This window comes from Gadus macrocephalus, chromosome 2 (genome assembly GCF_031168955.1).
Source record: "Gadus macrocephalus chromosome 2, ASM3116895v1".
Lineage (NCBI taxonomy): Eukaryota > Metazoa > Chordata > Actinopteri > Gadiformes > Gadidae > Gadus > Gadus macrocephalus.
In genome coordinates, this window is record NC_082383.1 from 4,926,359 (window position 1) to 5,066,344 (window position 139,986).

Consider the following 139,986-nt stretch of genomic DNA (forward strand, 5'->3'; position numbering starts at 1 on the left):
GTAAGTGGATACTGATTGGTCAAACGCTGCAAGTCATGGCTGCACTAGTCCTAAAACTTGCTAGTTAGCAACTGATATCATTTTCAATTCAAAGGATGCTATTTGGGTCTCCAACCCTCTACTTGCTACCCTCCATACGTAAATGCTCTTAGTGCGGGGGAAAGGATATGAAAGTCAAAAGCCCAAAACAGTCAACAATGGAAGTGTGCAAGTTCATACTGCTGTACCAGCTTCAATTCAATTAACTGGGGTGTGGTAGTTTGCTGTACTGGGGGGGGGGGGGACTTTGGGGAGGGCAGGGATGAAGTACCTGGGGTTTTGCTGAAGGCATCCCTGGCTTGGGCTTCCCCCATCCATTCCCGGGGGTCAGGGCGGTGTGCGGGGCGGTCCAGGCGGGTCATAGCGGGCTGCTGGGGGAAATAGTCGTCGGTGTTGCTGCTGCTGAGCTCAGGGGAGTCGCTCTGATCAGCACAGCTAGGAGAAGAAGAGACGGAGAGGGAGGGAGAAGGACGTACACGTACACACAAACATTTATATATTTACATACATTCCGTCCGTCCGTCCGTCCGTCCTGAAACCTGTCTTTGGTGTTACCTGTCTGTCCATCCTCCTCCTCGTCTGTCCTGCCTGTTGGCCTACCTTTCAAAATGCCTTACCTGTCTTTCCTACTCTTTATCTGTGGTCATGCCTGTCTCTCCTTCAACTTGTCTGTCCTCCGACCTGCCAATTCTCAAACTTGTCTGTTGCACAACCTGTCTGTGGCCCTACCTGTCTGTCCTCCTATCTGTCTGTTGTACTAGTGCTACCGGTCTTTTGTCCTACCTGTCTGTGCTGCTGCTGTCGTAGTCGGTGTCGCAGGTGTACAGTCCACCGTCGGGGCTCAGAATGCACACGGAAGTCCTCCGGTAACCACGGCAACCCCCGCTGACATCACAGTAGATGCTCACCGCCGATTGGCTGTCAGAGTCGTCCTGATGAATTGAGACGACGGGACGGTCGGCATCACGTCAATCAAGAATTGTTTGGCATCACTGATACCATCTCACCGTAGCGACACTGTATCACTGTCGGCCCTCTTAAGCATCAGATTCTCAGCAAGCTATGCTAGTGCTAGCTAGCTATGCTAGTTAGCAAGGTACGTTTGCTAGGTAGTCAGCTAAGTCAGTTCAGAGCTTGTTCTTTGACTGCATAACCAAACACACACCCGGGACGACCAAGGAGGAGAAGATGAAGTTAGTGTTGCAAAGTCGGTCCACTGAGTTTGGAAAAACATTGACCGCCCCATCTCTCTCTTTCAATCTCCAAGTTTCTCTCTCTCTCTCTCTCTCTCTCTCTCTCTCTCTCTCTCTCTCTCTCTCTCAGATGCTGGGTCTCTCGGTCGATTAGGGTTACACACTGTAACTCAACTCTTGTTCTCATCATTAATTCATGATTCTTTTTTTAACCTGGCATTTATCTTGTTGCATGAATTTACATCTTAAAAATCATCCAAACAGTTTGACTCTACTTAGGGGGCTGTCCATCTCCTCAACACTTACGTACCCTTACCTGCGACTCAACTGACCCTACTGTGTTGGACAGCAGGTCCTGGTTGTCGGACTAATGTGATCTGGTGGAATAACCAAACTCAAAGATCAAACGTATGAGCAAACGTAACCCCATATTAGCCGAGCCAAGTTCACCAGTGGGGTTACCGCCCACCGTTGCAGGGTTTCCAGGCTCCCGTTTAAATGATAGCCGAGAAATAAGGATATAAAGGCTTCTGTGTTTTGTGGTAGTGTACGTAGACTTCCTTTACACCTTGACTCTATATACAACCAATCCCCAAAGAGCAGCACATGATCTGCCTTCATCAATCTGTAATGAGAGAGAGAGCTAGGCTACCACAGCTCTCTCTCTCTCTTTATCACTGCTTCTCTTTGTCTCTCTCTCCCTTTACAACATCCCCCCCCCCCTTTCTCTCCCTCACTCCAATGACCTTTTGACAGCAGGAAAGGTCATGTGACCCAGTGACTCAAAAGATACAGAACACAGTTCAACTTCATCAAAAACGTCCAACATTCGATACAAAACATATCGATTTTGAAGATATTGATATAGATACAGAATTTATAGATACAGAATATATCACACCTGATCAACCAAGTCACAATTATCTCAAATATAACAGCGGCTGTATCCCTGCCCAGTGACACACCACACAGCCCTCTCCTATTGGTCCTCATCACAGGTGTGTTTACCTGCCAAGGATGTACCTTCAGACGCAACCGGTCCACTTCCTCCTCGCGTCCCGCCTCCTTCCTGCCGCTCACGTCCCCCCCCCTCACCGTTGGTGACGCCTCCTCCTCGCCCGTCACTGTCCGCGTCTCAGGGCTCGCCCCGGATATGTTCCCTGTTCTGCTCCTGAACCCGGTGGCGCGCTCCGTCCCCGCGCCCGGCGTCGCCTCCTCCGTGTGCGTGACTGCACCGGCGTGCACTCGCTTCTGGCGGAGGCAGTCATGGCAACGGGACGGGTCGAAGACGTTGGGCTGGAACTCAGCGCAGGCGGGCTCTTCAGGAGGGAGGGGCATGGCGGGGCGGGAGCGGGGGGGGTGCTCATCTCACCACTCACGACAGGTAGGGGTTAGACAGTACAGGTCAGGTCATTAGGGAGCAGGTAGGGGTTAGACAGTACAGGTCAGGTCATTAGGGAGCAGGTAGGGGTTAGACAGTACAGGTCAGGTCATTAGGGAGCAGGTAGGGGTTAGAAAGTACAGGGACAGGTCATTAGGGAGCAGGTAGGGGTTAGACAGTACAGGTCAGGTCATTAGGGAGCAGGTAGGGGTTAGAAAGTACAGGGACAGGTCATTAGGGAGCAGGTAGGGGTTAGACAGTACAGGTCAGGTCATTAGGGAGCAGGTAGGGGTTAGAAAGTACAGGGACAGGTCATTAGGGAGCAGGTAGGGGTTAGACAGTACAGGTCAGGTCATTAGGGAGCAGGTAGGGGTTAGACAGTACAGGTCAGGTCATTAGGGAGCAGGTAGGGGTTAGACGGTACAGGTCAGGTCATTAGGGAGCAGGTAGGGGTTAGACGGTACAGGGACAGGTCAGGTCATTAGGGAGCAGGTAGGGGTTAGACAGTACAGAGACAGGTCTTTACAGAGCAGGTAGGGGTTAGACAGTACAGGGACAGGTCAGGTCATTAGGGAGCAGGTAGGGGTTAGACAGTACAGGGACAGGTCATTAGGGAGCAGGTAGGGGTTAGACAGTACAGGGACAGGTCAGGTCATTAGGGAGCAGGTAGGGGTTAGACAGTACAGAGACAGGTCTTTACAGAGCAGGTAGGGGTTAGACAGTACAGGGACAGGTCAGGTCATTAGGGAGCAGGTAGGGGTTAGACAGTACAGGGACAGGTCATTAGGGAGCAGGTAGGGATTAGACAGTACAGGGACAGGTCATTAGGGAGCAGGTAGGGGTTAGACAGTACAGGGACAGGTCATTAAGGAGCAGGTAGGGTTAGACAGTACAGGGACAGGTCATTAGGGAGCAGGTAGGGGTTAGACGGTACAGGGACAGGTCATTAGGGAGCAGGTAGGGGTTAGACAGTACAGAGACAGGTCATTAGGAGCAGGTAGGGGTTAGAGAGTACAGGGACAGATCATTAAGCAGCAGGTAGGGGTAAGACAGTATAGAGACTTGTCATTAAGTAGCAGGTAACTGTTAGACAGAACAGAGAAAGGTGATTAAGAAACTGGTAGGGGTTAGACAGTGCAGAGACAGGCCATTAAGGAGAAGGCAGAGATGAGACAGTACTGAGACAGGTCATTTAATAGCAGGTAGGTGTTACACATGATACCATTTGGGAGTCTAACCCCCTCCCATCACCCTTCCTGCCAGTAACATACGTGTTGCTGTGAAGGACCATGTTACTCTATTGGTGGACACTTTTATTTTTATAGCACTTAGTGTGCATCTCCTTGTATCCGGTCTGTCCAGTTATGTGTGTATGTTGTTGTTCATTGTGCCTGACATACAGTAAACAAGATAAACCACCATATACAGTGCATACACAGGCCCTCGAGCTCCGACAGAACATTTGAATCCTTCAAAGTATGCAACTTAGAGCAGACCCGTAATACTCTAGTAGACCCCCCCCCCACAGACACTGACACACTAGTCGATCATTCACTAGTGATCATAGAACCCACAGGTTGACTAGCGATCACAACAGACGCACAAACACAATATACATACATATACTGTATACTAGATATTTATAGGCAACATAATGAGCAGTGCCTACCTGGTAGAGGTACGGACTAGATCTGGTCTCTCTCTATGACTAGTTCCTGTTTTTCTAGGACTAGACCTGGTCTCTTCTGGGCTAGATCTGCCGGTTTCTTTGGGAGACACATGGCTCATCCCTCACTTTCCCCCCTCAACCTAAAACACACACCTGATTGGCTGCTCCAACAATAGGGGAAACTGAGGCACGCGGGTGGCCATGATGGCCCGGCTTACACAGGAGAGTGGGCTCGAGGGGAGACAGGGCGGGAGCCAACATGGAGCTGGTGGCACAGTGATGTGTTGTATTAGATATCATGGGCTTTAGAAAGGTAATCAAACTCCTAACAGAGACAGCTGGGACACCAGGCCCCGCATTAATAAATAAACAGCTCAGAAGTATGGACTGTCAAACATTACCATCCTAAATGAAACACTGCTGAGGCACGGACTAGCATTCCCTCAAACGTTACTGTGGTAACATTTACTTATTCAATTGTATATGGTAGTTAACGGAGGAGAATGATGTACTAACGTACACTAAGGCCTCTAGGAGGTAAGGGTCTCTGGCATTAAGGATCTCCAGCAGGAAGGAACAATGATGACAACTTCCTGCTTCTCAGGAAGCAGGAAGAGTCCGTCCGAACAAAAGACACCAGACGCCGTAATAATGACAAACATTTTATTATTCAATTAAAGTCTACGTAGCAAACACTTATGGTCATCATTAATACATTAATCCGAATCCCAATCAGTAGAAAAACAGTCGGAAGAGCAGATAGAACTGCAACGACATCAGCACTCAGGTGTGTTGACACCGTATCTACAGGTTATCGTGGTCCCCTGCTCCGATGGGGACTCTGGCAGTGAGCCAATATAAACATCTGCATTCCTGTTACCATGGCGATCAGGGGTCCAACACTGTGTGGTCCACAGAGCAGATCCGCTCCGCCCTCGCACCGTCTCAGTCCTTGTAGTGCTGTTTCTTGCCCGTCTGCTGTCGCCGTTGTTTCTTGGAGGTCTTCCCTGGACGAGCCTTGACCTTGGACTCGCTGCCGCGGGCGTCGCCCTGGCGACCGCGTGCCCCCTTCCCTTCACGTTTATGTTTCCCCTTCCGCTGCTTCGTAGCAGCGTTGAGCGACGTGGACAGAGAGCGGATCCTGGGACAGACACATTTTGTGGTCAGACAACAACAAAACACACAATTCTGTAGAATGTATAAACAAGTGTGTATATGTGTGCCGCACGTGTATACTTTGTCTGTGGCATATGTATACTGTGTAAAATATGTGTTAACCGTGTACCCCATGTGTGTATTTTGTGTGTGCACTTCAGAATGATTGTTTTATACTTTTTGTTGAGGATAGGCTTATGGGCTTGCTTTGGCATTGCGGCAATTCTCTCTCCATACTCCTCCCCAGCATTCTTCAATCCTGCTTTCTCCTCTCCCTCCTCCCCTCCAGACACCTTGAAGAACAGATAAAAGTCAGTCTCTCTACGCCAGCCTTCCTGGAATTAGAAAGGATAAGTTCCATGTGTCTCTCTACGGACGCCATCTTGGATCTAGAAAGGATAAGTTCCATGGGGTCTGCACAGCCGACATCTTGGATCTCTACCTCCGTGTCGTCGAGGCCCAGCAGTTTGGCGTCCGTGAGGTCCAGGTTGCTGATGGTCGTCACGGTGACCGTGTGGTTGGGGTGGTCGTACTGGACGCTCTCTGTGGTATCTGTGACCCCCTCCTCCAAATCATCTTCTTCGCTTTCTGTTGAGCCAACGGACATAGACAAGCAAGAAGTAGAACGTCATGTCTTTACAGAGCAAACTTTTCAACACCGGGTGTGATGTCATGGTCCATTACAAGCCCTGTCATAATGTACCCATATACAGTACATGGGACAGATTGGGAGCTGGTGTGCACCCTGATGTGAAGAGTGGGTCAATAACACCAGTTGGTAAAGTCAACTAGACTTATGATATATTTACTATTCAACAAACCAATTATCTAACAGGCACTTTTATCCAAAGACACATATTTCGAATTCAGATTCATGTCAGTAAAGAAGCAGGTAGGATTAGGGGGGGGGGGGGGGATCTTGCTCAAGGACGCCTCTAGGGAGACTGGACACTGAGGATGTAATCCAGACCCTTTCAGCTGGGAGTCCAACACCCTGACCATACTGCAGTAGCAGTCTACCTACCGAGAGCATCCGTCCTCTCCTTCAGCAACCGAATGTACTCTTTATGGCGCTGAGGATAAACACAATTTCGCAGTTAGAAACCTCTCCAAAGCCGATCCAGCCCTCGGTACATGTTGTTTACTACTTATTCAAAGGAAACAGCGTAAGGGGTACGTGTGGAGGTTACCTCTTCGCGCACTCGGATGTGCTCCTCTTTTATCTTCTTCTGGATCTCCACCACCGCTGCCTTACGACGCTCTACCTTCCGCTTGTGGAAGCCGGTCAGGTACTCCCTGCACCGGGGGATTAACAATGAATTCACCCCTCGACATACTCTAAGCAATACTCTTTGAGACACAGGGCATGATTAAATAATTGATACAACTAAATTGTACACATGTCCACTTCAACCAGTAATTCAACATGTTTTGAACTAAAATGCGTGTTCAAACTTACTGTCGGCTGTTGTCGTCAAACGTAACAATACATTTATTCTCTCGTTTCTTAGATCCTGGCTTGAATTTAGCTTTATGCGGCGTATTGTTTGTTTTCTTCTTGTTCTTCATGTTTACACGTGAGAAGCTGTCTTCCTTGGTCCGCGGGTCAAATGGTTCCGACAGCAAACAGTATCTGTCATGATCGTTCCAGAATAGTTTAATCTTATCTAAAACTGTTGTTTGTTTGTAGAGTAACGTATAAATACTAATAATATGGAATGACATGTTTCAATATAAAAAAAATATTGTCAGTTTCACCAACAATTAATTAATGCGTCGGTTGCGACTAAAAAGTTTGATAGATTTTCTCAAATTTCAATTTTGATTCTAGATCAACTAAATGACCAATTTGATTTTATATGGATAAATACATACGAGTAATTTATGTAATTATTAAATATAAATAAAATTCGGATACGTCAGCTTTTACCACTTGTTTTATTTAAAAATAAAATCCACATGAACGTACAAATCGAAAAGTACAACACAAATAAAAGAAACATACAGAAATTTGGTAACATAATATAACTAATATTCTAAAGAGTTTTCAGATGACGTCAAACCATGGCCAATTGTTGACTTAACATTCGAATATAATCTACATCTTGATATTAATAAAAAATATCTTAAAAAAGGTGCAGTGTTTAGCAATGAGTGATATCCAATTGGAGGATGCAGATTTCAACAACGTAGGAGAATCTACGTTGGTCTGTACTTCCAAAATGAGGTCATCGTCTACGACAGCATCGAGAACCTTATGGATGAAGTTAGGGACGCTAGCAATGTTTATCCCTTCCAGACGAGTTCCAAGGATTGGAAGACGTCTTCCAAGGATTGGAATGTAGCTATCAAGGGCTCATTCTTAGGTAATGGAAATGCTTTCTTATTTTTATGGGATTATAAAGTCATTAAAAAAAACCTCATTATGCTCCATTCATGCAAAGTCCGTTCCGTAAGATGCCACTAAATTCTACACACTGCACCTTTAAATGGGTCGCCACTCGGCGCTGCCAGGCACGCATAAAAAATGAACATGATTGTAATTTTTCACAATAAAATGTGAAGAGGAAACGGTTTTTAACATCATTAAACCTTTACATATGGACATAAAAGGCCAACACAAGGAAGGATAAAAGGAATAGTCAACCCCAAGCGTTCAGAGGTCCACAAAGCTCACACATGAAGGTAAAAACCAACCCCTGCTCTCGAGGATTTACATACAAAGAACATAAAAAACATCTCTAAAAAACATCAGTTCTTGATCACTAGCGACTTCCAAGACTTTCCTTCAGTATACACACTGGTGGGCTGATATCTGGCAACGGTGTAGACTGTTCCCTGACCGTTACCCTCCAAGCGCTTACCTGAACTTATCCTTTCCATTGATAAACCTTAAACTCAACCACCTTCATCACCTCATGTTTCCATAAGATTATGTTTCATATACGACCACACCACAGGTATGTAAGCCACTAATTCAATCTAGAGTGTGGGTATGTCTATGTGTGTGTAAGTGTGTCTAAAATGGAAGCCTATGAAACTGGATGCATGATAATACGATAAAATACATATGTTTTAGCAGAATTCCTTCCTCTGTTTTTCCCAAGCGAGCAGCAAAGCCAGTCATATGAAGCTGTTAGCTAGCTAGCTTTAGTGGCTACAGTGTTCTACTCCCAGACATAACATCCTGGGTTCAGTCCCCAATGTCCCCACCTTGCCATTAAACCTAACCTTAAGCACGTATCTGACCCCTACCTGCTCCTTTGTGACCCGTTTTTGTTGCCCCAACGCGCTTTGGCTTAAAGCCTTGCCTAACTGACGGTGATAAATAGTTGTGTAAAAGCCACCGTGTAAGTGATTTCCTGATAGTACGAGTCGATCAGGTGCAGAATGGTGCTTCAGTGTTTGAGGTAGACAGGACTAGACACTGCACCACTACACTATACCACTACACACTCCCTCCCCCTTTCCCTTTGAGGCCAAATTCGTCATACTTCCCTTGAGCTATGGTAATGTTAATAACAATGCAAACTCAGCGATAGCCTTCCTACTGGGAACCTCTCCTCAACAGCCTGTTTAGTTGTACACGCGCATTTGTGTGTGCCTGTGTGTGTGTGTGTGTGTGTGTGTGTGTGCATGTGTGTATCCATTATGTGTGTGAGTGTGGCAGGGCCCCGACAGAGCTCTGTCGGGAGACTCTAGGCCCCTAAGCAGAGTTCCACCAGAAGACTAGGCCCCTAGGCTGGCTCCACCAGGAGGTGCTAGGCCCCTAAGCAGGGCTCCATCAAAAGACTCTAGGCCCCCAGACGGAGCTCCACCAGAGGCTCTAGGCTCCCAGGCGGAGCTCCACCAAAGGCTCTAGGCCCCCAGGCGGAGCTCCACCAGAGGCTCTAGTCTCTCAGGTGGCGCTCCACCAGAGGCTCTAGTCTCCTAAGCGGAGCTCCACCAGAGGCTCTAGTCTCCCAGGCGGAGCTCCACCAGAGGCTCTAGGCCCCCAGGCGGAGCTCTATCAGGAGGCCGCCATGCTGGTGCCCCCTCCGAGCCTCAGAAGGATCTGCTGGCAGTCCTGCAGCGATCGCCGGTCCCCCACTCTCTCCAGGGTGCGCTTGGCTTCGGCCAGCAGACGGGCTCGCTGGCCAGGTGGAGCCAGCAGCGGCAGGGGGAGGTGCCTACAGGCTAGCAAGATAGCATGCGCCCTCTCCCTCTCCCCCAGGACACACCCCCCTTCTGTGGAGAGACAAGAGACATGAGGAAAGGAGAAATGGGGTTAGCAGACATTAAGAAGTCTTACTATTGTGTTAACTGTGTGTGTTACCTTTAGTGTAAGAAGTGTGTGTGTGTGTTTTACCTGTATTTTAAGGAGTGTGTGTTAACTGTAGTGTGAGTGTGTGTGTTACATGTAGTGTAAGGAGTGTGTGTGTGTTACCCGTACTGTAAGGAGTGTGTGTGTCACCCGTAGTGTAAGGAGTGTGTGTGTTACCCGTAGTGTAAGGAGTGTGTGTGTCACCCGTAGTGTAAGGAGTGTGTGTTACCCGTAGTGTAAGGAGTGTGTGTGTCACCCGTAGTGTAAGGAGTGTGTGTCACCCGTAGTGTAAGGAGTGTGTGTTACCCGTAGTGTAAGGAGTGTGTGTTACCCGTAGTGTAAGGAGTGTGTGTCCTTCGGCGGAGGCTGTGCTCCAGCAGCTGGTGGGTCCGGGTGGGACTAGCCCCCGCCATCAAGCGCACGGTGGTCTCATGAAGGAACACCTGGAGACACACACACATTTTTTGAAGGGGGGGGTGGGGTCGTGGGGGTCTTGAGACTAAACATCGTAAACAAGTAAATTTAGTAAACAAGAAAATTATAAATTTTTTCATGAGGTAACACCTACTGGTTAACTCATTCAATGTAACTAACTATAGTCCTTTTTCCATCAAAAAGATAATGCGCTTTAAAATGATGCGCATCAAAAGTTAGTGCGACATATGTGATGGAAAAAGGGTTATATCGCTCTAACGCCGATTTTGTCGCACTAAGTTAATTCGCTCTGCAGAGGTGGTTTTGGGAAAGTTCTAGCGACATAAAAGTAATGGAAAACGGCTGAAGCGATATAGAATGTCGCGCATGCGCATTGTTGATGGAAAATCATCTAGCGGGTCAGAAAAATGCGCTTCAACGTGACACAATTTTAATTCGCTATAATCATTCTGTCGATGGAAAACCGTTTAGGCGCTTCTTATGTCGCTACAAATTAATTCGCTTTAAGAGTTAATTCGCTTGAAAATCTGATGGAAAAAGGACTATTAACTAGTTAACCAACTCACTGTACCTTGTGTTGGGCCTGCCTGTAGCTTTGTCCCAGCCTCCGGAGCGCACTCAGGTCCCTCTGGAAACCGGCCAATTGCGATGCAGGGGCGGGGCCGGGCTCTCCGTTGGTGCCGCCGCCCCCTCGCTGCCATAGGGTGGTCCGCAGGGTCAAGAGGAGGTCACACACCAGGAGCTCCACCCCCTAGTGGCCGGAGGGGAGAATGAGGTTCTGTTTCAACAGTCAGCCAGTAATGGATGAATGAATGAATTTATTGTGCGTGCCATGCCTCAGCACGCGTGTTCCAGCACACACACACACACACACACACACACACACACACACACACACACACACACACACACACACACACACACACACACACACACACACACACACACACACACACACACACACACACACACACACACACACACACACACACACACACACAGCGCTCCTGCAGTACCGTGTTGAGCCAGTGGGTGGTGCTACTGGGGGGGATGGAGAGGGACGAGGAGAGTAGGCCTCCAGCGCGGTCACACAGAGCCAGACGACAGACCTCCCCCTTCTGGACACAGAGACTCTGCTGCACCGCCTTGCACAACACATGCACCGCCCGGGGGAGGGGATGGCTGCGGGGGGTGGGGGGGGGGAGAGAGAGACAGACAGACAGACAGGACAGACAGACGGACAGAAAGTTTAGTCTTTTTTGAGTTTATGTCTTCAGCAGTGTATTTGCAGACACACAGACAGACGAACAGAGAGACAGACAACCTACTCCAGGTTGTGTAGGGCACGGGGCATCCGCTCCACCTCAGCCAGCAGTGACCTCACGATGACATCATCACCCTTCAGCCAATGGACAGCAGCCTTGAGGGCCGACGCCCACCAACGGCAGACGGGGTCTGTGACTGGCCGCCACAACAGGAAGTTGTTCAGAATCGATCGTCATTCAATGTCTCACTAACGGAGGACATTTAAAATGGACGACCTGTGTCAATCCTGTGGTTTATGTGATATGGCTCATATAAAACTTTATTTAAAGTGGACATCATCACAGACTGACATGTGAGGTGAGGTTTCACCTGACTAGATTAGTGTGAGTGGAGTATTTGGTCCTTGCAGTACTTGAGTAGTAGTACTACAGTGGTAGGAGTATTACTTTGATTACTTTAAACCAGTGTGATTCAAGGTGACATCATCCCTCAAAAATTAGCCGATCTAACGATCTTAAAGGGGACGTATGATACCACCTGCGCTGCGGATAGTGTACTACGTTTAAGTGTACTCGTGGAAGTATGGATATTGGAACAAAGCAAAGGTGTGAGTGTGATTAGCTGGTACTAGCCGTTTGTGCAGCTTCTGAAATCACTCCTAGATGTGTGACGGACAGAGGAGCAACGTTTGCCAAGGCTGGTAGATTGATCTATCCAGCACACATCTAAGTTGACACTCACGCTTGTGATGTCATAAGGGGCAGATGTTCAAAACAGCTGGTAACGGCTAATCACACTCACACCTCGTGGCATGTCATGGGAACTATGAGACAATGTGACTGACAGAAACTTGACGTCTCCAACATGAATGCCAGCAGCTTAAGCTAAACTGAATGTCCTGAGCCTATCCAGGAGGGGCTGAGCAACATGGTGGCATGTGATTGGGCGGTGGCTACCTGGCGTGCTGCTGTGATTGGCTGGCGCGGGGAAGGAGGGGGCCGAAGAGGGCGGGTCCTCAGTGCAACGGTCCAATAGCTGCAGGAACTCCAACGCACTGCAGAACTCCCTGGGAGAGAGACACAGAGAGACAGAGAGAGACAGAGGCAGTGAAAAAGAGAGTGAGAGACAGAGAGAGTGAAAAAGAGGGAGAGAGACAGAGAGAGGGAGTGTGATTTAGCAACGTGGTGGTCTAGGCTGCTGGTCTGTTTGGGTGAACACGGTCTAAAGAATGTCTAGGTGGTGGAAGATCGGTGGTCTAGGGGGTCTGGTGTTGGTCTAGGGGGTCTGAGGGAGGCCTAGCAGATGTCTGGACACTAGGGGGTCTAGGCGAGGTCTAGTGATAGTCTAGGGATGTCTGGGCGAAGTCTAAGGGGTCTAGGCGAGGTCTAGGAGAGTTCCGGAGAGGTCTAGGAATGTGGGCCGGGGGTCTAGCCGGCTCTAGGGGAGGTCTTGGGATGTGGTCTAGGCAAGGTGGAGGGGGTCCGGGGGAGGGCTCACCCTGCAGGCTCGCTGTGCGGCTGGATCAGAGAGAGAACCGTCCTTTCCAGAAGCTTCTCACAGAAGCAGCGGTGGAGTAGGCCCAGAGGGTCGGCTGGAACATCATCATCAGCGTCATCATCATCATCATCATCATCAGCGTCATCATCATCATCATCATCATCAGCGTCATGTTCCCACAGCAATGAATAAGAACAATAAATAATAACTCAGATTGGCAACACGTTGTGATGGCATACCGGTGTCTCTCTGGCTGCTGTAGAGCCCGTCGCAGTCCTTCGACTTCACAGACCAATCACAGCTCAGGAAGAACTGCCTGCCCAATGGGGTGAAGAGCCAGCGCAGGCCGTCGAGGAAGGGCTTGGGCTCTGATTGGTTGGCCAGGCCTTCGGCACAGCTCAACAGGTAACCCTGGAAAACGGACCAACCAATCAGAGAACAGGAAAAAGTAGTTCAACTTCTGTTCATTAACGTTTGTTTTGTAATAATAATGAACAAATAAATAAATTATCCAAAAATACATCCATCTTGCGATTTATACTACATGTAATGCAATATGATAATAAATAATATTATCTTTTATAATATTTCCATAAAAGATTTCCAGAAGGATGGAGATCTAAATGTGGAAGGAGCTACTGACCGGTAGGCAGGAGAGGTGGTGTCCCAGCACACATCTCAGGGCTGTTGCCGCGGTAACGTAGATGTGGGCCAGCTGGGCGGGGGCCATGTTTCCCAGGGCGCTCTCGCTCAGGTTGACGGCGCTCAGAGACAGAGAGAGGGCCCAGAGGCTGCTGCGCTGGGGCAGCTTCCCTGTAGAGAGACACCAGCGGTGAGCCCTCCTAGCTGTTAGCACCCCTAGCTGTTAGCCCTCCTAGCTGTTAGCACCCCTAGCTCTTAGCATCACTAGCTCTTAGCAACCCGAGCTCTTAGCACCCCTAGCTGTTAGCACCCCTAGCTTTTAGCACCCCTAGCTGTAAGCAACCCTAGCTGTAAGCAACTCTAGCCATTAGCAGATCTGGCTGTTGGCAGACCTGTCCACTACCTATCCACTAGCCTAGCACCAGAGACAGAGAGAGCCTAGGTGCTTCTGTGCTGAGGCAGCTTCCCTGTAGGGAGATACCAGAGGGTGAGCACCCCTAGCTGTTAGCACCCCTAGCCGTTGGCAGCTATCCGCTATCTTAGCATCAGAGACAGAGAGGGGAAGCTTCCCTTTAGAGTGCTTCCCTGTAGCACCCCTAGCTGTTAACGCTCTCACATTACGCCGAAACAAGCTTGTTTGTCTTGCGGTTGGAATGGGGTACAGACGACTGCACGGAAAAAAGTCTGGCAGTGGCTAACTGCAGCTAGCAGCGGCTAGCAGCGGCCTTACCCACCGGTGAGCTGGAGCTGGCTGAGCTTGTGGTAGACGAGCGCGGCGTCCCTGGCGCTGGTGCGGGCCTCCTCCCCCTCCAGCTTGCCCCCCACCTGGTGCACCAGCCAGCCCAGCGGGGTGCGGCGGTGCAGGCCGTAGCGCACCAGGTTCCAGGACAGGGAGCACAGCAGGTCCAGGCGGGAGGAGGGCAGCGCCCGGCTCAGCACCGACAGACAGGTCTCCAGGCTGCCCAGTGCGGCCGTGTAGTCTCCCTGAAGCGGGGGGGGGGGGGGGGGGGGGGGAGGCAGGGTCAGACACAGCCTACTGTGAGGTCACGTCGATGATGCTCATTGCTCAACTATAATGTATGGAGTTCAACGGCCATTTGTTCAGCTCTGAGTATGTATACAGACGGTGTATTGTATGTCGTTACTTAGCTCAGCAAATACTATCAGTGAGTAGTTCCACTTCCTTCTACTGCATTACAGTGGTTCTACTGGGTTTGAATTCAGTTTTATGGTGTCCTACTGGATTCTTCTTGGTCCTACTGGTCACTTCTACGGCATGTCCTACTAGTCTCTGCTGTCTCTATGAGGTTATACTGGTCTCTACTGTGTCTTACTGGTCTCCACTGTGTCTTACTGGTCTCCACTCTGTCCTACTAGGTGATACTGGTCTCCAGCACGTCCTACTGGGTGATACTGGTCTGCAGCGCGTCCCACTCACCCGGTGCAGGTGGAGGTCGGCCTGCTTGCGGTGCCTCCAGAAGGAGACGGACCTGGGGGAGTGCAGGGGGGTGACGGGCTCCCAGAGGTTCAGCACCCTCACGCAGCCCCACACGGCCCCCACCCCGCTCAGCACCCACACCATCACCCACGGCAACACGCAGCGCAGCCACGACGCTGCAGGGAGGAGGGGGTGGTAGGGTTCATGTACAACAACAGCTGCCACTACTACCACCGCTGTGGTGTACCTAACCCCCAGCTGCTCCTTAAAACGGACCAGACAGGTCAGGGTGATCGAAGCATCGTAACGTCTCTCGGGCTTTACTGAAACATCACCAAGATCATTTGTCCCGATTACTTTCTCGTACCGATTCTGCAGGAGAGCGTCGTAAACGATGGCAATACAGCACTTTGGTCTTTCGGACCCATCGGTCAGTAGAGAGTTTGTGGACAAGATAACCTAACTGATGTTTTAGCGAAGCCAGGGGAGACTGTTACGATGGTCTGATGAACAACCGGACCAGGAAATAATAATAATAATAATAATAATGATAATAATAATAATAATAAGTTAAGGAAGTTAGAGGAGGTCAACGGGAAGTTCCCTCACCGAGGTTCTGAGTGTGTGGGGGGAGCCAGGTGAGGCTCCGGGAGGGTCCGTGTGTGGGCCCCAGGCCGGCCCCGGGGCCGGGGGGCCCCAGCAGGGAGGGAAGGGGGTTGAGGGACAGGCAGAAGAAGGTGAGCGCGCACAGCAGGAGGCGCGACGCGTCCATCACCCCGACGGAGGAGGGCGAGTCCGGCTCGTTCTTCATCTTAGTGAGAGAGTGAGAGAAACACTCAGGATGCAAAGAAAGATAACTAAGGAAAAGTCTGTGTGTGCACGTGTGCGTACCAGCTCATGGTCCAGTAAGGGGCTCCCAGGTTCAGAGTCCACACAGTAGGGGGAGAACTGGGGTGAGCTGGAGCCAGAGTCCGATGCGGGAGGTGACATCATAACCACTTCCTGTTTGAGGTCCACGTCCTCTGACAAGACCACACCTTCTACAGGAGGGGAAAGGGAGGGAGAGAATGATTAGTAAAGCGCTTTGCAATCCGTCATGTGCGTGTGTAAGGCGTAACGGTTGGCCGAGCGGTACGTACTGTTTTTCTGATTGCCCATCTTCAGGGCGAGGTTCTCCTGACGCAGCCTGTGATTGGTCTGCTGCAGGTATTTGATGTAGTCGATGGCCTTCCGCAGAATGCCAGACTTGTGCATCTGAGAGAAAGAAAAAATTAAAAAAGCAGTCTCCCGTTAGGAACGCTACCCTCGCGTCGCAGGTAGCCGACACACCGAGACCTCAGCGTCATTGCATAGTAGCGTTGTTGCTATAAAAACATCGAAACAAGGTAGCATTGTTGCGAGGTAGCTAATCAACCTCTGCATTACTGCTAGGCGGCGTCCTTGTGAGTTGGCTCACCAACCTCAGCATTGCCGCGGGGTAGCGTCGCTGCTAGGCGGCCGACATACCTTAGCATCGTTGCCCATGACGAGGTCGCGGAGCTCCAGGATCTTGTCGTTGATGGACGAGCGGTAGCGCTTCTCGATGATGTTGTGGGTCGTGCGCCTCTCCCCCTCCTTGACCACGCCCCCCTGGATGACCGTGCCCATCATGGTCTGGATCTGCTCCCCGCCGAATCTGGAGCCGCCGCCGCCGCAGTGGGCGGAGCTCGACTGCAACTGCTTGATCGGCAGCTTGTCCCCGCCGCCCATCATGACGGGGAGCGTGGTGAGAATGTTGCTGCCCATGAGCGTCTGAGAGGAGGAGAAGACGGCCCCGTTACGTCTCGAGCTTGGAGGAAAGGGGGGAAACGGCGTGTGCTCGTGGCTCCGTACCTGCAGTGACGTGGTCTGGAGGGGGGTGGTGAGGGTGGCGATGCCGCCGGGGTTCTGGACGGTGGACAGAACCTGCGTCCCGTCGGCCTTCAGGGTGGTCAGAACCAGAGAGTCCGTCTTCAAGATCTGAGGCTGCTGGACCAGAACCTGACCAGAGGACAAAACAGCTTCAGCCTTCATTGAACCCTCTCTTTTCTTGACCACGATGGACAACGTCATAAGCTCACAAAGTCCTTAAGTGCCGTTTCATGCAGGCTACATAAACGTGGACAACACAGTGAGAAATGATACTCTATATAGACTACCAGGCAGAAAAGGGAAACAAAATAGTTGTCACATTGCTTATGGTTGCTCATAACTATGGACATAAATCCCAAATAGTATGATTGTATATATTATATATAGTCGTTCATGTTGATTGTTTCGATAACGGACAAATGGTACGTCGTTTTAAATGATCCTGCCGCAAGGCATTGTGGGGCAGCATTATCTCCTTTCCCTTCGTAAAGGACGGCCCCGTGTAACCAATGCTAAAGGAGATGAGAGAGGAAGCACCTTCCCTTGGCATTAAGCGAATTCAAACTTCTCTCATCATGGCTGCCTTTTGGATGCTTCCTGGTAATGGTTAGCCACCCAAGCAGAAAAGACTATCCTAGCGCAGCCACAGCCTACCTGCTGCATCTGCTGTTGCATGGTGTGGACAGTAGTGGGCGTGAGGACCCTCTGGTGCTGGATGGTCATTGGCTGAAGCTGTGGAGTCATGATGCTCTGCATCTGAGGCTGCAGGACTGGGGGGGGGGGGGGGGGGGAAGCCAAACCATCAGACAGTATTAATGGAGCTCCATCAAGAGGAATCAGATAAGCCTTTAATAATCCCAGATGAGACGCTGGTGTGTCACAGCAGAAACTACACGACTGTAATTGTTCAAACAATGTTTAAATGTTAATAAAAACTATAAAAGAATACACCGAAAATATGCCTACATAGAGAATCCCAGTAGTAAAATAATAATTGTAATGTATATCTGAACCAATATTCCTACAGAGAGCACTGTATTTCCTCTCCAAATATTAGCTTTATCTTTCTTATACATTTCTTCCAGCTAAATTTGGTTCCCGATGGTTACCTTGGAAACTATGGGCGGGGCTCTGGTGGCAGATGAGCGGGTTCTGGATGAACCGTGATTGGCCGCCGCTGCTGGTGATCATGACCGTCTGCGGCGCCTGGGTCTGGATGGGCATGGGGGTCTGGCACTGGGTCTGGACCAGCGTGTGAACCGGGAAGCTCTGGGTCTGCATGGGGATCCCCTGGGAGTGCACCTGGACCTGGGGCTGGGGCTGGGGCTGGATGGACTGCAGGGGGTGGGGCCTGGGCTGGAGCAGCGGGGGGGTGCGTGTGACCTGCTGTGGCTGCCCGCCGGAGGCCACCACGGAGACGGTCTGGACCGGGGTGAGCGGCGGGGTGAGCGGAAGGGACTGGGGGTTCAGCGACTGGGACGGGGCCAGGCCCACACTGGTGTTCTGGTACACGGCCTGGGTGGGGGTCTGGGGGGCGCTGGGGGTCTTGGGGACCGGGCGCTGGGGGGTCGGGGCGGTCTGCAGGGGGCCAGTGGTGTTCATCTGGTCGTCAAACAGCTCAGGGAAGTCGCCCACCTGGTTACTGACAAACTGCAGCATCTCTGGAGGGAGAGAGACAGACGGTGTTTAGATTGTTATTGCATTTTAAACTGTACATGCCGTTGCAATGTAAATGTATGTTTCCCATGTCGGAAAAGCCTCTTGAAATGATATGAGAGTGAGATTGGCCGGGAGACAGACAAGCAAAGATGCAAAGGCCCATAGGACTGGCTGCCTAGCAGATTAAGGCCCAATCCCATTTCTTCCCCTTACCCCTCCCCCTTGTTTTGAAGGGGGAAGGAGAAGGGGTAAGGGGTAGAAATGGGATTGGGCCTAAGGCACCTTCCCCTTACCCCTTCAAAACAAGGGGGAGGGGTAAGGGGTAGAAATGGGATTGGGCCTTAGTCACAGGAATGACAGTTGGTTTGATACTCGAATTACCTAAGTGACTATGTTATTACAAATATAGTTGCATCAATACAATTCCTTTTAATCTTGTCACACGCACCCTGATATAGCACATCGCTAGATCACACCAAGGCAGTCCATTACACACCCAGCCTGCTATACCACGCCGGCTACATCACACCACACTGTAGTGTATTGTGACCTTTTTGATAAGAGCCCTTCTCGAGCAAAACAGCAATATAAAGCACTTAAGATGGGAAACGACATAACAATAAAGTTCAAAACAAAAGTAAAGAATCTGGATAATAATTTTTGAGTTAAAGTTTTATAAATGTACATTCATTTAACTTGTTTCCAAGCATGATGTATATTGTTTTCTTCGATGAATAAAGATGCTAAATAGATCCAATATATATCAATAACAAAGGAGAAGCCCATTCATATTTTTATTCAACATCTAAAGACCAGGGGCCTCATGTACTAAGACTTGCGTGGATTTCATACTGAAACTTGGCGTACGCCAAAACCCAGAAACTGTCTTACGCACAAATAAATTCAGATGTATCAAAGTGTGCGAACGCATGGATCCAAGCACGTTTCTTTTGTACATCTCGATCAACGTGGAATTGAGCGCACATGCCGAGGTGCCAAACTCCTCCCTGTCCACGCCCTCATTTAAATATGCAATTTCATTTAAATAGGCCTCTGGACCTGAGATTCACCTCTTAATCCGATCACCTGGCACCATGAACAGAGGCAAAAAACGAAACTTCACAGAGTCTGAGCTCGAGATTTTGCTCCACGAGGTAGAAATGCGCAAGCATATGCTATTGGAACCCTGTCAACAGGGATAAATGCAAAACAAAAGAGAAGTGAGTGGGAGTGTGTTTGCGAGGCCGTCAATGCAGTGGGGTCTCAGCAGCGCACACACTCTGAAATTAAAAAAAAGTGGTCAGACCTCAAGGTGGAGGTGAAGCGGAGGGTTTCTGCCCACCGCCGAAGCGTGACCGCAACAGGTGGGGGGACGGGAGTGGGGGAACTCTCCCCCTTCGATTTGAGAGTGGCCGCTTTGATCGGTGACACAGCTCTCACCGGAGTGGTGGGAGCCCATGAAGGGGACACCGATCATCCCCAAGGTAAATATGCTGAAGTCATAAATGCTGTAATTATACTGGTTATACAATTGGCTGCTTGCAATACACATAAGTCGAGCGTAAAGATGCCAGGATATTAAAGACTTTGACTCGTGTTTATGAACTTAATTTTTTTATTTTTGAATAGACAAGCAAGGAGAGGGCACGGTTTGCTCCGTCGGCCCCGGCGTCTCCAGCGCCCTTCGGATTTGACCATTTGCGATGTCCTCTAACAACGCTAACGCAGCCATTTTTAAAACAATTTTCTTCATCCATTGAGCATGCTTTTATAGCCACCCATATAATTGCAAGGTGTGTTAATTGTTCATTAGTGTGTCTCTGATGTGCAAATCACTCCGAGTCATTGTTTTCACCTTTTTTCCCAGTTTCCCAGCGTCACCTCTGGCCCTTACATAGTCGACGCGAGCGACGCGCGTAAACGACGTGAGTGACGCGAGCGTCGCGCTTCCTTTCATAGTCTACACAGCATACGCGAACGTCGCGGGCAATGCATGACATGCAATACACCACTCACGCCATGGGTGGCAGCAGAGTCACCGGTGTTTTCGCGGGGGGACGTTCGAGGTGACGTTCCGATCAAAGTGGCTACGGAAGAAGAGTGATGAAGCGCAGAGATAGGCGGTGGTATGTGCGCCCTTTAAATACCACACGAGATCAGGATGGGGAATTTGTTTCTCTGGTGCTTCCAATGCGAAGCATGGACGAGGAGAGGCATTTCCAGTATTTTCGGATGTCGGCGCCAAAGTTTGATGATCTCCTTTCGCGAGTCATCCGATATCTTCCCGACTCTCACCAAAACCGGCCCTTGTCAGGGAGCAGCTGGCAGATTATTTTTTGTCAGATGCTGGCGTGTTTCCCCACCAGTACAATGTGCTACGATTGGGTATGCGCACTGACCAATAAATGTATATACATTGGTCACTTGGAAGCATGACTTTTGATTCATTAGTTATGTTACACAAGTTACCTAATTTGGTTTACGTCAAACTCATTAATTCATATCCATATAAAATGTTTATACAACGAGCTATTGCCTTGACGGATGAATGAATTATTTAAGTGTAGGCCTATAGCCAAAGGCTTTAAGCTATAGCGCATAATGTCCACAGAAATTATATGGTAGCCAACATTATTAGAGAAAAGGGGTTTATTTATCAAATACAGAAAATAGTCCCACCATACACGCACACATTTTTCATTCACTACACACTCACGCTTTCAAATTTCATTCACTCAAAGAGGCTACTGAACTTATGTTTCAAATTGAACGTGAACACAAAACATTACGTAATTAATTCAAATAGGCTAACAGTAAAACAAATAAGGCCAGTAATAGAACGAATATCGGGTGACAAGAAGATCATTAAAATGGCTCACAATCCCGCATCAGCTGTTTGATGTCGCGCATTAAAATAGCACTTTGACCCTGTGGAAGGGTTCGCATAAATTGGCACAGATAATTAGTAAAAGAGACGTCAAGTCATTCTTATCACGTTCCCGCATCCTCTCATATATTCTTCTGTAAATATAACCTATAGTAGTAATAATGTACAATATTTGCAGTATCGCCCCCACCGACTACGCTTGGTATTGCATGGATCGGCGCGTCGCGTATCAAAAATTTGGAGGACGCGTTTTGCTACGCTTCGACGTTAATGGCGGCCGAAGCGTCGCGTCGCGTAGCCTTTTGGACGCGTAAGCGTAGCGTTGCGTCGACTATGTAAGGGCCCAAGTGTCGCCAAAGGAACAATAACTGTAGAAACGTGCGTACGACAGCTCTGGAGCTGGCGTGGGGACCGCACATTTTTACGATCATTTCACGTTTTGTACATCTGAACGTGAGCGTGGAAAAGGACGGTTTTTGTGCGTACGCAACCTTAGTACATGAGGCCCCAGCACTGCTGCATAGCTTCCTTCGAGATACCCTGAAAACAACTGGAATACTTACTTACATTAACCTAACTAGGGCTGGGCGATATGGGCCAAAATGAATATCTCGATATTTTTTTACTATATCTCGATACACGATATATATCTCGATATATTTTGAATCTCCTCTAGAGCACATCATAAATGCTCGATTCAACCATGTCTGGCATAATGTTACGTCAGTAATAATTCTAGTATTACTGAAACATAAGTCTGCATGTAGATTACATGAAACAACATATTGTTTAAACTCATCAGTGCTTTCTATTGGAACAATTTAGAACTTGCACATAAGAAAAGGAAAATCACAGCAAGTTAGATTTACCAACACAGCATTTATTCAAACCGTTAATTATTTATTAACAGTTTGAATAATAATTATTATATATACACTGCCAGACGAAGGATCCAGTGCTATTCTTTTTCGAAACCAAATCCTCAGTTTCCATCCTTTTTTCTTTCTGGCTGTTCTCACTCACCAGTCGGAGGTACACGCACCTACAGCAGCGCGCCTTCCAGACTACGTCACACACGCGCGTCCATGAGAATCTCGTGGACTCGCAATGGGCGGGGGGAGTGAGTTTAGAGAGCCACCGGAAATAGCGAGAGAAGGGAACGCTGTGCGTTAAACAAACCCCGAGAAGCCCAATCCCTATGAGAGCTCCCCACGCTACGGCCATCAGGAGGCGCACAGAGCTTTTATCCGTGATATTATATAACCAATTATATTATATTATATTATATATTATTATATATAGAGCTCCGGGAGTCGCAAACGGCAACAATCACTTTCTCCTCCGTGCTGCAGTTCACCCCGGACTGCACTGCACCGAGTTTGACGGTTGAACGCTGGTTGGCTGTTACGTTACACATGTCACTCAGTGGCCACGCTGTTGAACGCTGATTGGCAGATACGCGTCTCTACGTTCACTTTGTATGAGATCTTGTCGCCCCGTCGCGTGAAAGCACAACGAGTATGCCGGCGGCGGCAAAAAGAAACATTGCGTCCCAATTTATATTCGATGTTCGCGATATGGGCATTTTATACATCCCCTGGAGAACATCTCGCGATACATCGCATATATTCGATATATCGCCCAGCCCTAAACCTAACTCAAAGGGGAACAAGAGATAAGAAAGAAAAATCTTGAAAAAACAGTTTTCAGGTAACCTTTGTGTAAAAGGTTAAGTTTTATTAACAATTATGCTTTAATAAAGTCATTTATTTCAAATACAAAAATATTTTGCCCAGTCTCCACCGCAGAACACACAACCTACTCTACACTTCTTTAATCTGTACGTACAGAGAACTGTGTCTGGGACACACACACACACACACACACACACACACACACACACACACACACACACACACACACACACACACACACACACACACACACACACACACAGTGTGGCCTTGAAGAGACTGACCTTGAATGACGTTAACACTAGGTGATAGATATCCACCACAGTACTAAAAAGTTACGGAACCATAGATTCACAAAGATAAGAAGTTGCTGAAGAGGACAAGCAAGTCCCAGTAAAACACGGAAAAAAACACACAAACCACACAAAACCTTGTGCAAACCAAGTTCCAGCTTTTCTGCACGTGTTTAGGACACAGAGAACCTAATAGAAGCCAGCTGCTGACAGAGCCCCGTGTCTCAATGACAGTGAGGTAGTCATACCTCTGGTACCTCTGGGTCAGGGAGGTAGGACATCTCCGGACACATAGTTTGTTTAGACTAGAAAACATCCGGTCTGCCTTTAAGCCAGCCACCCTAACCACGTCCGCATTAATGAATTGCTACTGTTTAGAGGACCAGGTAGGTGTTAGACAGTACAGGGACAGGTCCTTAAGGAGCAGGTACGGGTTAGACAGTACAGAGACAGGTCAGTAAGGAGCCGCTAGGGGTTAGACAGAACAGAGAAAGGTCATTAAGGAGCAGCTAGGGGTTAGACAGTACAGAGACAGGTCATTAAGTAAGGGTTAGACAGTACAGAGACAGGTCATTAAGGAGCCACTAGGGTTTGACAGTACAGACAGATCATTAAGTAGACAGACAGTGAGAGCAGTAGGGCTATGGGACATCTTGTGAGGGCTACGGGGAGGCAAACATCCTAGCCCACTAAGTTTGTGACGCCAGCAGAAACAAGGCGCTCTGTGGCATGTACATCTCTGTACTGTCCCAGACTCATATGGGACAAAAGCACACCGAGGAGGTTGGGGTTCCCTTGGTCTTCTATTTAGGTCATTCACAATTTCAGGTCGAAAGCAGATAAACTTTTTTACGTCAACTGAGCACTGACAGACAGTGTGTGTGTGTGTGTGTGTGTGTGTGTGTGTGTGTGTGTGTGTGTGTGTGTGTGTGTGTGTGTGTGTGTGTGTGTGTGTGTGGAACGTCTCAATACTTGGATTACTGATTATATTGTATGATGAAGTCCATGGATGATAACAACAAAAACACAAAAACAACAGCATAATTTTATACGAACCGTCGATGTCTCCCAGGGTGAATTCATCCCCCAATTCCGCTAAACTGGAGTCCATGTTCTCCATGGTGGAGATAAACTCCCCGCCGTCCATTCCAACCACTGAAGCGGGGAATAAATCGCAGGGTTGGCGACCCTAGCACACACTTATCTTATCCACGGGATCTTTCAAGAAAACACTTGCATCACATCACTGACACTGCGAAAGGGACACGGCTCAATTCTGGTCAACAGACTACCAGTAAACGGTGGCCATCTTGATTTTCGCCCATTACGTCATTCACAAACAGACTCTGTGGCCCAGAAAGCTTTCTGATTGGTTTTCAGCTGACTTTTGTTGTCGTGAGACGAGTTGGCGTTGTCCAATGAAAACGTCGCATTCGACGTGGTCTGATATTACGTCAACGATCAGAAGCTTTGGTGTAAACCGCGCCCCCTGCGTTCATAACAAGAGGAAACCCCATGGACATATTTGACAAATGCGTCCATGACAAATACAAGCATTCCATTTCCGTGTGTGTCTGCGCGTGAGCATGCATGTGGGCGTGTGTGTGTGTGAGTGTGTTTCCTCCAAAACAAATTCGGTGAGGCAGAATATATAGTTTACATACACCTATGTAATGTTAAATGCTTCTTTTTTTTTCCGAAAAGGATCAAGTCAGAACGGGAAATTATATGTTTATTCATTGTAAATATGTAATTTACATAACCGCGAAATGTATACAGACAAAATAATAATAAAAGGACAGTTTTATGCAGAATCAAACCAACCAAACTGAACGTTTCAGAAATTATGTTAAAGTTTAATTTATTCAAAAGCGAAGGCAAATAATAGGAGATTAATTATTGAGCGGATAAAATTGACTTTACTAAAACAGTGCCAACTCAGTAGGTTTACAAGCTGATACACACATCTCAATCTGTCAAATTATTAACTGTTGCCTCTATAGCGAAAGCCCTTAAAGTCTCTAGCCCTACTCGTGTGACTGAGACGAGACCCCGAGGAGGGCCACCTGGCCCAGGGCCGCCAGAACACCCTTCACCCAGAACAGCCGCACTGAGGAGCCCCCCGCAAGCCCTCCGATAACAGCCCCTGTTGCCCGCCACGGCTGGTCTCCTGGTAGCTCCCTCTGCTGGTCCACGCTCCCTCCTTGATGTCTTACTCCGTTTTCATTATAGCATACTCTCCACCTGTTCCATCAGAGCCCTTTTCTTTTCCTCACTCAGTTCCCTTACCTCCTCCTCCCTGACTGCTGCCTCTACCTCCGGGATAATGAAGTTGGGTGACTCTACCGTTGTCCTCCACAACCTGCTCCAACTTTCCCAGGAGCTCCTGCCTCCACACCTGTCAATAAAAGCAGGTGGAATTTACAGGTGCGCTGGCCAGGTAATCATGTATTGGCTCCTCCAGGACATCTCCCCAGCTAAACAGCACCGCCATGTGGTTGCAGACCGCCGCTTCACCAAATACGGCAACCAGCATAGTGACGATAGTGACGGCCATGTTCTCCTCCTCTGTGTAGCGTCCCAGCAGGACCACCAAGAGGAAGGCGTGTGGGCCGGGGACCGTCATTATACATCAGGATAACATTTTAACTCAACCTCGAAATTAAAATAAATCAAGCCACGATTAAATATTTTTATTAGATTATCACATTTTATTCCATATGTTTGTTCGTAAATACACACAATTATACGATATTGGATATTTGATATGATATGATATATGAAAACTGATGTATTGTATGATATTTGATACTCTCCCTGTGGGATTAAAACACAGCAACACAGAGTTGCTTTCTGTGATCATGATCATAGGCTGAAAACACTATAAAGGTGAATGTTGGTCAGGATCAAAGGACCAACAGACAAATCTACCTAAGAAAATTATCAGGCACATCTCCAAGTGAAAAGTGAAAAAAAACTAGCATCAGATTAAGATAAGTAAAGCAACAGGTGAGAGACAAGGTGTCCAGCCGCCCCTCCAGGCCCCCCGTACCCCTTAACCCCCAGTCGGCCGTCTGCTTCCCTTACAAGAGGGCATGAGAGCCTGCTGCAGTTCTGCCCCCGCTTTTCACCCAGACTGAGGGCCCCAATATACGACACAATTAAAAATATGTTGATGGCCTCGAGGCCCTGATATACCAAAAAAAATCCTTAAAAGTCAAGTTATATGTGAAGCGGTCACGGTGAAGTGACAGTGCTCCATTTTGCTTTGCCACAGACGTGACCAGACACTTAGTATGCATTGAAAAAACAGAGCTAGTCGAGCTGCACCACATCGGTGTGTATAGTTTGATTGCTGAAGATTAGTGTACGGAAAAATCAGGATTTTTCAAGTTAGGTGGGAGCCAGTGGGAGCTGATGAAAGCAGCAAACTCAAATATCTGTGGGAGTCAATGAAAATACAGCAGCATAATATTGTGATTATAAATAAAGCTATTTTCCCTTCCACATACAGAGTAATATTGTCGTTAAGTAAGAGATAATAGAACGACGGTGATTATCGGGAAAATAAGCCCAGACAGTGCGAACCTGACACCGACGGTCTCTTTGACCTTAAGGGGCTTATTTTCGATAACACTACCATTCGTAGTGTTGATCAGCGGACAAATAGTTAGCCAAAGACGCTGATGTCGCTTAGCAACCGAAGACGCTGGCGTTGTTGTGGAGGGCACATGCAAGTGAACGGAGAGTTCCACGGCATTGAGAAGAGCCGTGTCATAATAGCCCATATTTACGGTCTCTCAACCCCTCTCCCCCGTCCGTCCGTCCGTCCCATCAACAACTTTAAGAGACCCCCATAGAGATGGAATCCTAACTCGAACCCTGTCTGCCGGTCAACGGCTAAAGGAGGTGAGAACAGCTTGTGTGGCATTTGCCAAAGCACCTCCTACAGTCGCAGCTGCATTAATTAAATCAGTCCCTAAAGGGGCAGCCCCGGCATCAGCTCCAGCCCCTACAGACCTTGCAACCACACCCCCTGCAGCTCTCACACCCCCTGCAGCTCCTGCCCTTGCAGCCACACCCCCTACAGCTCCCACCCGTGCAGCCAACCCCACCACCGTGACCCCAAGGGTGCCAACCTGACGAAGGGTTTGCTGAGCTCCTCCCAAAGGACTTGCAGCTTCTAGCCCATTCCCGGCACCAATACTGCCCCCTACAAACCCTCCGACTGCACCCCCCACGACCACAGAAGCTGTAGTGCAGGCTAATGTGCTGCCCATCAAGTAGGCTCCTGCTGTCACTGCAAGGGGGACGGCGGCCCCACACAAAGCCCCCACCGCCAGGCCCGTGAGCCCCGCCGCCACCACCTTCCTCACAGTCTGCATCAGGCTGGGGGAGAGCAACACCTGGCTGCGCCGCCCCCTGCTGGAGGAATGTGCAGCCTGCGGTCTTCTATTGAAACCTCTCTCTGCTGGGGCCCTCTCCCTACTGAACCTGTCCGCTTCCGCCCTCCTGAACCTGTCCTCTTCCTCTCTCAACCAAATGACCTCCTCCCGCCTCAACCTGTCAACCTCCTCCCAACTTGACCTGTCACCTTCATCCATCATTTTCGTGTCAACCTCCTCATTACCTAATCTGTCCTCCTCCTCTCTCCTCAACCAATCAACTTCCTCCCTCCTCAATCTTTCAACCTCCTCCAAACTTAACCTGTCCTCCTCCGCCCTCCTTAAACGGTCAACCTCCTCCCTACTTAACCGGTCCTCCTCCTCTCTCCTCAACCTGTCCTCCTCCTCTCTCCTCAACCAATCGACTTCTTCCCTACTCAATCTTTCCACCTCCTCCAAACTTAACATGTCCTCCTCCGCCCTCCTTAAACGGTCAACCTCCTCCCTACTTAACCTATCCTCCTCCTCCCTCCTCAACCTGTCCTCCTCCTCTCTCCTTACCCTGTCTTCCTCCTCCTCCTCCCTCCTTACCCTGTCCTCCTCCTCCCTGATTGCTGCCTCTACCTCCCGGTACATGGCGTTGGTGTAACACCCTCCACCGTTGTCCTCCACAACCTGCTCCACCTTTCCCAGCAGCTCGTGAACTTGTTGCACATCGCTGGGCGCCTCGTTGTTGAGAACGTGGTACCTGCCGCCACACCTGTCAATCAAAGCCTTCAGGCTCACAGGTGCGCTGGCCAGGTACTGCTCTATCGGCTCCGCCAGCTCATCTCCCCTGGTGAACAGCACCACTGTGTGGTGGCGGACCGCCACTTCTCCAAATACCTCAGCCATCATAGTGACGGCCGTGTTCTCCTCCTCTGTGTAGCGTCCCACCTGGACCACCAAGAGGAAGGCGTGGGGGCCGGGGGCCGTCAGGGCCACGCATCGACTGATCTCTGTGATGATCTGCTCCTGGGTCAGGTGTGTGTCTCCAAAACCTGGTAAGTCCAACACCACCACCTTCTTCCTCCTGCTCCTCCTCCTCCCCGCCTCCACCTCCACAGGGTAGTCAGAGGTCCCCAGCCGGCAGACCTTGGTAACGGAGCCTGCACTACACCCGGACAGGAAGTGTTGTCGACCCAGGATGGTGTTCCCTGAGGAGCTCTTCCCAGATCCTGTCTTTCCAATCAGGATCAGTCTCAGCTCTTCTTCTGGATCATTCTCCCCCATGTCTGTTGGATACGGCCCCTCTGCTCCTGCTGGGTGGAACATTACACAAGCTGTCCATTAATTATACCACTGCACAAAGCAACAATGCACAATGCACCGTACTGATAAAAAAATAATACAAAAAGGTTGTTTATGAGATTACCTCAGAAGAACAAACATTAAATTGTAATCTCTGGTTATCTAAAACAATGCTTCATAATTATGTAAACTGTATTTTCCTTTTCATAGGAACTTCAGAAATGTGATTGAATGATTAAATAGGTTTAGAGTACTGTGTGGTGCAAATGGAAATAAATGGCACAGATATATAGCCTAGTTGGGAGGCAGTTATTGATTGTTGAAAATATATGGTATAAGTACAATCATTTATGGTAATAATAAGTTAACAAACACATTAACACGTTTACAAAATGCATTGTTTGACACAATGGAACATATTCACAGACAGAATGTGAGCGGTACAGTGTCGTAAGCCTCTATTTTAGATTCGTGTCATGAATTTGTTCCGGTACCACCGAATGTCCGTGCTGCTGGTGGATAGAAATAGCCCCCTACCTATGGAACCTTTTCTAAATCACGTCATGTCAGAAAACAATTAAAATCTACTTAGTAACTGAGCTCCTCGAGATAAATCCATCTTACCTGACTCCATATTGGGTATTTCTTTCTCAATATGTATTTTTCCTATCGTATTTTATTTGTTGTTCAGGTCGACTCCAAATAAATCAGGAAGCAAACGCAGTTTCTGTTGAAGTTCAAAACTGTTTCTTCGCGAAGTGTTGACAGTGAAATAAATGACCTACTGCAGGAAGATTCTCATTAGTTAGGAATAGTTAAAAAAGAATTCTAAAACAACGTCGGCCATGTGTAATGACACAAGGTCGCGTTTAACTAAACTACAACCAAACTTGTAAGTTTCAGTTTCCCTATGACTACGGAAGCGTAATGTGCGAAAGTATATTCACTTAGGAAAAAATATTGCGCCTGTTTTTTCCGAATTATACATAATTATCTCACAATACTGAGAAAAATTGTATTGTGGTAAAATTATGCTTTGTTTTTCTTAATTAACGAATTGATTATCTCAGAACAGGCTGAGCTAATCAATCAGAAAAGTTTTCATATAGGTCTATATATATAAAAAAAACGGTTCTTGTTTTTCTAAAATAATGAGATTCATTCACCCGAGAACTCGAATTTATCGAAGCAAACATGTCCGGCCTGTTTAATCCAGATCTATTTTGGTGTATGTTTGAGACGTTGGCATACTCGTGTCCTTGAGTAATATTGTTCATAGTTTGTCCACTTTGTGCGCCGCAGGACTTTGGGGTTGTTCAGACGGGAAGCATGATCTGCTTGACCTTGTGGCGTTTCTCAAAAATGTATTGAACCGATATGGCATCGCTTCATGGATACAAGATGATGCATCTTAAATGCATCCTCAATCATATGTGGTCAAGCGAACAGTTCGATTTCATCATTTGACATGTTAAATAATATTCGATACCTCATATCGACCTCGTCTTGCCTATCCCCTTTGGAGGGTGAGGCTGATTAGCAGCAACAACCGAAGGACACACAACCGTGTGTGTGTGTGTGTGTGTGTGTGTGTGTGTGTGTGTGTGTGTGTGTGTGTGTGTGTGAGTCAGTGACACACACACGCACACGCACACAAACGCACACACACACACAGGGCCGTTGCACCAAATCCTGGGCCCCTAATTGTTGAGGGGGGGGGGGGGGGGGGGGCCGTGGCCGTGCGACTCCTAACACTATGGGCCGCTTCACCAAATACAGCAGCCATCATAGTGACGGCCGTGTTCTCCTCCTCTGTGTGTGTAGCGTCCCACCTGGACCACCAAGAGGAAGGCGTGGGGGCCGGGGGCCGTCAGGGCCACGCATCGACTGATCTCTGTGATGATCTGCTCCTGGGTCAGGTCAGTGTCTCCAAAACCTGGCATGTCCACCACCAGCACCTTTATCTTCCTCCTCCTCCTCCTCCCCGCCTCCTCCTCCACAGGGTAGTCAGAGGTCCCCAGCCGGCAGACCTTGGTAACAGAGCCTGCACTACACCCGGACAGGAAGTGACTCCGGCCCAGGATGGTGTTCCCTGAGGAGCTCTTCCCAGATCCCGTCTTTCCAATCAGGATCAGTCTCAGCTCTTCTTCTGGATCATTCTCCCCCATGTCTGTTGGCCACGGCCCCTCTGCTCCTGCTGGGTGGAACATTACACAGGCTGTCCATTAAAGGTGCTTTGTATACATTTGGAAGAATTTCTCATTACAGGATAATTACTTTGCATAATAATGACTTTCCTCTGAGTTATTTTCTTTCCGTAAGCCAACAAGAAAGATATATATTATTCTTGAACTAGTTGACATGGATACAATCAAGTCCCACCCATAAGATGATACAGATTGCAAAGTGGAGGGATTGGAGACAGAGTCTTCACCCCCAGCTACCCATGCAGCCAAGTGTGTGCGTAATGAATACACATCAGGGTGATGACCCTGTGTGTGTGAGGGGGCGGATGATGGGGCCAATCAGAAAGTAACTTTCTTTTGGAGTGAGGAGGAAAATATCATCAAATGTTAACATTTGATCAAAGCGTTACTGCAGTAGTAGTGGCATTTGAAACGTATTACTTCTGAATGTAAATTGAGAACTTAGCATGTCGGATGCCTTCCCAGCAGATGTAGCGCTAATCCACCTGTCATCCTTGTCCAAAGAGATTTACCCTACATCTTAATTGGTGCAGTCCTACTTTTACAAGATTACATTTTATTTTATGTATTTTTATTATTCTTATCCTTATATATTTATTTATTCAATTATCCTTTCCCGTGTGAAAATGTTAATAACATCACTTGGTTAATAGCAACACCTTCTTTAGTCCAATTGCATTAGATAATTATCACTGTTGTCCTATTAACGTAACTCCTTTAATTGTCCTTATAACCTCATGAACTTCGATGTTCATCGTCATGAATGATAACTGTAATTATTCTCTAGTCGCCAAGGACATATGTGGCCTGTTGGTATGAATGTGTGAATTTATGTATCAATACTAGCCATTACGGCAATAGCGTCTTAGAACTGGTTTAATTCATTCAATAAATGCAAATACTGTTAAAGCAAATGTACAGACTTTGTGATGTGTATTTCATAAATAAAAGCCCAAATAATTGACAAATGTAATCTTAAACCAATAGTTTTTTTTATTATTTTTGAACAATTCCCTGTCTTCCACAAACTTATTTCACTTCAGGGTAATAATAATAATAATAATACATTTAATTTAGAGGCGCCTTTCAAGACACCCAAGGTCACCTTACAGAGCATATAGTCATCATACATTTTTTAAAAAACAAGACATTGTGGAAAAAATAAATAAATAAACATAAGCAATAAGAAATAAATAAAACAAAAACAAGACAAAAAAAAAAAAAAAAAAAAAAGGGTAATAGTACACACCCCATAGTGTGACCCAGTAAGTTACAAGACATTCTGATTCAGTTTAAAATTAAAAGCCCACCAAAAATTCCAATATGAGACATATTAAACATAATTTTGGATTAAATTTAAAAAGGAAACGCCCTGTTATCAGAGACTCATTCAACATCAGGGTAATAGTACATGCGACCCATAAGTTACAAGACATTCTGATGTGTACTTTCAAATGAAAACCCCTCAAAATACTCAAAGATGAGACATATTACATATGATTTGGGATTCAATTTAGAAGGAAAAGCCCTGTTATCAGAGACTAATTGTACTTCAGGAATCGGATAACAGTACACCACCCCATAGTGTGACCCAGTAATTACAAGACACTCTGATGTGTAGTCTCAAATTAAAAGTCCACCAAAAATTCAAATGAGACATATTACATATGATTTTGGATTCAATTTAAAAGGAAAAGCCCTGTTATCAGAGACGAATTCCACTTCAGGGTTATAGTACACAACCCCATAGTGTGACCCATTCCGTTTCAAGTCATTCTGATTCATAGTTTCATATTAAAGGCCCCACCACCATACAGTCATACAGACTGTCATATGGTCATACAGTAGGACCCAGTCATTGTTGCTTTCTATATTTAAAATTAAATTCACCCGTTTTTCTATTCCCGGATAATTTTATGGTTTTAGCATTAATAACTGCTGCAACTCCTACAGCTCCGCCTCCTTCTGCCAAAGCAGCAGCAGCATACCCTGCAGCAGCAGCAGCACCCCCGACAGCAGCAGCACACCCTTCAGGAGCTGCCCCCCAACTGCCGCAGCAGCAGCCCCCCCAACTGCAACAGCAGCAGCCCCCCCAACTGCAACAACAGCAGCCCCCCCAACTGCAACAGGAGCAGAAACCCCCACGACAGCAAGAGCAGCCCCCCCAACTGCAGCAGCAGCACCCCCAACTGCAGCAGCAATAACCCCCCCGACAGCAAGAGCAGCCCCCCCAACTGCAGCAGCAGCACCCCCAACTGCAGCAGCAATAACCCCCCCGACAGCAAGAGCAGCCCCCCCAACTGCAGCAGCAGCACCCCCAACTGCAGCAGCAATAACCCCCCCGACAGCAAGAGCAGCCCCCCCAACTGCAGCAGCAGCACCCCCAACTGCAGCAGCAATAACCCCCCCGACAGCAAGAGCAGCCCCCCCAACTGCAGCAGCAGCACCCCCAACTGCAGCAGCAATAACCCCCCCGACAGCAAGAGCAGCCCCCCCAACTGCAGCAACAGCACCCCCAACTGCAGCAGCAATAACCCCCCCGACAGCAAGAGCAGCCCCCCCAACTGCAGCAGCAGCACCCCCAACTGCAGCAGCAATAACCCCCCCGACAGCAAGAGCAGCCCCCCCAACTGCAGCAACAGCACCCCCAACTGCAGCAGCAGCCCCGCCTGCAGCAGCAGCAGCCCCAGCTATAGCTGTAACCCCACCCCCTACCAATGCCACCCCCACAACCCCGGCCCTCACGCTGCCCAACTGGCGCAGGGTTTGCTGAGCTCCTTCCAAAGGACTTTCAGCTCGTAGCCCACTCACTAAACCCATACAGGTCCCCGCAAACCCACCCGCGGCCATAGTAACTCTACTGCAGACTAATGTGCCCCCCATCAAGGCTGGTATTGCTGTCGCTGCTAGGGAGGCAGCAGCCCCACACAAAGCCCCCAGCGCCAGGCCGGTGAGCATCGACGCCAACACATTTCTCACTCTCTGCATCAGCCTGGGGGAGATTGGAACATAATACAAGCTGTCAATTAAATGGCACCATCTTGTCCACAATATTTTTTTAATCTTCGGGTGAGTTATTTGACACAATGCTTCATAATTGTATAATATTAACGGTATATTTCCAGCTTGAGAAATGTTCAGTTTATGATTAAACTGGTTAAGATCACTGTGCTTTCTACTAGGTCTCTTACTGGCCTTGTGTTGCAATACAACAGCCGGCCACTGGGCAAGTTATGCCTAAAACCTTCCTGAACTACAGTGTTGTGCAAAACGGTCAATAAATGGCAGAGATAAATAGGCGTGCAATAGTTATTGATTAAAAAAATTACAATCGTATTCATAAGTACAATCATGTATGGTAGGCCTACAGCCTAGGCCTATAGGCCTATATAAGTTCCCAATTCATTGATGAACAAAAAGGTCAGGTCAACTCCACCCAAAGAAATCAAGAACCACACGCAGTTTCGGTTCAAGTTATTATCGTGTTGACAGTGAGTAAGATAAAGTTGAGCGAACAGAAGGGCTGGCTGTTGCATGAACACACTCAAACGTTTGAAATAGTTAAAGAAGGAATCTTAACCACGTAAGTTATGTGTTATGGACACAAGCTAGTTTCACCAAACCACATACCAGTCTTGTTAAGTTTCGGTTACAGTATGTCATGGACATGCTTAAATTTGTTTTTAAACCTACGTGTTGAAAATGTTTTGTGCGTGTGCGTGTGCGTGCGTGTTATTAGACATTAGGCCTACGTTCCAGGAAAAGTAGCCTATATGACGCCTCCCTCCTCGACACCTCGTCACACAAACACTAAATACCTTTTCGGCTTTGGGTGACTTATCTAACACAATGGTCAGTTATTCTAAAATATAAAAGGTATGAAGGAATGAACTAATGAATGCCTTTTATTGGCACTATACACAGGTTACAATGAGATTGAAAGCATCTCCTTCCCGGTGCATTCACATATATTTGTATAAATGTATTTTCCCAACTTCAGAAACGTTCAGTTTATGAAGTTGTTGAAAGAAAATATTTGAGGGCATTTTTATTTAGGGTATTTATAAGTGCATAAATACATGAATCTTTTTTCAAATCTATTAATTAAAATAAGCATCCAAACACAGCATATACGTGAAAGTGTGTAATGTAGGCTACATCTTGGATTCATGTTCTGATTTTATTCTGGTTCCAATAAATCCTGATAAACGTGTGTCCGTTTTTTCATATTTTTAAAATGTTCATGATCTGAAAAATTTAAGTGTTAGTGAGCGTCTGAAGAGAAATTCACCTTAGGCCTACCTGACTCAATAATGTTCGTAATTTTCTCAATATCTATTTTCCAGTCGTCTTTTATCTGTTGTTCAGGTGGACTCCGCCCGAAGAAATCAGAGGGCCACGCAGTTTCTGTTGAAGTAAAAATCGAATAATTCACAAAGTTTTTACATTCAGATTATTAAATTGAGAGAAGAGCATCGTAGGCCTACCAAAACAACGAAGTTAATCTGTAATCTTCAAAAGGTACCATTTCACTCACTCAACAACAATCTTGTTAAGTTTTGGTTCAGTATTGTTGCAGCAGCGCTTTATGACCGCACTTGTGATTTGTATTGTGTGTGTCCTTTAATATCACCACAGAATCCACGAGAGGCAGTCTTTCCGGATGCCACTGCATATAATTGGCCCAAATGATGGAGATGCAAATCTGGGTCCCTTTATCAGACCTGCAAACTCCTCAGAGGAAAAAAGGTGACAGTGTCACGCGGGGATTTTTTTTTATTGTAATATGCAAATGACACTTGTCTGAGCGTGACTTAACAAAACTCAGCATACTTCATCAACAAATCAATGTCAAAACATCCTTGAGGCTTATAAACTGTCAAAAAAAATGTTTGTCTCAGCCTGTAGGATGTTCCACAAAGCCGGTGTTATCACATAACCGGGTAAGTTAACCCAGGGTTTGCTGTAACCCTAGGTATTCCGTTCCAAAAGGATCACGGTATGTTAGTTGCTATAGAAACATATGCTCTGAATCAAACCTGGTCGGAGCAGGTTTTGCGCAGGTTAAGTTTGAAACATAACCCGGTTTTGGGTATTTAAACCCGCGTTCACCGCAGATTTCATGTGTTCACAATGGCATGCCCTTTTGAAATTATACGTGCAATCCAACGGGAGCGATTGATAAGACCACGGCTCGACATCTTGGCATATCAAATGACTTTTTGCTGGAGTGGAGAGATAGGCCTATAGATTCTCGCGCAAATCTTTAAAATCTTTAAATAGCCTTACATAGCCAACACTACCAATCGAGGACCTGGCCTCAGTTCACTCAAGACTATTTGCGTAGCCCTCCGTTTTTTTGCAAAAGGTAGTTTTATCTAGGCTATAATGTTGGAGATGCTGAGCACATCTCAGTCCTTTCAGATGACCCATCCAAGATTTGTATCGGCCTCCTATCATACAAAGAGCAATATTGTCTGAGTACTATGCCGAGAGGCACTTACAACACAAAGTATAAAATAGTCCTCAGTGGAGGACTATTTTATACTATAGTCTCTCTTTTATACTTTAGTCTCCAGTGGACTTGCATCCACTGGAGAATGTTTGATCGTTACATGCACTAATCCATCTTGATCTGTGAAGTTAATGAATTGTCACTTTTAGGTTTTCTACCCAGTTACCAAAAGAATAAACATTTGGAATAGTATGCGCTGTTGCAAGCACATGGCTTGCATGTGTTAAGGCCGATATATGCTCTGTTTTAGACGTAACGCGTAAGCACGTAAGATACATAACCCCCCCTTGCGCGGTAAAATATCCCCCCTTACGTGCTTAAGTGCGTCGGCCCAAATTCCTGACTATGCGACTAAAACACTACGGCCCTACGCAGCTCGCAAAGACTGTGATTGGCCAGCTAACCACATCCTTTCAGGTTCCGGTTTTACAGCATAATAGCGCCATTTTTAAAAGGCCGTGACAGAAGCGAATGAAGAATTTTGAAGAAGGAGAAGAAGAAAACACAAGAACGAATTATGATAATTATAAACAGTACCGCGGGAAGTAGGGGTGCTGGGGGTGCTGCCGCACCCCCTGTCTGAGGCCCTGTCTTATCACAGAAAACGATTATTTCTAAAAACTCCGGCCAAAGTGGAGATTTCTGAAAACGGCGGTTATGTGTTGTGTCAACGGGGAGAAACGGGATTTTAGGTTCTGAAGCGTCACATTATGCACCAGGAAATGCTTAACGTCATGTGAGCGCCCGCTGTACCGTATTGGTCCGAATATAAACACAAACCCGACCTATGTTTGGAAAAAAGATTTGAAGACCAGATCTTGTTTTAATAAATAAATAAATTGTATTCATTGAAATAATATACGAAAATTAAAAGGCATAGAATAAAACACTGCATTGCCACTAAACAGTAGTGCAAATAGGCCGTACTGATGTGTACACAAAAGACTATTCCTGACACTCCTCTGCCCCGCTGTGTTCGCTCTGGCTGTGGTCTATGAAGGTATTATTGTAGCAAAAGTCTTTAGCACCTGTAACTGCAGAATTTGAATGCGTACACTAAAGTCACAGTAAATTTGAAGTCGTATATATTTATTTTGCATGTGTACTCTAAAGTCACAAATGTGTAACAGTACATTTGTAGTCGTAAAAAAAATATATTTTTTTTTTATACCATTGTAAACACAAAATAGGGTCTACGAGTACGCTAATATGTGTTACAGATGCACAAATCCTTTTGCCACAATTATTGCGGTGCAGTTGGTGCAAAACACATTCGCACACCCGTGTTTCATAATCTGAGAACATGCCCAAAAGGTGTGCATTCGTAAACCCAAATTTGAACAAATGCATCAGAAGTTGCACATCTGTGAACGCTATGTCAATTCAGCATTTTAATGAGCGAGCACAAAACCATTTTACAACTGCTCGAATCTGCTCCTGCAAGTCTCAGCTGTGGGGTTTTTTGCAGGTTGTTTTGCAACACCCCTAGGTGGTAAATGTGTAGCAAAAGTATTCGTATCCGTAGATGACAGAGCGTCCGTGAGCGGGACAAAATAGTCCCGCCCATAATTTCCTAATCCAATGAAAATCGCCGGCAGGGATGCATTTCTCAAATTACAGTGACGGCTGGTGGTGATTTTGGGTGGGTGGGCTAAAGAATGGGCCTACTTTAGGCCTACTTTACCTCCAGGTAGCCTACCCCCTCCATGCCAGGGCGCCCTGAATTTATGTTTATTAACAGCTCGGGGTTAAGACAATTTGAGGGCCAGATCCAGTCTGCCGACTGTCGGCCTTTTCACGATTGGCTTAAAAAAATGGCTTATTTAAATTTATACCAATACGATGGTGGGAAAAGCTTTCCAGTTTGTATGTTTTTTATACTTCATTTTTATACTTGATCCGCTGACCGCTTGGAAGCCATCGGAGTACATATTTTTTTTTAGAAGAAAGGGGTTATGTGGAAGGATCTTTAAGAATGCTTAACTGGGATATTTATATATTCATGGCTGAAATATTAAGGATCATGCTTTTGACGTGTTACTAACGCATTTACGCGGTCAGCGATCCGCTGCCAGGCTTTGGTTCTCCGGGTTGCAGAGGCTTTAGCGTTCCCTTTTCTTGTGATAATGTCCTTCTCCTCGTCATAGCTCTCCAGGGGAACCTGGAGTTCCATTTCATTTAAATAAGAGGCCCGTTTCGCCATTTCGATCAGGGTTTCCATGATCCATATATCACGTCTTTTTAGGTTTGCGTGGACGCGCACAACCCTGTGTTAACCAACCCTGAGTTGATTGAACTAATGCATAACCGCTGCTGTGGAACCGAAAACTCTGGGTTAGTCGTCACATGGTAAATCAACCTAGAGTTCAGCGTTAACTCAGTGTTTGTTAAACCTCCGTTCGTGGAACACCCCTCTGGACGAGCGTTTCGCAAGCTCTCTTGCGTTGTTTGGCCGCATGCATGCGCATGCGGATGCGCGGTAGCCAGGCGACCGTCTCATCCAATGGCGAGCTCAGTTGGCGCTGATGCTTCAAGATTCCGTTTGGCCCAGAGAAATGTCAATTATAAGAATGATCCAATAACAAAACTCTCCGGTTCTACACGATTCACGTGAATGACCAAATTGACCAAGAAAACGGTTGTCGCCGAAAAGCGACAAGTTTGCAGCTCTGACTTTATTTAATGAACAAAGTGCACACAATTATTTGTGGGGAACATAGGCCTATAAAAAAAATATAGCGCTACTGCATACATTTTTGTACGTATCTTGTACCCTCTATCAACTGCTACCATCAAACTAGCCTACTGCATCGGGGCAACTTCAGGTGAACTCCAGAAAAAAGTTCTGTTCTGGCTAAAATCAATTTCTTCACTAAGTGATGACACTAAGTGAGCTATAGTAATGACAACAGTAGCGCAGGCTGCTGCACGAACACACACATCGGAATCTAAACATCGATGGTCATCTGAAATGGACACGAGCTAGCGTATCAGTAAACCACACACAAAACGTGTTAATATATCAGCAGGTGTCAGTATACAGCTATTTTCCCATGTCAATTCATGCATTGACATGGGACCACATTGGCTATGTTCGCTGACAACAGGGGACTTTTCATAGTGGTTGGATATTTTAGCGAGCCGACAGGCTTTTTGTCGGGACGCGGAACACGCAACTCAAAATCGGGATGACATTACAGCTCATCCGAGGAATCTCTACTAACTAGACTTCACTGCACTACGCCGAGGACCGCCATCATAATTCCTAGTATAGAAATCCGGGATCCATTGTTATTTACACTTTGTTGCTGCGTTGATGCTGCGTGAAGCACTGCATTACGCACGACCAAAGCTTCAGTCAACCCCCCCCCCACTGAAATCATTCCGGCGTCACTGGATTAAATGCATGATTAAAAAACAGCCAATGGCTTTTATATAAGCATTCCTTCAATTTGTTTATACTAAGTATACGTGGACTGTTTTGCAAAAAAAAGAATAGGGTTAGGGTAATCAAAAATGTTGGCCGTCCACTGATATTTTGCAGAATCTCACTTCAGCCAAAGTCCCAAAGTTGGCAACCCTGCATGCGTCGAAATATACCTAGTTAATATTTTAAATACATATAAAATCGATAGGCCTACTCCCCATAGATTATAAAATCCCTTTTTTAGTTTAAAGTTGTTGTTTTTTTAACACAATTATCATTTCTAACGCTAGTCTTTTAACTGTTAACTCCCTGACAGCTATCCTCAGCAAGATGTCTGCTGCTAAGGGTGGAGCGGTCGGTATTGACCTGGGCACCACCTACTCCTGCGTGGGGGTGTTCCAGCACGGCAAAGTGGAGATCATCGGCAACGACCAGGGCAACCGGACCACCCCCAGCTACGTGGCGTTCACAGAGACTCATCGGAGACGTGGCCAAGAACCAGGTGGCCATGAACCCCACCAACACCGTGTTTGACGCCAAGCGCCTGATTGGCCGAAAGTTTGACGATGCGGTGGTGCAGGCGGACATGAAGCACTGGCCATTCACGGTGATGAGCGACGCGGGGAAGCCCAAAATCCAGGTGGAGCACAAGGGGGAGAACAAGTACTTCTACCCCGAGGAGGTGTCCTCCATGGTCCTGGTGAAGATGAAGGAGATCGCCGAAGCCTACCTGGGCCAGAAGGTGTCGAACTCCGTCATCACGGTTCCAGCTTACTTCAACGACTCCCAGCGTCAGGCCACCAAGGACGCAGGAGTGATCGCCGGCCTCAACGTCCTGAGGATCATCAACGAGCCCACGGCGGCCGCCATTGCCTACGGTCTGGACAAAGGCAAGAGCAGCGAGCGCAACGTCCTGATCTTTGACCTGGGTGGGGGCACCTTCGTCTCCATCGTGACCATCGAAGACGGCATCTTTGAGGTGAAGTCCACGGCCGGAGACACTCATCTGGGTGGAGAGGACTTTGACAACCGCTTGGTCAACCACTTTGTGGAGGAGTTCAAGAGAAAGTTCAAGAAGGACATCAGCCAGAACAAGAGGGCTTTGAGGAGGCTGCGCACGGCTTGTGAGCGAGCCAAGAGAACCCTATCGTCCAGCTCCCAGGCCAGCATTGACATCGATTCTCTGCACGAGGGCACCGACTTCTACACCTCCGTCACCAGGGCACGCTTCGAGGAGTTGTGCTCAGACCTCTTCAGGGGAACCCTGGAACCCGTGGAGAAAGCCCTGAGGGACGCCAAGATGGACAAGGGCCAGGTCCACGACATCGTCCTGGGTGGAGGCTCTCAGGAATCCCTAAGATCCAGAAACTCCTGCAGGACTTATTCAACGGCAGGGAGCTCAACTAGCCAATCGTTAATTGTGAATGCCAGAGTGGCGAATTGTTATTTTTGAGTTTTGGTTAGTGAAGCTTTCCTAATCTGAAAGCAAGAGCCCAGAAAATGTCCATTAATTAATTAATTAATTGCTTCCCATTTTTTGTCTTTTGTTTGGCCACCTGAATTTTAAGAAATGTCAGGTGGTGCTACGTATTTGTATTATATGTATTATTTTCAGATTTTGTAAATGGTACGTCTGTTGAATTCATTTGTTCTTGCACTTGACTTGAGAGGATTTATGTTCATTTACAATGTTCTGTGAAGTTTTTTTTCAACATTTAATATATAAACTTCAAATAGATGTATGGGTATCATGAGCATGAAGTTGCACTTGCATCCAGTGGGAAAATATGTCCTCTGTATTTACCCTAACTATGTAGGAGCAGTTCATACCGGTAGAAAGACATAGAAGCATCTTTAATATCAATGCCGCACTGTAAAGTGTGTCGTTATTGATACATGGATACAGCTGTTGTAGTTGGCGCGTTTTCGTGGCCTACAGAAAAAGTGAATATTTTGCTGCTCCCAAGACCTGGGGTACAGAGCATGAGGGCCAGGATTTCAGTGGAGGTGGTGCTGTGGTGGGGGGTGGGTTCGTTGATGATTACCAGGTTTGTTTCGGTGAGGATGTTGTTGAGTTTTTTTTTTTACTCATTCCATGACTGTTTTCAGACTGACGATCTCGCTCTCTCGGGATGGTCAGGTGATGTGGTGAACCGGTTCTTCTGGTTTGTCATCCTTTCTCTTTTATGCTCTCTCACGAACACACACACACACACACACACACACACACACACACACACACACACACACACACACACACACACACACACACACACACACACACACACACCTTAACAGGCATTGGTTCATTGTTTGTTCCATCAACTTCAGCAATGAAAAAATGGTGGGCATTGTTACAAAAACATTACAGTTTGAGCAACCAGAGAGGGGCTCGTAACTAAGAAAGATCTCTCAACCCTCCCCTTGTTATTAAATGTGCTTTATAAATACATTTGATTTGATTAGCATTTTACAGACCCATACTATGTATGGGGCCTTTAGTATGGTCCACCACCGTTCCTTTTTTCCCCATAAGAAGCAACAATCATAATTATGTTGATTAACCTTTGAGAATTTTCTATTATAGCCGAATGTGTAAAATGCTGTTTAGAATTCACCAACACCATTTATATATTGTGGCGAGCAGCACGGGTCAGACGAGACAGGAGCACAGGTTCAACCAATTATGTAGTTCCGTGCCCCATACACCGCACGACTACGGACTGCCTTTATTAACGACCAACGAACATAACAGAAACACGACACACCTGACCAACGCACGCACTATCTGGAACCTTTTCACCCTTGATTTACCGAGAGTTGCTTATTTGCTTATAAAATATTTGCATGTGATCCTCACATAATTCTAACCACACACATATCCCAACATTGATTTGTATTTGCAATGCAAATATCCACGGTTAAGGACTAGTTTCTATTATTTTACACAGTGGCAAAATTCGACAAATACTATTCTTGCGGTCTCATGAAAGACCCCTACATCCCTAAAGTCAACTAAACTGGTTGACCATTGGCACATACAAACCAGTAAACCTTTAGGATCCGTGAGTTAGGGTTACACGCATTTTACCACACAACAGAAAAAATATTTAAATCAACGACCACACACATCAGGTTGGAATAGTTTAAGAAGGAATCTAAACAAAGTAGGACATCGGTAATGGACACTAGATAGTTTCACTAAACCACACACCAGCATTGTTAAGTTTCAGTTTCAGTATGAATGTCATGGACATCCGCAGATTTGTTTTTAATAGTTGTTGTAACCTACTTTTCCTGAACGGAAAATGTGTGTGTGTCCATGTGACCAGACTAAGACATTATTTTCTAATAATCTTTATTATTATGTATCATTAGAAAATAGTTTTTACAACTTTTAAATCAACCACGAAATGAAGAATGATGCAAGTAAAGATGAAACATATTTATTAGATAGCTCACATTCTGTAAAGGCACATCTATGGGAAATGTTTTCTTCTATAGTTGTTTTTGTTTCTTAAAATTACCAAAACTATATTGCCTCTCTATAAGCCTCTCTTATTTGTTCCAGTGGATTTCATACGTCCTGCGCTCTGTGTAGCTAGCTTCCCTGGTCCCTTCGCCGCTACAGACCTTTTCTTTGAACACCTTTACCACAAGACCTCCAGCCAGCACCAGTCCCACCGCCGCCTGGCCCACCTCTGCTACTGCAGCCAGGACGCGGGCCCCCCCTCCTCCCCAGGAGGCAGACACCAAGCTGGGGCCTGAAGCAGCACACACCGCCCCGCTGGTCCCGGCTCTAACTACGGCCCCTGCCGCGGCAGCATGGGCTCCAGGCAGGGCTGTGGCCCCGAGGGCGGCCCCAGCTCCCAGGACGCCCCCCACCCCTGCAGCCACCCCCACAGCTGATACCCCCAGGAGGCCTACCTGGCCCAGGGCTAACTGAACTCCTTCCCCAGGACTGGCAGCTTCCAGCCCAGCCGCAGCGGCCACGGAGCCCCCCACAAGCCCTCCGATAGCGGCCCCCGCGGCCGTCTGTCCCGAGGCTGTTGCTACAACAGCGCCGATAGCCTCCACCCACCCTACCGTCGCCCCAGCCAGATGAGCTACACCCAAACCTGCTGCGTTCCCCACCACGGCTGCCCCTGCTGCTGCTGCTAGTGGGACAGCCGCACCACACAGAGCCCCTACCACCAGGCCAGTGACCACCGCCGCCACCACCACCTTCACTCTCCGCAGCACGCTGGGAGAAAGGGGCACCTGGCTTCGCCACCCCCTACCGGGGGCAGAGGGAGCACGTGGCCTCGGCCGGCCACCGCCCCTCCTTCTACGTCTCCACCCTTCTCTCCATCGCTCTCCTCTTTCCCTGAGGAAGCTGAGAGCACCTCCTCCTCTCTCCGCCGTCTCGGTCTGTGTCCAAAACACCTCGTCCCCGTCATCAGCCCCCCCATCCCGCTCTAGGACACGCCTCCTCCATTCAGACATCTTCATTTCCTCTTCCTCGCCCTCTGCTTGGCCCCGCCCCCTCATTATCCTGTCCTGCTCCTCTCTGATTGCTATCTCCGCCTCCCGGTACATGGCGTTGGTGTAACACCCTCCACCGTTGTCCTCCACAACCTGCTCCACCTTTCCCAGCAGCTCGTGAACTTGCTGCACATCGTTGGGCGCCCGGTTGTTGAGAACGCGGTACCTGCCGCCACACCTGTCAATCAAAGCCTTGAGGCTCACAGGTGCGCTGGCCAGGTACTGCTCTATCGGCTCCTCCAGGTCATCTCCCCTGGTGAACAGCACCACCGTGTGGTTGCAGACCGCCGCTTCTCCAAATACAGCAGCCATCATAGTGACGGCCATGTTCTCCTCCTCTGTGTAGCGTCCCACCTGGACCACCAAGAGGAAGGCGTGGGGGCCGGGGGCCGTCAGGGCCACGCATCGACTGATCTCTGTGATGATCTGCTCCTGGGTCAGGTGTGTGTCTCCAAAACCTGGCATGTCCAACACCACCACCCTCTTCCTCCTGCTCCTCCCCCCCGCCTCCTCCTCCACAGGGTAGTCAGAGGTCCCCAGCTGGCAGACCTTGGTAACAGAGCCGGCGCTACACCTGGACAGGAAGTGACTCCGGCCCAGGATGGTGTTCCCTGAGGAGCTCTTCCCAGATCCCGTCTTTCCAATCAGGATCAGTCTCAGCTCTTCTTCTGGATCATTCTCCCCCATGTCTGTGGGCCACGGCCCCTCTGCTCCTGTGGGTGGAACATTACACAAGCTGTCCATTAAAGGTGCATTATACAATATACCACTACTACTGAATGTAATATACTACTACTGCATACAATATACTTCTACTGATACAATTTACTACTACTACTGATACAATAATGACACAATATACTACTACTGACACAATGTACTACTACAAGTGATACAACATCATTACTTCAAATATAATATACTTCTACTACTGATATACTAATACTGCAACAATACTGATCAAATATATACTAATTAAAAACATATACTACTAATAATACCATAAACTATTACTGCTACAATATACTATTACTGCTACAATCTACTACTAGTGATACAATATACTACAACTGATACAATATACTATTATAAAAAATTAACTACTACTGGATACAATATACCACTACTACTACTGAATGTAATATACTAGAACTGGATACAATATACTACTAGTGATGCAATGTACTACTACCACTGACACAATATAGTAATACTAATTATACAATGCTACAACGTATGTGTCTAGTTTTAATGTGGTCTTTTGTGCATGTCCAGTCGGACTTGTTGTCTCCCTTGTTCTGTGTGGTAGTGCAGGCCTACTGTCCAGTGTGAGCCAAATCACCTAAATGAATTCGACACGACTTGCGTCGTTTGGCAATAATAAAGACTTGACTTGACAAAATACTACTACTGGATTGTATCAGTCGTAATGTTAGCTGACTATAACTGTACTATATTATACTATTGAAACAATGTAGCCTACCACTGCTAGATATCATACACTACTGATACAATATACTCGTACTACTGTATATAATATACTTTCTCTAAACCGACATAACATTGACATAGCATTTAGATGTTGAGCAGACGATGTTAGTGTATAGTCGACTCTTTGAAATTGACAACAATGGCTTCCCTTAGCGTTAGCAAGCTAATAAACGCATTTTTAAAAATGGTGGTTTTTTTTACTTAAAACACATAATCTTACCTGATTGCATGTTCAATGAAACATCTTTGTCTGAGGAAATAAGAACATAAAAACCTCATTTGGTTTAAGTTGGTTCGCCTTTAGGTTTTAGCTGTCGAGGCAGAAAGCTCTTCAAAAGTATAAGCATTGAACTTGAGATGTTCGGTCAATCTGCGACCTCTGTTGGTAAAAGAAGAATATGAAAAGCAATACGTCCAATCTGTTATTTTATTCCATGAAATCGGATAACAAAATGATAGTTGTAGGTTTAGTTAGTTGACTTTGCAGCAATCTTTTTCTGAATATACATATATTTATATAACAGTCGTAATACAATTTAGAAATTCCAACAAGGGTCTCATTTTAATATACTTTGTACAATAAAAAATGATTTCCTGTAAAACATCAAATGATATTTCAAATTGTGTGAACCAAAATATTAATTGTAATGCTTGAACAGGAGTTTGATGGAGTTTTCACTTTAGTTTATACCACATCAACAAATTATTTCAGTTATAGAACTGAACACTTTTCATAAAATAGGATTCCTTGCATTGCTTGGGACCCTAAATAAAACGAAAGTAACATCAATCAATTCCCTCCAACAGAGTCATCACCCTCGTACCAAAACAAGCGTTGATAAGTAATAAATTCCCTAGGGAGGCAGCTCCATGTGAACATAACACGGTTGTAGACCGAAAGTCCCACAATGCAATGTTTTTGAACCTACCGTGTAAATGAATGATCCAAAAAAAATATTCCCCTGTCTCCTCTTTAAGAAACCCGGTTGTTAATCACAAACAAATTCTTAATCTCTCCTCTGTCGTTTTAGTTCACAAGAAATATTCTTTATGATCTCAAGTGTCTCCATGTTTGATCCTCCTCCTCTTCCCCCTCCTTCAGGTGAAGAGCTCCTTCTCCTCCTCACTTCCCCCTTCTCCCCTCTACATTGCTCTAGAGCTCGGAGCGGGAGATGCGGGGACCCTTCCTCATCTCTTTCCTCTTCTCCTCCTTCCTCCTCCTCTTCTCCTCCTCTCTCAGGAGCCTCTGGAAGGCCTCCGCTGTGTGAAGAACCTGGTGGGGGAGACAGGAAAATTAACTGTGTGTGTGTGTGTGTGTGTGTGTGTGTGTGTGTGTGTGTGTGTGTGTGTGTGTGTGTGTGTGTCTCACGTTGTCTCTCTCGGTACGGTACGGATTAGTGAAGTCTGGCGTTTTCTCTGTTATACCGAGCTCCTGAGACATCTTGGGAGAGAGAGAGAGAGTGAGAGAAAGAGAGAGAGTGAGCACCACAAAGTAGATTATAGTAACTGAAGACTGAGCACCGTTGTGACAACTTCACAGTAACTGAAGACTGAGCACCAGTGTGACAACATCACAGTAACTGAAGACTGAGCACCAGTGTGACAACATCACAGTAACTGAAGACTGAGCACCAGGGTGACAACATCACAGTAACTGAAGACTGAGCACCAGTGTGAGGACGTGCTGGTGGGTGCCTCCGGTGAACACCCCCGTGTGGTTGCAGAAGCGCAGGCCCCAGCGCAGCAGGCCGCTCCAGTCGGCGTTGCGGTCGTAGTAGTGGTGGACGATCCGGGGGAAACGCAGCGCTACGTCCCCGAAGAACGCCGTGTTCTCCACGACGTGGGAGTAGGCTGGGAGACAGAGACATTACACTTTACATGCACATCTAACTCCCAACTCCACAGAGGAAAGAGGGGAGAGGAGAGGAGGGGAGGGGAGGAAAAGTGTGGGGGGGGTAGGACGAGAGAGGCGTGGGAGGAATAAAGAGTGGGGGAGAGGAGAGGGGGGGTGCTGGAGTGGATAGGAGGAGGAACGGGGTGGAGAAGGAGGAATGGGGCAGTTGAGGAATGGAATGGGGGAGACCTGTTAAGGGGAGGAGGAGGAACGAGGGAGAGGATGAGGAGGAGTGAGGGAGAAGAGGTCACGGGGAAACGGCAGAAGTGGAAGGAAGAGGAGAGGAGAGGCTGATGAAGAGGGAGATTAACCTTCTTTGATCTTGTCGTCCAGGGGGAAGGGGTCTTCAGGCTGCATGTTAGCCGCTACCAGCACCGCCTTGGAGTCCTCCAGGACCTTAACCACGAGATATACATTAATAGAGTGTGTTCGGTGTGTGTGTGTGTGTGTGTGTGTGTGTGTGTGTGTGTGTGTGTGTGTGTGTGTGTGTGTGTGTGTGTGTGTGTGTGTGTGTGTGTGTGTGAGAGAGAGAGAGAGTATTTCAGTGCAGTGGAATGAATATTATACATAAATACACGCACACACACAAACCTTGAAGAGTCCTTTGAGCATGATGTCGATGATCTTGTATTGCTGGTTGACGTCGCTGAGCTCCACCAGGTTCTTCAGGGCGTTCAGCTGCTCCTTCCTCTTGGTCTCAAACAGACGCTTGTCTGGACACACACACTCAGGAAAAAACACACATCGTAGCACACACACTGAGGAAAAAACACACAGTGTAGCACATAGACACACACACACACAGGAAAAGACATACACACACACAGTAGGAGATACATACACACACATATTTACACACACTGTAGGAGACACATACAAACACACGCACACACACACACACACATAAAAAAGCACCCACACACAGGAATACACACTGTGTCGCATGTATACAGACACAAACTCACCAAGACCCATACTGCAGCACATACAGACACAACAATGAAGACCCACACTGTAGCACACATCAACATATCTCGGTGGATACAGATCTCCAGGTTGTTGTCATGTTTGTGTGGTGTGCTCCTGGAGGGGTCGGAGCCGAAGGCCCGACCCAGAGCCACCGCTAGCAGCACTGTGCATACGCTCCACATGGCCAGCAGGGGGAGACACTAGAGAAGGACAGAGTTGAACAGGGCTGTGTTGAGATCAATGTTGTTTCCGTCAGCGTAAACAATCGCACGCACCAGTTTATTATTAATTTCTTTGTTATGATTCATTATTACTATACTGTCCTATATAATTTCTGCTGTGGCTGAATGTCTCACCTGTGGTTAATCAAGCACATCCTAACATATTAATTAAGAGCTAATAGAGTCGGCGCGTGTGTGGGTTTGTTTTTAGAACCCCTCTATCATCACTGCTGAGCCTGTTCTCACCGATACAGAATCTTCATAATCAGGCTTTATATATTGTACAACGGTTTATTAACCATTGAGAAGGCCTCGTGCTTCATGGAAAGGTTGAGGGTGCTGGAGGTGGGACCTCCGACAGCTGAAAGGGAGGTAGAGTGGAGGCTACTGGAGGCAGGATCTTAAAAAAAAATACGACGCATCACAGTAACTATGGCCAATAAAAAAGTTACCAAATAATATAACATTTTCTAAAAAACACTTGTGATGCTTCGGCTGCAGAGTCAGCAGAAATCTGAGATCTCCTGGCCGTCTTCCCAGCTCACGGCCATAAAACGCTGCATTATCCTGCTCCAAGTAGTGAAAAAGTGTCTTAAATCCTTGTAGACATGGTGATGGACAGAGAAAGGGTCCTCTGATGTAGATGGTTAGGATGTCCAGGTACTCTGGTGTCTTCTTCCCCCCATTAGCACAGATTTAAACAAAGTCTTTGGTTTTCACTATGAAAGTGAAAAACCAAACAGGTGCCGAATTTAATCCACATTTAAGAAGATTTATGCTTCAAACCTTTTTGTAAGTGCAGATTCATAATCTCCAACAGATGGAGAAGGAGGTTCTTTCTGTGCGACTTCATCCCAAGCCTGTCGGTTTGTAGGCCTACTGAATCTCTCCAACGGTCTATGGGCATGTAATGAAGATGTACCTGATGTTGATCTGGCCATCATGGAGCCTCTGAATGATTTACTAGTTTAAAACGCACCATTAAACACACACACACACACACACACACACACACACACACACACACACACACACACACACACACACACACACACACACACACACACACACACACACACACACACACACACACACAATTGCAAGTGGTGCATTTAGCAGACAGATGTTATTTTTAAATTGGCCCAAATTCAGTTTAAGTATTTACATGGCATCCTGAAGCAATGATTCACTTGTTGGAGGAGTAGCTCTTTACCTCGGATAGAGATCACATCTTACTGCTGCTGTGTAGTTCATAGACGGTCAGTCACCGTCGTCATCAATGTAAAATCAATGATTGGTAGAGCCCTAATCATAGTTCGTCTCAACACGCCCACATTATAGGACAACCCCTAATTCTGACACATCACCCATCTCCATCATGCTGCAGCAGCAGCAGCGCGGACATGCGTCATGTAGAGGATGATCATGAGGGCCCATATCTAATTACCGCCGGCGCCTGGTGAACCTTCAATCATAGATTGGGCTAATCGATTGTCCGCTCCTTGACCCTCATTCATGTGTCTACTCGCCAGGCAACGAAGCAGGTGGATTACACATCACACCGGATTGTAATACTTACATGTTACTAATGCTGCTATACCGATCTATCTTGGATTATTCCAATTTTAAAATCGATTGTTATGTTTAGTTAGCAATGTAGCTTATTCAACGGCGGCCAAATATCCCGAAATTAAATTCGTTGCCCGAATCAAATATTAGAAAGACGTTCGATCGGCAAATCGATTGAAGCCGTCCACGCATCTTTCATCCAGCTGGACACACTAGCCGCTGGTCAGCTCCCCTCAGCGGCCAATGGGATGTGGACACTACAGATCACTCACCGTGTGGTGAGAAGCAGCAGCGCCAAACCAGACCCGGAGATAATAACTCGGATATTGCTCCAAGTCCAACTCAACAGCACGTCTCAAAATGCATCGATCTGCCGCCGATCAGATGTGTACAATCCTCAAGCGCACACGCTGCGGTGGAGACATTAATTTGCATTCGTCTCTCGACTCCCTACACTGTCAGCGCCACGATAACAGAGGCTGAGTTGCCGTGCCGTGGACCAATGACAAGCGATCACAGAGGGACGCAGTTTCCACACGGTCACATTAGAGCAACACACATACAAACACAGAGGCGGCGGTGCACACGTAAATATTTCCCCAGTTGAGATTGAGATGATTACATTTAGATGACTCGATTTAATTATTGTAACATTACTAATCGTTTGGGAAACTTGATTCACAATATTCATGGGCAATTATATTTACTATAATAATAATTGTTAAACAAATGTCAACATTTTTATTTAAATAAAGAAATACGGAATATATCAACATACAACAAGTATTTGTTTGGCTGACTTGAGTTAACAGAAAAACATCAAATAAATCACGAGTTCTTCGACCTCTGACCGGAGACGGTTGTCATGTTGAAGTCAGATAGGCAGATGGACACGTCTCCCACCCGACTGACATCAAGGATCAAAGACTAACCAGAGTGAGCGAGAAGCAGTCAGTCAAAAATCATTTATAGAGAAGAGAGCAAGGGAGAGAAGTTGACAGTAGAGCAGTCAATCAAAAATGAGTTATGATAGAGAGCGAAGGAGAGAGGACATGTGGTGAGTATTTGGATGGAAGTGGCAGATAAAGAGTAGGAGGAGGAGGAGGAAAAAGGTGGTAACAAGCAGAATGATCTATCATTCGTCAAGTACAACCACTCCAGTGGGTATCTGTCCATGTGTCTCTAGTACAGAGCAGAGTGCATGCTCAGTAGGCAGGGAAGCCTTAGTATTATACATCTGTGGTCGGATTATCTGCTGTAGGGTCTCTACGCCGGAGCTGGCGTTTAAGGTTCTGTGTCTCGTATTCAGAAAAGTGATGATGATGACGAACCAATGAACATATGGGCCAACCTCCTCAGCTAGTTAGTAATAAACCGGATGACATCTTTCCTGCTATGTTTCCCCCTTCATTTATTACAGACTAGCTGATCCGTCCGCTGGCCTGAGGTGTAGGAGAGGGGCCCTGGGCTGTAGCTACGGTGACGTAGAGACCCGCGGTGTAGCTACGGTGACGTAGAGACCCGTGGTGTAGCTACGGTGACGTAGAGACCCGCGGTGTAGCTACGGTGACGTAGAGACCAGCGGTGTAGCTACGGTGACGTAGAGACCCGCGGTGTAGCTACGGTGGATATTAAATATTACATTTAAACTTAAAAGGATACAGTATGCTGGCAGATGGACCTTTGGGGGTGTGGGGGCCCCTTTCGGCCAGGGACATGCTCATCGTTCTCACCCTCTCTCTGAGTTCCTCCGTCAGGGACAATCCCACAGAGTTCTGAAGCTTCAAGACACCAAAAGCACACACACACACACAGGATTCTGTTGCAAAACATTTTTTTTTTAATATATATATATATATATATTCTTTGTGTGTATGTACCGGTATGTGTACTGTCAATGTGTGTGTGTACCTGTATGAGCAGGAGGTGTAGGGTGTGTTCTGCCTCCTGTCCAAGCTCCATGACGCTCTGTCCCTCCAGAACCTTCATCACCTGTCCAACCTCAGCCTCGCCCACTATGGCCCCGCCCCCTTGCTGAAGCAGCTTAACAAACACACGCGCGCGCGCGCACACACACACACACACACACACACACACACACACACGAGATGTTAAAGCACATGTATTTGTACACTGAAGCCCAAATCAACTCCAGATTGACTGTCTTTACTGGGTTGGATTCGACAAATTCAAACACACACACACACACACACACAGGAAGTGGGGTCAGACCAGGCTGAGAAGGGCGAGTGAGGCAGGGTGCAGCAGGACTCTCTCTCCTGAGCTGAGCAGCGAATAGACAAGCAGACGGTTCCATGGCTGCTGCACCACATACTGGGCTGAGAGAGAGAGAGAGAGAGAGAGAGAGAGAGAGAGAGAGAGAGAGAGAGAGAGAGAGAGAGAGAGAGAGAGAGAGAGAGAGAGAGAGAGAGAGAACAGACAGAGAGAGAGACACACTGGGTAAAATATTCTGAATCCACCTCAGTTAAACACACGCACACACCTACACACACATACACACACCAGTAGTGGGACTGCGTCTCTGCAGGAAGTCCAGCAGTGCACGGAGACAGTTGACGGAAGCTCTCAGCAACACATCCTGCTTCTGGTAGAGAGACATAGACAACCAAATAGGACCAGAGAGAGGGAATCAATAGGACCAGAGAGAGAAAGAGAGAGATCGACAATCAATTATAACAGAGAGAGAGAAAGATGTAGACAACTAACAGGACCAGGGAGAAGGAGAGAGAGACATTGATAACTTTCCTGTGCTAAAATAGTCTTAGTCAAGTAAATAATCTGTGCCTTGGCATTGGAAACGTAAATGTCTCCCATGTCAATAAAGGCCTTTAAATTAGAATATGACAGAGCCAACAGAATCTTGAGATGGGTTCTTGATTGAGCCTCTTCACCCAGTAGGAAAGCCAACCTGAAGCACAAGTCCGTATAGGGCAGTGGCCAGGCTGCGTGCTCCGCGGGCCCCCAGTGGGTACAGGCAGCTGTCTGAGGCCTCTAGGGGCCGGGGGCCGGTCAGCCAGGTGCCTGTGGTCACACATACCAGGGGAGACCTCAGGTCCACTTCTAGGAGGGACTGGAGGAGCCTGAGAGAACTGGCTGGAAAGAGGAGAGGGAGGAGAGAGGAGAGGGAGGAGAGAGGCGAGGGAGGAGAGAGAGGAGAGAGGAGAGGGAGGAGAGAGGAGAGGGAGGAGAGAGAGGAGAGAGGAGAGGGAAGAGAGAGGAGAGGGAGGAGAGAGGAGAGGGAGGAGAGAGGAGGAGAGGGGAGAGCAAGGAGAGAGGAGAGAGAGGAGAGGGAGGAGAGGATGGAGAGAGGAGAGGATGGAGAGAGGGAGAGAGGAGAGTGAGGAGAGGGGAGAGGGAGGAGAGAGGTGAGAGAGGAGAGGGAGAGGAGAGGATGGAGAGAGGGAGGAGAGGGAGAAGAGAGGAGAGGGAGGATAGAGGAGAGGGAGGAGAGAGGAGAGGGAGGAGAGAGAGAGGAGAGGGAGGAGAGAGGAGAGGGAGGAGAGAGGAGAGGGAGGAGTGAGGAGAGGGAGGAGACGGAGGAGAGAAGAGAGGGAGGAGAGAGGAGAGGATGGAGAGAGGAGAGGGAGGAGAGAGGAGGGAGGAGAGAGGAGAGGAGAGAGGAGAGAGGAGAGGGAGGAGAGAGGAGAGGATGGAGATGCAAGAGGAGAGAGGGGAAGATGCACCTTCCAGATGAACCGCTTTGCACTTTAGTCTGTAGACTATTAAACACAGTACTGTGTACATAGTATGTTTGCATTATATTGCATTCATTGTGTTACCTAGAAGAAGTGTGTCTGTGTTTCTTTTCTGAAAGACCAGCTGCTGGATTGGGCTTTCCAACCTCCAGATGATCCTCTTATGAACCTTCAATTACACGGAGTTAGAGAGAGAGAGAGAGGGAGAGGGAGAGGGAGAGGGAGAGGGAGAGAGAGAGAGAGAGAGAGAGAGAGATGATGGTGTTGCTAGGTAACAAAGTGAGTGGAGGGTTTTTTTGTGTGTTTCTTAGTGCGGTATAAATAAAATGTATTATTATTATTATTATTATCATGTAGCAAGTTGAGTAATGGTGTTGCCGGGTAACAATGTGAATGGAAGGGTTGCTTGGTAACAAGGCTACTGGTGGGGTTGCTAGGTACCAAATTGAGACGAGGGGTTGCTATGTAACACTGTGAGTGATGGTGTTGCTAGGTAACAAGGTGAGTGGGGGGGTTACTAATAGGTAACAAGGTGAGGGATGGTATTGATGGTATCAAGGTGAGTGAAGGTGTTGCTAGGTAACAAGGTTTGTGAAGGGAGTTGCTAGGTAACCAGGTGAGCAGAGGGGTTGCTAGGTTACAAGGTGAGTGAAGGTGTTGCTAGGTAACAAGGTGGGGGGAGGGAGTTTCTACATAACACAAGGTGGGGGGAGGGAGTTTCTACATAACAAGGTGACTGGAGGTGTTATCCAGGTAACAAGGTTAGTGGAGACGTTGCTAGGTAACGAGGTGAGTCGAGGGGTTGCTTAACAACAAGGTGAGAGTGTACCTGTGATGAGTGAAGGTGTTGCAAGGTTACAAGGGATGACAGGAGCAGGCGAGAGCAGCACACCAGAGCCGAGCAGGGGGATGTGGACAAGGAGGAGGAGGAGGAGGAGATGACGGTCTGGATCTGCTCTATCAGCCCCGTGTTGGAGAGCAGCATGGACACAGCTGGGAGGATGAACACATGCTAACAACACCCTCAGAAGACAGACAGATAGCAAGACTGACAGGCAGGGAGACAGGCGGATGGACAGGCAGACTGTATGCCTCACCTCTGTCAGCAAGGTGTGTGGGACAGAGTGAAAGGTTACAGTAGAGGTAGTTGAGGGCAGGCAGCAGACTGTCTGAGCTGGTGGTCTTCACCCTCCCTACAAGGTTACTCACTAACACAAACACACACACACACGCATTTACAAGCTTTACCCAAAGTTAAGGTTCAGCTCTGTGTCTGCATGGGCCTACCGGTGAACTGTGATCTCACCACGGTAGAGCAGTTTGAACTGGAGGCCGTCCACATCGCCGTCTGAGAAGGAGGCGGCGTCCTGCACCACACACAGCAGCCGCAGCACCAGGGGGAGAGAGACGACCGCTACAGAGAGAGAGAGAGAGAGAGAGAGAGAGAGAGAGAGAGAGAGAGAGAGAGAGAGAGAGAGAGAGAGAGGGAGGGAGGGAGGGAGGGAGGGAGAGAGAGAGAGAGAGAGAGCCTGCTCATGAGTGCAGTGGGCCAGTGGCCACTGAGAAATGTTTGCTGTAGGCAGGAGGAGTGTTGTCTCTAGGGTGAATCTCACAGGTGGTGGTGGTCCTGTGTTGGTCCTCCATGCTGGCCCTCTGCAGCGCTTGCAGCAGGGCTGGCCTCAGCAGGCCACTCAGAGCCTCCCCACAGAGCCCCCTGTCCCTCAACAGTACCTCCAGCACCCCCACCGCACGCTCTGCCAGGAGCACCTCGCCGGTACACACCATGTCCTGACCACGGACGGATGGACGGAGGGGGAGACGGGAGCACAGGCAGACAAGCAGACAGAGGTGAAGAGACAAACACACAGGCAGACAGACAGAGAGACAGGCCAACAGGGGGAGAGACCGACAGACAGGTGGAGTCAGTCAGACAGATATGGAGCATTAGGATGCTGAGGAGAGACAGACAGGTGGAGTCAGTCAGACAGATATGGACCATTAGGATGGTGATGAGAGATAGACAGGGGGAGTCAGTCAGACAGGTATGGAGCATTAGGATGCTGAGGAGAGACAGACAGGTGGAGTCAGTCAGACAGATATGGACCATTAGGATGGTGATGAGAGATAGACAGGGGGAGTCAGTCAGACAGGTATGGAGCATTAGGATGCTGAGGAGAGACAGGCAGGTGGAGAGTCAGTCAGACAGATATGGAGCATTAGGATGCTGAGGAGAGACAGGCAGGTGGAGAGTCAGTCAGACAGATATGGAGCATTAGGATGCTGAGGAGAGACAGGCAGGTGGAGAGTCAGTCAGACAGGTATTCGGACGGTACCAGCAGGGAGAGCACTGCGGCTGGGCGTTCTGTCATCAGAGACTGAAGCTCTCTGGTCTCCATGTCTGGCTGCTGCTCCATCACCTCCATCACCTCCTCTCCTGGGCCCTCCTCCACCTGCCCCTGATACCACCAGATAACAGTGGCATCAGATACCAGTATACAGGACAGTACCAGTAACAATGGACCAATTCAAATCACATCTCTTCCATACCAAGGCATCTGCAAAAAACATATATAAATATACAGTATATTTATATTTTATATAATATATATAAAATAAATATATAGAATTATATATATTATGTATACTAATATATATTATAGATTAATATATATATATAATAATAATAATACATTTCATTTAGAGGCGCCTTTCAAGACACCCAAGGTCACCTTACAGAGCATATAGTCATCAAACATTTTTTAAAAAACAAGACATTGTGGAAAAAAATTAAAATAAAAAAAATAAAAAATAAATTAAAATAAAATAAAATAAATAAATAAACATAAGCAATAAGAAATAAATAAAACAAAAACAAGACAAAACAAAACAAAACAAAAAAACAAAACAATCAAAACAGTGATCAGTTAGACGTTGTGTGCGAGTTTGAACAGGTGAGTTTTGAGTTGAATATATACTGTATATATATATGTATTACATATATATAAATCAGTGAAGGCTTCTCGTGTGAGGAGAGGGAGGAAGATCGTCCTTAACATTGTTGAGAATAAAAAAATGTAGATTGCCCAGACTACTAATGAATTAATGGCCTTAAATATGCCTACTTTAGTGCCTTTGTATATGTAATGTTCGTTTCCCTCGTTAGAAGGACATTAGCACCCCCTATCACCTATTGACAAATACTTCAGGGAGGAAGTTCATAGCGCATGGCTGCGCTATGAACCAATAAGCAGGAGCCCTGGCTGTGGAGCGGCCTGGAGGGAGGGGTTATCCCCTCAAGTCTACGCTACGAGGACCAACGAACCCGCTCAGTTGTATCCCTCGTTTCCACCGAGCGGTGCGCTACTGTTCGTTGCGGTACAGTGCGGCTCTGTTCGGTTACATTGGCGTTTCCGTAGCCCGCAGCCGGGCTGCCATCCCTCAATCTTAATTGGCTTAACACCATGACCAACATTCTGAAACATCCATTTACATCCACATTTGCCTCAAACAATGTTAGGCTTACAGCCCATGCAAATAGTGGTGAAATAATGTTCTTGTTGTTGTCTTTAATTGTTTGTAACTCTGACTATTCTGTTTGATATTGTGGAAAGGATGATAGTGAATGATTCAGAGCATGATGCATTTTAAATGGCATCACTTTTGTTTTGTTCATGTTTCTTAAAACAATTGTAGCTGAAAATAAACATAGGCAAATTAAAACCAATAGCTTCAGTCATTTAGGGCAAAAAAAGGCCCAATTCTAGGCCCAGATTTTTAAGTACAACGCTGCCACTGGTGGATTTGCATAAATTCACATAATTATCCCTCCCTGCTATTTTGTAGTTCCCCGACACAACCTGAAACAACTTGAGTCTCACATACTGATGCCACCATATGCCACTAACAGTGCAAGCAGGCCAATGGCAACCAAGCAAGCAGTCCTTCCTCCCTCACTTTAAACAACACCGGCCGCCACTGATATAAATATATATGTAATAAATAGAGCCATTCTCACCCCTGTGAGTGGTGGCTCTGGGGTCTGAGCCAGTGGTTCTGTGGTCTGGGATAGTGGTCTTGGTGGTGTGGTCTGGGGGCTCAGCCACAACTCCAGGACTCCCCTGCCCAGCCTCTGGGCCAGCTCTGGGTAGCGGTAGATGAAGTGGAGGAGGGGGGGGGTGGTGGGTGTAGACGGCGGGGAGGCTGTCACACGACGGCAGGGCTTTGATCACCACGCCCAGCAGCGCCTGGTGGAGTTAACTTTATTAGCATGGTCCTTCATCACAGTGACAGTCTCAAAGGGCTTCAAAGGCCTCAAAGCCTACCCTAAGCACTTTAACGGCCCAGAGAAACATTAGCGGGGAGATGTATTGAGAAGGAAAGCAGAAGATGGACGATCGGGAGTTTGTGAGTGCTGAATGGGCAGATGTATTGCATAAACAAGAAGAAGGTTTCCCCCAACCGAGTTCTCCGCAAAGAATGTAATAGTTGCGGGTCACACACCCGACAAGCAACTGGGACACAACTAGTGGGAGTGTCCACCCAGATGTATGATGGGTAGATCATTATACCAGTTGGTACGGCCCACTGGCTAGACTGGTAGGTCCAGCAAACATCTGGGTGGGCTCTCCCACCTGTGATGTCACTAAAGGGATGATTAGGGATTTGTGACGGCCAAACAGGTAAAGTAGTGGCCCTTTAATAGTAGACATCGCTGTGTTCATTAGAAAAACAGTGTGGGGGGAGGTGTTGAGTGTGTGTGTGTGCGTGCGTGCTTGTGTGTGTTTATATGTATCTGTGTGTGTGTGTGTATGAGCTTTTGCTACCTGGTCCAGGGGGGGGCTGTTGTTGTGAGTAGCGGCCAGCAGGTAAAGGGCACATCTGAGCAGGGGGTGGGGCATGGGGCGGTCTCCCCGCTCCTGGATGGACCGCAGTAGGGACAACACACCTGAGAACACAGAGGGATCTGGGAGGAGCCTGGACACACACACACACACACACACACACACACACACACACGCTTTAGTTAATTTGTCATCTATGTAACATCAGGTACCTTTTGTTAGCATCATGCTATCAAGTATAGTGGTACCTGGGTTAGCATCATGCTACCAGGTATCATGCTCTCAGGTCCCTGTGTTAGCATTATTCTATCAGGTAGCTTTGAAGCGTAATGCTATCAGATATCAGACCTGTGTTAGCATCATGCTATCAAGTATAGTGGTACCTGGGTTAGCATCATGCTACCAGGTATCATGCTCTCAGGTCCCTGTGTTAGCATTATTCTATCAGGTAGCTATGAAGCGTAATGCTATCAGATATCATACCTGTGTTAGCATCAAGCTATGCGCTACCTCTGTAAGCATCACGCTGCCAGGTGTCATAACACGTGACCATCAGGACACGAGGAGCCTCACCTGTCCCCGTGCTCCATGGCTTGCGTGAGGATGACGAGCAGGCAGTGCTGCGGGGCCCAGGGCCCAGTAGTGTCAGGGTGGTCAGGGGCCTCGGCTAGCAGCAAGGGCCACTCTGACACCCGGCAGCATAGCCTGGGTAGACCCCGGAGCAGCACCGCCTCCAGCTCCTCCAGGTCTGGAACAGAAGCAAACCAACAGGAAACCCGCTGACCCAGTGTGCTGATCTGACCCTCTCTCTCTCTCTCTCTCTCTCTCTCTCTCTCTCTCTCTCTCTCTCTCTCTCCCTCCCTCTCTCTCTCTCTCTCTCTCGGCTGGGATTGGACTCGGTACCTGTTTCATGACAGTTTCATTAGTACGGAAAGGTTCATCTAGTCTAATTTGATAGAATATCTTAAACGTTACTGTAACTGTGATTACGGGTAATACTAATGAAACTAATCTTATATGTTCATGCAAACAGACTAGTGTTCATTAGTTTGTTGGTCGAAGCACGTCAAAGGTACAAACTAATGAACACTAGTCTGTTTACATGAACATATAAGATTAGTTTCATTAGTATTACCCGTAATCACAGTTACAATCGCTTTTCTGAAATTTGAAATGATGTATGTTGATAAAAACGTTCCACTACTCCAAAGCGCTTGGTCATTTATAAGTTGTTGAGAGATAATACATTCCTGCATTGATTGACCCATGGCTGTATAGATTTTAATAAAAAAATCCAACTCAAATGAATAAAGGCTGCATATATATATATATGTATATATTTATGTATATATATAAATATATATAAATATATTTCCTTTTTTTAATTAAGTATCAGAAATGTAGTATACAGGAGTAGGCAACAGGGGGCGCTGATGTGAAGGACAGAGCTGTGGGCTATAAGAACAGCGCTTTGCTTTCAGTCGGCACTTCATTCGGACTGGGTTCCTCCCGAGGGACTCCAGTCGAAGCAAGTCACGCAAATGGCAACCATGGTCCTGAAAGGCGTCAAGGACCTTCTCTAGATGGCTAAATTACAACCAGAGATAAATCAAAGATCATTGGTGTCATGGAAAATATCTTAATGTCATTTACAGACAGGGACAGGAAGTTAGGTTGCAATTAAACTGCAGAGAAAAACTGTTCGCATGAAGAGGCAAACATCAAGCAAACAGAACAGAAAAAAGACAGCCGAGAGGGAGGAAACAAACAAGAGAAGCAAAGGAAAGAATGGAGATGATAAGGATCCGGGAGAGAGAGTAACTGTTGACAGAGAGCAAGAGTCAGAGAGAGAGAGAGAGAGAGAGAGAAAGGATCTGTTTACACAGAGAGAGAGAGAGAGAGAGAGAGAGAGAGAGAGAGAGAGAGAGAGAGAGAGAGAGAGAGAGAGAGAGAGAGAGAGAGAGAGAGAGAGAGAGAGAGAGAGAGAGAGAGAGAGAGAGAGAGAGAGAGAGAGAGAGAGAGAGAGGAGAAGTGATAGGGTGAGAAAGGGGGGGAGAGAGAGACAGAGAGAGGAGTGAGTGAGAAAGAGAGAGCGGGGCTGGGGGAGAGAGAGGAGTAGACACCTGGCAGCATTGAGGAGACCATGCTACCTGTACCCATAAGTATCTGATGACAGGTTGCATCCTTATGAAATGAACAGTGAGTGTGAATACCGTTGTGCCGTGAAGCTTGGATGGACTGAGACAGCAGACACATGCTGAGCTTCAGTATAAATCCACAGCATGACTCCTCCAGAGCTGGATTTCTGAGGACAAGGGACACACTGTCTATTGGTATATGAGGACCTAAGACTCGCCTTCGCTCCACTGCTATCAGATGACACAAGACACACTGTAGCTCTACTGGTATCTGAGGACACACTGTAGCTCTACTGGTATCTGAGGACAAACGATACCAGTAGAGCTAACCCTAACCCACACGCGCACACACACACAAACACACACATACACACACACAAACACACACACGCACACACACACAGAAAAACACACACACACACAAGCACTTTATGTGGTTACCTGTTTCCTACACACAGGAGAGCTTTGTGTTCCAGAGCTAATCTGTAGAAACCTGAGGATGCTGAGGGAGAAAGAGAGGGAACACAAGAAGAGGAGGGCCAATCAATCCTACAGCACTGATGTAGGGGGGGAATGGAGCGCGAACAGTCAGTGTTAACAGTCTGCATTTACAGATAGTGCCAACAGTCAGCACTAACAGTCAGTGCTAACAGATGTCTAACAGTGAGTGCTTACAGTGTTAACATTCATTGTTAACAGCCAGTGCTACAGTCAGTGCTAACCGTCCTTGCTAACGGTCCTCTTCTAAACCCCCCCTGCTAGACTTCCTGCCTCAGTGCTGTAGGTTTGAATTTGTGACATGATGTAGTGTCTGTGATGTCCCCACAACCCAGAATGTGGTCTGCAGGCTTCAGGCTTGAAGAGGAAGCCCAAAGCCAAAACCAACTACAGTCACACTGAAAGTCTCGATTAGTTCACCCAAGGTCACTCTAAATAACATTGTCATCATTATCAAGCTGTCACTATCAATCTATAAATATTAGGGCTTGGCAAGTTAACGTGTTAAATACACAATCATATTTTAATGCAATTAATACAAATCGACACGTTACCGTACATTCTATATTTTTCTTTTTTTAACTTTGATTTTGAAAGGTTTTGCCCACAGAATGTCCACATTCATATCAGAAATCATTTTTGTTTTTTAGGTCAACTTACTTAACTGTTAACTTAATTAAGCCCAAATAAATATCAATCCCATCATTATCAATCTATCAATATCAAGCCGTCATTATCAATCTATCATTTTTTATCTGTCATTATACATTTAGCATTATCAAGCTTCATTACAAGCCGTCATTATCAATATGTCATTATAAATGTCATAATCAATCTATCATTACCATCTATCATTATAAAGCTGTCATTATCAATCTATCATTCATTATCAATCTTTCATTGTCAAGCTGATATTATCAATATATTAATATCAATCTTTGGATGCATCAAAGATTGAACCAGTTTTCAGGGGGCAACACATTAAAGACACTACCTGTTTTTGTGTGTGTGTGTGTGTGTGTGTGTGTGTGTGTGTGTGTGTGTGTGTGTGTGTGTGTGTGTGTGTGTGTGTGTGTGTGTGTGTGTGTGTGTGTGTGTGTGTGGCCTGCTCCTAGGTATTGTTGTTATTACCGAGTTTCGAGGCGAAGAGGTTCATGACAGGGGACATGGCGGGGGTGAACAGGGTAAACTGGGAGGACAGGATGAGGTAGAAACTCTGCAGCATTTGGACGTTAGGAGCCCGCTCACACACCCTCTGTCACACACACACACACACACACACACACACACACACACACACACACACACACAAACAGGCATGAAATGTGGGATTCAAAAAGCCTTCAGTGAAGCCTCATTTGTTTATTCAAACGTAAATGCTCCTTAGTCCCTAGACCGCTGTTTGGAGCTCCTCATTGAAGTAGTGCTTACAGTAACAGTAGGGATGCAGACTGTGTCGCAGCAGTGTAGCAGGCACACACACATTGACTGCAGCGAGTCCCCTGCTGCGTTCTGATTGGTTGGAGCCATGAAGACATTCTCCTTTAGCAATGGATCTGATACACACTGCTCTGCTAACCTGAAAAACACACACACGCATGCATGCACGCGCACACGCACACACACACACACACACACACACACACACACACACACACACACACACACACACACACACAAACACAGCCGCACACACATACACAGTTGGAAATAGATGTATCCATGTAGATAGGTATGTACAGATGTGTACAGGTGTATACAGATGTACAAAGGTACATACACAGGTGAATGCAGGCAAGTACATGTTTATACAGTTATATCCAGCAAAATACAGGTGTTTACAAGTTAGCCCAGGTGATTACAGGTGTATCAAGCAAAATACAGTTGTTGATAGGGGAATATAGGGTTAAGACCGGTGCATCAAGCTAAATACAGAGGATTACAGGTGAGTACAGGTGTATCCAGTTGAATGGAGGCGTTTACAGGTTAGTGCAGGTGAATACATGTGTACCTAGCTAAATACAGGTAAGTACAGCTGAATACAGGTGTATCCAGTTAAATACAGCTGTTTACAGTACAGGGGAATGTAGGTGTGTACATGTGTTTACAGGTGAGTAAAGGTGTTGAGCTGACCTGCAGGCTGCCTGGATGCATATTAGGGCCTGGAGAAGAAATGCCCCCGATCGGGAGACCTGGGAGCTGGGGTCTCCACTCTTCACACTCCACTGGAGGAGGAGAAGAGATGAAAAGAGAAATAGGGAGGGGATAGGAGGAGAAAAGAGGAGGGAGGGTTACCCAGCTATTGAAAGAGATGCAGGAATACTCAAACCCCAAACACACAAACTCACAGCGCTTCGTGGATGAGAATCCAAAGGTAGGTCAGTACATCTGTTACTGACAGCTTTGATCAGCTTCTCTATGGACCTGAACTGAACTGGACGGGACTGGTGAGGCAGCCTGGAACACAGAGAGACAGAGAGGGAGAGGGAGAGACAGATGAATGGGAAGGGTAAGACAGGTAGAAGTGCATTGTATTTTGATGCGTCCTAGCGTTTGATCACAGCGGTGGTGGGGGTTGATGATGGTGTTTTGGTGTGTTCTAGTGATGGATCACAGAGGCGGTGTTTATTTTGTGTGCAGGGTCACCTGAGAAGGGAGGAGCCAGCACTGGCAGCCTGCCGGGCCACCAGCAGACAGGGGGCGGAGACACCAGAGACCACTGCTTCACACACTGCTTCGAACCCTGGACCACTGGGGAAGAGCCGTACCCCTTCTGGCTGCCTACACACACATACACAAACCCGCACAGACGGACACAAATGCAAGTACGCACGCAAGCACAGGCGGGCACACACACACACACACACACAAACGCACACACACAATATATTGTAATACTTACGATGAATAATAACTGCTAGAGGTATAATTGAATGTCACCCAAGCAGAGAAAATCTCTCAACAAACACCCATGACCTCTCACTCTGTTCAACACCTATGTTAGACTGTTGTCACAACACACGCACACATTCAAACAGATACACACACACGCTTGTCCTTACACACATATACACAGACATTTGCACAGACGCACACACACACACAAACACAAAAACACAATAATACATGAACTAGTCGACCATGTTCTCTCTCACATACCAACATACTTTCACCAGCTCAGCATTTCTAAGGCCAGGGTCATGTGAACACTCCAGATCATTAGTAAAAGGGTGTTTTCACAATTTTCCCCCACTTTGCACTATGCAGCCCAGTGAACCCTCACACACTCTCTAGGTTTCTTTATTGGGACATAGGTAGCTGGCAGGTGTGTTGTGGGGACCCAACCTGTCCAGGATCTCAGTAAGCAGCAGTAGGCCATCGGTCTGCACCTCTAGGTTAGTCAGCCTGAGGGCTTCCTTCAGACTGCGTACCAGGGCCTCAATACCTGAAACACACACACGTCACGGATGCTTAAGACATTTTTTGCAAGTCCCAGTCAAGTCTCAAGTCTTTGGTCTCACGTCAAAGTCAAGTCTTAAGTCTGTGCGTGAGTGAATATATGTGTGTGTGTGTGTGTGTGTGTGTGTGTGTGTGTGTGTGTGTGTGTGTGTGTGTGTGTGTGTGTGCGTGTTTGTGTGTGTGTGTGCATGTGTATGTGTGTGTGCAATGTGTATAGGTGTGGGAACATACTGTGGGTGTGTTAGTCTGGTGACTGACCGTAGACAGAGTGACAGTGTGAGTAGAACAGAGGGTCTTTGCAGAGCAGCAGCAGACAGTTGTAGAGCGACCAGAGCAGGACCTCTGATCTGGTGCTGGACACGCGCTCAAAAAGGAACTCTGGAACACATTCACATGATGTACTATCTCTGTAGAGCACATTCACATGATGTACTATCTCTATAGAGCTGAGCACATTCACATGATGTACTATCTCTATAGAGCTGAGCACATTCACATGATGTACTATCTCTATAGAGCACATTCACATGATGTACTATCTCTGTAGAGCACATTCACATGATGTACTATCTCTATAGAGCACATTCACATGATGTACTATCTCTGTAGAGCACATTCACATGATGTACTATCTCTATAGAGCACATTCACATGATGTACTATCTCTGTAGAGCACATTCACATGATGTACTATCTCTATAGAGCACATTCACATGATGTACTATCTCCATAGAGCACATTCACATGATGTACTATCTCAAAGAACACTATGCTAATATATACTATATCTATTAATAGGCTGGGCAAGTTAACGCGTTAATTACGCGTTAACGCAATCTTATTTTTAACGCAATTAATACTAATTGACGCGTTAACGCACTTTATCTTTTTTCTCTACAATTGCAGTAAGTAACCTGATTACAAAAACACTTAGTTGAGTCAATTTAACTCCGTCGAGATCACTTGGTCTAGTTTTTGCTTATTAAGCACATTTGGTATGAATGATGTGAAAAAAAAAACGATTAAAAGTGTGATTAAATCGATATAAAAATCTATAGATATATTAAATATTATACATACACACACATACATACATAGATATATATAGATATACAGAAGATATGTTGTTTTAGCTGCCCAATAGAGACTGTATGCATTGACACTGTTGTCAGCCTTACTTGTGCTGCTTTTGATAAAGTGTCTGTCAATGTTTAAGTGTGTGTGTGTGCGTGTGCGTGTGCGTGTGCGTGCGTGCGTGCGTGCGTGCGTGCGTGTTTGCCTCACCTGCAAGGTCAGCTAGGATAAAGGGGGGGCTGTACTGGCTGGGAGAGTGCACGAGGACGGCCACCATGCAGTGAGCACTGGCCACCTGCAACAGCTCATCCCACTCAGCAGCAGCTGGGGATGACGGCATCACAGGTGTAACCACGCGTTTAAAGCACACCACTTCAGGTATCCCCCAATTTTACCATATCACTCGGTTTAACCCATCGGTTAGACTGCAGCTCCACAGGTTACCTGAATATAGACTGCTGCACCACCCCAGGATTAACCCATTAAGCACGTGAAACTCGAGATACACCCAGCGTTTTGATTGCACCAACTCAGTAGAAACTTAGCCTCAACCCTTGATTAGACCCCACAAACTCAGGTTTTACTAGTGTTGTAGTGGTTTCATGGGGTTGTTCTGGTGTCTATTGGTTTCATGGTGATGTTTTGGTGTTGTAGTGGTGTCATGGTGTTGTAGTGGTTTCATGGTGTTGTATCAACGTTGTAGTGGGGTCATGGTGTTGTATTGGCGTTGTAGTGGTCTCATAGTGTTGTATAGAGCTCGTAAGTCCGCCCCTTCCGTTAGACCCCCATGGGACCTTTGAGATCGTAAAATATGAATGGGTTTCAATGGAGAGAAAGTAATTATTTTCTGGTCCAGTCTTTATATGCCAACACCAATATGTGTGTATTGGTGTTGCAGTGGTTCATGGTGTAGAACTGTATAGTGATGCCATCCCTTGGCGCCATCATATCCACAGGGCTGTGACTTCCTGTTCCCTGTGCGTTGTATTTTTTTGTGTTATTCGTGTACACAGTTGGTTCATGTACACAAACAATGAGTCAAATGACAAGGCCCCAACAGACCTCTTCTGTGACGGGACAGATGGATAAATAAGTATTGCTTTGTATTGGCTTGTTGTGAGGGCCATAGAAACTCACTCTTCCACGCCATGATGCATTGGCATTGCGTGGTTATATTGTTATACCTTCCTGTGAAGCATAGGCGTAACGCCTGTAATGGTTTACGTTACCGTAAGGGTATGGTTTGGTTACGGCCATGGTGAGAACTTGGGAGGAGCAGTCATGCATCACAGGAATGTGCTCTTTTAGTCACAACTGTACATAGCAACACTACCCTAGAGTGTAAACTGTACTTTGAATTGAGCCGATCATCATGACGTCCAGTAACAGGAATAACGTTCTCCATCTCTTTCCCACGCACCGGCACAGATGCTTCTCCCCGGGTCAGACAAACAGAGGTAATTCTCTGTGGTTCCATCTGAAAGGCCGAGCTAATCTAGGATCAGACTGTTTTCTTACTGCTATCATCAGTGAGAGAGAGAGAGAGAGAGAGGAGAGAGAGAGAGAGAGAGAGAGAGAGAGAGAGAGAGAGAGAGAGAGAGAGAGAGAGAGATACAGAGAGAGAAAAGAGAGAGAAAAGAGAGAGAGAGAGAGAGAGAGAGAGAGAGAGAGAGAGAGAGAGAGAGAGAGAGAGAGAGAGAGAGAGAGATACAGAGAGAGAGATACAGAGACAGAGACAGAGAGAGAGAGAGTGAAAAGAGAGAGATGGTGAGAGATATTGATAGAAAGACAGAGAGACCCAGACAGATAGCCAGAGAGACAAAGTCAGAGAGTGAGAGAACCAGAGACAGAGACAGAGGGACACAGAGAGAGAAATAGAGGAGGGAGAGAGAGACAGAGAGGAGGGAGAGAGAGACAGAGAGGAGGGAGAGAGAGACAGAGAGAGACATAGAGGAGGGAGGGAGGGAGAGAGAGAGAGAGAGAGAGAGAGAGAGAGAGAGAGAGAGAGAGAGAGAGAGAGAGAGAGAGAGAGAGAGAGAGAGAGAGAGAGAGAGAGAGAGAGAGAGAGAGAGAGAGAGAGAGAGAGAGAGAGAGAGTGACTGAGAGAGATATTGAGAAAGAAAGAGAGATGGTGAGATATATTGATAGAAAGACAGAGAGAGAGAGACCCAGACAGACAGACAGAGACAACGTCAGAGAAGAACGAGAGACAGACAGAGACACACAGACACACAGAGAGAGAGAGAGAGAGAGAGAGAGAGAGAGAGAGAGAGAGAGAGAGAGAGAGAGAGAGAGAGAGAGAGAGAGAGAGAGAGAGAGAGAGAGAGAGAGAGAGAGAGAGAGAGAGAGAGAGGACAGAGACAGAGACAGAGACAGAGAGAGAGTTACAGACAAAGAGAAGGATGGACAGAGACAGACATACAAAGAGATAGCGCGAAAGAGTGATAGTGAGAAAGAGAAGGATGTTTGCAGTCGGGTAACCTTTTTGAGGATGAGTGGAAGGAGCCGTTGTTCAGGAGAGGGCTCCGTCTCTGGGTCCTGGTTGTCTCTGGTGTTGCTGAGGTTCTGCTCGGGCCTGGGGGGAGCAGCCTGGCTGTTCATTAGACATGACACAGCCTCCCTGGACTGCACTAGCTGCTTCAGTAGGCCTGCATAACCCGGAGCAGGACCATAAACAAGACATTTTAGATTAGATGCTCATTAGTGTATCCTCTCTCTAGAGATGAGGGGCCCCTAGCTCTAAATATGAAGGGGCCCTCTCTCTAGAAATGATTGGCCCCTAGCACGAGATGACAGCCCCTAGCTTTACAGCTGATGGGCCCCTAGCACGAGATGATGGCCCCTAGCTTTAGAGATTATGGGCCCCTTGCTCAAGATGATGGCCCCTAGCTTTAGAGATGATGAGCCCCTAGCTTTAGAGAAGATGGGCCCCTAGCACGAGATGATGGCCCCTCGCTTTAGAGATGACGAGCCCCTAGCTTTAGAGATGATGGGTCCCTAACACGAGATGATGGCCCCTCGCTTTAGAGATTATGGGCCCCTTGCTCAAGATGATGGCCCCTAGCTTTAGAGATGATGAGCCCCTAGCTTTAGAGATGATGGGCCCCTAGCACGAGATGATGGCCCCTCGCTTCAGAGATGACGAGCCCCTAGCTTTAGAGATGATGGGCCCCTAGCACGAGATGCTGGCCCCTCGCTTTAGAGATGACGAGCCCCTAGCTTTAGAGATGACAAGCCCCTAGCTTTAGAGATGACGAGCCCCTAGCTTTAGAGATGACAAGCCCCTAGCTTTAGAGATGACGAGCCCCTAGCTTTAGACTAACCCAGACAGTTGAGAGTGAGTTCTGGTGTGCAGGCGTCGGCGAGGGTCTGCAGCAGAGTGCTGCACAGGCGATCACGGAGGGCAGGGGGCGGGGACAAGGCTGCGGCCATGGCAGCCGGCGAGGTCCCGCCCAGCAGCACGTGCCACAGGTAGAAGAGGGAGGCCTTGAGCCCCGGGTCAGGGTGCAGCAGGGCCGAACACAGGCCCTCCAGGAAGGGCACTGGGAGAGAGGGGAGGGTCTGAATCGATGAAACTCCTGACACCACAACAATAAGGAGAGAGACTCTGCATTCACTACAAGCTCTCTCTCCCTCTCCCTCTCCCTCCTTCGATATCATTATGGTAAACTCACCTCAACGCTCTCTAAGGGAAGGACAGAGGGAGGGGGAGACAGTGAGGGAGTGAGGAAGGGAGGAAGAGATAGGGATGGAGAAAGAGGAAGGGAGATCAGGGAGCAAGAGAGAGAGGGTCAGAGCAATAGAAAGCACGAAAGCAGGAGAGAGAGACGGATAAGGAGGGAGAGAGGAAAGGAGAAGGAGAGGGAAGAAAGAGGGAGAGAATGAGAGGGCAGAGAGGCAGGGAGAGCAGGAGGGTGTGAAGGGAGACGGATAGACAGAGACCCGGGTCCAGATAAAAAAAGATAGGACTATGAACGAGAAAGAGAAACAGGGGCGGTGGTGGGAGGCAGAGAGGGGATGAGACATTTGGAACGGTAAAAAAAAAGGTTTGTTTGCCATGAAAATAACGATCGGGAGTAGAGACATTGGATGGGGCTTTATGTGCTAGGGTGGGGGGGGGGGGGGATTTATTTACTGTAAATAGCTCCACAGCCCATTGTTGAGTGACGGGCCACCACCAGTGAAGACAATCAATAGTAGGGCCTGCAACCTCCATCTCCACCACCACCTGCCCCTATCACCCGCCCCCGTCACTACCTCCACCATTCCCCCCGCACTGGGACAACAGAGCAGTAAGAGATACAGGGGCTATCTCACCATACTGAGCCAGTAGGAGAACTGCCAGGTCAGGGAGGGCCTCCACCATCTTGCCCAGGAAGGTGAAGGTAGGCAGGAGGCTCTGCCCACATCGGTGGTCACATAGCTGGAGGTCAGACCACAGTATTAGAACTTACTCTGTAGTAATAATACTAACCCTACTGTAGTATTACTAGTACTAACCCTACTGTAATATTACTTACTCTACTATTGTATTAATACTAATCATACTGTAGTATTACTACTATCCCTATTGAAGTAATAAGGAGGTAGTAAGCTGTTGTTATGATTGCAAGGCAAATAACAAGTGGAGGCTGCAGCCCAGATTGTCTGTGGCTGCAGCCAGACTTTGAGGCAAACACCCACCCCAGTAGACTGCCAGCATCAACACAAAGGGTACCAAGCGATGGCATAAGCGGTTTCTAGATCCTTGCTAGGTACTTTTCTATGAACAGCCTCACCCTCAAGGTGACACCCACCCTGTTTACTAAACATTGCTGGCTATCAACCGTCAACAGCTACAAGTCTCTGGCCTATAGTTTTACATATGTCACTGTGTTTAAATATGTGGGTTTGCTTGTATAAGTGTGTGTGTTTCATACCTATTTGTGTGTGTCTGTTAGGGGTGGGAAAAAATAATAGATTCTTCGATGCATCGCGATTCTCTCTAGAGCGATTCCGTCTCGATGCAGATACATTTATAATCTTAATTTTTAATTTAAAAATAGAGGGGGATGCTTTTAGTAATTATAAAATTATTTAATTTATCTTCAGTGTGTATTATTGGCCAATCTGATTTGTCTTGACACGATTGCGATTCAGCCTACGCATAGCATGCACGCAAACTCACAGCCAGACACAAGAACTACTTCTAAATCAAGAGCAGCTTTTTCTTTAATGACATAGAAAAGAAAGATTAGATTGAAAAGAAAACTGAGAAAAAAAAAAGTATATATTTATGAAAATCACACATGGCAATGTACATAAAAAAGTGTTGCATCGAGATGCATCGATAATCGTTTTGGAATCGAATCGTTGACCTCATAATCGGAATCTAATCGTGAGGTGCCAAGAGATTCCCACCCCTAGTGTCTGTATGTGTGTGTGTGTGTGTGTGTGTGTGTGTGTGTGTGTGTGTGTGTGTGTGTGTGTGTGTGTGTGTGTGTGTGTGTGTGTGTGTGTGTGTGTGTGTGTGTGTGTGGGTGGGTGTGGGTGTTTGTGTGTGTGTGCGGTGTGTGTGTGTGTGTGTGTGTATGTCATGATTGTGTCTCACCTGTGTCTGTATGTCCTCCAGAATGTGGTGGACATAACGGTCACTTTTTAGCTCGAGAAGAAGTTGAACCAACACTGTGCGACGTCACACAAACATGGGAAAACATGTTAGTGAAAAAAGTGAAGGAAAACACTGTATTGGTCAACAGATCAGGTCCTGCTCCTTTAAGACAATAAGACAAAAATGATGGGACTATGTGATACCTTGGATGACCTGCTCCAGGGCAGCTGGGTCCTTCATGGTCCGCAGCATCCCTGGGGAGAGAACCAGAACAGACCCTATAAACTGACCTTTCACCTAAAGAATCAGGACAACAAACCCTGTAAACCCACCTGGAACACCATCTAGAGAACCAGGACAACAGACCCTGTAAACCCACCTGACAAACCACCTAGAGAACCAGGACAACAAACCCTGTAAACCCACCTGGAACACCATCAAGAGAACCAGGACAACAAACCCTGTAAACCCACCTGGAACACCATCTAGAGAACCAGGACAACATACCCTGTAAACCCACCTGACAAACCACCTAGAGAACCAGGACAACAAACCCTGTAAACCCACCTGGAACACCATCTAGAGAACCAGGACAACCAACTCTGTAAAGTGTAAACCAATCTGACACCAACAACATCACTTTCCCACCAAATTAGCAGTGGTTCCCGAACCGGTCATCGCTGAACATTTGTGATACCTAGCTAACCAGCACAAATTTCCACCAGTTTCGAGCGGTGCACACCTGTAAGTAAACAGTAATACACGCTTTTCGCGAAACGGAAATACCTACTGGCACCTAGAACCCAATATAACCAAGCTCTGGAGCCGGGGTAAGAGCATTTGAGCTAATTAAGAAAGTTGCAATAACCAAAAATACTAAGACACTTCATCTTTAGATCACAAAGTGTTCATCCATCCATAGGTCGTCTGGTTCTTATCTTACATAACCACTAAGGAAACGTACCAAGAAGTGAGGCGGTGAAGTGAAGGCATACTCGGTGGTCTTGCTGGAGCAGGGCGCCAAGAGCTCCAGGAGAACATATCAGCGCCCCACTGATACCGGACAGAGCCACACACTTCCTCACAGACTGCATGGACAGGACATACAAATATACGGAATATTAAAATCAACCCCCCTGTATAAGGTTGTGTCACATCACATATGTGGAAACAAAGGAAAGATAAATTATTGAATGACTTAAGTTTATATATATATAGTTTATTTAGTAATGGACGAAACCTACCGAGATTTCTTTACTCTCCATCATTTCGATAACACAGGCTACACACAGCAGTACCCCCCCTCCGTCCTGAGGTCCCAGCCGACCCGTCCACTTTGGGTCGTGTCTGAAGTGGAACTTGTCATAAACGACATCAACGGACGCCATCCTGGCCTTTGATCTCAATACTAGGAGCGGTTTACTTCAAAAATCACAAACTTTTACTCAATACTTAAGCAGCAGCTATCACTTGAAAATCAGAACAATTAAACGCAATGCTAAAGGAGCAAGTGACACTTTAAAATCAAACGTAACGTCACTACCGTAAGGTGCTGTCACTTTAGCAGTCAAGCTAACTTTATAGCCTTCTGAGGCCGCCTAGCAAGTTCAATTGACTCAAAATATACCCGTTTTGTCCCCAAAAGCAAGTTACAAGTATCATATCTCGAATAACCTATGTAAAATGTAAATGAACAACATTTCAAAGATCTGATTATTTCACTGATTAACTCTGAAGCTGTAAAAAGAGATTGAATTCCGCGGGGTTTTGTGACAGCGCGTGCAGCCCGTGCAGTTTCGTGGCATCTTTGATTTCCTGTAAGCGAGGTGATGGTCTGTTTTAATTCGGTGTGTTCGTCTGCGTGTGTGTGGTTGGATGTTTTTGTGCGTGGGTATATGTGATGTTTACGCCTGTTCTGTTTATCGGCGTGTGCGTGACTATCTACGGTCATGCCCAATATTTACAAATGCACCGAGATGATATGGTAAAAGGGGTCGCTGTTATGAGTTTCCTCTCTTGTTTGGAGCAACTCCCCAGAGGCCGATAAGCGGAGAGACAAGTGAACCCGGAGTCACATCTGATGGAAACTTTTTTATTTCCACGAAGGAACGCTCGCGCAAAGCACAACAAGACCACTTCCTGTCTGTGTATAACCATCGATGTACATACAGACACGTAGGCCTGCCAGCACGTAGGGACGACACGCACACACACACACACACACACACACACACACACACACACACACACACACACACACACACACACACACACACACACACACACACACACACACACACACACACACACACACACACACACACACGCAGGTCCCCCCCCCCCCACACACACACACACACACACACACACACACACACACACACACACACACACACACACACACACACACACACACACACACACACACACACACACACACACAACGTAGATGTATTTCTTACATGAGTTTAAACAGTCATCTTCCTAATCTGATGTATATGATTATGCCTATGTGTTGTAGATATGATGGCGAAGGCAACAACTTGCACGCGTAGCCAATTACGTTGGGACCATTAACGCTGTTAACCAAAAGGTTGTCAAACAGTTGTGCCTCTTTCCGTGGTGACATGATATTATAGACATAAACTATTTGGAATGACTGTGTTTCTGCTATTTTTGAATTTGAGATTTAGCACCCAGCGTGGCGGATGAGGGCGGTGCAGGTTGGGGGCGACGGGACGGTGGGGGCGGTGCAGTGGCCACACACTGAAGCGGTTCTTTCTTTAGTTGCGTGCCCCGGCGAAGTTATGCGTGACGGGGAAGGAATAAATATCAATTTTTCATCAGAAGAAATTAATTAATTACAGGATGATAATTATTCACTTTTGACGTGCGAGACGTGACGCCACTACCGTTGGGAGTAAAAGACAAGAGCCACAAACTTGGTAAGCGAGTACAGGGATGCTTGATTCACATGAGATATTGAATGGACGGTGGGACGAATGCTTGTGAATGTGTCCGCTGAACCCTATTGGAATTGGGTTTTGAACGCTGCTTGAACGCTATTGGAAGAACAGTGGGGTTAATTATTTCGATCTTTAATAATCGAGCGACGTTTAATTGGGATATAATTTTGATTGTGCCCTAAAACAAACATATGTACAGGTCTACAGTAAATATAGCCTACTGATTGTAATATATAAAAAATATAAACATTCGGGCCTTTAGGGCGATATTTGCGTTGTATGTTTAGAAACTCTAGAAATATGTGATATGCGTTCAAAAAGTTTGTTTTGAAATTGAAATTCACTGCATTCGTAAAAACTGTTATCGTGCACATAATAAGCCTTATGCACACCTTCATTCATTTCACAAAACTTCAGCAGGACATCACAGTCAGATCTAGGGCCGGGAATTGTTATATTGATAGGTGACGTCACGGAACGTGAAGAGGCTTATTGATTAGGCCTATTGGTGATATGTTATTGGCTAATCGATACACATAGCTGATCACCGTCGCAATTTTATGTAGGTATTTTGGATAACCTATAGCTGATCAACTTTGTTTTGTTACCGTTGATGGATTTATTGCCCATATGTATTGATGGTTATTAATAGTAGGACTATGCCTATACAGTCTATGTCGAAGTATGTAACACTTTAGATATAAGATATTGGCCATGGGGATACGTCAGCCTACATAATACTGTATTAAACGTATTATTATTATTATTATTATTATTATTATTATTATTATTATTATTATTATTATTATTATTATTATTATTATTATTATTATTATGTATTATGACCAGTACAACTCGTGTGTTGTTGCTGCCTCCATGCTACCTGCCGCTCCGCGCGCCCCACTCAGCACTTTCCACCGCTAACACCAAATAAACAAACCGCACGGCGCCGGGCAGGTGGCGCCCCCAGTACTAATACGCTGGCGATGAAAGCAGCCCGTTTCGCGCAAAGTTCTATTGCAGGGCGGGATGTCTTTGATCAGATAGACAGACAGACATACATAGACCGACATGCACGCTGGCAGATAGGCAGACAGACGTATTTGGTGAGGCTAAATCAATCGTTGTTTTTTTTGTTTTTTTTTGCATGTCGGTGTTCGGTACACACACACACACACACACACACACACACACACACACACACACACACACACACACACACACACACACACACACACACACACACACACACACACACACACACACACACACACACACACTATTTTGTTGTTTCCTGTCATCTAATTTCTTCTTCTCTTCTGTTTATCTTTCATTCCTGACATCGCTGGATTCTAGCTTCCTACTGACACCCTCATCTTCTCCTACTCTCCTTTCCTCCTCTCTCCTCTCCTCTCACCCTCCTCCTCTCCATCTCGTCCTGTCTCCCAGCACAGGGAGGGAGACATAGGAATCCGTGATCTATCTTCATCCATCTCCTCCTACTCTTCATTCCCCCCTTCCTCCCCTCCTCTCCTAACCTCTCTTCTCTCCTCTCTCCTCCTCTCCTCTTCCCCCCTCCTCTCTCCTCCTCCGCCCTTCCGCCCCTCCTCATCTCTTCTTCTCACCTTCTCTCCCTCTCTCCTCCCACTCCTCCTTTCATCTCTTCTTCTCGCCTTCCCTCCATCTCTCCTCCCCCCCTTCCGCCCCTCCTCATCTCTTCTTCTCACCTTCTCTCCCTCTCTCCTCTATCCTCCCTCTCCTCCTTTCATCTCTTCTTCTCGCCTTCCCTCCATCTCTCCTCCCCCCCTTCCTCCCCTCCTTTCGTCTCTTCTTCTCACCTTCCCTCCATCTCTCCTCCCCCCCTTCCTCCCCTCCTTTCGTCTCTTCTTCTCGCCTTCCCTCCATCTCTCCCCTCTCTCCTCCCCTCTCTGCTGCTCCTCCTGTCATGTCCCTGTCCTCGACGACTCCTCCCCAGAAGAAGCGGTCGCTGGGTCCGGTGTCGCCCAAGCGGTTCTACAGGAGCGTGTCGCTGCGTCTCCGGAGGGCCGAACCGCCACTCCCCGGGGAGGCAGACGCCACCAAGAGATTCTGGAAGGCCACGCTCACTGTGAGGATGAGGAGGAGGAGAGAAATGAGGAGGGGGATAAGGATTAGGGTGATAATTATGATGACGAAGAGGGGGTAATGATGATTAGGATAAGGATGAGAAGGGTGATTGATTATGATGAGGATGATGATCATATACTTTCTTCACATTGTGTATTGATCTGTAGTTTTGATCGTGAAAAGTTCAATATTATCATTACTTTATCGCTACCCTCTCTCTGTCTCTCTCCCCCCCCCTCTCTCTCTATCTCCTCTATATCTCGCTCTCACACCTCTCTTTCTCTCTCTATTTCTCTATCCCCCTTTCGGCTTTTCTACGTCCCTCTCCACCCCCTTCTCATCATATCCATCTCTCTGGCTATGTCTCTCTATCTCCTCTCTCTCTCTGTCTCGCTATCGCTATCTCTCTGTCTCTCTCTCCCTCCTCTGTCTCTCTATCTCCTGTCTCTCTCTGTCTCTCTTTCTCTCTCTCTCTCCTCTCTGTCTCTCTCTCCCTCCTCTACGTCTCTCTCTGTCTCTCTCTCTCCCTCCTCTCCGTCTCTCTCTCTCCCTCCTCTCTGTCTGTCTCTCCCTCCTCTATGTCTCTCTGTCTCTCTCTCCCTCCTCTCTGTCTCACTCTCTCCCTCCTCTCTGTCTCTCTCTCTCCCTCCTCTCTGTCTCTCTCTGTCTCTCTCCCCCCTCTCTGTCTCTCTCTCCCTCCTCTCTGTCTCTCTCTCTCCCCCCTCTCTGTCTCTCTCTCCCTCCTCTCTGTCTCTCTCTCTCCCTCCTCTCTGTCTCACTCTCTCCCTCCTCTCTGTCTCACTCTCTCCCTCCTCTCTGTCTCTCTCTCTGTCTCTCTCTCCCTCCTCTCTGTCTCTCTCTGTCTCTCTCGCCCTCCTCTCTGTCTCTCTCTCTCCCTCCTCTCTGTCTCTCTCTCTCCCTCCTCTCTGTCTCTCTCTCCCTCCTCTCTGTCTCTCTCTCTCCCCCCTCTCTGTCTCTCTCTCCCTCCTCTCTGTCTCTCTCTGTCTCTTTCGCCCTCCTCTCTGTCTCTCTCTCTCCCTCCTCTCTGTCTCTCTCTCCCTCCTCTCTGTCTCTCTCTCCCTCCTCTCTGTCTCTCTCTCTGCCTCTCTCTCCTGCCTCCCTGTCTCTCTCCCCCCTCTGTCTCTCTCCCCCCTCAGTACCAGAGTCTGTGGGAGGCGGTGGAGAACGAGGACACGGTGGCCGTGCAGAGCCTCCTCTCCCGGGAGAGGAACAGCGCGGGAGGAGCAGCAGGGGGGAAGGCAGGAGGCGTGGGGAGTCGCGGGGGGAGCCTGTGGGAGCGAGGAGGAGGAGGAGGAGGAGGAGGAGGGGGAGAGAGGAGAGAGAAGGACTGGGAAAGGGAGAGGGAGAAGGGGGTGAACAGGGTGAGCGAACAAGGCCTGGTCCCCCTGGATGTGGCAGCGCTTACCCACAACTCCCCTCTTCTCCAGGTGCTGGCCAAGGCTGGCGCCCGACACAATCCCGTCTGTGAGTTTGTCTTTTAAACACATTTGTATCATGTGATGCTTAAACTGTGATGCCGGTTTCGCTTAAACTGGGCTTCCTCTCTGGGGCTTCTACACATAAATTGGGAGCACACACACACACACCTCTGCCATAGGGTTTTGGTGTAAGAGTGGATTGTTTCGAAGCGCGGTGAGCTCTGGGGGCCTCGTAACGCCACATGTGTTTGAATGACTAAACACAAACCTAGCTTTACCTCGTCTCCTTCTCTCTCCTCCTCCTCCTCCTCCTCCCCCCCCCTCCTCCTCCTCCTCCTCCTCCTCCTCCTCCTCCTCCTCTCTCCAGTGTGCCGGCCGACCGAGTGGTCCCTGAAGCTGGACACGCTGGTGTCCATGGCGGGGCAGCGGGTGGAGGAGCGGAGGGAGGAGCTGGAGCGGCGGGCGGGGTCGGGGCCCCAGGTACGGGCGGAGGTGCAGAGACAGATGTGCCTGTGGAGCCTCCGGCAGCAGCTCTACTGTCGCATGAGGGACAACTTCCACAGTGCAGGTGGGTTCTCAGTGGGCAGGGTCGTCTAGCGGTCCGGGGGTTTGTCTGACCTGGCCCAAAGGTTCTGGGCTTGATCCCAAGTCTACCTGTAGGTCTCATACAGCAAGAGGCCCCGTAACCCCTGCCACGACATGTGTATGAAGATCCAATAAGCTACCCAATAGTATACATAGTGTATTCTTAATAATGATGATCTGTTGGAACAGTGATTTGCTGTATATGAGCACCAGATGTTATTTATTACATTCACACACTCTTCCCCGAATCCTCCAGGGCTTGAAATCTTTATCTCCCATTGGTATTGTTTTTGTTTATTTATGTAGCCTTCTGGGTAAACTTCCATCCCATATTTGTTCACTAATAGAGTTATGCCTATAATTACCGGCTAGGTCACGAGACCTAAGGCTACGACTGATCTGGGAAAGACATTTAGGCTCTCCCATGGTTTAGCATCATGTTATGCAAACGCTAGTGCCCGTCCCTACGAGACGCAGTGCAGGCTTCCTGTTGTTCCTTCTGTCGGGGAGGTTGAGGAGTGATGTCAGGAATGTTCAGCGTTCCAACCAGAACCAACAGGTGGTCGGTTTGTGAGAGGAGAGAGGAGAGAGGAGAGGAGAGGAGAGGAGAGGAGAGGAGAGGAGAGGAGAGGAGAGGAGAGGAGAGGAGAGGAGAGGAGAGGAGAGAGGAGATGAAAAGGTTGCAGAGCTAGAAACAGAAAATGTAGAGGTAGCATGAGCAGAAGGGATGGAAGCAGGCGGTCACATCATAAAGGGACTATATATGATACTACTATGTTGTACTTCGTACTGTGATATCGCACTATACTATATGTACACGCTGTGTTGATGATTTGTGTGTACCTGTTGTTCCACCAGAGCTGCCTGCTGCCCCGGGCCACGTGTTGCTCCTAGTGACCAGCTCCTCCTCCCTCTTTGTGGGCATCAGAGAACCAGACTGCCAGACCACGGGACTGGTCACTAGATACAGAGGTGAGGGGGGAGGGAGGGAGGGAGAGAGGGAGGGAGGGAGGGAGGGAGAGATGGGTACCAGACTGCCAGGCCACAGGACTGGTCACTAGATACAGAGGTGAGGGGGGAGGGAGGGAGGGAGAGATTGGTACCAGACTGTCAGGCCAGAGGACTGGTCACTAGATACAGAGGTGAGGGGGGAGGGAGGGAGGGAGGGAGGGAGGGAGGGAGGGAGGGAGGGTCGAGGGAAGGAGGGACAGAGGGATGGATACCAGACTGCCAGGCCACAGGACTGGTCACTAGATATAGAGACGAGGGGGGAGGGAAGGATGGTCTGATAGACAAGACAGAAAGATAGATACTGACATCTATAACGTTACTCTGACACCAGACTCCAATCTCTGTCCCCCCCCCAGTGGAGTGGAGCCCCTCTCCCGATTTTAAAGTCATCCTGGGCTCAGTACAGGTGACCGACACCAAGACCCCCTCTTACAGCATCACAGGCCTAACCACGGTAACCACACACACACACGCATGCACACACACACACGCACACGCACACGCACACGCACACGCACACGCACACACGCACGCACACACGCACACACACGCACACACAGACACACATATAAAGTCATCCATGCCTGTGGGCACACACTGCGACACACGCTCATGAACGCACAATTAGACACAGAGTAACCCAAGTCTCTCTGCAGGGAGTGCATTACTTTGTGAGGGTCAGTGCCTACAATGTGAAGGGCTGGGGGCCGTCGCAGTGCTCCACTCCAGTCAGTGCTGCCCCCTCCAGTAAGTAACCAGTACTGCAGCCCTCACATTGGATGGATTTCACATTAATACTGCTGCTGCAATAGATTACAATATTACAATTTTGTGTAGGCTGGACAGAGTGTGTAGGTGTCAAGTCTCAGGTCAGGACTCGGGAGGAGGTCCTCAGGAAGGTGATGGAGGAGATCAGAGAACCCCAGTACCGAGGCTACTGCATAGGTACTACATCAGTGCATGCATCTGTGCTTATACACGTACAAACACACATATAAGTACACACATATCCTCATAGGTATACAACGCAAATATACACAAGTTTACATAAATATAAATAATAACTGCAACGGTACTGCACTAACACACACACACACACACACACACACACACACACACACACACACACACAGACACACACACACACACACACACACACACACACACACACACACACACACACACACACACACACACACACACACACATACATACATGTGTGGTGGTTGTGAGCGCGTTCTGTGATTCTCGGGAAGCAGCCTTGAGTTGATGCTGAAGCGGTTGCTAGGTCACGCTGCACTCCTTTGGAAGCAGCCGTGTGATGGTGTTGCTGATGTGGTTGCTAGGTAATGCTGTCTTCTCTCCTCCAGAGAGTTCTACGCCAGAGGGTCCCAGCAAGCGCCGGTCAGTGTCCCGGGGCATCAAGCAGCTCTTCCAGTCCGCCACCAAGTTCGTCCGCCTCCTGCAGAGGTAGTACTTCAATAGTCCTACTACAACATCAATAATACTACTTACCTTTCCATGGGAGTACAACATCGGTACTACAAACCTGCCATCTATACTGACCTGCAGCATTTTGAATGACAGTTCCCATCCATTGCACACCGAGTTTCACATTCTGCCCTCTGGCTGTTGGTTCACTGTCCCTAGGCGTAGAACAAAACCACACAAAAATGGTTTTGTCCCCGCAGCCATTACACTGAGGAATAAATCATAGCTATATTTTGCACAGATTATTTATTATTACGGATTGCTGTTTCTGTTGACTCATTGCTGTATTCTATTTATTCATATTTGACCTCATGTTTTCAACCTAAACATTTTACTGAGTTATTATGTTGTTTTTCTATTTGTTTTAGTTCACTTCATGTTTCAATCTGGACCTGTAGAACGTGTAATTTTGCCATTTTGTTGTACTGTCCTAAATTGGATGATGTTTGATACGTTCCTCCATGTCTTTTCCTAGGTGTGTGTATGATGATGACTCCACACTGCAAACTAAATCTGCCTCTGGGTACAAAATAACATAACTTGAATGGATGAGTTGAATGGGATTCACACTCATATTTTCTTAGTGATGGATTCATGCTGCAATGGTTATAGTGGTATAGTTACGGTAAAACGATAAGGGACACTGTCCACACATCAAACGGTATATGGATGTGTGTTAGTGAATCCATGGAACAGATGTGATGTAGTGATGTAGTGAACGGATGGTTCGGCGTGGACGGTGCCACCTCTGGTAACCCCACTAACACATGTAGCCTGTGTGGCATTTCCAGAGGCGTGTACTTGGCCACCGTCTTCTACCACAAGGAAAACATCCTGGTGACCTCAGAGGACCAGCTCCCCTTGGTGGAGATCCAGTGCTGCTCCACCTCCATCATCCAAGACTTCCTGTGGTTCGCTAAGGTTAGCCCCGCCGTTATCCCCCTCCACTTCCTGTGGTTCACTAAGGTTAGCCCCGCCTCTATCCCCCTCCACTTCCTGTGGTTCACTAAGGTTAGCCCCGCCTCTATCCCCCTCCACTTCCTGTGGTTCACTAAGGTTAGCCCCGCCTCTATCCCCCTCCACTTCCTGTGGTTCACTAAGGTTAGTCCCGCCTCTATCCCCCTCCACTTTCTCTGGTTTGCTATGGTTAGCCCCGCGTCTATCCCCCTGCACTTCCTGTGGTTTGCTAAGGTTAGCCCCGCCTCTATCCCCCTCCACTTCCTGTGGTTCGCTAAGGTTTGCCCCGCCTCTATCCCCCGCCTCTATCCCCCTCCTGACTTTAGCATAATGCGATGTAAAGACCCCATGTTTTGGTTCGGGGTCTTCAATTCTGCATATGCACCAAAAATGTCAGTTGTAACGCATTGTAGACATTGTAGTATTTCAGGAAATTGGATTGAAAGGTTGTCATATTAGATGTAATGAGGAAATAAATCAAATATGAAAAATATGTAAAGTATGTGAAATAGGCCATATAAGTCTCTAAACATATCGGAGAAACCTTGAAGGCTGGAGTGAATCAGGAATAATTAGATGAATCCACCGAATTAAGCTGTGCAAGTGATCTAAGCTGTAGCCATGCTCGTCTAGGCTGTGCCCGTGAACGTACTGACCATGTGGTTGGTGTTCCCCAGCTGTCGTGTGCATGGAGGCAGGTGCCCTGGCTCCAGGCGGCCCTGTCCTCCGCCCACTCCTCCCCCTCCTCCCTCATCCAGAACCGCAACAACATCCTCCGAGCCGTCGCCCAGCTGCAGGTACATAGAGACGTACACCTGGGGGCGGATTCACACAAGTGTCTTAAGAACGAAAACTTCATCAATTACTATGTATTTGTACTGTTCCATCACTTTCTCCCCCGTTGTATGTACTTCCCTCCTCTCCACCCCACTCTCCTCTCTCCTCCCCTTATCTCTCCCCCCCCCCCCCCTCTTCCTCCTCCTCTCCACCCTCCCACAACTCTCGTCTCCTCCTCTCTCTTCCGTCCCCCCTCCTCTGGTGTAGTCATCCCTTGGTACTATGGATCTGGGTCAGGTGTACTACGAACCCCTGAAGGATCGTCAAGGCAACGTGCTGCTGGTGACCGTCAAGGAGATGTCGGACCCCCCAAGGTGAGCCCCGTTAAACAATCCTCTCCCGGCGTCCATCTTGGACGAGTCCAACATCTTTTGAGTTGAATTGATCCATCATTCCTTTTTTCTTACAATCAGCCGTCACACACAGTGGCGAATCCATACTCTTCGGCCCAAGAGTGGCATACAATAGTGTTTATTAAAGTGTAAATTATACCCGCCCCTTCCCTCACACAGGTTGGTAAAGTAGGGTGAAACATACGTATAACCTGCATCGTTTTGCAAGACGAAACCATTACATCATCACTGTAGCTCGTTACCACCGCCTGAGCACTGAGGGCTGAGCACCCAGACTACCGCACCACCTTAAACCTCATCCCCACCTGTCCCCCACCGCACCGTGACTCTAACCCCACTCTACCCTCTCCCCCAGCCCCCCAGAGCCCCCGCTCCACTGGGTCCCCCTGGCACGGCTGGAGAAGAACCGCAGCAGAACTGCCCTTCTGCCGGAACCCACCGCCATCGACACACTGACAGAGCAGCTCAAGGTGGGGAGGGGTGTGTGAGAGACTGAGTGTGAGTGGGAGTGTGTGAGTGATAGTTTTGGGCCCGATAGTCTCATGGTTTGGGTGTTAGACTCTAGATGAGATCTCCAAGGCCCTGAGTCTACATGTAGGCATCCTAAAGCATGATGCCCACTAAGCCCTGACTGCTCCTTAAGTCCTACTCAATGGGCCCATGTTTACAGTCCCTATACTCTCTCCCTCTCCCCATCTCTCTGTATCTCTCTCTTCCCCTCTCCATCTCCATCTCTCCCTCCCTCAACTCTCTTTCTGTATCTCTGTCTCCGCTACTCCTTCTCTCTCTGTATCCCTCCCACCCCCTCTTTCCAATCCCCTCTTTCCCACTACCCATATCTATGAATCCCTCCCACCCCCTCTCTCCCCATCTCTCTGTACCCCCCCCCCCCCTAGGAGAAGCTGTCCTACCACAGACACAGTCTCCAGCGGCCTCAGGCGGGTCTCTACGTGGGCATCCTGAAGCTCTGCAGCTCCGTGGACCAGATCAGAGTCCTGGTTCCCCAGAGGCTGCCCAGCCTGCTCTGCCACACCCGGGTCCGACACAACGCACACGTCTCAAGGTTCACCGTAGCGACCCTATTCATAGACCACAGATGTCATTGGTCAGATTTTGAGAATGCAAGTCCTGGACGAATGACGTCAATGGTCCAACTTCTTTTATTAGAAATAGCTGTGTGTGACCGGTCCGCTTCAACGTGGTGCCTTAAGATGGAACCTTTAGAACTCAGTACTCGTCTGCCAGAGGACTTGAGAGGAACACAATAAGAAAGATATCCTAAAAAATATCTCTGTGAAACACCAAAAGTTTTGATTAACCAATAGGTTTTGGTATATTTGCATCATTGTATGATTTTACAGTTACTTTGTTGAGGCATCACAAAATGGGAGCATCCCCAACAAAAAAATCCCATGATGCATTCTGATGTAAAAGCCCTATTAATAAAGTTGGATTGATTCAGGTAGTGCATTACCCTACGAAGTTCCTGACATCTCCAACAGCTCAGATTTGCAACATTTTGTATTTGTGGCAGACGTCCCTGCCCTACTAAATGGCCTTCACACTCCAGCTAGGTCTAGCTCTCTCAAGTGTGTGTGGTGATGGCTGGTTTAACCTGTGTGCAATGATTATCAAGTGCACCCAAGGTGTCCCGCCTCACCCAGCTCCAGAATACAATCAACCTGACTTAAGCCACTTGAGGCTGCTTAAACCAGCCATCAACCACACCCTCTCCACGGCATTCAAATAAAATGTTAGATTGTGAGATTTGAATTGAAAGTCTAAAAAATGAACGCGTATGCTGTTGTCCATAACTTATTCTTCTGATTCTATGACAGAGAGGAGTGGACTTGGCTTCAGAGTCACGTGTTCAGCACAACCAATGGGAGCGTCCAGAATTTGATTGGCGATGATGAAGGCCAATTAGAGAGCAGTGGGCTGGTGGACTTTGTTCGCTCCCTGAGAGCGGCAGTCACGCTGCTGCTGACCAAACTCAGCATCCCCCTCTACAGGGTAACACAGGAACTACACCATGCTCACCCACACCGAATATGTCCAACATCTGCCCTATATATTGCACTTTTTAAGATGTGACCATTTTGTAGTGTATAAATTGTTGAAATGTGTACAAACTGGTTCTCTTTATAGTAGTGCAGTACTTACTACCAACCATGCGCCATTAAAATAAGTATACAACTGTGCATAAGTATACAACTATATCCCATAATTTGATTGGCGTACACATCACATGATGGATTTCAAGGGCATAATCATCTTATACTTTTTGACTCAATAGTGCACTATATTGGGAATAGGGAATGAGGGAACAAGACTGCCAAATCGAACACAGCCTATGTTCGAGTCAAGTTTAGGTTGTGCATCTTATTTTTATGTAAATCTCTCTCCCTCTCTTCTCTCTCTCTCTCCCTCTCGCTCTCCCTCTCCCTCTCTCTCTCTCTCTCTCTCTCTCCCTCTCCCTCTCCCTCTCTCTCTCTTTCCCTCTCCCTCTCTCTCTCTCTCCCTCTCGCTCTCCCTCTCCCTCTCTCTCTCTCTCTCTCTCTCTCCCTCTCCCTCTCCCTCTCTCTCTCTCTCTCTCCCTCTCCCTCTCCCTCTCTCTCTCTCTCCCTCTCCCTCTCCCTCTCTCTCTCCCTCTCCCTCTCTCTCTCTCTCTCTCCCTCTCTCTCCCTCTCTCTGGGTCTCTCGCCCGGCCAGGCCTACCAGTATGGTGTGTACACGCGGGAGCTGCTTGAGTTTGGGGACAAGCTGTCCATGCTGCTGCTGCTGCCCCCCAGCGAGGACTTCAGCTCCTCCTACTGGCCTCTGCTGGGAACCAAGGAGCCCGGACTCACCCTGCCACTGCAGGTCTTTGAACTCAGTAGGTGATGGGAAACACACACACTGATATACACACTGGTATTACTGGTACTGATATGCTGCTACGCTCACTGATACACACACTAGTACTAGTACTGATATGCTGGTCCAACACTGATATACACACTGGTATTACTAGTACTGATATGATGGTCCAACACTGATTTACACACTGGTTGTACTAGGAATTATATACTGGTACACACACTGATATACACACTGATATACACACTGATGTACACACTGATATACACACTATTTCTAGTACTAATATACTGGTACACACACTGATATACACACTAGTACTAGTACTGATATACTGGTACACACACTGATATACACACTAGTGCTAGTACTGATATACTGGTACACACACTGATATACACACTAGTGCTAGTACTGATATACTGGTACACACACTGATATACACACTAGTGCTAGTACTGATATACTGGTACACACACTGATATACACACTCTTGCTAGTACTGATAGCGTGTGTGTGTTCCTCCAGTCCACTTCTGGACGTATGAGCGGGACTTCGTGTCCCAGTACTGCCAGGCCTGGGTGCGTCTGGAGCTGGACTCCCAGCTGGCCCAGCAGGCACTCCGCGAGGCGCTGGACACACAGGAGGTCCAGGACGCCCGGGAACGCCTCACACACATCTCCCAGCTCTCTCAGGTGTGTGTGTGTGTCATTCAAGATATGTATCTGTACTATCTATGTATCTGTAACTACCACCCTACCTGCTCCTTAATGACCTGTCTCTGTACTGTCTCACCCCTACCTGCTCCTTAATGACCTCTCTGTACTGTCTCACCCCTACCTGCTCCTTAATGACCTGTCTCTGTACTGTCTCACCCCTCCCTGTTCCTTAATGACCTGTCTCTGTATTGTCTCACCCCTACCTGCTCCTTAATGACCTGTCTCTGTACTGTCTCACCCCTCCCTGTTCCTTAATGACCTGTCTCTGTACTGGTTGACCCCTACCTGCTCCTTAATGACCTGTCTCTGTACTGTCTCACCCCTCCCTGTTCCTTAATGACCTGTCTCTGTACTGGTTGACCCCTACCTGTTCCTTAATGACCTGTCTCTGTACTGTCTCACCCCTCCCTGTTCCTTAATGACCTGTCTCTGTACTGGTTGACCCCTACCTGTTCCTTAATGACCTGTCTCTGTACTGTCTCACCCCTCCCTGTTCCTTAATGACCTGTCTCTGTACTGGTTGACCCCTACCCAAACTAACTGTAAGTCCCCTTGTATAAAAGCTACTAAAGGACATGATAGAACGCAGGCATCAAAGCTTCAGTATCTCACCCCGACCCACTCACCCTGCGTTGCCGTAGCGACTGGACGCCGTGTGGCGGGACTCCCGGTGGATCATGGACTGCCTGCAGTGTGTGCGGTCGCGCCAGTGGGTGGGCGCGGTGCCGCTGGGGCTGGTGATGGGCGGAGACCCCCCGCCCTGCCCGGACACCGAGGAGGAAGAAGAGAGTCTGACGGCCCGCTGCTTCTGGCCGCCACGCCTTCAGCCCCAGAGGACCATGCCGGGCATCACAGGTACCAGGCGCAACGCCGCCCCCCCCCCCCCCCCCGCGGGACCTCAAACTACCTCTCCATCGGCATGGTGGTGCAGACATGAGGGCTGGTTTGAAACCTAAATCGAAATGCAGAGGTGGGGATTCTGTTGCCGTAGTGTGTGCAGGGTACTTAACACAACTGGTCAAACTTGATCCACATGGCCCCCCCAATACACCGCTGCCTGCTATTGGTTGAGCACCTTGTTCAAGAATGTGTCTCGCCTCATCGCGACTTTTGTGTTTGACAGTCTCTGCGAACACAGCAAATTTCGATTTTGTTTTAAGTATACTATATTTCTTTACTGTGATGATATTCATGTCTGGCCATGTGTTTCCCTACCTGTCCACCAGGTGGCAACTGGTGGACAAGGAAAGGGTGAAAACGTTATGTATCGACAGGAAGTCACAGAGCAGAGAAGGAAAATGTTTGCTCGTGGTAGAGCTTTAACCGTTCATCAATACTAAGATACAAGATCAAGATGCCCCCTGTTCCCCTACCTGCTCCTTAATGATGAGTGAGCTCAATGTATGTTGTTACTATTGAAAGCTTCTGCTAAATTACTAAACAGTAGACAGTAAACGAGTGATTTCAGTCAGAGGTCGGTTCTGGTGCTACTGGGTTGGGGTCAAAAGGTTAAAGGTTATGGTCCAGCACAATGTAAGGGCTAGAGCAATAAGGGCTAAACTCTTTAAATGTCTCCTAGTGTGTCCAGGGGCTCTGGTCGTGGCCACCCCTGTCCCTGTCAGCCCTGAGGTGGGTCCTGCAGCACCCGGGCTTCTGGTCCCACAGCAGGCCATCAGCACCCTGCTGGAGGGCGTGGCTAAGGGTGGCTACCCAGTCGACATCAGTGCCCAGCTGGACCAGACAGAGCTGGACAGCGCAGGTTCTCTGCTGCAGCAGGGGCTGACGGAGCCGGCGCTGACGGAGCCCAAGGTGGGGTACGACAGTCTGGTGGCTCCCGCTATCCCCCCCTTCTCCACTGAGCAGGCCCACCCCCATAGCATCAGCGAGGTCCTGGAGCCCATGGAGATGGCGGAGCTGGTGGACATCCTGCCCACCCTCAGCCTCATCGAGGAGGAGACGATGCCCGTCGACTGCTCCACCCCCTCCATGATGGAGATGCTGCAGACCTTCGGCCTGGGCATCGGGGAGCCCGGAACCTTCTTCGACCTGGACAACCTCGACCTGAGCCCCGAGGCGGCTAGCACCTCGCTGCCCGACGCCTACGACAATCACATCGCCACGGAGACAGCCGCCCCAGAGGGATGCTGGGAGAACAAGGCCCTGCAGGGGGCGGCGGCGGCGGCGGCGGCGGCGGGTCCGTTAGGGGGGCCGGGCTCGCCGTCGGCCGGTGACGGCCGGAGGACAGGCACGCTCGTCGTGGGGAGAGGTCAGGTAGAGTGGGTGACCTCATCTCACGAGAGCTCCTGATGACCTCTGACCTTCCGACAGAGGACTGAAGAAGAGCTCCCCCACCCCATCACCACCCCATCACCAATATGATGTACCATCCATCGCGCCACAATCACTTCTTCTGCATCAATCACAAACCCTTAGTTCCGACCCCATGTGAGGCCTTGACATCACCGAAGTAGACACGTTGGATTGTGTTCTACTCCTTAAAGATACAGGAGATCATTCCTTGGCACATTTGTACCACTAGCTTGTTTTACTTCTCGAATGGGAGACTTTATAATGCAATAGTCAAAACTGAAAAATATTTCTCTATGTGTTCTTTCCAGCATATCCTGGATAATCTCCATCATGTGATATTTACTATATTATATACTACATTTATACTATATATAAATAAATATACATGTATAGAGTACTTGAAACGACGACAGAGTTGACCATCAAGGACAGAAGGAACAGTAATAATATTAATAGGAGATTATAATTAATAGGTTTATTATATTTACGGACGGCTCAATCTCATATGTACCCAAGTTCTAGTCGGTTTATATATTTGTATATTTGATCATTTAAAACCAGAATGTTCAGGGATCCTCATCGAGATAAGGGGGACTTGGAGGATGTGTTTGATGGCCGTTATTTGGTGGTTCAATTGGGTCAGGTTCTCCTGGTTCAAGGGTTAGAGTTAGGGTTAGGGTTAGGGTTAGAGGGTTCGGGAATTTAATACAAACGGGAGCAAACAGCAATCAAGCGGACAGAGGTTTGTTTGCTTGGTCAACAGCTGCAGTCTTCTTTCTATAGACAACCAACCAGGAATGAGGTTGTCAAGGCCTGAGATGGAGAAGCAGTAAAAACGGTTCTAAAACATTATTATATCTGCACTTACATGTCGCTTTATCAATTTAGTATGACTGTTTCTACTGCTCTGTGTCCTGTGGTAAAGGGTTCTGATTATCAGATTTCAAACAATGTTTAGCAACTCATTGTTTTACCCCTACAGCAATAATTGTATGTTCTTTTAGCTTCTTGTACTTTTGCTTTACTTTTTTTTCCGACATGAACTCACTTAGATTTCCTGGTAACAAGCAATGTATTACTATGATGAAGTAGGCCTACAGGTTTCACGTGATGATTGGACTAGCAAAAGACTATAGCCTACCTAAAACATTGCCGTTTGATGATGAACTATGCATCCTTCTTTAATAATGTGGAGCATATAAAACAATATATAATAGTCATAAATTCTGCTGTCACATCGTGGAACAGTTATCAGTTGTTAATAACCTTAAACCTCATAGTTTTTAATTAATGGGGTTTGTTTTACGCAAACCAAAATCAACAAACTTTTTCATTAAGAAACAAGCAGGGGTTTGGTCTTCTGTCATTTCACTTGGTATTCTATTGTAGTAGTCTATTGTCCCTTTGTTTCAACATTTCCTGTTACATGTTTTAAAGACTCATTGTTTTCTCATCATAAAATAAATGTTGTTCTGAGCCAGTTTTTATTTTAATGATGATAATATTGCCCTTGTTCTAATGTATCGCAAATAAGAAAAATATAAGTAGCCTAGAGGCTATATTCAAATTTGGATGTAAAAATGCATGAACGAGTTATCCATCTACACATTAAATTGTAAGGGGGAGGGTTGATATATATGATTTACGGAGATGAACGAGTGAAAACCACCGGATAATCCCGAGCATGCGCGGAATGCGCGAGTGTACTCCGTCACGGATGCTGCAGAAGAGCAGGTCCATCCATTATGCTGTTATTGTTTTAACATAGCAGCAATGAAGCGCAGATTGTTTATTCTTAAACACATGCAAATCTGACTGCTAATTCCAACATGGCGCTGTTTGTGACGATATTTCCATACCGCTAAACGATGGCGTCATTGGATTCTGCCGCGTCATCAGAGGGTACGTTGACCGTGAAATAATGCAATCTAGCCTTTAGTATAAATATATTCATATTTGTTGAGAAAATACAGAAAATAATATTCTTCATTTATACTTGTAGCGAAATCATCACTGAAATCACAACTCAATACTGTCAAGTTAGCTTAGAAATTGTAGTAAATAACATCATTAACAACTAAAAACTATGTTTTAAAGGCACCCAGTGCAACTTTCGAGGCTTAAAAATAAACATTCAATTTCTAGTCTTTTTTACACGTAGTAAGTTTCAATAACTCCATACCATTACATACCGACATTTAAGCAGCAAAGATGAGACGTCGTTGTGTGGTGAGAACTGATACAAAATCGATAACAACAACAATGCCGCCATTTTCTTTATTTTTTGTAACCTACAATAAATAAAGCAGGCTTCCAGTCAATGGAAAAATGGCTTCTCCCCACCGGCGATTGTTGTTGTTTACGATTTTCTATCAGTTCTCACCACACAACGACGTCTCATCTTTGCTCCTTGAATGTCGATATGTAATGGTACGGAGTTATTGAAACTTACTACGTGTAAAAAAGACTAGAAATTGAATGTTTATTTTTCATTGAATGTTTACATAAAGTTGCACTGGGTGCCTTTAAAGGAAACGTACACAGTATAAAATACACCTTATTCAAACGTATTGTGAATATATTCATGAAAAAGTTAATATAGATCTGCACAGCAGGCTTGTATAGGTCTGTGTCATGAATACTACTAATAGTGAATACTTATGATAAACATGAAGAGCTGTCTGGGGGACTAACCGCGTGTTCCTCAGGCCGGCCGGCGCTGCGTCTGGTTCTGCTGGGGCGGACGGGCTCGGGCCGCAGCGCCAGCGCCAACACCATCCTGGGGCGCTCCGCCTTCCCTTCCTCCGCCTCCCCCCGCTCCCTCACCCACCACTGCCAGACGCACAGCGGCACCGCGATGGGTCGGAACCTGGACGTGACCGACACGCCGGGGCTCTTCCACACGGGCCTCTCCCCGCAGGAGGTGACAGAGGAGCTGCTCCGCGGCCTCCTGGTGCTGGCCGCCCCGGGACCCCACGCCCTCCTGGTGACCCTGCGGCCGGGCCGCTACACCCAGGAGGAGCGGCGGGCCCTGGGGTGGCTGAGGGCCGTGCTGGGGCCCCGGGCGCCCGAGTTCACCCTGCTCCTCCTCACCTGGGGGGAGGAGGGGCTGCAGGGCCGCGGGCCCGGGGACTTCCTGGAGGAGAGCGAGGAGCTGAGGGAGTTTGCGCGGAGCTGCCGCGGCGGATGGCACCTGCTGGAGAACAGGGGAGGAGAGGCCGGCCGGCGGGAGCAGGGGGGGCAGGTGCAGACGCTCCTGGAGAAGGTGGAGAGGATGGTGGAGGAGAACGGGGGGGGTTTCTATAGCAACGAAATGCTCCGTGACGCAGGGGGCTCCGTCCGGGAGGTGCAGGAGGAGAGGATTCCGGGAGGTAAAAAAAGCTGGGAGGACCTAGGAGAGGAGGAGGCGAGGAGAGGAGGGAGAGAGGAAAGGAGGGGAGAGGAGAGGAGATGGAGTAGCGTGGATGATAGAGGGAGAAGAGAGGAGGAGGAGAGGAAGAGGGAGGAGGAGGCAGCCAGGCGGAAAGAGGAGAGGGAGTTCTGGTCCGAGCTATTGACGGCGGTGGGGAGGGGGGCAGCGGAAGGGGCGGGGTTATTAGAGAAGGGGGAGGGGCAAGCGGGGAAGATGCCTGGGATAGGAAAGGCCCTGAAGAAGGTCAGTACCATGGCAACCTCGCCGCTGTCAGTCACCTCGGCGGCCAGAGCGGTGGGTGGGGCCGTGAGAGAGGGGGGGAGGGTCTTATTCAAACACCGCAAGGCACTCCGGCCCTGATGCCCTGCGTGCGTGCTCGTGTGTTCTACGGATGTGCACAGAAGGGATTAACCCTCATACTTACTCATGGACAAACTCATTCTGCATGTTACAACAAGACACTTCAAAATATATCATCTTGTGACATCACAGTGGTCAAGTGGTCCAACCGTGTTTGTTTGAGCCCAGTGGCCCGCCATGACCCCGTTTGTGCATCCCTGGCAGAAGCGACCAACATGTTGTTCCTCTTGTGAACTATAGGTGGCTCAAGGTGGATGTGGTCAGCATTCTAACTTAATGGGAAGTGGACAATGAGTAGCTAATACATTTACTCTATTTTCTTTTTCTATCTCAGTGGCTAGGTCCTCTGCATATTATGTATTTTGAGATGTCCGGTTTTATTTACTCAAGAAATTATTCTAATTTGTTTTGGACATATGCTTACTATGCAGGCCATTCAATTCCTGCCGTCAATGTGCCAAATAATCATGGTTTAAGCTGCTTGATTGATTCCTCAAAGACAAAACCATTTTCACCAGCTTGTTAACGATTCTTGGACGGAACTAAACCATGGTGGGTATCCTTGTTTGTGTGCCTGGTTTGTGTGTGACATCCTGGTGTGTCACTCTAACAACTCAACCACACCTTGTTAACACAGCATCCATCTTGAAGAACATAAGTCCATTCATTTAGTTCAGGGTGAATATCACACACACACACACACACACACACACACACACACACACACACACACACACACACACACACACACACACATAGTTCAAACTAAATCTGAGACAATACAAGGATTATGTTGATCAATGATGGTTTCATGAAATACAGTTTAGTGCGGGCAGTTTAGCATGAGAGATGTTTACGAACATTGATACAATTTAAGTAACATACTTTGGAGTGAAAAATGTGACACTTATAAAATCTCGACATATAAAGATGTTCAATTTTGAAAGGAATAGAGTACTTTACACATCAGGTGAACACATTTTTACTGCTTTCAGTTGTCTCTATGGACACAGGTGGCAAGTTAGGGAAGGAAACGGCCTACAAAAGTGATGAAAAGCAGTTTAACACTCAGTATTTTTTTATAATAAAAGTTCTACACAGACACGCAATCACACCTGTTGTAGCTTCGGTAACAAAATATATCAATACACTCAAACTGAAACAGACATACACACACACACACACACACACACAGCTGTTGTCACTTAGGTAACCAAATATACCCATACACACTCACTCTGAAACACAAACACACACACTCACACACAGATTTAGGCCCAATCCCATTTGTACCCCTTACCCCTTCCCCTTACCCCTTCAAAACAAGGGGGAGGGGGAAGGGGAAGGGGGAAGGGGTAGAAATGGGATTAGGCCTTAAAACATCAGAGGCAAGGCCCTCCACTCATCAAGGCACTAATCCATCGGGGGCGGGGCGGGGGGGGGACACCAGTCCATCTAGACGGGCATAGGCAGACCCATCTTTGCACTCCCTCGGAGGACTGAGAAGAGAAACCACAGAAGAAGAAACCATGAGGAACTACAAGCACTGGGAGTATTATAATGCAATATATTGTTACATGGTTATAGACATTCAGAATTAAATACATTATATATTATAAATGTTATTCACGCACGCATATTCTGTTTCCTCGGTTAATGTACACATTTTTCGTTATTAAAAATTGATTATTACTATACACACAGATTATTAAAAAGAGTACATGATTACAATAATATAAATTGTTAATAATATAAATAATCTGGTAATTTAGCATAACGGGAAGAATATCTTCTTCCGCATCAAAACTGAAGTCATCTGGTCCATCCCAAGACATGTGAGCTCATATTATAAACTGGCTGGCGAATGAACGACCCCTCACCCCGGGTGATGTAGAGGTAGAAGAAGTCGCAGTAGAAGAAGGTCTGGACGACGCCAGACACCACGGCGATCTGGTCGAAGAAGCCCTCCGTGTGGTAGCGCCACACCCAGTTGGCCAGGTACAAGGCGCGGTACAGCCCCAGGAAGAACAGGTAGTGGGTGGTGATGGACTCAGCCTCGCCCGTGTTGGTGATCATGAACAGCTGGGGCATGATGGCCACCGCCTCAAGGAAGATGGAGAACGTCCACAAGATCTGGAGAGCAGAGATGGGGAGGGGGGTTGGCTTAGAGTGGTTGACTCTGAGCCGAAAGGTTCAGGAGTCGATTCCTAGTGTCTGCTCTTGCCTTACCTGGTCATTTATGACCTGTCTCTGTACTGTCTAACCCCTTACTGCCCCTTAATGACCCGTGTCTGTACGGTCTAACCCCTTACTGCCCCTTAATGACCTGTGGCTGTACGGTGTCACCCCTACAAGCTGTGCTGGATAGATCAGTCTACCAGCCTACCCAGTGGACTTTAGTAAACCTTGCTCATCTATCCAGCACAGATCTAGGTGGACACGCCCACTAGAGATGTCATATGGGACGGCTAATCACACTCACACCTGGTGGTATAATCTGTCTCCTTTAATGTCTGCTGTAGGTGGGGGGATAACGTGGGTTTACATGTTCCAACGCCACGTCAAAAGGCAATTCCTGTACCCACTGTAAATGGACAATAAATATGATCTGTATCCGAGCGTGTCTGCGTTGGAACGGGCGTGCGAAGCGGCTGTCTCCGTGGTACCTCTAGCGGCGTGAAGGCGTAGTTCTCCAGGAAGGAAAGCCCGACGACGGGGATGAGGAGGAACTCTAGGCGAAAGGTGTCGTGCTCGGAGGTGGAGGTGCTCCTGAAGCGCATGAAGATGAGGTAGACGGTGGCATAGGACAGAGAGAGGAACACCACCTAGAGAGAGAGAGAGAGAGAGAGCGGAAGCATTCTCTCCTGATCTGCTCTTCTGTAGTGGTAACTCCAGTGCACACTCTGAGTCACAACTATAAGGACAGACATGGGTTTAAGAATCAGTGTGTGTTATACTTGTGTTTGAGTTTGTATGAGGGTGTATACCTTCATAATGGTGTTGTAGGCAGAGATGTAGACAGAGAACAGGTCGAGGTACCGGCTGGTGAAGACCACCGCGAACAGAACCTGCGACTTACCGGAGATTCCTGCAGGAAAAACATGTCAACACGTCACTACCGTGTTTAAACGTCAGGCTCAATAAGCAATAATCAAACCTGTTATGTGTTAATTAAGATTTCAGATTCTCACCCGACAGCTCTGTTTTACTAATGAACACATTAAGTGCAGCAGCACACGGGACAATTAATGGTGGATAAACGTCACTTTATGCCACGTAGCGCCTAGCCTGTCCTGCAGGCACCCCGCTGTACAGTAAAAACATCATAACAGACTCGCTGCCCCAGATAGCAAAGGCTCGAGGTATTTGACAACATGCGCACAGCCTCGCTTATACGCCTAGACACTAGACAGTGAAATGTAGGCAACCAAAATAAACGAAGACACGTTAAGGGTTGTGGTGATTATGGCCCTATAGTGGACCCTAACCTAGACGTCCCCAAATGCCCCCCGACATACCAGCGCAGGATCGGCTCCTCCAGATCTTCAGAAAAAGAATGAGTATCGCCACGACGTGGGATACGTCACCGGCTAGACGAAATATGTTCATGGTGAAATGTTCGACCTCTCAGATGCACTTTGAATCCAACTATCAAGTCCGTATGTGGTAGCAGAGGCTTGACCCAGACGGAAACAAAGTACCCTGAACTTCTGATACGACCAAGGAGACGCAACAAGAGACAAATGTAAATCTTAGATACGCGAAAGGTTCTTCTGCGACGTGGACTGACGGCTTCTGTATGTTCGCAAAAGCCGCAAAAGCCGCAAAGCCGATGAGATATTAAAGAGAGTCGGTAGGCGGATTCCTGTGCAGCCGCAGCGGGTCCAGGCGTCCACAGAAGTCGGTTGTGTGGCGGTGACGTGGCTGACAGCGGCAGGGGTGGAAGCGAGGAGGAATTGGGAGACTGGGGGAGGCTCGGCTAGCTTGTGGGCTGGTCCAGGTCCATCTTAACCAGCTGCTAAGCAGACCGCCAGATGGCGCCCTACTGCAGTCTGAACATGGACCGAGTCCGAAGCGTTGTGTGTCGCTGAAGCAACATCCAGTGCCAGGTCTGACTGAAGCTAGCTGGTTAGCATAGCTGACCTATGTATGCTTTGTATGCATTATGAGCGTTAGCCTAAAGGGTAACAGCAGTAATCTGGTCTGATTACAGGCTATTTATAAATCTCTCCCCTCGACCCCAAACTAACCTCGCTGACCACTAGCAGCAGGATCTGAACCATTTTTCCCTTTTCACACACACACACACACACACACACACACACACACACACACACACACACACACACACACACACACACACACACACACACACACACACACACACACACACACACACACAGTTTCTATATTGATCGAAAATGGAGGCTCTGGAAACACCTTTAACTCTGTTTCTCTGTTTCAAACTGTGAAATAGGGAGGTCTTTTAGGAGAGGAGAAGGGGGAGGTGTGAGTGGAAGAGGAGGAGAGGGGTGGAAAGAGAAAGAGGGAAAGGTGAGTTCTGGAGGAGTAGAGGATTAGAAGAAGGCCTTCAGGTCCCCATGCTAGTGCGGTGAGGTGAGGGAGCAGGGGGATGGCAGGAGGAGTAAGAGGCTGCATCATGCAGTCCACCCCTTGCAGCACTAGAACCTCCTCCTCTGCCCTTCTGATCCAGTGGAACAACGAGGTGATGATCTACCAGCCAACCGTGACCCTGCCTCCACGAGCCTACGGAATGAGACATGTTTTGATGCAGGTTATGAGAGTTCGGACTTCGGATGAACACATATAAACCGTCTCTCAACTCCTCTGGCCCCCCTCTTCTTACCTCTCCTCTCCTCCCTTCCCATCACCCACCATCACCGCCTTCTCTTCACAGGAGATGGACACAGCAGATCTGACTGGACAGAGCACATCTCCTCCTCCCCTCCTCCTATGGGATTGCGCTGGTGTGGGGGGTGGAGGACAAAGTTCCTCTCCTCTCCGCCTCCACCCCTCCTACTATAGAGTTGTGCTGGTGTGTAGGACAGAGTTAACAGACAGGATTACAGCCAGAGGACGGCAGAGGCAGTGAAGGAGAAAATAAAGGATTTTCTCAGAGGAGGGAAAGCCAAGGAAAGATTGACCAAACAGAACTCTGGGAGAATGAACATGGAACCTTTGAGCTGAACTGAAGCAGAGTGATTTCGACCTTAGCAAGTCAGCGTTTGGACAGGTATAACGGTAAGTACTCTTCCTCCTTCCTGTAAACATTGTCATATAAACCCTGAGTGGACATATTTATCGTTGGATAACTAATCCACCACTTAAGTTTCATCAAACTATGAAGAGGTTTCCTGGTTAGATCTTGTTTGTACAAATCGAAATTAGAAAGTGATAGAACAAACAACTTGTTGTCGTTGGTTATTTAATAATAAGATAATCATTTAGCGATATTGGAGAGGAAATGGGTGTCTCATAGCAACAGAAGGAGTTCTGTAGTTGGTTTGGATAAGTAAGGTAAACATTCACAAACATCATCAGCTTCCAATCACAGTTATTATGCCAAGAAATACTGCGTCACATAGACAGATGCTTGTCATGTACAAGCTTATTATATGCACACTCCTGCATGGTAATGCCTACGGATGAACGGGTCTATAAGATATCTGACAGAGGTCGGACAGAGGTCTTCTAAAGGCCGTCTTTCATACGGTTCAACCATCAATACCTCAAATTGATCAATGCAACCATCACTACCTCAACTTTATCAATACAATACAACCATCACTACCTGAACCAGACAACCAGATGTCCAGGCGTGACCTGCAAACATGGATGAACGGGTTTCTAATGGGAGGAGGTTGAAACTGGTTTAGTTTGGAGTGGTTTGTAATTGGTTTAAATGGGGTGTCTTATTGGTGGAGTTGTGTGTGTGTGTGAATGAGTGTATGGAAGATTGTTCAAATTAGTGTATGTATGCGTGTGAATGTGAGGTTCAAAGTAGGGGTTATTAAAAGTGATTTAAAATGTTTTTTATTATATAGAACAATAAAACAAACAAACCCACCTGGATCCATCCATCCATCCATTATCTGTCCATCCACCTTCAATATACCATCCATCCATCCATTCAACTCTCTATCACTGAATCATCTCTATTCTCTACATAAATGTATCTTTCCATCCATCCATCTCCAGCCACCCCTCTCTCTATCTCTTGCTCCCTCTCTCTAGAGAGGGAGGTCATTAAGGAGCAGGTAGGGGTTAGACAGTACAGAGACTGTTTATTAAGGAGCAGTTAAGGGTTAGACAGTACAGAGACAGGTCATTAAGAAGCAGGTATGGGTTGGACAGCACAGAGACAGGTCATTAAGGAGCAGGTAGGGGTTAGACAGTAGAGACAGGTCATTAAGGAGCAGGTAGGGGTTAGACAGTAGAGACAGGTCATTAAGGAGCAGGTAGGGGTTAGACAGTAGAGAGACAAGTCATTAAGGAGCAGGTAGGGGTTAGACAGTAGAGAGACACGTCATTAAGAAGCAGGTATGGGTTGGACAGCACAGAGACAGGTCATTAAGGAGCAGGTAGGGGTTAGGGGTCATCTTGCTCTAGGATGCTTTCTGGTGGAGTGAGTAGAATGGGGATCACACCCAGAACCTTTTGGTTTGGTCCAGCTTTGTGACAATTGGTCTGCTGCGTGCTGCTGTATACAAGAAGGGGATGGATGGTTTCAATTATTCTTCCAGTAGGAAGCTTGTTTCAGTGTCTGTCTGTCTGTGTGTCTTGCTGTCTGTCCGACTGCCGGGACATTGGAGCAGCTGGTCTGTGGTGCTAGGGGGCTGACCAGGGCCACCGGGGCCCCTGTGTCCAGAGCGTGGTGCCTGGGAGCCACTGCCAGGGGTGATGGGAACAAGACGATCCAGCAGGTTCGTTTTTCTAGATTCTTCTTCATCGATAAAATACTGCACTGTAAAACGGATATGTCCGTTGATCCACGTTCCTGTCTATCGGTCTGTCTTTCTATCAGACTCTTATGTGTCTGTCATCGTTTTTGGGAAGTTCCTGCGGAGTGTTTGGTTATAATCTCTAAATCCATCCTGAGAGCAATCCTCCTCACCTTCTCTGCCACTAATCCTCGTGTGACACCTCAACACAGCCTTCCTCCGAGTAGGGAGCTACCCAGGGCCTTGCTAGCTAACTCTGTCCACGCAAGATATTTAGCCTGAACTTCAGTATATATGCACACATATTATTAACACATATATATATATATACATATATATACATATATATATCTATATATATACACATATATATACATATATACATATATATATATATATATATATATACACACACACAAGGATACAAACATACACACACACACACACACACACATTTAAACATATATATATATACGCAAATATATACACACATATATACCTAATTTACAGTGTTTTGAAAGGCTTGGAACACCTTTCAATCATCATTTGATACAATTTTGTTATGTATTAAAATTGAGCCTGTATTAAAATCATAGTTGTATTCCCTCCACCATAAGGCCCATGTTGGATAACAGAGTTAATACTGCTCCCATAATCTGATTCCACCCGCTGCATAAAGGGCACAGAGAATGTGCTCATCCCTAGCTCTGAGCCTGCGGGCTAACGGGGAGCTAAGGAGTGACTCAACACAAATGTAATGCTTATATGTGCGTGTATACATGTGTGTGTGTACCTATGTTTGTATAAATCTTTGTGTACACTGTTTATGTGGGTGTAACAGGTCATATATTGGCAGCTTTAGGATGTAGGGTTTAAAATAATTGTTGACAGATTTTTGCCAATGCATGATGAAATGATTTAATATGATTTGTTCTGCTACGATAACGGTTTGATCCTCTCATAGTCTACGTCGATGAACTTGCGCGGTATGTGTGTGGTATGACGCCAGCGTCGCTCCCTCTAACGTCAGGGAGCCGTCCCCCCAGGTTCAGCCTGGCGTCCGTCGTCCTCCAAGAAGACGAGCACCGTAAGGTCTCCAGCCAGGGTCTCCTGAACGGCCACGACTCCCCGCCGCGCTCCTCCACCACCTCCTCCTTGGCCACCGGCGGGAGGGAGGAGGAGCAGCAGCGGGGAGGGATGAGCGGCTCCAGCGTCCGGGGGGGCCCGACGCGGGGCCCCTCCGGACCGCCGCGGAGCCGCTTCGTGAAGAAGAGCGGCCACTGCAACGTGGCGTTCAGCAACCTGGAGGACCGGAGCCAGCGCTACCTGGCCGACCTCTTCACCACCTGCGTGGACGTCCGCTGGCGCCACCTGCTGCTGCTCTTCTGCGTCAGCTTCCTGCTCTCCTGGCTCTTCTTCGGGCTCGTCTTCTACCTGGTGTCCCTGGCCCACGGGGACTTCCAGGACCCGTCTGACGTGTCGCCGGCGGGAGCGACCCAGGGCCCGGGGGGCCGGAGGGAGCGCACGCCGTGCCTCCTCCACGTGCACGGCCTCCTGGGCGCGCTCCTGTTCTCCATGGAGACCCAGACCACCATCGGCTACGGCTGGCGCTGCGTGACGGAGGAGTGCCCGGTGGCCGTGGCGACGGTGGTGGTGCAGTCGGTCGTGGGCTGCATCCTCGACTCCTTCATGATCGGCACCATCATGGCCAAGATGGCGCGGCCCAAGAAGCGGAACCAGACGCTGATGTTCTCGCGGAACGCCGTGATCGCGCTGCGCGACGGCCGGCTCTGCCTCATGTGGCGGGTGGGGAACCTGCGGCACTCGCACATCGTGGAGGCCCACGTGCGCGCCCAGCTCCTCCGGCCCTACGTCACGGAGGAGGGCGAGTTCGTCCCCCTGGAGCAGATGGACCTCAACGTGGGCTACGACGACGGCACCGACCGCATCTTCCTCGTGTCGCCGCTCGTCATCGTCCACGAGATCGACAAGGACAGCCCGCTGTACTCGCTGAGCCGGGCCGACCTGGAGGCGGAGCACTTTGAGATCGTGGTCATCCTCGAGGGCATGGTGGAGGCTACGGCCATGTCCACCCAGTTCCGCAGCTCCTACCTGGCCCGCGAGGTCTTCTGGGGCCACCGCTTCGAGCCCGTGATCTGCGAGGACCGCGACCGCTACAGGGTGGACTACGCGCGCTTCCACCAGACCTACGAGGTGCCGTCCACGCCGCACCTCAGCGCCAAGGAGCTGGACGAGGCCGCCAGCCGGCCCCCCTCCGCCAGGACGACGCGACCGCCACCGTCGGCCAAGGAGGCGCCGAGCTCGTTCTGCTACGACAACGAGGTGGCGCTGATCTGCGGCGAGGACGACGACGAAGACGATGACGACGACGAGAACGACATCTTTGACTTGCGCCGGACACTGTCGTCGCCGGGGGGGAGGCGGGAGGAGAGGAGGACCTCGGTGACCGTGGACCTCCCGAAGGCGGGACAGGACTCGGCTGCCTTGACAACGGGCCGCCAGAGCTTGATGTGCGTGCTGGACATGGACAACCACCAGAGGGAGTTCGATATGCTGCAGACGGCAATTCCGCTCGATCCGCAGTCCTACAAGAGCGAGCAGGAGATGTAGAGGTCTGAGGGACACTGGACGGGGAAGACTGCTCGGGGGTTGTTCTCAGCCTTGCTTCTGTTGGTTGATGTTTGGGGTTGGAGAGTGGGACATATCTATTTTACTGTATGGTGGAGAAACTAGAAAACGGATTGATTATTAAACCACGATGAGCCGTATTGAGGCAGTGGTCATTCAAGAAATGAAATTTTGCTGAGAAGTGAACTTGATTCCGACTGAATAGTCATTCTCCATCACATAAAAACCTCATGACAACAACATTAAGACAAGATACACATGACGGTTGTCTGACTAATGCTCAAATGCTCCTCTATTTCCAAGTCCCTGAGAGGCCAAAATGTGAGGACTGAAAACCGTTGTTCTTGAACTTGAATGTGTGATGATTCTGTGTTTGTGTGTGTGTGTGTGTGTGTGTGTGTGTGTGTGTGTGTGTGTGTGTGTGTGTGTGTGTGTGTGTGTGTGTGTGTGTGTGTGTGTGTGTGTCTCTTCTTCAAATTGCTATTATATTAATATTTTAGTTTTCTTGAGGGTTACAAATATTCAGGTAGTACAAATTGCTAAACATCCACATTAAGCACAACAATAACTTGATGTTGATCATATCATGAGAGCACAGTCACTTTGCTATCATGACAGATGCTACTGTTATGGTTTAGTATTGATTTTTGATATAGCATACTACTGTAAGTGCTCACTAATGTCCCTGCTTATGCACAAAGCCCGGGTTGAGAAGCCTATTTCTGACCAAATGCTTAAAATAAAAAATTACAAAGCACTTTAATTGTTATTGTTAATAAATATTTACACAAATTAACACCCTATAGAAAAAAAATGTTAGGTGACGGCGATGGAGTTTTCAGACCTCTAGTGCCCTCTATTGGTGGTGAGGATTAACTGCTTATTTGTGTTGGTTGGAGAAAATCAGGAAATACACTTCACACAGCAGCTGTGTACAGCAGCTGGACAGACGGCTTTTAACCAGAAGACAGGGGTTGTTTTTGTTATTTGATTTGCTTCAGTGCCGCGAGCACGAGCCTATGGCCCATTTCCCCAGGACAGCTCACTTTAGTTACCCATTAATAGAATAGACAATATGTGATGTTAATAGAATGGATTGATCAGAAGTATCGCGATGTTAACTTTGGGGTCAGAACTACAGACAGCAAAAATAGGTCAGGGCCGACTATCATCAAATTGTTTTGGCTGAAGTCACACACAAAGTATCAATCAGATAAGTAGTTTTGGACCAACAGTAGGAATGGTCTCAATTGGTCTCAAGACTAAACTTGTCAAGTAGAGACTAGGGTCTTATTTATTAGCAAATAAACATTAAAAAAAAACATTAGAACTATTCACGGAGAACAGGTAATTACGGAGGGATGTTGAAAGCACCACCCACCGTTGTTTGAAGAGCATTTTTTTAATTCCATGAAGTCAGTTTACAGAAAACTAACCCATCAAGCTTCATCCTGATAATATTCATGGTTTGGCGTAAATCTATCAACTGAATCTCAGCCTCTTGTGGCGTCGGGGTGAACTGCATCGCGGGTGTGTGCCCTGCCTGAGTGGCCCGTGGCATTGCCCTCTCCGCTTTTCAGCCAGATGGCTCCCCCTGGCAATCCTCCTCCCAATCTAGATTAAGATCACACACACACACACGCACATACTCACACACACGCACACGCACACACACACACACACACACACACACACACACACACACACACACACACACACACACACACACACACTTATTTAATGTGCAAATACACGTCACAGTTTCACTAAGCCCTTTGTAAATTTGTGCGTTCGAGTTTCGCGTTACGTTGCTGACAGTGATATAAGACAGCAGCATTCTGTGAAACACAGAGTATCCAGCGAACCTCGGGATTAAAACACAGCAGGGGGAGGGGCTCAGATTAAAGTATTTATACCACAAAGTCAAACATAGAGAGACAAAGAGACAGAGAGAGAGAGCGACATTGACAGAGAGAGAGAGAGAGAGATCAAAAGAGAGACAAAGTGGGAGAGGGATACATAGTGACAACGAGAGAGGGAGGGAGGGAGACAGTGAGAGAGAGAGGGAGAGGGCCAAAGAGAGAAACAGAGGAGAAGAGAAGGACCGGATAGATAGGGTGACAGCGTAAGAGACACACAGAGAGAGAGGGGAAATAAGGAGACGGACAGTGAGATAGACAGGGGAAGTAGAGAGACAGACGGAGAGAGAGAGAGACACAGGAAGTAGAGAGACAGACAGGGGAAGTAAAGAGACAGAAAGAGAGGCAGAGAGAAAGACAGGGAGAGTAGAGAGACAGAAAGAGAGAGAGAGAGAGCCAGGGGAAATAAAGAGACAGTTGATGAAGGAGTTGACAGAAAGAGAAGCAGGAGAGGCTTAGGTGAATGAGAGAGACAAGAAGTTGGAATGGACAGAAGACAGAAGATGGAAGATGGAAAGAGAATGTTTGAGGGATAGCGGGAGCGATTGAGAGAGCGAGAGAGAGAGAGAGAGAGAGAGAGACGGGGGGGATTGTGGAGGATCAGAGAACAGCCTTCTGTCAGCGGTAACTGCGTGTCCCTGGCGTGATCCGAGCGCGTTCCTAGCGGGTTGTCTCCCTCCGTCGGGGCATGCGGAGCGGCGATGGGCTTCCTAGAGAACTACCAGGAGATCGACCCGGTCACCCTGAACCTCTGCATCCTCATCGCCAGCTACGTCATCCTGCTGCTGGTCTTCCTCATCTCCTGCATCATGTATGACTGCCGCGGCAAGGACCCCTCCAAGGAGTACGCCCCGGAGCCCCAGCCCACCCAGTCGCCCATCCGGCTGGTGGTGATGCAGAGCACCCCCGGCGCCGCCGCCGCCGCGCGCTGGGACCCCACCAGCATCATCCCCAGCTACCACGACTCGCCGCAGGCCGACTCCCGCCCCAAGAAGAGCACCACGGTCTGACCTCCGACCCTTGACCCCCGGACCCACACAGCCCCCCGCCCCCCGCCTCCATCTGCGCTTTCTCAAAGACTTTCTCACTTCTGTACCGGACTCTGTGGCCATGTTGTGGGAACCTGTTTGTGGTTGTCAGCGGTTGTTGGTTGTTTGTTTACTGCGAGGGAGCAGCCCGCCGCTCAACCCCTGGAGGTAAGACACAACTTGACTTTGTTAACATGTTTTTTAACATCTGAGATCTATTATTGGTCTGACTGTGTGTGTGTGTGTGTGTGTGTGTGTGTGTGTGTGTGTGTGTGTGTGTGTGTGTGTGTGTGTGTGTGTGTGTGTGTGTGTGTGTGTGTGTGTGTGTGTGTGTGTGTGTGTGTGTGTGTGTGTATGTGTGACCCATTACAAGGTAAGGGGTCCCACATCTTTAGTCTGAAAGGACGTGTGTATCAACGGGTTGAACTGCTTGTTGCGCTTTGATGCTCTTTTGGTGTTTTGAGTGAATAGAATGGGGATAGGGTTGTTGCCATAGCAACAGTAAACATTGACATGGACTAATGTGCTGTAAATAGAGATGCAGAATCAAGCTGTATTGTAAATACAGATCTGCCACTTTGAATTTTAGCACAAAATACAAGTAAACCTATTGGAAATAATTAGTTTAATTTGCAATATTTGCCATTGAATTTATTGTAATCTTTCAATTCATTTATTGTTTACTGAGGGAGAGAGAGAGAGAGAGAGAGAGAGAGAGAGAGAGAGAGAGAGAGAGAGAGAGAGAGAGAGAGAGAGAGAGAGAGAGAGAGAGAGAGAGAGAGAGAGAGAGAGAGAGAGAGAGAGAGAGAGAGAGAGCTTCTCTTGACTTTGTGAGTTTATTATGCAACTTGTTTTGCCTCAGATTGAAACAAAAGGTTTGATTATGATTATTTCCTGGTTGAATTAACAGTTATGCAGGTAGGCCGAATTACAGGTCTGAATAGATATGCATTCTCATATACATGTATGTGCACATGTATACATACATGTGCACATACACGTGTATGAGAATATGAGAAGTAAAAAAAAAATGTATTCTCTATTTATGGTTTCATAATGATGAGTCACCGTTAAAACAAATTGGTTTCAGCTCTAATGCTGTTACTGTCTGTAATATGTTTCTATTTAGATTATTTGTCAGGAGATTTTGTTATTATTGTCCGAGTCTGGTTTTAACTAATGCTGGGCTTACACCAAACGATTTTCACTGTCACAGACTAATAACTGCAAGAGAGGATTTAGCGTTGGATCATGTGTGATATTTAACAAGGGTTTTGTAGTAGATATGGCGGGTGGATATGCAGCAACCACAGGATGTCTGTTAACTTCCTGTTCGGGTTTCACACCTTTCTTGTCAGCAGCACAAGAAACACAAACTTGAAAAACAAAAAACTGTACTATTATTCGGATATACAGGGTTCTTCCCGTTCGTCTCGTCCCACCCCTAGTGCTAATAATGTAGTGGGCCGGTCTGGAGAGAAAATGCCAGGGCTGAATTTTTCTCCCAGTCCACCCCTGGGATAGGCTATAAACTATAGTCAGTTTGACAAATAAACAAAATTAAATATCTCATAACACAGCGCCCCCCAGTTCTCGTACCTATCCATATGCGCTTGTTCACGACTATTTTTATTTTTATACTGTTGAGTAGAAAACAATAAAACAGAGCAGAATGGAACAGAACAGAATGGATCCCAATATTATGGAGTATAGTAGAATACTGTACAATTCAATATTATATAGTAAAATATAATACTACAGGGCCTGGCTAGTCTAGTTAGGGTGTTTTAGTTCCAGCTTAAAAGTTCTGGTTTTATTAAGTTTATTGTAGGGATGCTAGACCAAGATGGCACCTAAGCCCTACCTTTCTTTTGATAAAAGTGAATATATAGTCATGGTTAATACAGTATAATGTTATCTGAAAGTATCTCTGTAGAGTATAATAAAACTCCATTCTAAGTCAAAAAATTAAAAGATTAATAGTTTCCGACCTTAACTGGTCTGTCATCAAACAGAAGAGAGTTATTGAAACAGTGAGTTACTGAGGTATCGGCCCGCTAGCTGGTAAACCCACAAACGTTCATTTTCTGATCAACATTGATGTTGTTTAAAAGTCCACCATTTTTATTGCTGCAATGAACAAAAACAATGTCAACAATAGCACCTTTTACACTTACAATAAGGTGTTTGCATTGTTGTGATAGCATAAGAAATACATTAGCATAGCAGAGGTTGCCAATGCCTTTCTAGTGGCCTGTGTGTGTGTATGCGTATTGTTCGTATGTATGTATGTATGTATGTATGTATGTATGTATGTATGTATGTATGTATGTATGTATGTATGTATGTATGTATGTATGTATGTATGTATGTATGTATGTATGTATGTATGTATGTATGTGTGTGTGTGTGTGTGTGTGTGTGTAAAGACCTATAGAATTACTATCAATCTGTGGTGTACTCTATTTCAGTACTCATACATACTAAAAACATACACACACAAACACTGAATTCATTCATCAGATCATCTGAGAGAACAGGAAACATGGTTCAAAGCATTTGACTACCAGACACACAAACACACACACACACACACACACACACACACACACACACACACACACACACACACACACACACACACACACACACACACACACACACACACACACACACACACACGATATCATGACAGACATCTAAGACAATGTTATTTTGAAGCGCCTGCCATGCCATTTGTAATCCTGGTCCAGAAGTAGGGCTACATGCATGTGGGCCACATGCATGTGGGCCAACACTCTAAGCTCATGCGTAGCCTGCTAGACCTGTTAACCTCTGAACAGCTAACACGCAGAGCTTAGCGTAGCCTGCTCCACCGGCAAACTCGTTAACAGATCGTGTAGCGCTGCATTGTCATTTAATGCTGTTTTGTCATTTGGCTGACGGTCGCTGCTGTAATTCTGAGTTATATTGTATGCATATTGCATTTAGATGTTTATGACAGACAGAACAACTAACAAACAGAGATAGACAGGCAGACAGATAAGACTGTTAGACTGACAAATAGATAGATAGTTGAACAAACAGATGGACAAGTGGATAGCCTGTTGATAGACTGACAATATATTATATATATATATATATATATATATATATATATATATATACATATATATACACAAACATAGATGGACAAAGTATAGGGATGTAGGTGTAATCGGACAATATTATCTTATCTGTATCTTTACATGTTTATCAGTGCAGCTTTGGCCCAGCTTGTGTTAACGCTGAAGACTGACTTTGACCCTGTGACCGCAAAGCTAAAGATTCCATGACTCTGAGAACATGGATCCAGCCTTGGGCAAAACACACGCTTAGAACGTGCTTAGAAAACACGCTTATAAATGCTGAGAACACACTTACCTCGCATACTAAGCCTACTAAACATGCTTGGATTGCATGCACAGAACAACCTTACAACTAAACACATGTCTTAACACATTTAGAACATGTACTTAGAACAGACTTTGAACACATGCTTACAGCTTAGAACCCACTTAGAACACTGAGCAAAACATTTTTCTGATAATTTGTTCTCGGTTCTGGTGGTTGTGATAGTTGTATAAAGTATGAAATAAGTAACATGTAATTGCTCTTGGTTTAACTTCAGGAATCATCAAGTGATGGGGCGGTCAGATAAATAATAAATGCTTATTTAAAACATTAATTATTTCAAAAGGGATTTAAGTGGGGAGGAGGGATACATTTCAATCCACGGATCAGAGATTTTAATTTATTTGTGAGCTTTGTGTCATATCTGGGGTTTTAATGAATATGATTATTAACTTAGTGGATTTTATGATAGGATGTGGACCAGATGATCTAGCCTACTATGCATTAGTTTCCGGGCTCCCATCCAGACGATAAAGAATAAATACCCTATAAAGACCTTACATAACATCGTTATCTAATGAAGCTGGTTGTGTAATCCAGATGTCATGGTTATTTTAATATATTTTGAGCCGTTCCAATCTAGCCGACATCAAACACATGATTATTAGTGAATGCTTATACAGTATTCACACTAGATAGCCAAATCTTTATTATTATTATTATTATTATTATTATTATTATTATTATTATTATTATTATTATTATTATTATCATCATTATTTTATTGAATATTCTGATCATATCATTAACATATGAATTCGGTAACCCATACCTGGTTTATATTTCGGTAATAAAAAAAATATATAGCAACCTATTATAGAAATATTGATTTTCGTGGCATAACTACGTGCAACGAACCAAGAAAACAGGATTTGGGTCGCAGCCATTTAATTAGGTATAAGCTTACATGGTTAATTCGTTTCTTCATTAAACACGTACTAAGTTAAAATAGTGTAAAGAAGTTTGTACATTTCCTCCCAGCGTGGTGAGTCATGGTTATGTCGTCACTCAGCTCCTCGCTAATTGGCCGCTTAGAAAGACGCACCACTTCTCCGAATCGCGTATTGGTTATGAATACAAGTCACTCAACGTGTCCCTGCCTGTTGCTGGTCCTCCGGATCGCCAGCGGTTTTCAGTGATCGGGAGTCGGGAGCCGAGGGACGGCGCTACTTGCTCTGGTTTCGGTGGCGCTAGCTATCCTTCATGCACATTTTTGGCCAAAGCCCTTTGAGTTAGGCAGTATTGGTAGCAGAATGCTGCTACGAAAAAGGCTGAAAATGTTCGTGTGTACTGGAGTTAGATAACGGGAAACTGCTAATGTAGCACAAGTGAGATCGGGTTTTTTATATTAATTAATAGATGATAGGGTAGGGTTCCTCTGGCTAGCAAGGCAGCTCCATTTTAGGCTGTTGATAATTACTTTCTGCAATTATCTCTCGTTAGATTCGATTTTAAATTGCTTGTGTTGAAGCATAAAAATGAAGAGAGCAAACAGCCTTCAAAGGTTTGTAACCTGTGATATTTTACTTAATTTCAACGTTGTACGCTAGAATGAAAATGACACTGGCGTGACCCACCTTCCCATTGTAATGGCTTCATGTAGCGGCACGTTGTTCTGGAGGTGGTTGTCAGGCGGGTCACCTTCGGCCTAGTGGTTCACTCATTGTTTGTCTGTGTTTTAGGTTTATGAACCACAGGGCGTCCGCAAACTGCCGCTACCAGCCGACCTGCTACGAGCATGCTGCCAACTGCTACACACACGCGGTGAGAAGACAGAAAGTATAGATGATAACATGTTATGTACTGACGTTAACCAAAGGGTTCACCAACCTGTGGGTGGTGGGCCCCCAGGTCGTTCGATATGCTGGTAAAGCTGCGGAGGGAGATTGCGAGTTTAAATGCCGAGGATATTTCACAAACCTTTCCTGTTTTAACACTGACAGACACGATTGTTATGCAGATAGATTGTCTAATAATTGTACAGCCATGACCGAATTACCTTGTCACTGGGACATGATGGTGATGGGGTTCAAACTATCACCTGAATAGTCAAAGCTTTTCTCAGTGTTGTGGGTTTGATATGGATGCTGTATGGGTGCGCTTGTTTCAGCTGCTGGTGGTGCCGGCGTTTTTGGGCATGGCGCTGCTGCACCGCCAGGCGGACGATGGCTGGCAGCGTCTGACGGCAGTGGTTTATGGCCTGGGCCTCATCGCCCTCTTCCTCGTCTCCTCCGTCTTCCACATCATCTCCTGGAAGAAAAGCCACATGAGGTGAGAGAGAGGCTACCGGGGTTGATGGTTGGGTGGGTGATGGTTAGGTAGCTGGCCATAAGGGCTAAAGTAAACAATGAATGACAGCACTACTTGAATTGTTAACTTTCTTTCATAAAATATTTTCGAGATTTTGTTTGTGGCAGTTTTTATAAACGTACATAGTCAAAGACCTTTGCTGTTGTATATTGTTGTTGAGACTAAAATAGATTTTTATGTGCGTGTGTGTAGGTCTGTGGAACACTGCTTCCACATGTGTGACCGAGTTGTGATCTACTTCTTCATCGCTGCCTCCTACACCCCCTGGTGAGTCTTTCGCTGTAGGACTACAACCTAGAACCACGACATGGGACTACAACCATAAGACCACATCATAGTACAATATAGGACTGCACATAGTATGACAACATAGAACTGCAACCACAGAACTATAACCAGAATAAAGAACAACAACATTGAAGAACGGGGTTAAATGTCCCTCGGAGACCGTCAGGCTTATCCGTCTGTTATTTTTAGGGCAGCATCGAAGGCTAATTTGGTCTTTGTCTCGTGTTCAGGTTGAACCTCAGGGAGCTGGGTCCGCTAGCCTCTCACATGCGCTGGTTCGTTTGGTTCATGGCCGCCGCAGGGAGCGTCTACGTGTTCAACTTCCACGAGAGGTGAGGACCCCCTAACTTATCGCACTGTTGCCACTGACCAAGGATCATGCTTACATTGAGCTAGAGCAGCTTGGAACCATCAACATGAAAGCTAGTCGGATTCAGGGGTCGGGCAAATAATTGGTTGATCGATTTTTACAGCATGAAAATAAATTGAAGAAAATCGTGTGTGTGTGTGTGTTCAGGTATAAGTTGGTAGAGCTGGCCTTCTATCTCACCATGGGCTTCCTCCCGGCATCTGCCGTCACCTCTATGGTAAGACCTGCTTCTTCCTCCTCTTCCTCATTCTTGTTTCAGGTCATTGAGGCACCACTATGCAACCAGAAGTTAAAGGGTCTCAGACTAAAAAGGGGAAGCCAGGAAGGGCCATAGCGCTGTGTAGATCCACACTGGCTGGGACCCCCTTGACATCAACCTTGTGGTGTTTACTTTCTTTTGGGTTTGAATCTAGACTACATAAACACCAGCTGTGAAGGCAGAGAGAACTCCACTGTTCAGCACACAAAGCCGTCTCAATATAACGGCTCTGTATAAGTGTAGCCGCTCAGCCCTTGACACACGAGAAGAAGGCCACTTGAGGTCGGAGCGGATTAGAGCTTTTACACTGTGGTTTGGCGGAGACTGGCAAAAACAGGATCTTAATGATAATTTTGGTTACAGTGACAAAATGGCAGTTTACTATGTTGAAGATCATGTCAGACATGACGTGTGTGTGTGTGTGTGTGTGTGTGTGTGTGTGTGTGTGTGTGTGCGTGTGCGTGTGCGTGTGCGTGTGCGTGTGTGTGTGTGTGTGTGTGTGTGTGTGTGTGTGTGTGTGTGTGTGTGTGTCAGACCAACACAGAGGGCCTCCCGGAGCTGGCTGTGGGCGGGCTCCTGTACTGCCTGGGCGTGTTCTTCTTCAAGTCGGACGGCATCATCCCCTTCGCCCACGCCATCTGGCACATCTTTGTAGCTCTGGCCGCCGCCGTGCACTTCTACGCCATATGGAAGTACCTGTACCGCCCCCCCGGCCTGCCCTCGGACCCACAGTCCTGACCCCTTACCCAGCGTCACAAAATAAAAGTCCTCTGGTTTACAAAACAAGGGTCCAAGTTTACATGGACGACTCCCCCTTGGTGACCACTTTCTAAACGACTTTAAAGCTCCTTTTTTCCAAACCGTTTCTACGAGTCTTTCCATGAACCCGGACCAACTATGAAGACCAAGACCAATGTGATCATCCTGTTGGGCTGTGTTTATAATGGGCCCAGTGCACTTGAACCGAGACCACATTCCACACCAACATCTCTTTAGCCCACCTCTCCTTGAAAACCTCAGGCAGCCATTTTAACTTGGTGATTTGAACCCCAAGGTGGAGGGATTTGTAGTTTTTCTTTCCTTCTAGGTACTTCAGACGCTCACTGGAAGTAGCACAAGGGTGTGGTCGCAATGACCGGAATGGCTTTTGAACTTTTGGGATGAAAATATAACCCCAATGCACCTACCCAACCGAGCTCCTGTGACACTGTAAACCTTCTGAACCGGTCTGCACTGGTTTAGATATGTCAGAATCAGTTTGAACCTGTCCAAACTGGTTCGAACACTTCTAAATCGGTCAACACCAGTTCATGCGACTGGTTTGCAATGTTTTAGAATGGAATGACCCTTGTCATCTTGATGTGATCGGAGGTGCCAGTAAAGCAGATATTTTGTGTACATTTCTGTAAATATTCAGCACACCACTCACTAGGTTGGAGTCAGTTGGGCAGCAGGCTGACACATGGGGTTTCTATCAGGGCTGGTAGGTGACAGTCTAGGATGTCAGCATCTCTGGCTTGCTCCATTGAGGGAGTAGATACCTCTAACATGATCCACAGGAAGTATTGGTTACTAACAGGATGTCATCTCCAGCCCTCATTTCTAAAGGATGAGTTACTAATTGTTCCTCAGAAGAATAGATCGCTAGTGTCTAGGTGTTTTGTGTGAGATGAGTGTTGCCACTATACTTTAAATTGACTACTTTTTTCCAGAACGTTTGCTACATGAACTGTGCCACTTGATGAACAAGATAGACTGCTGTGGTATTTTTAAGATGCTTTCAAATGAACAAACGTAAAATCCCCTTCAACAGGGTGCGACAAGTGAACCGATCAATATTATCTGAGGATTCCGGGATGTGTGTGTGTCTTTACGTTGTAGTCTGAATGCTTTGGTATTTTTGAATCGTGGCTTGTACCCTCAGTCCTTAACCACTGGATTTGGGAATGCTCAGTATTTCTGCATCACATTGTTGTCATGACGATGACGCGGTGCTGCAGACCCTGGATGTTTCCCCACCACACACTGACTTTGTAATGTGACATTAAATAATGTAAGATCAAAAGTTAGTCTTTTATTTTTATATAAAGGCAGTATAGTGGCTACCTTAAGTCAGCCGTTCTCATTTAGCGTATGCCGTCATCTCAAGCGAATTCAGATGCAGGTCATTAAGGAGCAGTTAGTAAATTAGCTTTAGGATGCCTGATCCTTGAGCAAGCGGTGGACTTCGGATAAGAACACGTAGCTTTTCACCTGGGTGCCCAACACAAACCAAGTTTGAGTCGTTTCTTTCTCCATATCAAGGGTGTATGCCCGTTGATCCTACAAACTTGGTCATTAAAGTATAAGAACCCCAGTAGTATGGACAGCTCAGATTAACCAATACGCCTTTTCATCCATCACAATACCTCTAGCAGTTTAGTGTGAATCTGAAAAATGCTTAGGATCATCCAAAGAATCACACCACCTCTAAACTTAAACTTACCTTGAAACACATGCTTATGTCTCAAAGCAGTGCAAAGAATGTTCACTGTCTCCATCTCCTTTTCAATGCACCACCATGGATGATCAAGACACCATATTTTACATGATTTTATGTTTACATACAGTTTAGGCAAAAACGTTTAGGTTATTTAAAGGGCTGGATAGAATTAAAGCTCACAGAACAAAAAAATGAGGCCCCTAGATAGCTAATGCAGATTTCACTCATCTCATGTTGCGATGAGACAATTTTCCATTTGCTTATCACAAATCCGTCATTCGATGAAAGCATCTGCTTAATGCCCTAAATGTAAATGTTACTTGCGTCATTATTTATTTTAATAACAATGGAGGCAACATCTGATTTGAATTCCGAAACCTTTCAGAATTCGTCATTCAGGAATACTGTATTTTTTTTTTTTAAACGACCATATCAGTTTTTAGGACATTGTAACACTTAAAAGTTTACATTTACTAAACATAACTTTAAGATTAGTAAAAACACTAACAAGCTTCTGGTCAATTAACAGCTACCCAACAGTTTAGTTATCATTTTCTTATGCGTTATGTGATAAATAGTAATTTTGATTTGGAGATTAACTACAGCAATGGGGTTCATTTAAATCCAGGTATCGTTTTAGACATCATTTCATAGGATTAGGTTATTACCAAATAATGCTTACTACTACATTGACTGTTTTATGAATGGTGCGTTAATGAACCCTTATTGTAAGTTTAACCATGGACTTGCAGAATCGCCGTAGTACAGAATCAGCGTTGGTGTGCAGCGAATGAAAACAGACCAGACAGTTAGTCATTAAACATCACTTTAGTTCCCGCTTCGTTCCCTACCGCCCACGTCACCCCAGTTACTTCATCTCACACACATGCGCAAAGCAGCACGCCAAGTCCACCTCTGCCCATTTCATCCTTGGACGTGCACAGATGAATGCATACAGAGGTACACACACACACACTGATAATGTTGTACACGTGCAGTGAGTTGAATGTGCTTCCGCCAACAGGGTAAACAAAGCGTAGATATGCACATGGATCACCCGTCTCCTCGCCCAACACCCATCTGCACAGGTACCAGCGGACACTCCCACACTCAAAAAAAAAAAAAAAAGACGCATGCGCCCACAACTCTCAGGCTCCCCCCCCCCATCAGAACCCCCCTCCCAAACCCCCCCCCTAAAACCTAATTAAGATCCTAAAACAAGCCCCACACATTCCACTGGAATTCTGGTGTATTTCAGGATCCCTCCCTCCCTCCCTCCCTCCCTCCCAAGAAACCTCACCCCCCCCACCCCAAGCCTCCCTGCCCGGCAGCGCCCCTCCCCTGCAGGCCTCCACGCCCCGCTGGGGGGCTGTACAGTAGGGTGGGGGGTGTGGTGGGCGGGGGGTGCAGTCCTTGTGCTGAGCTAACGACGGGGAGGGGGGAGGGAGATGCGGGGGAGGGGGGAGGGAGGGAGGGAGGGAGGGGGGGGGGGGGGAGGAGTCTTGGTCTTCTCAGTCGTCTTCAAAGCCCTGGTTGAGGAGGAAGTTGGCGGCCAGGTTCTCGTTCTTCTCGCAGGCAAAGTACGCCTGGATGACGAGCGCCTCGGGGAAGCCCAGCTGTTTTAACTGGAGACAGACAGACCAGCGTTGGAGGCCAGATGGTAACACACGGACAGACGAATGCTGGAATCATTTTGAACCCTACATCTCGGACAAGCACGTCATCAATGCTGCCGATGCATCAAATGATGACGGACAGAGGAGGTCGCCCTCATCCGGTGGTCATTGTTATATTTTCTGGCTGAAGGGCCTTTTCCACAACAGTAAGGGTGCACCCTAATGGGTCATTCATTTACTGCCCAGTGCCGACTGATCCATTCACTTTTCAGTGTTTTGAAAGTTGGTTTCAAAGGAAGCGAGGCGAAACGGATCTCCAGAGAGAAGTGAAATGTGAACCAACAAGATCAGGGTGGTCTCGTTCCAAAAACAGAATGGCTACAGAAAACCAGTGCAGTCAGGTAAGCCATGACAACATCGCTCCATCATTTCAACAAACGTGTACATTTGGCACCCGTAGGACAAGATGTAGACATCTTCGTAGGGCTGTGCAATTAATCGAATTTCGATCGCGATATCAATTTTGGGGTCAAACGATCTCCAAACTCGTATAATCGAGTTGAAACGATTAATTTGACATTTTCCATTTTAAAGTAGGCCTAGAGAGTTTATGAAAGTTTATGAAAGAGACGCGCATGCGAAAGCATTCAACGCGGCGAGAGGGAGTACAATCTAACAGGCGTGCTGCATCAGGAAGTATGCCGTTGGCAGGAGGCGGGACATGCCAGTGAACCGCCAATCAGCAGCATCGACTGTTGACAGACATGTTGGAGTAGACCTACCGCGTGGAATCTAAAGTTTCAGTAACGTTACAGTTTGATGAACGATAACAAGCTCCTATAGCAGACTTTAACTAAGAGTTCTTTAAGGCAGAACTGCCAAGTACATCTTGTATATGTATTTCTGTTTAACAACAATATGATTTTTATTAGCCATGTGTTTGTTATGGCTTTGTGACTTTTAACTTTGCTATGGAGAAATGCTGGGACCGTTGTTTTCTAGACATTAAATAGGTTAAGTTAATTTTGGATACTTATACGTGTTTCTGTGATATTTGATTGTCTTAATATATTGTATTCATGGAATGTTTTATAAAAATCAAATGTTAGATTCAGAATGTTGTGGCAGACAGTACACTTACACACGAAAAAGGTTTTATTTTGGATACTTATAATATACGTGTTTCTATGTCATAATTGATTGTATCAATAAATGCATGTTTTCAAACTCAAAAATAATCGTTTGAATAATCGTGATATCAATATTGACCAAAATAATCGTGATTATGATTTTTCCCATAATCGAGCAGCCCTACATCTTCGCATTATAAACATCACCGGATGACACTGAATTAGGGACACTTGGTCATTAACGCAAAAAACGATGAGTAAAGCACCGGTACAACACACCGTGTAACTACGGTGACTGTTCCGCGCAAAAGGCAGAGAAGAGTTTAGTCTTAGTTGTGGGCCAACAGCTCAATGCTCTGGTTCCGAGTCTCACCCTCTCAATGGCCTCCTTCTCCTGGGGGGTGACCTGGATGTAGTTGACCGGGGCGCCCTCCTCTCCGACGGCCCCCAGCTCGCCCACCTCCGGCCCCTCCCCCCCCTCTCCCATTGGCTCGTTGAGCATCTGGATGAACAGCTCCTGGTGCTGGCTGATTTGCTGGGGGAACAGAAGAGGCACCGGTTAGGTAGAAGGGAGGCTCGTGGTTCCCCTTCAGGGACCGGAGAAGGTGTATCCCACCCCCCCACCCACCCCCCCCCCCCCCCCCCCCAGGTGGGACGGTCCTAAAGGGGTTACCTGTAGGAGCTGGGGGTTCTCGCGGCCAAGCTGTTGCAGTAGGGTGGGCAGCAATGCAGGGTTCTGCTGGATGGCGTGCCTCATGTTCTGGAACTGGGCCTGGCTCCGCAGGAACTCCAGAGGGTTCTCCCCTGGACACACACACACACACACACACACACACACACACACACACACACACACACACACACACACACACACACACACACACACACACACACACACACACACACACACACACACACACACACACACACACACACACACACACACACACACACACACACACACACACACACACAGGGTCAAGGATTCGTCAGTACACTGATCATACACGCTGGTCAGTGGACTGATCAATACACGCTGGTCAGTACACTGATCAATACAGGCTGGTCAGTAGGGGTGTGACGAGATCTCGTGCCACGAGATCTCGCGAGATTAAACTCGACGATATTACCCGTCGCGTTACAAATCTGTCTCGCGAGTTTTCTGAGCTATCCAAACTTCTATTTGTGGCCTGTAGGGGCAGTAATGCGCCTTTGCTACGTCTAGACTGCCAGAACCTTGAAGGAGAAGGAAAAGAAGAAGAGGAGGAGAAGGAGGGGAAGCAGCCATAGGCAGCCAGAATGACGTCGGAAAATACCTGTATTACCGTCGAAGATGCCCCCGCCACTATTAAATGATTTGTTTGGCAGCATTTTGAGTACCCGGCGGAAATTATGAATGGCAGTAGAGTGACTGATAAGACACGGACAATACCAAGTTGTCAGTGACATACTTGGTCAGACTCTGTTTGCACTCTGTATTGATAGAGTAGAACTTTGATTTGGTTTTGCACATAATATTGTTCGCACAATAAAAATGAATTATTTAATTTAATTTACTTCAACTTTTATACATTTTAGTTTTAGTTTCAATTTCATGAATGTTAAGAGTTATAATAAAACATTTCAAAATGCATGTGCAACTCGGTTAAATAAAAGTCTGTTGGTCCAGTCATATATTTAGTCATTGTAGTTTTCTTAAAGTCTCGTCTCGTTCTCGTGAACCGAATATCGTGTCTCGTCTCGTGAGCTGAGTGTATCGTCACACCCCTACTGGTCAGTGCACTGATCAATACACGCTGGTCAGTACAGTGATCAATACACGCTGGTCAGTACAGTGATCAATACACGCTGGTCAGTGCACTGATCAATACACGCTGGTCAGTACACTGATCAATACACGCTGGTCAGTGCACTGATCAATACACGCTGGTCAGTACACTGATCAATACACGCTGGTCAGTACACTGATCAATACACGCTGGTCAGTGCACTGATCAATACACGCTGGTCAGTGCACTGATCAATACACGCTGGTCAGTACACTGATCAATACACGTTGGTCCATCGGACAAATCCGATTAAAATCCCCTTCTGAAAGCTACATCTTGCCACTCGCATACATTAGTCTCGAAACATGGTGTTCACAATAATCTGCTGAGAGGGTTTCAGAAATAGGAAATCGATAAATGGCCTTGGATGGGATCAGATGATCTTCATCGCCATCATGTGGCCATGGGCTTAGGCTTGGTGTCATTCAATGATATTAGCCCCGATCATTCAATAGAACACCTACCCTCTGGTAGGGGGGGAGCGTCGGTGCGACCCGACGCGGGGGGCTGGGCGGGAGGATTAGTCTCCTGGACCGGACTGCTGGGAATACCCTGAAATACAATCAAACATACATGCATTAGGATACACGCATGAATGAACAGGCGAGTGTGCGTGTGAGACATGTAACAGGTGGGTTATAGTGACAGTAAGGTGACAGGTATTCTATAGTGGAGTGTTTGTGTTCTGTAGTGTGTGTGTGTGTGTGTGTGTGTGTGTGTTCTGTAGTGTGTGTGTGTGTGTGTTCTGTAGTGTGTGTGTGTGTGTTCTGTAGTGTGTGTGTGTGTGTGCGTGTGTGTGTTCTGTAGTGTGTGTGTGTGTGTGTGCGCGTGTGTTCTGTAGTGTGCGTGTGCGTGCGCGTGCATGTGTGTGTGCGCGCGCGCGCTTCCGGTAGAAAACAGATGAATATGCATAACAGGTACAGGTGAGTATGGGTTACAGGTATAGAACAGGTGTATATGTGTTTCAGGTAGAGAACAGGAGAGGGGGGGTGCGTGTTCTCCAGGTAGTGAACAGGAGGGGGGGGGGGGGGGGTGCTTGTTCTCCAGGTAGTGAACAGGAGGGGGGGGGGGGGTGCGTGTTCTCCAGGTAGTGAACAGGAGGGGGGGGGGGTGCGTGTTCTCCAGGTAGTGAACAGGAGGGGGGGGGGGGGTGCGTGTTCTCCAGGTAGTGAACAGGAGGGGGGGGGGGGTGCGTGTTCTCCAGGTAGTGAACAGGAGGGGGGGGGGGGTGCGTGTTCTCCAGGTAGTGAACAGGAGGGGTTCTCACAGTGAGGAGGTACTCCACAGCTCTGTGGGGGTTGTTGAAGCTGGCCCGGAGCGCGGCCACCACCCGCTCCCTCTCGTAGCCCATGGACATGATCTCCGTCAGCATGGCCTCGTACTCTGCTCCCGTCACTGGACACACAACCACAAGGCCCTTCACCACACTGGACGCCTTTACCTGAGGCTCCACCTCTTACCAGACTGTACACCTTTCACCTGAGGCTCCACCTCTTACCACACTGTACACCATAACATGGACAAATGTAAAAGGGCATGCACATTTAGGCATACTCGCTTCTAGCTTACAATGACTGAGTATGCTTCTTTTTTTTTTATTTAAATAATCGATTTAAAAACGATTCTGAATCTAAATTGAATCGAGAACAAATAAATTGCAGTGCATTGATGAATCGATATTTTTACCCAGCCCTAGTTAACGGGTGTCTTCCTAACCTCACATTCACAAATAAACAAGAGCAACAATCTGGACTTCTGGTTTAAAGTGAGTCAACATAGACAGACAGCATCTGAACAGGAAGCAGCATCTGGTGTACAGTGAAGTAACAAACACAGCAAGCTGAATCTGGTGTACAGGGAGGTAACAAACACAGCAACTTATGATTCCTGGACCCCTATAGTATATCGCTACTACGGTGTGACGGATTTCGTTTACAACAACGAATGCACAAAAAAAAAGTATCACAAAGCTGCCGCGGTCCGTAACCACGGCGATAACACATCTCCCCTCTTAACTAGGGGGGTTGAGTTTTTTTAAACTGCATATTTCAAGTGGCCCGGAGATGTGACTTACCCAGCGCAGAAGAGGCTTCCACTCCCTGGACGGCGGTGCTGGAGCTACAGAACCAAGAAGACACAACGTTCCACTTGCTATCGTTTAGGAAATTGCTCACGTGCAACGTTGGGCTATGTGCTTCTGGCTATAGTGGTTCAGTGACTTGGTATTACAGGGGCTTTGGGATGTTAGTTCCCAACGACTAATCAGTCCTGTAACCCTTATCGAAGCAGCAGGTCCTAGTCTGGACTTATTTTGGGCCATTGTTGGGTTCTAGGAGCTATTGTTAAACATATCCATACATGCTTATGAGTATGTTGGAAGTTTAACACTACTTCTGCCAATCGCAGGTAGGGGTAGGTATACAACCTCCGTTAGGGTTGGGTTGAAAGAATAAATAAATAAACAAATAAAACTAGGTTCCACGACCATCATGGTTTTATTCCTGCTCTAACCACTCTCCAACACTAGAGGGCGCAAGTCAAACAAGCTGCTGTTAGGGGGGACAATTGACTTCACAAATTCAGTTCAATGAAGTGACCGTTCCCAGGGCTGAGGAGGGGGGGGCGGGGGATGAACTCCAACAACCCCAGGCAGTGTTACACCTATTTGAGGGTGGTCTGGGCCAACGTACCCGGCGGGCTGCGGGGCGTCCGTGGCAGCCGCTGCGAGCTCCTCCGTGGCCACCTCAGGGGGGATGGGGACGGCGGCGGGGGTGGGGACGGCGGCGGGGGTGGGGACCGCGGGGGCGGCTGTAGACGTGGAGCCAGAGTCCTGGACCGGCGGCTTGGGGGCTTCTGAGGAAGGAGGCGAGGTGGCGGCGGCAGCAGCAGCTGGCTTGGCCTAGCGGTGGGGAGAGGGTCTTGGTGAGGAGCGAGTGGAGCCTCGTCTCACAGGTCAACGTTAGGATACTAGGACCCGACTGAACACAGGAGGAATGAGTGTCGAGACATTGTTGAACGGATGTCATTGATTTGGCGGGAGGGTTATCGGCATTATTTCAGGATGGAATGTTAAGCCCGCCTTTGGATAAACAGACTGGTTTAATAATAATGGATTGAATTTATATAGCGCTTTTCTAGACACGCAAAGACGCTTTAGAATGAAGGGGGGACCTCACAAACAACCACCAGTATGCAGCACCCACTTGGGTGATGCACGGTTTAGCCCTTAATGTGAGAGTCCATGTATTTTTTCCATCTTTAAAACAATTGCTTTTAAGAGAGGTAGAAAGTATAGTAATAAAACCGATGTCTCGTCACATAAGGTTATCAGCATCACAATCCCAAAATATGTTAATGACGTTTACAAGAACACTTAAAAGTTTCTGTGTACATTAATATCTGGACTTTTAGTTATATTATTAAGGTCCGACATTTCACTCTTAAACTTTTCTAATGTCTTAAGAGTTTCATTAGATATACTTAAACAGAACATATACATGGTGTGTGGTCAGACTTGTGTACAGATAGCCAAGGTTGAAAAAAGGGAAATTTAAAGTATATCCCTTTTCTCAAGCCTTTTATGTTTTCGTTTGTCCTTGATGCTTCAGCTTCACACGACAAGCATGACAACCGACAAGACTTATCCATTTCATTAATTCAATATAATCCATTGTGATACAATGTTTACTCACACGCAGCTAGTCCAATGAGTACTGTAGCAGTTCTACAAATACCAGTAATGACAACTTCATTCTCATCTCACCTTGGACACCATAACTACCACAAAATTCTTCTCATCGATTTTGTAGTCCTTAATGGGCGTGTCATCTTGCAGGATTTTACCAGCATATATCAACTTCTGCCCCGATACTGGGAAGTTGTCTTTCCCCCTCTCTGTCTCGATCTTCTCCTTCAAGGCCTTTACCTGAAAGGGGATTTTATGGAGATAATTGACATAGGAGCACATAGCAAAATATAAATTGCTACATGGGTCTTAAGTGTCATACATTTACTTAGATATCAGATTCGTTGTCAGTTTAGAAACCTCACATGATAATGGGGTACCCCTAAAAAAAAAGCATTGCGAATTTAAACTAAATCAATATCAAACAGTGTTTGGTGGTTATAGCAAGAACAATAATAGTTCATTTTTTAAGATGTGCCAAACCAACGTGTTAACATGAAACACTGTCGTTGCCTATAAAACACATATTTAAAACATCAGAGTTAGAAGATGGGCAGCTGGATGCCCGTTAAGAACATGTGAAGTTAGAATGAGAAGACATAATGGATGTGCTAGCGGGCTAAGCTAACGCACCGCTAACATGTGGAGACTCAACACCCACCACACATTAAAAAATAAGAGTTGATTTGTCATTAAACACAATATATCCGTGGAAGATTGCCAAAAGAGAAGCCAGTAGGCTTAATGGGCACGAACAAATAGCACTTAAGTCTACAAGCGCGGTTTCTTTCTGCGTTAGCATTAGCTTAGCTTGCTAGCTTTTTAGCCACTCACCGTCTGATCGGGATCTATCTCAATCTGGATGGTCTGCTGCTGCAGGGTTTTTAGTGTGATCTGCATTGTAGCGATAGCTGGCTATGACTACAACGGCACCACTTCTTAGCCCCTAATTGTTGGTTAATTTGTTGTTATTTAAGTAAGAAATGTTTGACTTTCCGTGAAATGTGTGTATCCATGAGCACTGAGAAAATCACGATCTTTGGTTGTGCCGTGACGGGGGCGCTACTGGACCTCCCGGGAACTCTCGCGATCTGTGTCAACACTATAGTGTAGTTTTATCCTTTCACCTGAACGCATGGGAATTAAGCCTATCCAGTTTTACTGGAGATCTATGAGTGCAGCGAGTCTGTACAGGATCCGAGAAGGCACAAGAGCGTTTCACTAGTAGTAACGGGATGATGAGGTCTAGTACAAAGTAAACAAACGGGAGGTGGCCTCCTCTGACTGTATAACAGTTGATTTACGTATATATCGCAATTATTGACTAAGTTCAATATTCAATTAAGAACACGAGATGTGATAAATAATAAAATACCTGAACTGTGTATGTGTTTGCATGCTTGTCTCTGTGTGTGTGTGTGTGTGTGTGTGTGTGTGTGTGTGTGTGTGTGTGTGTGTGTGTGTGTGTGTGTGTGTGTGTGTGTGTGTGTGTGTGTGAAAGAAGAGAAGAGAGAGAAAGGAGAGGAGAAGGGAAGAGAGAGAGAGAGAGAGAGAGAGAGAGAGAGAGAGAGAGAGAGAGAGAGAGAGAGAGAGAGAGAGAGAGAGAGAGAGAGAGAGAGAGAGACCATGGGCCCAAGTGAGTTTGTGTTCATCATTTGGGAACGCATGTTGTGTTAATCTCTGCATAAAGCCCACAGGTCCAAGTTGTCCATATTTCAGGGGCTATGAGGGAGCAGGCGCGGCTAAACATTATCTCTCTACCCTAGGACTCACACCTGTTTAAGTCATGAGGTGTTTTTGTTGTTGTTGCTGAAACAATGATCTAATTTGAAACAATTACAACAAGCTAAACAGTTTGAATGGCAATATTACAAAGGACACCGATGCCCATAATTAAAATAATTTGCAATGAATTATATATCAGCAATTCAGATTTTAGGAAAATTCTGTAAACATTTGCATGAATTTGGTATCTCAAACCATCGGTTGGTTTGACGGTTCCCGGCCTCCTGTTCCCCTCGCATGTACCCATGTTATCCAGCAGGGGGTGTCGTTGCTCCACAAGATATTTAAAAATGGCCCTGATATTTTCTCCGTGTTCTCTGCAGTACGATAGACATCTTCTCAGTTCTGGCCCCGAGATATTTTTTTTTTTATGGTGGGTTTTTGCTGGCATTAGAATATGGTGCGGGAAATTCGTTATTTAAATTTCTCTGGCTCTAAAAGTCACACGACTGTTTGGTTTCTGGAGCTGAGGGAAATGAATATAATCTTCTCACAGAAAAGCACAGGTGTAGCTCATAACATTAATTATGGGTATGGGTATGTTTGTATGGCAGCGCACCATAACTAGTCAAGTAAATACAAATTTACCTTGCTGGTGCTGCTTAACTTCAATCTGTGAAATAGGTAAATTGAGAATGAACAGTTTTATATCCCAGAATTCTGAGAGATATGTTTAATCAACTGGTTATTATGATGATCGCTTTGCCCTCATGGTTTTTAATCAAAAATGTCCTTCTGAGTTCTTCACAAAAACACGAGAAAGAACGCACACACACACACACACACACACACACACACACACACACACACACACACACACACACACACACACACACACACACACACACACACACAAACACACACACACATATGCATGCACGTTCAAACGCACACAAGCACACTGGCTGTACACACGCTGTATCAAACTGTGAACCTATTAGGACAGCTGCAATTATGAGGACCTGTCAGAGGATGGTTTAGACATGTAGACCTTATGAGGACCTTTTACGGAGAACAAAGAAAACTGAAATAATTAGGAATACACAAAATATTTTGAAAACAACTTAACCTAAGAAGTTCTTATTTTATGGTCAAAAACACAGATACAAAGGTAACACTTTGCAATAAGAGTACTTTCATTAACCATTAGTTAGTGCAGTAAAAAGCATGAAATAACAATTAATTACCAGTTAGCTATGTTGTTTATGTTAACTAAGATATTCATTTATACCTCATTGAATAGGGTAAGGTTTAGGGTTAACCCTAACTCTAACCTCCCCACTCTAACTCTCCTTAACATCTATGCTAATGCTATATAGTCATGCTTATTACTGCAATAACCCATGTTAATTAATGGTTTATAATGTACCCTTATTGTAAGGTGTTACTGATACAAAATTCAGGAAACTTCTGCCTGTAGCCTGGGTGCTACCTGTAGCCTGGGTGCTACCCGTAGCCTGGGTGCTACCCGTAGCCTGGGCGCTACCCGTAGCCTGGGCGCTACCCGCAGCCAGGGCGCTACCCGCAGCCAGGGCGCTACCCGCAGCCTGGGCGCTACCCGGTGCCAGGGTGCTACCTGTAGCCTGGGTGCTACCCGGTGCCTGGGCGCTACCTGTAGCCTGGGTGCTACCTGTAGCCTGGGTGCTACCCGTAGCCTAGGCGCTACCCGTAGCCTGGGCGCTACCCGTAGCCTGGGCGCTACCCGCAGCCTGGGCGCTACCCGCAGCCTGGGCGCTACCCGGTGCCAGGGCGCTACCCGGTGCCAGGGTGCTACCCGGTGCCAGGGCGCTACCCGGTGCCAGGGCGCTACCCGGTGCCAGGGCGCTACCCGCAGCCTGGGCGCTACCCGTAGCCTGGGCGCTTCCCATAGCCTAGGCGCTACCCGGTGCCAGGGCGGCGCTACCCGGTGCCAGGGCGGCGCTACCCGGTGCCAGGGCGGCGCTACCCGGTGCCAGGGCGCTACCCGGTGCCAGGGCGCTACCCGGTGCCAGGGCGCTACCCGGTGCCTGGGCGTTACCCGGTGCCAGGGCGCTACCCGGTGCCAGGGCGCTACCCGGTGCCTGGGCGCTACCCGGTGCCTGGGCGCTACCTGGTGCCTGGGTGGCGTTACCCGGTGCCAGGGCGCTACCCGGTGCCTGGGCGCTACCCGGTGCCTGGGCGCTACCCGGTGCCTGGGCGCTACCCGGTGCCAGGGGGCTAACTGCCTGTAGCATTGGTTCTACATGGTGCCTGGGTTCTACCTGTAGCATGGTGCTGCTGCCTGTAGCATGGGAGCTAACTTTAGCATGGTAGCTAACTGTCTGCGGGACTCTGAGTTCCCCTCGAGTCGGAATACATCAACAGGTCTATGAGGGAAGACAAATAGAGTTTGAAGGAGAGCTGCTCTGGAGATGAAAGCTGAAGTTAAAATGAAGCAATGTTCAAAGCGTGTCTTGCCTCCGTAATGTGGTGTATTTCCTGCTAATACTGGATATCATGTGTTTCGATCGTTTGATTCTCTGACCACTATCAGTCCATATTACTAGTGGACTTATCAATAGATAAAAGAATTGCAACATGAATGAGCAAAAGAGAAGCAAAATATTCTAACTAAACTCTAGTCTTTCTACACCTTAATTTATGTGTTTCATCATTAAACAGGATTCGAATAAACAAATCGATGTTATCTAGTGAGGCATCCATCAGTTTTCTATTATTAAATAACCGAAGAAATGTTTTGGTGGTTGATATATTTCAGCTTTTAGATGGCATCCAACCCACACGAAGTCTAGTGTATACTCTATAGACCCTTCATGCATAAACAACCCCAATTTATTTTTAAATCCTGAATATTTTGCTGCCACCTCCGGATAATTTTCTACCTGCTCTCCATCAGGTAAATAATCAAGGTTGACTCACACATATATGGTTCTATTAACACTCAGCTAGCTCCCACCAGAGGCTTCCGTATAAAGTTGTACCTCATTACATGTCCAGTGGAGTCATAAATATGTCTCTGTGTTGTTTGTCTGAGTTCAGTCCACGATAAATGAACAGGATGTAAAATATCAATCAGCTACAGAAAAACAACCCTTGTGTGATATTAAAATAGATGTGTTTGGTAGATAGGAGGGTAGGCATTTATGAGGGTAGGTACAAAGATAGGAGGGTAGGTCGTAGGGTAGGTAGGAGGATAGGTAGATAGGAGGGTAGGTAGTAGTTAGTAGGGTAGGTAGGATAGGTATACCTATCCTATAGGTAGGAAGGATAGCTATACCTATCCTACCAACCTTACCACCTACCCTCCTATCTATAGATAGGAGGGTAGGTGGATAGGATGAAGCTAGCTAGGTAGGTAGAAAAGGCTGGTAGGCAGGAGTGTAGGCAGATAGGAGGGTAGGAGGGTAGGTCCATAGGTAGGAAGCTATTTAGAAGAGTATGATGCCCACACAGTTAGAGTGTTCCCGACTGAGCCAATCTCTCTGTGTTTACCCAGGGCAATGTTAAACAGAGATGATAGAGAAAAGGACAGAACTGTCTCACAACACGCGCATGAAGCGTCAGCTAAATCCCCTGAATGAAGCTGAACCGTCTTGTATTAGAAATTGTCGGAGCAGAACCATCCACTTTTAAATAGGTATTATTCTGTTACATCATTCCTGAACTCCGTCAAATCAAGCAAGGCAGACAGTTGGATGAATCCCAGGATGAACTCCTGTTTAAAACTCTGTGATATGTTTGAGAATATATTTCTGTGTGTGTTCTGGCGATGCTCAATTCCAGCAGCAATTAGAGAAGACAAACGGTCATCGTTCATCCAACCACCAGAGAGACCCTGCCCCCTGGAGGTCACAACCAATGACCACACTAAATCATACCTCTTGTGTGTGTGTGTCGGTGTCCTTTTTTGTCATGTTTGTGTGTGTGTGTTATTGATTATGTGTGTTTCCGTGTGTGTGTGTGTGTGTGTGTGTGTGTGTGTGTGTGTGTGTGTGTGTGTGTGTGTGTGTGTGTGTGTGTGTGTGCGTGCACGTTTGTTTGTGTGTGTGCGTGCATGCGTGCGTGTGTGTGTTCAGACCAAAGAAAAGCCGGTTGGTCGTAACTGTATTGCATTCCAAGTGTATTGTTTCACAGAACGTAAAACACCTGATAGAAAGGTAAGAACCACGAGGTGTAAACATCAGAACGATATAGAAACATCCGCACATTCGGTCATGCATAAAGAAGTCCAACCCCGCAGAGTCCCCCTGCTGGGTCCCAGTAGGGGGGCTTGGGGGTCCGGGTTCATAGAAACAAGAAGATCCACATATTGTGTCATGCAACAACACAGAAGAAACCATCTCGTCTTTGTAATCTTTGTCATCACCATCATCATTAGTGGACGACCACACACGGGATGCAGACGGTGAATTCAAATCAATAATAAATAGAGTGCAAAAGACTGTGATCATGTATTCAAAAAAGGTGGGAATTATTGAACGATAATAATAATAATACAATTAAAGAGGTCGTACCTCCAAGCATGGTGTGGTTTGGTTTGGTGTGTTGTGGTAAAGTTATACTATGGTTGTGGTGTATTTCTGGAATGTTTGTGGTGTGTTGTGGTTTGGTCATAGTCTGGTTGTGGTCGGATTGTGGTGTGTTTGTTGTGTGTTTGTTGTGTGTTTGTGGTATGGTTGTGGTATGTTTGTGGTCTGTTTGTTTAATGGTAAGGACAGAAGTGGTCGGGCTAGCAACAAGCAAACCTCTTTTTGCAAACATGCTCCACAGATTTTTTTGTAAACAAGGATTTAGTTTTCGTGACTCCGGTTAACGGTAGCAACGGTCACAGTGTCGCGTATGCAGCACTCCTCTTTGTCGTCATGACGTTACATTCATCTGTTCCAGGCGACAACATGCACATCCTGGGAGCGTGGCAGGGCTAGTCGTGGCTGAAGGTCTGGGGGAGCTCATTGGTCAGAATGTGCCATCGCTCCACCCTCTGTCCCTTGTTCTTCAGAGAGTCCATCCAATGACGGAGGGCGTCGCCCTGTGAGTGACAGCTCAGACAGACACCACCTGACCAAAACACCAACCAATCACAGACAAGAGAGAGAGAGCAGGACTTGTGAAGACAAAGGTATCGTGACTTCTATTAAGACCTTAAAATGAATGAGATCCTGTAGGGACAGGGTAGTCAACGGGTCAGGGACTCCCGGTCAAAGGGTTCTTGGTTCCTATTTTACCGTCCAACAGTTGATTGACAGTAGATGCTTGAGCAAGATGCCCTAACCACTAACTACTTAATCTACATATGATAATGTTTACTGTAAGGTGATCTAGATAAGGTGTCTGCTAAATGAATATGTTCCTACAAAGTGAAACTTTGTTACTCTGTTTTCAAGAAACGCTGTATTACACAGCATGATGCACTCCTTTAAGCATCTTCTTTGGACTCTCAGTTGAACTGTGCAGTTTTGTGCTGGGATGCCTTCTGAATGTAAGGTTCAGCTTTAGTTCCTGTGTCTTTGAATAGACGGTATTCCAATTTGAATGGACTATTCAAACAAACACGAACTAGACTAGAGCTCTGGTGAACCACAGCGAATTTGAGATCCAGAGGACAAGTTTTCTTACCGATGAAGTCGTTGGAGCGGCCCAGGTCGTAGTCCCACACCGTGACCTCGAGAGTTTTATGAGCCAGCTCTGCCAGAGATATCTCGTAGAAGAACTCCTGCAGAACAAAGAGAGACCTGCTTTAGGTCCTAGTCTGGAGCTTTCTGGACCCGTCTGGGCCCGTCTGGACCCATCAGATTTTTCCTGAATAAAACAAAAACACCTACGGGCTGAAACAGTGCTATTCATCAATGAGAATTGAGGAGGTTAGTCTAGTGGTTGGAATGTTATTGATTTTCCCCCAGCTGAAAGGTTCTGCGTTTGAACCCAAGTGCCTACCCGTAGGCATCTAAAACGCAAACCGGCCTTAATGACATGTATATACTGTTAAGCTGCATTTGATGAAAGCTAAACCACTAACACAGAGAACCTTTGGGTTGTATTGTCTGAAATTGTTGCTATTTTGAAGTTGAATTGGATCATTTCATATCAGCAGCACCTGGGAGATGGAATCTTCCTTTGCCTGCTTTCTGAAGATCTTTACCCCCGAGGATTATGGGAGCTTTGGTGTGGTTGATGGGGGGCTTAGTGTTCCGGGGGCTGCTGTCGGATTCAGATCTTCACTTGGAGTGTGTGAGCGTGATAAAGCGCTGCCGATCCCTCTGATCGGCTCATTATCATCAATCACTTTTATTTGTTAATTGTTGAGGGAGAAAATACCCCGTGGATTATCGCGCCGAATCCTGATTTAATGAGAATGTCTAAAAACTTAAGGGCATGAAGATATATGATATAATTACATAATGAAGGGCATGATGCAAGAAAGGTATCAAAACAAAACGGTAAGGGAAATGGCTTTACAGAGCTAAACCATGAGCCGTGGCTCTGCCGGAGATGATGTACACTATAGTTTACCACTCTTCTTGGTGAGGTGACGGTTGATTATCATATTATCATATTATATTATATGATATATATTGTGCACATTAATCGACCTATCCATCTATTAAGCGACCAAAAAGTATTGAGAGATCTGGCGTTAATGAGGGAGGAACCTGAATTAGTAAAGTGTTTTCTAAAGTTCTATAGGTCAATGTTTTATGGAACTATGGTTCTATAGTTCTAAATTCCTAAGTTTCGTAGTTCTATGTTTTGCATGTTCCATAGTTATATGTTCTAAAGTTGATGGAGTGATGGAGGAAGGAGGTGATGGTGTTGGAGGTGATATAGGGTAGAGGGTAGACGTGATGGAGGTTATGGAGGGTTGAGGTCAAGGTGATGACGGAGGTTATGGAGGGTGGAGGGGATGGAGGTTATGGAGGGTGGAGGTCATGGAGGTCATGAAGGGTGGAGGTCAAGGAGATGATGGAGGTTATGGAGGGTGGAGGTCATGGAGATGATGGAGGTTATGGAGGCTGGAGATGATGGAGGTTATGGAGGGTGGAGGGGATGTAGAGGGTGGAGGTGATGAAGGTGATGGATGTGATGGCGGATGGAAGTGAAGGTGATTAAGGTGACAGAGGTGATGGAGTTCACCGAGGTCATGCAGGTGGCTGAGATGATGAAGGTGATGAAGGGTGGAGGTTATGGAGGGGTGGAGGTGATCAAGGTGATGGTCGGTGGCGGTGTTGGAGGGAGCGTGGAGGTGGTGATGAAGGTGATGAAGGGTGGAGGTTATGGAGGGGTGGAGGTGATCAAGGTGATGGTCGGTGGCGGTGTTGGAGGGAGCGTGGAGGTGGTGATGGAGGTGATGAAGGGTGGAGGTTATGGAGGGGTGGAGGTGATCAAGGTGATGGTCGGTGGCGGTGTTGGAGGGAGCGTGGAGGTGGTGATGAAGGTGATGAAGGGTGGAGGTTATGGAGGGGTGGAGGTGATCAAGGTGATGGTCGGTGGCGGTGTTGGAGGGAGAGTGGAGGTGGTGATGAAGGTGATGAAGGGTGGAGGTTATGGAGGGGTGGAGGTGATGAAGGTGATGGTCGGTGGCGGTGTTGGAGGGAGCGTGGAGGTGGTGATGAAGGTGATGAAGGGTGGAGGTTATGGAGGGGTGGAGGTGATCAAGGTGATGGTCGGTGGCGGTGTTGGAGGGAGCGTGGAGGTGGTGATGAAGGTGATGAAGGGTGGAGGTTATGGAGGGGTGGAGGTGATCAAGGTGATGGTCGGTGGCGGTGTTGGAGGGAGCGTGGAGGTGGTGATGGAGGTGATGAAGGGTGGAGGTTATGGAGGGGTGGAGGTGATCAAGGTGATGGTCGGTGGCGGTGTTGGAGGGAGCGTGGAGGTGGTGATGGAGGTGATGAAGGGTGGAGGTTATGGAGGGGTGGAGGTGATCAAGGTGATGGTCGGTGGCGGTGTTGGAGGGAGCGTGGAGGTGGTGATGGAGGTGATGAAGGGTGGAGGTTATGGAGGGGTGGAGGTGATCAAGGTGATGGTCGGTGGCGGTGTTGGAGGGAGCGTGGAGGTGGTGATGGAGGTGGTTGGAGGAGGTGCAGCGTGCTGGTTGCTACTGGACTCGTACCTCGTTGAACTCTGGGTTGAGTGTCTTTTTAATCACTGCTGTTTTGTGCTTGGATTTCTTCTGTATGTCAGGTTTCAGGTATCTGTTGGAGAGACAGAGGGGGGAGTCGGGGGGAGACGGGGGGAGACGGGGGGAGGGGCAGTGGGAGGAGGGGGAGGAGCAAGGGAGGTGAGATGATTCGCAGTGTTTTGCTTTGATATTCATGTGATGTGGCTCCTGTCTCTCCTCTTCGGAGAGAAAACGTTCATTCTCTTTTGATCATTTTCTCTCTCTCTCAAGTACACACACACACACACACACACACACACACACACACACACACACACACACACACACACACACACACACACACACACACACACACACACACTCCCTATCTCCCGTCCGTAATACCCCCCCACACCCCTTTATCTAATTATGTCTGCCGCCAGAGGAATTTCCTCCAGGTATCATCACACTTCCATGATGAACCACACAATCTGCTCCTTTGTCGTCCCTCACTAATAGAAGAGACTCCCCTCTCCCCTCCTCTACCCTCTCCTCTACATTCTCCCTTTTCCTCTCTCCTCTCCTCTCTTCCCTCCCCTCTCCTCTAGCCTCTATCCTCTAACCTCACCTCACCCCGCTCCCCTTTCCTTTCTCCTTCCTCTCCCCTAGTCTCCTCCCCTCCCCTCCTCTCCCTTCCTCTCCCCTCCCCACACCTCTTCCCTCTTCCCTATACTCCCTCCTCTTTCCTGTCCTCTCCCCTCCTCTCCTCTCCTTTCCTCTACCCTCTCCTCTCCTCCTCTCCTCTACCCATGCCCTGCTCCCCTCTCCTTTCTCCTCCTCTCCTCTCCTCCTCTCCCCTCCTCTCCTCTCCTCTCCCCCCTCTCCTTTCCCCTCCTCTCCCCTCCTCTCCTATCCTCTCGTCTCGTCTCCCCTCCTCTCCCCTCCTCTCCCCTCCTCTCATCTCCTCTCCTCTCCCATCCTCTCCTCTCCTCTCCTCTCCCCTCCCCTCCTCTCCCCCCTCTCCTCTCCCCTCTCTCCTATCCACTCCTCTCCCCCCTCTCCTCTCCTCTCCTCTCCTCTCCTCTCCTCTCCTCTCCTCTCCTCTCCTCTCCCATCCTCTCCTCTCCACTGTCTATTAGTTCCTATGGCGATCGAGGCTGTGAACATTACTATTAATTAGCTAGTGAGCGGTGGAGCCAAGCTCTCTGGGTAAATCTCACTTAGCGAAGCTGACAGCGACTGAAAAACAATCAGTCCAATTAGACTTTACTGTTACAAATCCACTATTACAGACCTCACAATACCCTTCAGGAAAAGGGTTTGTGTGTGTGTGTGTGTGTGTGTGTGTGTGTGTGTGTGTGTGTGTGTGTGTGTGTGTGTGTGTGTGTGTGTGTGTGTGTGTGTGTGTGTGTGTGTGTGTGTGTGTGTGTGTGTGTGTGTGTGTGTGTGGGGGGTGGGCAGTGGCTATGCGTATATGAATCTTTGTGAAGTGTGATGTGTGTGACTTAGCACCCGGGCTAATGATGCACTGAAGCCCATTAGTGGAGAGGAAATCTTTTGGATGAACACAATCCACAGGTCGTTCAATAAACACTAAAGGATTAGCGCTAACAACACAAATAAACAGGCATTGTCAAAACGTGGGCGCAGTATTGTCATCATAACACAATGATACCACACTCTCCTGCCCCTGCTCTCTCTCTCCCAAGTGAAACAAAAACACACACAATGAGAAAGGTTGCATTGCGTCAGTATTTGTTTGTTTGCGAGTGCATTTAATTGATAAATAAAAGTATACAAGCCATTCGGTGAATGCTTTCATCAACAGCAGCGTACAATGCCGTGCGTTCGATCATTCTGAGCAAGGCTGCAGTGGGAAACAAACCCCTCACCCTGGCAATGTTTAATGCCTCGCTCTACCGGCTACCTGACAGAGAGTTAAAGGAGGGGGAGAGGTTTATAGAGAGAGGTTGGTAGAGGGAGGCAGAGGCTGCTAGAAATTAATTGGTAGAGTGAGGTAGAGAGTGGTAGAGAGAGGATGGTAGAGAGAGGTAGAAGCTGCTAGAGAGGGGCTGGTAGAGAGAGGTAGAGGCTAATAGGGAGAGGTTGGCAGAGGGAGTGCTTAGAACGAGGAGGTGTCCAGGACCAGCTTCCTCTTGGACCGACTTCACATCTTCATCAAGTGGGGCCAAGTTGCCATGCCAACAGGACCAGCAGGAAACAGACGTGCTGGGGGTTATTGTGTGTAATATTATGGTCTGTACTGGTTATCTCTTCGCCTCTCAGCCTCTCACGGAGATCTCCTCCTACAGCAGCTGGCACTTCCGTCTGCAACTCGCCGCCAAGCCCAGTGTCCATGAAGGACGTTTTCGTAATGAAATCTGTGTCTGTGCTGGGAAATCATGCTGTGGTTGCACTGGGCAGCTCAGATTGTAACCAGTAGAACTGTGGTGGTACAACACGTTTTGGTCAAAAGATGATTCGGTGGCTTATTATTCTATTCGTAGTGGTGCCTCACAATGTTTCACACAGTTTATTCTAATGGTTCTGTTCTGTGTTGCCGCATTTAAAACAAGTGGCTTCCTCTAAGAGTCGAGTTAACCCACATTAACGACATAACTCCTCCAGCCTTTTCCACATCCAAACAAAACACAAGTCAAAAAGCCGAGACCGGCAGAGAGGTGATGAACAGACACCGTTCTACAGCCTCTGTACTGCCGAGGCTCGTCCGGTGGGGGGGGGGGGGGGGGGGTTGACTCCCAGCCGAAATGTCCTGGGTTCGATCCCCGACGACCACAGTGGGTTCCTCTGAAATGAGCGTCTGCTAGATGAACAGAGAGCAGCGGGTCTCAGAGCGCAGCAGAACTCACATTTTGACGTAGGGGTCGGAGAAGCCGTTGACGTCCATGGCGGCCAGGTGGGCACACCGCCGCACGCCGACACAGAGCCCTCCGCCACGACGGAGGTCTTCGCCCGCTCCCACTCCCCCCTCCGCCTCCCTGGCCTGGAGGAACTGCAGGGAGAGCAGGAGACGGCCCCGCTCCTCAAGGCTGTGCAGCTGCTCGTTCTCCCACTGTCGGAGGAGAAGAGCAGTTATGGTCAGGTGAGGGGGGGGGGGTTAGCGGCTAAGGTTAGCGGGCAAGCCTAGCGGCTAGCTTTAGGGGCTACGTTTAGCAGAGAAGCTTAGCGCATAAGGTTGGCTAGCCTGAGACTGAGACAGAGACAGAGACAGAGACAGAGACAGAGAGAGAGAGAGAGAGAGAGAGAGAGAGACCGAGCCCTCTCCCCCTGCCTCTCTCACACACCTCCCAAGTGGTCAGGGGGTTCAGTAAATATGGACACACAAACATATACTGATACTGTCACATAATCAATGACATCCACACAATACAGAAATAATACGTGCACAAACACACACACACAAACACACAAACACACACACACACACACACACACACACACACACACACACACACACACACACACACACACACACACACACACACACACACACACACACACACACATGATAAACAATAATACTAACACACACACACACACACACACACACACACACACACACGCACGCCACAGCGCCACACCACAGCGCACCTGAACGATCACTTAGCGCCGTCTTTCAGCGTCTCCTCTGGGTGACAACTAATTTTAAAAACTCAATTTCTCGGCGGTGATCTGAGCTCCGGGACATTTAATATTCACGCCATGGCAAGGTTTCAGCCAGTCACATTAAAGTTAATGGCAGCTCTAACAGACCCATCCCCACACCCTGTTATTATTATATACTACATTATTATGATGACACATTAAACACGGTCGTTAGCGGTAATCTGGCCTAGATTTCACCCCACATTCTCCCAGAAGGCTACAATCTGTCATTGTAACACCAGCCAGGTGTTCAAATGTAATTTGTTATAAGAAGATGTAACTTTGATAAGTTAAGGGTAATTTAAATTGGATGATGAATGTGGATGGTGAGAGATGGATTATGATATACAGCAGCCAGTATGTATCATTACTTTTCAGCTACTGTTTAACACTTTGTGGTCAGAAGGCTATATAGATAGAGACTAATACTGTAGCAACAAAGAAAGTATAGCAGTTCTTAGTTTGCAGTCAGTATTAGAAACCGGCAGCTAAGTAGTAGCATAGACAGTATATGTGTTGTTAGCTTGCTGTCTGTAACAGCTCAGAGCGTACAACCCGAATTCAAGGTCAGAGGTTGCGAAACGAGTCCCTACCGATCCCATCTATAAAATCACGCTTCCACGGCTCACCAAGCAAAGTGCTTCCTACAGGAGGAAGGCTATCGCCTCGAGGTGCTTCCAGTCATTTAACAACACAACAGGATTCTACTTCTTCCCTCAACGGTTATTACTTGAATCATAAAACTAACAGCCTCCATCCTGTCCAGCCGAGCTTACAACCCTACTATTCCCGCGTTGACCAGTATTGAAGCGCCTGCGCTTCAATAACCAAACCAACGCTACAGAACCAACCGCAATGATACGGAATAAACCACAGCGCTATAGGACCAAACACAACGCTATAGAACCAAACATGATGCTATAGAACCAAACACAACGCTATAGAACCAAACACAATGCTATAGAACCAAACACAATGCTTTAGAACCAAACACAATTCTATAGAACCAAACACAACTCTATAGAGCCAACACAACACTACAGAACCAAACACAATGATATAGAGCCAAACACAACGCTATAGAAACAAAGTGTTTAATCCTGCTTGAACACAAAGTTCTGTGTTTGAGCCCTAATGTCCTCACTCTACCTGTAGGCCTCCTGGAGCAAGATGACCCCTTACCCATACCTGCTCCTTAATGACATGTCTCTGTACTGTCTAACCCTCTCTGCTCCTCAATGACCTGTCTCTGTACTGTCTAACCCTCTCTGCTCTTCAATGACCTGTCTCTGTACTGTCTAACCCTTACCTGCTCCTTAATGTCCTGTCTCTGTTTTCACTGTAAATTGCATTGACTTGAAGCATCTAATGATTGAAAAATACAAACATGTCTGATAATGAATCAAAAACAACGTATAACAAACTGGTTATTTTCTTTGTATGTCTCAGATACACTCTCTCTCTCTCTCGCTCGCTCGCTCGCTCGCACGCACGCACGCACAAGCACAAGCACACACACACACACACACACACACACACACACACACACACACACACACACACACACACACACACACACACACACACACACACACACACACACACACCAGTGCAGGGTATTTACTTCAATAAGAAGTTATCTTGCTCTCCAAACAAAGCACCATTGTCACTCTTCCTGAATGGGCGACAGCATCTCAACAGTTTGAGATCCCATTTATTCTGTGACTGGGAAGAGAAATGGCCTTATCCACCTTGTCGGAAGGCCTCAACATCACATTGGTTTGTCTTTGTTTGGTTCTTCTTCTTAAACAGTGACTGACATCAGTTTGGTAGACATTGAAACGAGCCCCTGAACAAATGACTATTCACACTAGAATCTCAAGTTACACCAAACCCAGGAACTGGGAATGGGTTTTCTTTCTCTTTCTGGACCAGCTGATAAGAAACTACTTTATTAATCCCAGACGAGCATAAAGCAGAAGGTAGAGGACAGTAGGCATGAATCTGTCTCCATCCTGCTGGGATTAATTTACTCCAAACGCCCCCTCCGTAATAGGGTCTTCTAGGGCAAGCTAACCAAACCACGCGGGGAATAGTATCTACGCAAGACTCAACGCTGTCTGCTTATATTGTTATGAAAAAAAGGAATGCATCAGTTTTATTTTCAATCAATCCGACGAATAATAAAAATACCAAATATTCCGTTTTTTTGCCTCTTTGGTTTTTTAACCAGTTGAGGTGAATCTGTCTGTTGGGCTGCGTAATCTGTCCCACCATGTTGTACTCAATTTTGTAATTTCAGAGGCACGTTCCGTGTCCTGAATGCCTAATTTTTTGTGCTTTGATTGGATAATTTGTTTCATTAGCGTCCTCATCCTGCAGTGATGGATATTACAATTAATTAGCTGGGTTAATAGAGGAGCAACACTCAACTGGCAAACAACACGCCCTAATAATATAAAGCTCATTATAAGACATGTCAACACCAGTACTAGCTTCACATGCTAACACCAGGAGTAGCCTTCCATGATAACAAGAGAGCTATGAAATCCTTTCATGCTAATTATGAGACTAGTCTTCCATGTAAACACCACCAGCACTAGCCTTCAAAGGTTCACCCACTGGTGAAGCCTCCCACGCTTATGCCTTCTCATGCTAATGAAAGCACTAGCCTCTCAGGCTAACACGTGGACTAGCCTCCAAGGCTAACGGGCTGTCCCTAAATAATATGGGGAACTGAATGAAGAGGTGGGAGGAGAGGGATTAAGGCAAAACAATGAATTTGGGCGTTATTCATGGATTTACAATACTCATCAAAACAGCATGA

The 139,986-nt window shown here is 47.3% G+C and overlaps 13 protein-coding genes and 1 pseudogene across 16 annotated transcripts in view; 6 read left to right on the forward strand and 8 right to left on the reverse strand.

Annotated features, from left to right (window-relative positions):
* Nucleotides 1–4,931: 4,931 nt before the first annotated feature.
* nol12 (nucleolar protein 12) lies at nt 4,932–7,076 on the reverse strand. Its single transcript, XM_060035568.1, has 6 exons — nt 6,897–7,076; nt 6,628–6,733; nt 6,462–6,510; nt 5,880–6,025; nt 5,615–5,730; nt 4,932–5,423 (listed from the first exon to the last, which is right to left on the reverse strand). The coding sequence occupies exons 1-6, from the start codon at nt 7,004–7,006 to the stop codon at nt 5,228–5,230; spliced, it is 723 nt and encodes a 240-aa protein (XP_059891551.1). The 5' UTR covers nt 7,007–7,076; the 3' UTR covers nt 4,932–5,227.
* Nucleotides 7,077–7,356: 280 nt separating this feature from the next.
* srebf2 (sterol regulatory element binding transcription factor 2) lies at nt 7,357–24,791 on the reverse strand. Of its 2 annotated transcripts, XM_060077265.1 has the most exons (19): nt 24,498–24,790; nt 18,018–18,569; nt 17,563–17,678; nt 16,891–17,037; nt 16,525–16,809; nt 16,158–16,272; nt 15,910–16,058; nt 15,628–15,829; nt 15,019–15,194; nt 14,315–14,564; nt 13,582–13,751; nt 13,178–13,349; nt 12,939–13,032; nt 12,398–12,507; nt 11,504–11,636; nt 11,192–11,357; nt 10,747–10,926; nt 10,072–10,183; nt 7,357–9,664 (listed from the first exon to the last, which is right to left on the reverse strand). In XM_060077265.1, the coding sequence occupies exons 1-19, from the start codon at nt 24,586–24,588 to the stop codon at nt 9,447–9,449; spliced, it is 3,438 nt and encodes a 1,145-aa protein (XP_059933248.1). In that variant the 5' UTR covers nt 24,589–24,790; the 3' UTR covers nt 7,357–9,446. The 2 variants fall into 2 exon arrangements, with proteins under 2 accessions (XP_059933248.1, XP_059933242.1); XM_060077259.1 differs by having other exon boundaries at nt 16,525–17,037; nt 24,498–24,791.
* Nucleotides 24,792–26,119: 1,328 nt separating this feature from the next.
* Nucleotides 26,120–46,651, reverse strand: LOC132474361 (uncharacterized). Its single transcript, XM_060075002.1, has 6 exons — nt 46,501–46,651; nt 43,827–45,502; nt 40,996–41,271; nt 35,626–35,776; nt 30,885–31,313; nt 26,120–29,127 (listed from the first exon to the last, which is right to left on the reverse strand). Exons 1-6 carry the CDS (start codon nt 46,508–46,510, stop codon nt 27,335–27,337), a joined length of 4,335 nt encoding a protein of 1,444 aa, XP_059930985.1. The 5' UTR covers nt 46,511–46,651; the 3' UTR covers nt 26,120–27,334.
* LOC132445501 (heat shock 70 kDa protein 1-like) lies at nt 40,555–41,687 on the forward strand (annotated as a pseudogene).
* Nucleotides 46,652–46,693: 42 nt separating the features above from the next.
* On the reverse strand, nt 46,694–51,438 carry LOC132445531 (coiled-coil domain-containing protein 134-like). The gene is made up of 7 exons (XM_060035616.1): nt 51,206–51,438; nt 49,220–49,343; nt 48,766–48,887; nt 48,486–48,570; nt 47,950–48,131; nt 47,650–47,721; nt 46,694–47,553 (listed from the first exon to the last, which is right to left on the reverse strand). Exons 2-7 carry the CDS (start codon nt 49,323–49,325, stop codon nt 47,434–47,436), a joined length of 687 nt encoding a protein of 228 aa, XP_059891599.1. The 5' UTR covers nt 49,326–49,343; nt 51,206–51,438; the 3' UTR covers nt 46,694–47,433.
* A 156-nt stretch (nt 51,439–51,594) lies between these two features.
* LOC132474368 (meiosis inhibitor protein 1-like) lies at nt 51,595–74,044 on the reverse strand. The gene is given in 34 exon segments (XM_060075012.1): nt 51,595–51,840; nt 52,596–52,714; nt 52,845–52,976; nt 53,166–53,272; nt 53,457–53,538; nt 53,863–54,047; nt 54,734–54,818; nt 55,479–55,642; nt 55,747–55,857; nt 55,956–56,063; nt 56,263–56,437; nt 56,983–57,105; nt 58,665–58,823; nt 58,825–58,893; nt 59,473–59,623; nt 60,064–60,238; nt 61,704–61,795; nt 62,070–62,130; nt 63,258–63,381; nt 63,558–63,705; nt 64,260–64,351; nt 64,475–64,583; nt 64,773–64,907; nt 65,472–65,571; nt 65,844–65,963; nt 66,870–66,983; nt 67,844–67,847; nt 69,141–69,307; nt 69,983–70,201; nt 70,977–71,082; nt 72,250–72,323; nt 72,453–72,503; nt 73,214–73,337; nt 73,494–74,044. Coding segments are annotated over 34 exon segments (4,008 nt in total). The 5' UTR covers nt 73,638–74,044; the 3' UTR covers nt 51,595–51,761.
* Nucleotides 74,045–76,918: 2,874 nt separating this feature from the next.
* LOC132475893 (ankyrin repeat and fibronectin type-III domain-containing protein 1-like) lies at nt 76,919–91,362 on the forward strand. Its single transcript, XM_060077276.1, has 18 exons — nt 76,919–77,322; nt 78,479–78,806; nt 79,128–79,328; nt 80,204–80,317; nt 80,713–80,810; nt 81,013–81,103; nt 81,194–81,301; nt 81,727–81,826; nt 82,639–82,768; nt 83,482–83,601; nt 83,849–83,955; nt 84,350–84,464; nt 84,891–85,057; nt 85,833–86,007; nt 86,707–86,869; nt 87,382–87,548; nt 88,214–88,427; nt 89,152–91,362. Exons 1-18 carry the CDS (start codon nt 77,161–77,163, stop codon nt 89,877–89,879), a joined length of 3,288 nt encoding a protein of 1,095 aa, XP_059933259.1. The 5' UTR covers nt 76,919–77,160; the 3' UTR covers nt 89,880–91,362.
* Nucleotides 91,363–91,433: 71 nt separating this feature from the next.
* On the forward strand, nt 91,434–94,778 carry LOC132445479 (GTPase IMAP family member 7-like). Its single transcript, XM_060035468.1, has 2 exons — nt 91,434–91,784; nt 92,591–94,778. Exons 1-2 carry the CDS (start codon nt 91,751–91,753, stop codon nt 93,652–93,654), a joined length of 1,098 nt encoding a protein of 365 aa, XP_059891451.1. The 5' UTR covers nt 91,434–91,750; the 3' UTR covers nt 93,655–94,778.
* LOC132445540 (ER lumen protein-retaining receptor 3-like) lies at nt 94,715–97,590 on the reverse strand. The gene is made up of 5 exons (XM_060035626.1): nt 97,173–97,590; nt 96,642–96,742; nt 96,321–96,479; nt 95,535–95,787; nt 94,715–95,153 (listed from the first exon to the last, which is right to left on the reverse strand). The coding sequence occupies exons 1-5, from the start codon at nt 97,261–97,263 to the stop codon at nt 95,110–95,112; spliced, it is 648 nt and encodes a 215-aa protein (XP_059891609.1). The 5' UTR covers nt 97,264–97,590; the 3' UTR covers nt 94,715–95,109.
* A 136-nt stretch (nt 97,591–97,726) lies between these two features.
* Nucleotides 97,727–104,478, forward strand: LOC132475957 (ATP-sensitive inward rectifier potassium channel 12-like). 2 transcript variants are annotated; one of them, XM_060035412.1, is made up of 3 exons: nt 97,727–98,916; nt 100,491–100,598; nt 101,663–104,478. In XM_060035412.1, the coding sequence occupies exons 2-3, from the start codon at nt 100,576–100,578 to the stop codon at nt 103,245–103,247; spliced, it is 1,608 nt and encodes a 535-aa protein (XP_059891395.1). In that variant the 5' UTR covers nt 97,727–98,916; nt 100,491–100,575; the 3' UTR covers nt 103,248–104,478. The 2 variants fall into 2 exon arrangements, with proteins under 2 accessions (XP_059891395.1, XP_059933343.1); XM_060077360.1 differs by having other exon boundaries at nt 97,727–100,598.
* Nucleotides 104,479–105,444: 966 nt separating this feature from the next.
* On the forward strand, nt 105,445–106,209 carry LOC132445573 (small integral membrane protein 36-like). The gene has a single exon (XM_060035647.1). It carries the CDS (start codon nt 105,886–105,888, stop codon nt 106,192–106,194), a length of 309 nt encoding a protein of 102 aa, XP_059891630.1. The 5' UTR covers nt 105,445–105,885; the 3' UTR covers nt 106,195–106,209.
* Nucleotides 106,210–106,235: 26 nt separating this feature from the next.
* mmd (monocyte to macrophage differentiation-associated) lies at nt 106,236–114,957 on the forward strand. Of its 2 annotated transcripts, none has more exons than XM_060035592.1 (7): nt 106,236–106,380; nt 111,348–111,429; nt 111,776–111,936; nt 112,168–112,242; nt 112,494–112,595; nt 112,781–112,850; nt 113,427–114,957. In XM_060035592.1, exons 1-7 carry the CDS (start codon nt 106,295–106,297, stop codon nt 113,628–113,630), a joined length of 780 nt encoding a protein of 259 aa, XP_059891575.1. In that variant the 5' UTR covers nt 106,236–106,294; the 3' UTR covers nt 113,631–114,957. The 2 variants fall into 2 exon arrangements, with proteins under 2 accessions (XP_059891575.1, XP_059891585.1); XM_060035602.1 differs by lacking the exon at nt 106,236–106,380 and adding an exon at nt 110,754–111,169.
* A 1,226-nt stretch (nt 114,958–116,183) lies between these two features.
* On the reverse strand, nt 116,184–124,708 carry rad23aa (RAD23 homolog A, nucleotide excision repair protein a). The gene is made up of 9 exons (XM_060035467.1): nt 124,469–124,708; nt 123,713–123,874; nt 122,640–122,848; nt 122,024–122,067; nt 121,217–121,344; nt 120,414–120,501; nt 118,794–118,924; nt 118,494–118,655; nt 116,184–116,999 (listed from the first exon to the last, which is right to left on the reverse strand). Exons 1-9 carry the CDS (start codon nt 124,532–124,534, stop codon nt 116,886–116,888), a joined length of 1,104 nt encoding a protein of 367 aa, XP_059891450.1. The 5' UTR covers nt 124,535–124,708; the 3' UTR covers nt 116,184–116,885.
* A 4,788-nt stretch (nt 124,709–129,496) lies between these two features.
* doc2a (double C2-like domains, alpha) overlaps nt 129,497–139,986 on the reverse strand; it is a 17,953-nt gene continuing 7,463 nt past the window's right edge. Inside the window, exons 7-10 of the mRNA XM_060035459.1 lie at nt 136,364–136,566; nt 133,506–133,587; nt 131,015–131,111; nt 129,497–130,456 (exon numbers count right to left, since the gene is read on the reverse strand). Coding sequence (XP_059891442.1) covers nt 130,320–130,456; nt 131,015–131,111; nt 133,506–133,587; nt 136,364–136,566 — 519 coding nt within the window. The 3' untranslated portion in view covers nt 129,497–130,319. The remainder of the gene's footprint in view (nt 130,457–131,014; nt 131,112–133,505; nt 133,588–136,363; nt 136,567–139,986) is intronic.

What these genes read in the sequence shown, in the direction of transcription:
- nol12 (XM_060035568.1), bottom strand. Translation starts at nt 7,006, where the DNA reads ATGAAGAACAAGAAGAAAACAAACAATACGCCGCATAAAGCTAAATTC. An exon ending in ACATCCGAGTGCGCGAAGAG is followed by an intron (nt 6,511 to 6,627) that starts GTAACCTCCACA and finishes GTTTATCCTCAG; the next exon opens with CGCCATAAAGAGTACATTCG. An exon ending in GGAGAGGACGGATGCTCTCG is followed by an intron (nt 6,026 to 6,461) that starts GTAGGTAGACTG and finishes TTGGCTCAACAG; the next exon opens with AAAGCGAAGAAGATGATTTG.
- srebf2 (XM_060077259.1), bottom strand. Translation starts at nt 24,588, where the DNA reads ATGGACGGCGGGGAGTTTATCTCCACCATGGAGAACATGGACTCCAGT. An exon ending in CCTTACTGGACCATGAGCTG is followed by an intron (nt 15,830 to 15,909) that starts GTACGCACACGT and finishes TCTCTCACTAAG; the next exon opens with ATGAAGAACGAGCCGGACTC. An exon ending in ACACACTCCTTACACTACGG is followed by an intron (nt 9,665 to 10,071) that starts GTAACACACACT and finishes GTCTCTCCACAG; the next exon opens with AAGGGGGGTGTGTCCTGGGG.
- LOC132474361 (XM_060075002.1), bottom strand. An exon ending in ATGAAATCCACTGGAACAAA is followed by an intron (nt 41,272 to 43,826) that starts TAAGAGAGGCTT and finishes CTCTCCACCCAG; the next exon opens with ATGAGTGTCTCCGGCCGTGG. An exon ending in TGATGGCTGCTGTATTTGGT is followed by an intron (nt 29,128 to 30,884) that starts GAAGCGGCCCAT and finishes TGTTCCACCCAG; the next exon opens with CAGGAGCAGAGGGGCCGTAT.
- LOC132445531 (XM_060035616.1), bottom strand. Translation starts at nt 49,325, where the DNA reads ATGTGGAGCGTATGCACAGTGCTGCTAGCGGTGGCTCTGGGTCGGGCC. An exon ending in TGACAACAACCTGGAGATCT is followed by an intron (nt 48,888 to 49,219) that starts GTATCCACCGAG and finishes GTGTGTGTCCAG; the next exon opens with ACAAGCGTCTGTTTGAGACC. An exon ending in ACCAGCACGTCCTCACACTG is followed by an intron (nt 47,722 to 47,949) that starts GTGCTCAGTCTT and finishes CTCTCTCCCAAG; the next exon opens with ATGTCTCAGGAGCTCGGTAT.
- LOC132475893 (XM_060077276.1), top strand. Translation starts at nt 77,161, where the DNA reads ATGTCCCTGTCCTCGACGACTCCTCCCCAGAAGAAGCGGTCGCTGGGT. An exon ending in GAGCCGTCGCCCAGCTGCAG is followed by an intron (nt 83,602 to 83,848) that starts GTACATAGAGAC and finishes CCTCTGGTGTAG; the next exon opens with TCATCCCTTGGTACTATGGA. An exon ending in GAGATGTCGGACCCCCCAAG is followed by an intron (nt 83,956 to 84,349) that starts GTGAGCCCCGTT and finishes CCTCTCCCCCAG; the next exon opens with CCCCCCAGAGCCCCCGCTCC.
- LOC132445479 (XM_060035468.1), top strand. Translation starts at nt 91,751, where the DNA reads ATGGCGTCATTGGATTCTGCCGCGTCATCAGAGG. An exon ending in TTCTGCCGCGTCATCAGAGG is followed by an intron (nt 91,785 to 92,590) that starts GTACGTTGACCG and finishes CGTGTTCCTCAG; the next exon opens with GCCGGCCGGCGCTGCGTCTG.
- LOC132445540 (XM_060035626.1), bottom strand. Translation starts at nt 97,263, where the DNA reads ATGAACATATTTCGTCTAGCCGGTGACGTATCCCACGTCGTGGCGATA. An exon ending in GAGGAGCCGATCCTGCGCTG is followed by an intron (nt 96,743 to 97,172) that starts GTATGTCGGGGG and finishes TTTTTCCTGCAG; the next exon opens with GAATCTCCGGTAAGTCGCAG. An exon ending in CCTACAACACCATTATGAAG is followed by an intron (nt 96,480 to 96,641) that starts GTATACACCCTC and finishes CTCTCTCTCTAG; the next exon opens with GTGGTGTTCCTCTCTCTGTC.
- LOC132475957 (XM_060077360.1), top strand. Translation starts at nt 100,576, where the DNA reads ATGGGAACAAGACGATCCAGCAG. An exon ending in GGAACAAGACGATCCAGCAG is followed by an intron (nt 100,599 to 101,662) that starts GTTCGTTTTTCT and finishes CCGTCCCCCCAG; the next exon opens with GTTCAGCCTGGCGTCCGTCG.
- LOC132445573 (XM_060035647.1), top strand. Translation starts at nt 105,886, where the DNA reads ATGGGCTTCCTAGAGAACTACCAGGAGATCGACCCGGTCACCCTGAAC.
- mmd (XM_060035592.1), top strand. Translation starts at nt 106,295, where the DNA reads ATGTTGTGGGAACCTGTTTGTGGTTGTCAGCGGTTGTTGGTTGTTTGT. An exon ending in CCGCCGCTCAACCCCTGGAG is followed by an intron (nt 106,381 to 111,347) that starts GTAAGACACAAC and finishes TCTGTGTTTTAG; the next exon opens with GTTTATGAACCACAGGGCGT. An exon ending in GTGTTCAACTTCCACGAGAG is followed by an intron (nt 112,596 to 112,780) that starts GTGAGGACCCCC and finishes GTGTGTGTTCAG; the next exon opens with GTATAAGTTGGTAGAGCTGG.
- rad23aa (XM_060035467.1), bottom strand. Translation starts at nt 124,534, where the DNA reads ATGCAGATCACACTAAAAACCCTGCAGCAGCAGACCATCCAGATTGAG. An exon ending in TGGTAGTTATGGTGTCCAAG is followed by an intron (nt 122,849 to 123,712) that starts GTGAGATGAGAA and finishes CCCCACCGCTAG; the next exon opens with GCCAAGCCAGCTGCTGCTGC. An exon ending in CGCTCCCCCCCTACCAGAGG is followed by an intron (nt 118,925 to 120,413) that starts GTAGGTGTTCTA and finishes GTGTGTGTCCAG; the next exon opens with GGGAGAACCCTCTGGAGTTC.